Source organism: Lutzomyia longipalpis, chromosome 2 (genome assembly GCF_024334085.1).
Source record: "Lutzomyia longipalpis isolate SR_M1_2022 chromosome 2, ASM2433408v1".
NCBI classification, from domain to species: domain Eukaryota; kingdom Metazoa; phylum Arthropoda; class Insecta; order Diptera; family Psychodidae; genus Lutzomyia; species Lutzomyia longipalpis.
Genome location: NC_074708.1, coordinates 8383471 through 8501607, shown reverse-complemented (window position 1 = coordinate 8501607; position 118137 = coordinate 8383471). Strand labels below are relative to the sequence as shown.

The 118137-nt window shown below is 36.6% G+C and overlaps 5 protein-coding genes and 1 long non-coding RNA gene across 16 annotated transcripts in view; 4 read left to right on the top strand and 2 right to left on the bottom strand.

Annotated features, from left to right (window-relative positions):
• Positions 1–1409: 1409 nt before the first annotated feature.
• Positions 1410–20908, bottom strand: LOC129788930 (protein bark beetle). Of its 7 annotated transcripts, none has more exons than XM_055825380.1 (14): positions 20641–20908; positions 18243–18730; positions 12061–12248; positions 9587–11686; positions 5393–9522; positions 5115–5326; positions 4693–5048; positions 4480–4605; positions 4225–4248; positions 4016–4113; positions 3681–3924; positions 3165–3294; positions 2584–3102; positions 1410–2465 (listed from the first exon to the last, which is right to left on the bottom strand). In XM_055825380.1, the coding sequence occupies exons 2-14, from the start codon at positions 18636–18638 to the stop codon at positions 1833–1835; spliced, it is 9156 nt and encodes a 3051-aa protein (XP_055681355.1). In that variant the 5' UTR covers positions 18639–18730; positions 20641–20908; the 3' UTR covers positions 1410–1832. The 7 variants fall into 7 exon arrangements, with proteins under 7 accessions (XP_055681355.1, XP_055681353.1, XP_055681351.1 ...); XM_055825378.1 differs by having other exon boundaries at positions 20660–20908; XM_055825376.1 differs by having other exon boundaries at positions 20706–20908.
• An 824-nt stretch (positions 20909–21732) lies between these two features.
• LOC129788993 (exonuclease mut-7 homolog) lies at positions 21733–24897 on the top strand. The gene is made up of 5 exons (XM_055825574.1): positions 21733–21958; positions 22040–22223; positions 22685–22822; positions 22896–23498; positions 23569–24897. Exons 1-5 carry the CDS (start codon positions 21875–21877, stop codon positions 24534–24536), a joined length of 1977 nt encoding a protein of 658 aa, XP_055681549.1. The 5' UTR covers positions 21733–21874; the 3' UTR covers positions 24537–24897.
• Positions 24898–25551: 654 nt separating this feature from the next.
• On the top strand, positions 25552–27609 carry LOC129789111 (antigen 5 like allergen Cul n 1-like). Its single transcript, XM_055825757.1, has 5 exons — positions 25552–25744; positions 25814–26088; positions 26163–26357; positions 27045–27097; positions 27161–27609. The coding sequence occupies exons 1-5, from the start codon at positions 25732–25734 to the stop codon at positions 27438–27440; spliced, it is 816 nt and encodes a 271-aa protein (XP_055681732.1). The 5' UTR covers positions 25552–25731; the 3' UTR covers positions 27441–27609.
• Positions 27610–31705: 4096 nt separating this feature from the next.
• On the top strand, positions 31706–74486 carry LOC129788969 (uncharacterized). 3 transcript variants are annotated; one of them, XM_055825508.1, is made up of 12 exons: positions 31706–32603; positions 35450–35567; positions 50618–50899; positions 50964–51072; positions 60403–60427; positions 60503–60695; positions 60770–61582; positions 61655–61840; positions 66069–66239; positions 69543–70037; positions 71534–71823; positions 74019–74486. In XM_055825508.1, the coding sequence occupies exons 3-12, from the start codon at positions 50645–50647 to the stop codon at positions 74044–74046; spliced, it is 2565 nt and encodes an 854-aa protein (XP_055681483.1). In that variant the 5' UTR covers positions 31706–32603; positions 35450–35567; positions 50618–50644; the 3' UTR covers positions 74047–74486. The 3 variants fall into 3 exon arrangements, with proteins under 3 accessions (XP_055681483.1, XP_055681485.1, XP_055681484.1); XM_055825510.1 differs by having other exon boundaries at positions 31880–32603; positions 71534–71827; XM_055825509.1 differs by having other exon boundaries at positions 32333–32603; positions 60506–60695.
• Positions 74487–75254: 768 nt separating this feature from the next.
• On the bottom strand, positions 75255–102448 carry LOC129789017 (uncharacterized). 3 transcript variants are annotated; one of them, XM_055825621.1, is made up of 6 exons: positions 101959–102448; positions 80504–80951; positions 78829–79443; positions 78533–78749; positions 77788–78420; positions 75255–76386 (listed from the first exon to the last, which is right to left on the bottom strand). In XM_055825621.1, exons 2-5 carry the CDS (start codon positions 80680–80682, stop codon positions 77818–77820), a joined length of 1614 nt encoding a protein of 537 aa, XP_055681596.1. In that variant the 5' UTR covers positions 80683–80951; positions 101959–102448; the 3' UTR covers positions 75255–76386; positions 77788–77817. The 3 variants fall into 3 exon arrangements, with proteins under 3 accessions (XP_055681596.1, XP_055681598.1, XP_055681597.1); XM_055825623.1 differs by having other exon boundaries at positions 78533–78746; XM_055825622.1 differs by lacking the exon at positions 101959–102448 and adding an exon at positions 99786–99847 and having other exon boundaries at positions 75255–78420.
• A 10965-nt stretch (positions 102449–113413) lies between these two features.
• The window catches only part of LOC129789172 (uncharacterized), a 6109-nt gene continuing 1385 nt past the window's right edge, over positions 113414–118137 (top strand). The window contains exons 1-3 of the long non-coding RNA XR_008750429.1: positions 113414–113522; positions 113647–113724; positions 113869–118137. The exon at positions 113869–118137 is cut by the window's right edge and continues 1385 nt beyond it. This is a non-coding gene — a long non-coding RNA (uncharacterized LOC129789172). The remainder of the gene's footprint in view (positions 113523–113646; positions 113725–113868) is intronic.

Here is a 118137-nt window from a genome sequence, read left to right as displayed (position 1 = left end):
TAATCGGGCCTATAGGAAAATAAGGAAGGTACATATGCGGGGCTCCTAATCTCTCAGCAAACACTCGTATTTTTCAAAGATTATCGCTAGAAAACATGACCATAAAAGAGGCACAGAGCGTATTACTCACGAGACGAACTTACTAATTTTTGTAAGTCTCGTATGAGAAGATAAATACATAACATGATGGAAATGTTATGTATACATGTAGGTAGGTGTTTTCGAAGCGGCCAATCAATCACATTATTCTCTGTTATTTACCTCCAATTTGGAAAATTAAATTTACAAATTGAATAACAGACATATGTAGGATTTTTTTAAAGTGTTGACAAGTGTTTCATTTAGAAATTCAATGAATAAAATAAGTAAATTAGGTTCAAGGGCATAGTGTTATGTTAACTATGCTCATAGCTAAGTTTATTTTCCAGGCATTCAAGATGTTGAAAGGTTTTCTATTAGGCTTTAAATCATGTTAGATACATTTTGTTCATAAATTGATACCTAAATATTTTTTTTAGATCACAGTGTCTTAAAAAAATTGGCTTGGTCATGCTTATGTTCCATCTTTGAAAAATTGTAGTAAAAAATTGGAAAATTTGTGTGGTTTTCCTTAAATGTTTTATTATGCTCTTTTAATATTAGTTTTCTATGATTCTCTATAGTGATGATTTTCTGATATTGCTGAAATGAATAAACTCCTTTCTTCTGTTTCAAATACATACTGCAATCGTCGTTTTAACCCTTTAAGGTTTTTTGGGTCATACGTTGACCCAAACGTGAAACATTTTATTTTTTCAATTATTTATGAATGTAATTGTTTTTCCATGTTACAAATGCATCAAATTCACGCATAAGGGGTCAAAGAAGCCGTTCTGACTGAGAAAAGTCCTCTGAAAGCATTCTTAGAATAAATATCGTAATAAAAGAGCGCATGTTTCAATGTTTTTATGTTTCACGTTGGACGTTAAAGGGTTAAGTCTCCTTTACCTTTGACCTTTTTACTCTATAAAAGAAAATTGTTGATTTTTGAAGTTTTTGTACAAAAAAAATTAATTACCTAGTTTAAGTCGTTTAACCCTTTTATTGCCAAATCCGAAAGCACGTGGATGAGAAAAAAAAAGAAAATAAGTTTATGGGCTAGTTCAGTTTCCTTTACAAACATTTTTAAATGTAAACGAAAGAAACTTTATTTCTTAAAGTTTTTGATCTCTTTAATTTACCCAGTTTCTTACCATTTTTAGGTGTGTTTCTTTCACTTTATTTGGGGAATACCATCTCACACGTTGGACACCCTGAATGATTGATGCCAATGCACTTGAGCCTTTCATTCATCTCATAAGATCTCAATCAATTTTGATTTTCACAAACCTGAAAGATTTTCCAGCACAAAACCGCCCAAAGGTCACGAATACTTAAGATCTCTTTATTCAGATTATAACTCTTTGTTCTCGAAACAATTTTTTTTATTTGTCGATTCTTATATAAAAATGCTCTTTGTGTGTCTTTTATCTACCTACTCACTCTATCGCATCACAAATTATCGCGCTCTCAACACTTAATTTGTTCCAATATGTTACAAAAAGGTCGAGCTATTCTCCTAAATAGAAAATCTAATCTCTAAAATACTCATCATTAGAAAAAATGCTTTATTTTAAAATTGGAATTTCGTCAGTTTTCTTAGTTTTTAATTAACTTTCATTTAATTATTTCTTTTTAATAAAAATCTCTAACTAATTCTTTACAAAATAACCGTTCGCGATGAACTTAAAATGTATAAATGGATGTTTTTTAAGGCGCTTTTGGGGGTCGGAAAATGGGGGAATGCCTAAAAGTTACATTGCAGTCTCAAGTGGTTGGCTGTAGCTCCGATTGTCGGGCTTGAGAGTTGGACTCGATGGGCCCTCGTCGAAGTTTGTCTCGAGGAGGGCTTCCGACTTTGATCGGGAGTACGTCTTCGAAGGTACTCTCTCATCCCCGGAGGGTTCATACACCGTCCTGGGGCGACTCACGGGTAACCCCTGCGGTGGCATTTGTGAGTCCCGGGCCGCCTTCATGGCCGTGTAGTAGGACTCTGGGCGTTTCACCTCGGGCGGCGGGTAGTCAGGCCGTCGTATTTGTGGCTGATGGTACCCATCTGGCCCGGCAGGGGTGAAAGTCTTTTGACTCTGTGTGGGCGGAGTCGGGGGTGCAGGCAGGAAGCTACTATGGCTGGGGCTCTGCCGCGGAAGGGGTTCATAGTCTGGGAGTCGAGTCTTCAGTTCACTGAGGAAGCTCAAATTTTCATCCCGATGACGTAGCGGAAGGGTGCTTGAATTACCATAGTAGTCAGATCCCGTCTCATCGGGATCCACCTGCTGAATAATCGGGGTATCTTCGTTGATTGTTGTGCTAATGGAGTTTTGGCGTGTCCCGGAAAAGGTTGAATTATCCCGGAAACCCTCATTTCGATACGACAATTCAAAGCCCTAAAAACAAATAGATTTAATTTAAATCTTAATAAAATATTTCATTCAATTAATTGAGTAAAAGAAAGCTTCCTTTTGAGCTTTCGGGAACGGCCTAAATTTCAAATTTTTAACCCACCTGTGGCTCATACTGTGGTAATCCATAAACTTTGGGTGTCTTGGCTGTTTCATTCCGTTGTGCTTTCTGGTTCGCATACTCGCCGTACTTATTCGAAAGAAATTCGTTACCATACCCTTGGGGTGCTTTCCGGGAATACTCGCTTTGGGCCCCATTGTTCTGCGTATCGTACATATCGTAGCTCGTTTCAGAGCTAAGGGCACTCTTCTCAATGGAATCAATTGACCCATTAGACGGCATTTTCTTGTAATCCGTCCCAGTGGTTGTGCTGAGGATATCATTAGAGCGTGACATGTTCATATTGCGGCGCCTCATGGAGCCCTGGGGGTCAATGCTGTTGAGACTCCTCAAGCTCTGTCGGATGCTATTTCGTCGCTGAAGGCGCTGCACGTGTCGCACACGAGACTTGGAGTACCAGCAGCACAGCACGAAGAAGAGCAGCAGGAATAGCAGGCAAAGCAGAGATATCAGGCCGATGGTCAACAAATCGGCACGCCATGACAGAGGATCGATCATCACCTTTAGGTAGAAAATTTTCATTAATATTTTATGTTTTTTCTTTCGTTTTTTTTTTTACAAACCTTGGGATCAATTTCGCAGACAAATGTCCTACGATTGTCACAGGAATCCAATTCAATGTTGCGGAAGAAGAATGTTGTGCACTGATCAATAAAGTTCAAGTCCTGCACCCAAACCCTCTCAATGCCTCTGCTGCAAAAAATAAGATGAAAATTGTTTTTTAACGTTTAAACAATGCAAATGAGTTCTAAATCCTTTAAAATTAACATTTAGAGCATAAATTAATTAAAAAGAAAGATCATCAGATCAATGAATTAAAAAAGAAATATCCTCTTGCAAGAATATTCTTTTATATGTATTTAAGTTTTAAAGTTAAGGTTTAAAAGAAGATAAAAAAATGATATATTTTTTAAGCATTTTTGGGCAAATCTTTGCCGATTTTTCCCAACAGTTCCTTGCAGTAGAAAATGGTAAATCTTTTCGGCTAGTAATGAGTCCCTTTGAAGCTTCTCTAATTCATTTTTACGCATTTTATAGATGTTCAAAACTCAATAATTTCATAAGAATAAAATTCTTACCTAAAGTGCATCATTTGGCGTGAGAGGAAGTGCCACAGGGGTGATGTATCACCTCTTATGAAGGGCATTGAGGCATTGTCGGACCGACAAAAGTCTCGCGCTTCGTAAAACGTCATGGGGGCACCGACGAAAATGTAGCACGTGTCCACGATCAGGGTCCACCCTGGTGGGCACTTCCCATCGAGGATTGTCTCATTATTCATGTAAAATGGCAGGAATTGTACTTCCAAGAGGGTCGGATCGTCTGCAAAATAAATATAATTTAGCAGTTTAACGAAAATTCATTCAAAAGGTGATTCATTGAGAAATTCTCTGAATGCGAATTGCGTGTTCACCTGCGCGATCTCTGATCCTCCCACTAACTGCGAGTGTTGTGTTGTAGTGCCAGTAATTATGTCGGGCATCGATCTTTGTCTTCCACACATCAAGCGTACTGGGGCGAGGAGAAATAAGTGAAACGATATAAGTGCGACATTCTCACTTCAGCGAGATAGCAAATTGAGCAATTAAACGTATTTAGAAAATAAAAAATAAAACAACTAACCTGTTCCAGAATTGAAACTCGAATCTACGATGGTTAAAACATTATGTTGCATGCAAAATAGTCCAATACAGGAGATAATATTTGTTTTGAGAGCATCGGCATACACAATGTAAGACGAATTGTAATGAAAGAGAAAAAATAACATGCACGTTAAACAAATAACATTACTTCACACCATGCGCAGCAACTAGAGCAAATTATGTATTAAAAAATAATGTATTAGATGAGAGATATGAAACTGCTGAATTGCCTTACATTGATCGATTGACTGTGATCATTTCGTAGTCATTGTCGGGATTGTAGAAAATATTGTCCACATAGTTTTGTCCAGCTGTTCCCGCCACCACTGTTGCTCTCCCACGCCAATCAGTGGCAACATTGCTGTTGAAAGAATACATAGAGATCATTTTGAGATCACTGAAGATCACCGATCAATGGGAAAATGCAATTGCTGTGCAAAATACTCACTGATAGAAACCATTGTGGGAGGTTGTTTGATAAATAGGAAGGCGAACTTTGTCAAAGCCTGAAATTTCCACAATTCTCCCACCACGATTCCTATGGACGTAATTGTTGGAGAAGTTGGACACCACCTGCTTCAGCCTGATCACATTTTCATATGCAGCCAAATTTTGCGTGAAGTAGTTCTTGAAGACTGTTATTTCCTGGTATGGTGATGACTGGCGACCCTCAACGTGCAAGGATGGGCGATTTAGGTTGCCCGTGAAGAGATTATGATGCACCCATCCACGCAAGGATGTAGCTGATCCTCTCGAGTCGGAACGTATGAATAGTCCACCTTGATTTGACTGAACTAGATTATTCTGCAAAATTTTAAAAATCATTTTAACTTCTTTTAATTATTTTTTCTTCTTCAATTTATCACTCACCCTGAAGAACAAGGATTGCATATTTTGCACATCAAGCCTCACTGTTGCTTCACACGTTGAAAAATTCCCATAGAGCTGCTGGCAGTTCCTCATGAAACGATTGTGCTCGAAGGTGAGTGTTGGGGACACTTCTCCAGCTGTTGAGTACGAAACAGCCCCTCGAATGGCTCCAGTAATCTCCGAATTAGAAACATTGTGCTGCGAATCACGATCTAAAAGACACAAATTGGATTTTATTGTAAAACTTATCCACACAAAGCATTAACATTAGCACTTACTGAATCCAATGGCAGAGATGGGAAGAGTTACAATTTCTGCAAAGAACCCATGATCAGCTGGAGCTCCACTAGCCACGAGACGAACACTTAGCGATGGGAATGTAGTGCGGAAGAGTTGCTTATCATTCCCGGAATCCGCCTCAATCACGCCAATTTTCTTTGCAAAAGTCACATTGTAAATGTCTCCGTCAAAGAGATGAATCCCATCGCGTCGCCCATACTCGCGGGAATGATTGAAGAGATTCGACTGAAGGAGTCTAAATCCAAGAGGTTTAACCCTGTAGGCACTGTTGAAGATCTTAACGCAATTTACGGGATTGTTGTCGTATTTGTAGTAGAGGATCACACGTTCCTCAATCGTGATCTCCTTCTCGGTATCACAGATATCAACCAGGGAGAAGAGAGAATAGGGAAGATCGAGAGAACGTAGAGGTGTAAAGCTGGATTCATCACTTTCACGCCCCTCTCCCGTCAAGGAGATTGCATTGATTCCCTGACCCAATGTCCCAAAAACTCGGAGGAACTGCACATGAACACTTCCAGTGGGTGAGATCAAATTCAATCCATGGTGAGCTGAATTCCTTATTGTAACCGATGATATTCGGGGATTTTTGAAAACAGACTGAACAGCAGGAGACTTCTCACCATGCAGGATTCCTGCACTCTCAATTCTCACTTGTTCCAGCGTACTCTCCCCCGGACGTCCACTAATTCGTGAATCTTGCAGTCGTTGATCGAAGAAGTTGCTCTCAAAGTCAGGATTTGCAAATCTAACTCCTCCCCAGTAGTCCTTCTTATCCGGATCCCCTTGGCAGCTCACAAAGACAAAATCATCGAACCATTTGCACTCATGCCGACGCCCATAGAGTTGCCCGTTCAATCTTTCCGGACACTCCTCAAGACGATTCTCATCCCCTTCACATTCCAGTGGTTCAACCCACGACCAGATCCTCGTCAGGGAATTTGTGTGGAATTCAATGCGCCTGTCATGGGCGAAGAAAACATTCAGCGGATCAAATCCAAGCTCCCTGCAAACAACCTGCGCATTCCTCTCCGTGAAGCGACGATCGCAAATTGGAACCCATTGAAGTGTGGTGTGATTGAAGTACTCCAGAAAACCCTGATGAGTTGGATCTATTTCATTCTCATCATATGAACAATTCCTATTTGTGCACAGCCTGATGGAATCATGCACAACGAGATTCTCAAGCGATCTCTCAATACGATTGAGTTCAGCTGTTTGCCTAGCAATGGGTCGCATTATGATCTCACCATTGCTACTTCCAACTGCATGCAAGGTTCCTAGCACTAGAATTCCCACATTTGGAGCAAACTCCATCTCCACACCGGTTCCAATTGATAGTGTAACTCCCGGCATAACAGTTATGTCGCTTTTTATGACGTAAGGAACTTCACGGCGGAAGATAGAAAGATCTTCAAAGATTCTCCCACCTAAATTGTCAAGATCAACAGGTCTTCGTTCGTTGAATGACACAGACATGCTTGCATCAACATTGTCTTCTAGCAGGAAAGGTCTGAAGATAACTTCCGCATGATTATTCCAGTCATCAAAGTCAAAAATCCTCGTGTGGATGTGATCAACCTCAATTGATCCCCACCAATTCTCTGTGGCATCTAAGAAATTGCTGAGCCGCGCTGAAATAACTCCTGCTACCAAATCATAGTCCATTCTATTGTTTGTGATGAGGTTTCTCCTGATCATGACCTTTTGAATGCCTCCGAAGCCAATAACAGTTGTAGGATCTGATCGGCGTTGTTGCCTACCACGCAGAGCCATTGACAGGCCTCTTGTTAAACCCGGAGCCTCAAAGCGATTATTCCTGATGTCGTTGTAAACGAAAACAGCATGAACAGTCCCTAGAATTTCACTCTGACTATCTGCTTTGAATTCAACCATGAATTTTCCATTATTTTCCGCAATTTGGTTGTAATCAATCTTCAGCTTCTTCTCCATTCCTCTGAAGCCAATCAATCCTGCTAAGCAATTATTCTCCGTGAAGCTGTTGCCTGTTATATTGACCTCCGCATAGTGTCCTGATATAATAATGCCAAAGTTTCGATTCTTCGTCCACGTTGTATTACCCAAATACACTGAATGAGTGAAATTTTCATTGTACTGCCACACGAAGGGTAGACTCACTTCCATTCCACCTAAGGAATTTCTCTCAACAGTTGTATCCTGCAGAACGTAGTGGAAGAGATTGTTTGACGATCGGAGATCCTTCGAAAATTGCCTTATACCCCGTCCATTGTCAACGATCATGGAACTGTTGACGTGAATTGTGATTTCGGAAATATTGCTAACGTGAACATCCCAGAAAGGTGAGTGGATGAACATTGCTTCCTCACGGTTATGGCTGATCTCTGACTTTACAATCTTCATCGATTCATTGGCTTTTCTCAGATAATGCTCACCCTTTTCTCCCAAATATCTGTTGTAGTACGTAGCAGAAACCCCTCTGAGGTTCCTTTGAATTTTCGTTCCTGTTACATAGAGCGTGGGAACAGGTCCTCGTACAATCCTGTTGCGAATATTTTGTACAGGAGCTGGTATGGTTGAGAGTGTAAGAACTACTCCACCTAGTCCAAGTTCCCCACTACGATAATGTAGGATGATTCCGTATGAACTGCTCGTAACTGGGAAGACAGAAAGATCACGTGAAACTTGCCAAATGTCCGATCGATGATTGGGTGTTTGTGCGTCGTGGAACCAAATATCTTCAGTCGAGTGATTTTGAACTGGATTCAGCAGTTGAATTCCAATAACATATCCTGGTTGGCATCGAATGTTGAACGTTCTCTCCACAGGCTCTCCAATGTGTTTGGCAGTGATTATGTGATAGATTTGCCAGGTTTCGAGCTCAATGGCTTCATTGTGATCTGGCAGCATAAAAGGCCGGTAATGAGACTCCTCAGCATTGTAATCAGGTTCGACATTCCTATCTGTTGGAATATGGAACCATCCTGCAATTTCTCTCTGCTCAACAGCTGAAAGGACAGGATCGTGGGTAATTCCTGATGCTGCATTATCCCGTATTGTTGATGACTGTACCCTGAGCCCGAGTTGTTTGAGGCTAATCCCATTGCCGCGATTATTGGCGAATTCACTGTGTACAACATTGTTTATGCCATTGCCGCCAAATATGTCCGAATAGACAATACCTAGCCCATCATGGAGATTATTGACTATTCGGACATTTTCCAGATTGTGCCTAGCAAAGTCCATTTGAAGGGCTGGTTTGAAGGTATTCGTTGAATAGTCAAAGACTCCAGCTTTCTCAATTGTCACGTACTGCAAATCAACCCTTTCAGAGAGTACTCCAAAACGTACTCCTGCCCAGGCTCCTTCATAGCAACGTATCCCAACGTCGTGCTCGTGCGTACAGGAATTCTCAAACTCCCCTCGATCTGCCCTTTCAGATCTGCACTGTGTTATATCAATATCATGTTCTGTGCAACGAACGTGAGACAAAACAATATCTTCAGATGTTCCAGCACCTGGGACTTCAGATCGTTGAAGTCTCCAATCGTATGGATTCAGTGCTAATCCCAGTTGATGACAAACCAGAGCTGCATTTATAATATTCCATCCGTAGTCACAAACAGTTCCCCATTTTCCTTCAACGTACACCTGTAGCCGTCCTTCGTGCTCATCTATACCGCCAAGAAGACGAACTGGGACTGTTGGTGTTGTCTCAACATTGGGCTCTGTCTCTGCATCCATCATCTCGGCTTCCATTGTGAAGGCTTCATTGGTTTCGTTGTCTGCTGTTGCAACTGGTTCACGCTTAAGTGTGAACATAATGTCATCTGGATGACGTCCACGTGCTTCGAGTTTTCCTGCTACCATAAAACCGACGTTAGGAACAAAATTCAACGTAACTCCTGAATGAATAACGAGCTTCCCGCCAGGACGAACGTTGATATCCTTCTCAACTGTATAGGATCCACTTGTAAGTGTAATTTGCCCATCTATCTCACCTCCTACTCTGTCGAATCCTTCAGACTGGAATGATGGCACAAATGTTGGAATTGCTGAGATCTTGTTTGTTCCAGGATTCGATGGATGCAGCAAATAGGGGAAGTAGTTGATCTTTGCTAAATCATAGCTAAAAAAAAGAAAGGGAATATTTAAAATATTGTAACGAGTCAGAAATAAAAGAAAATTCTTACCGATCATATCTGTGGAAGAGTTTTGCAAAGATCCTTGCCTCATCAGTATGCCCCAAGTAGTTGAACGTTACATTGAGGACTTCACTTTGATCAGAGAGCTGAGATCCTACTTCGTACTTTGAGTCAGGATTGAAGAAAATATTCCTGAAAATGTCTACGTTGCTTGAGGAGATCACGACGGGAGCTGCTACGCGAGATCGTGGATTTAGCCTTCCAACTCCACCTTCACCTTCCACACCCTCATCTTCGGTTGGCCCAAAAGCTTCCTGGATTTTATTATCCTTTATGAAGTTTCTCGTGAAAAGAATCGATTGAATTCGTCTCGTTGTGTACGGAGATAGACCCAAAGAGGCTACATAAATCCCTCGATTGCGATAGAATTGATTGTGCTGAACAATAAATCTAGCAGGGATCTGCCGGAACTCCTCCAGTGGTCTATTCCGAATGAGGAGAGCACCAAAAGTTCCTCTTCGGAACTCATTAAACTCAATCCTTCCATGCACATTCAGCGCAGGACTGATCAGCAAACCAATTTTGTTGTCATGCTCAAAAACATTCTGACCAATTTGAAGATTGAGCCTTGTGCCATTTTGATCTGGGAACCAGCACGTCTGAATTTCCACGGAATGCGATTGGCTGTCGTTGAACCAATTGCCAGTGATATTCACCCATGAATCCCCTGAATAGTTTCCATGATAGATGCCTGTCTCGAAGTTCCGGAAGATTTCAGAATACTGCACGGCGGTGGTTTGATTGAAGGGAAAGAACTCCTCTCTGTCTTTGAAAGTTTGATTGAGCCACACAGCAAAGCCATATTCGCGATTTCCCGTGAGATAAGTGCGTGAGATGTTTCTATTCCCACCGAAGTATGTGATGTTGATGCCACTGCCCTGATTGAACCCAATTCTGCTTTCCGTCACATTCACATCTCCCGCCCCGTTGACCACGTGCAACCCGGCAGCGTGGCCATTGTTGTTGATCATACTCGTGTGGACGTGTACCTGAGATCGGAGGTTTCTCACCGCAACACCCGGCCCTCCATTGTCCTCGATGCGACTCTTTGTGACATTGAGATCATATGTTTTGCTCTGCCCCGCCGTTATCCGGAGGTACCCAACCATTTCAGCTCTCGCCTCTGCCCGGAATCTCACGTAGATCTTCTCCCGGGTGCTGGTTAAGCTCTGCGGTCGAGTGTAATTCCTTGCTGACCACATTCCCAGCAATCTATCATTGGGAGAAGCTCCATCGAAGATTTCAATTTGCGAAGTCTCATTTCGGGTCAGGACAAACTGCTGGAAGGATACTGTTAGCCGAAATCCTGGCCGTGTGAAGAAGTACTTCCCGCATTCTTTGGGTACTGCGGAAAATTGCGATTGATCTACAGAGAGCCATATGGGATAGATTTGCCCAGCAGTTGTAGGGAGAGAGCACAAATCGTAGATCCTCAGCTGTCCGGGACGTTCATTGAAGCGCCAATCATGTCCTTCGTATTTGATTCCATCAGCGCCACTGCTACTCACGGTGCAACCCTCAAAATGGGCCAAACCATAGCTGGAGTTGACAAAGATTCCAATTCCTCTGCTACGTCGCACAGTAACATCCCGAAATGTGAAAGCTGCTTCAGATCTCGTAACATTGATCCCCGTGTAGGCTGAATGATCTACCGTTACGTGGTGTAGGACTGGAGGATTCCCCAGCACCTCAATAGCTGACGTTGTGGCACCTCCACGTCCATATCCAGCTCTCTGAATGTCGACGTATTTTATCTCAGAGAGTGACATGGATTCAAAGACAGCATTGTTGGCTGTTTGGGGTTCAGCGATGGCATATTCGAAGCGTATTCCTCGCCAGTAGTGCATCTCCGATGCATGCAGTGGAAGACACTGAACCCCAATGTCATTGTGGTAGTCACAAGCACCTGATCCAAGTTGTCGGCGATCCCAGGAACACTTGAATAGAGTATCCTCACTTCCGCGACATTCGGGCTCTTCGTACAGCAGCCGTGGCTGGAAATTCTGGATCCTGTCCATCCAATTCCAGAAACGGCCACCTTGAAAACCCATCTGCCTGCAGACTACCTCGTAGTCAGGGATTGTCCAGCTGAAAAGATAATTTGAGATTATTAGTTTTTTTTTATTTTTCTGACTGAATTTCTTGACTTTTAGTTATGAACTGAAACTAAATTCTAGGTAGAATTCTGAATTCTAAATTCTAGGAGCTAGGTAACTAAGAGATCGAACTAATTCTAGAAATTACTAGAATTCAGAATTTTTTGGACTTTAAAATTTTAAGATTCTGGTTAAAAGTTTTTTTTTAATTACTAATCTTAATTTGATTAAAGTATTTGTCTTTAAAATTGCTAAGAATTAATAAGATCAGAAAAAAGATCTAAGAATTTCAGGATCTGCAATCAAATCCAATAATTTCTAGACCTTTATCATATTTTCAGTCAAAAGCAGTCGGAGAAAACTTACTTCCTCGAATTCGTGCACACCGATCGCCACTTTCCTTTGTGGAAGATCTGCAGGCGTCCTTCAAGTGGCGTAGGGCCATCCACGAGCCTCGCCCCCAGATCCTCAGGCGTGACGAAGGTCCCCTCATCGAGGTGAGTGTCATGAAAGGTGGGTCGTGGCGAGAAAACAATCCGATTAGTGGCGCTTCCCTGAAAAACATCAAACACTCAAGTTTAGACCTTTGCTGCCAGAGCAATTGCAAGCAATTAAGTCATCATGAGCCCTTATTTGTTTCATTTGTGGAATTCCGTTGTGTGCGTACAACAATTTTTAGCTAATGGGTGTCTCCCGGAGTTTTATTAAGTGTGTAGCCATTTGAGTTCTTGATCTCTTAGGTCTCGTGATTAAATTATATCTCGCACTTAACATCTAATAAGCTCATCATCTTTATGCTGTTCCAGTGCATTCACACCCATTTTCTCTTTCCTCTTTTTTTGTTCTTTTAAATTAGCGCTCAGCTGGTTTTACGCCACCGCGCATTACCTCGTGCCCTCCTCCCGCACAAATAACCCAGCTGTGGGTGCTTTTCCACAACGACGAACCAAAATGGAGAGAAAAGAAATGATTTTCGCCTCAATCAACAACCCAAATTGGCGCTCAAACGATGGGTTTTTTATTGGATCGGTGATCTTGTCACCTCTTAGATGATCTCAATTGGGAAGTGGGTCACCGCCCTATGGCACGATGCAATCCGCGTATCTAATTAAATTAATTAATCCATGTTAGTCAGGGTGTCCGCAGCAACCCAACACTTGATTCACCCATTTGGTCAATTAAAATAAAAGCACCACAAATGCAATTATTCATCGTGCCTTCCAATTTCCGGTCATTTTCAACTTGAGTAACTCTCCAGCACATTCATTCATAAAAATTTTTCATTCCAACTCCCTCCGTTTGCCATGCTTCTTAACCTTCCCTCTCTCCCATTAAGGAGGAATACTTTTGTGTGTGAATGAGTATTTAAGTGTTGATATAGGTTGCAATTTGCATTGTCTTGTTTGCAAATTTGTGTATCTATATGTACATTTTTTCCTTTAGGTCATTACGTTGGTTTTATATGATTTCCTACATATGTATGCGGTTGTGTTGTTTCACTTTCTTGCGAAATGAGGAGATAAAGAAATTAAAGAAATTACGTGGAAGAATGTGTCGGGTTTAATAGATAGCTGAAAGTGCAAAAGATTAAAGGGAAAATATCATATTTGAGAGAAAATTAACTCAAGTGGACGTTTCAAGAAAGCTAAAAAAATTACGTTAGAAAATCTTTTTGAATTTTCTTTAAAGTCTTACTAGAAAATTGTCTAGAAAAGTGAAGTTCTTAATCAAATAAAACCTAAAAAGCTTCTAATCTCTTCGGTTGATACTTATTCTTTAACCCAATAATGATGAGCTTTATAAAGTTTCCTCATAACAGAATTTAATAAAATTAGTCTTTTTGAAAAAATAAAAAGTCAAAGAATTCAATAAAATTAACGAATTTGGTTGATTAAAAATATTTTTCCATTGATCACAAAATTCAACTCTATCTATAGAAGTGTAACCAATACAAAATATTAAAAAAAAAACTAAATGGTCACACATTTCGTTATGTATACCACTTCGATAATAAATAGTTCAACGTGTTCAAAAAACCATCATCAAGAAGTAGAAAATAACAAGCATCGGCTAAGAAAAACATGCTTGTTAATTAAATTAGGTAACTTGTCTGGTCAATTAAGAACATTATTGTCATTTTCATTCTAAACCATGTCTTGTATTGGTTTATAGTAGACACCATTTGGCCCAAAGAAGTTTTTACCACAGCTGTTAATTTCACTCTTATGGTTTTATGTGAGTGCAAAGACTTTTTATGCAAATAGGAAACAGATGTTGAAACCCCCCAGGCTATGTTCCATAATCTCTTCCAATATAAACATATTGATTAAACAATCCTTTAAAAAAATCTGTTACAATTTAAAAAAAAAAAATAGAAACTCCACGAATGGAAAAAAAACAAAGCAATTTTCCAGTACAATTGAATCTTCAATAAAAAAGATAAAGTCGTCAAGCCATCAACAATTATGTTGGACGCATGAAAAGTGATTTTTAATGAATTCCATTTGAGTGAGAAATTCTCAAACATTTGCTCAATTGACACTGAAACACTTTTTTTTCCAAAGAAAGAAACTAAAAAGAACTAAAAGGTACTTTGGGGAGACTCATAAAAAAATCTTATTCACAAATTATCTCACATATGGTTGGAAAATCATTGTCTGTGACGAAGACAGACACACAAAGAAGGTTTTTTTTTCGCTACATATAACAGAATTCCGTTGTTTATTTCCACTTTTCGCATGCTAAAAAAAATCGCGCCTGCAACATTCACCTTTTCGACATGGTGTACGTTTGTGGGGGGAAAAAAGGTGTGTTGTATGTGAAAATTCGTAATTACACAGAGACAGTGGGTTATGTTTGTAAACAAAATACGAGCCGGGTGGGGGGAGGAGAAAATATCAATTTTCAAGATAAAATTGCTTCTCTGCGGTTTTATTTTATATGTTGTTACCAATGGAAATATTTTATAACAAAACTCCAATCTGACTAATGACCCAAATTGCTCACTTCTGGATTCAAAAAAAAAAAATTATATATAAAATAGCATATTTCACCCAATAAACTCTATTTTGTGATACCTGTATTATATACCAACATAGCATGTAATCTATATAATAAAGAAAGGTCTGTTTGTTGGTAATCTTCGTGTCTGTACAGCTATACAAATCTACACCGTTTGACCGATCGTGATGAAATTTGGTACAGAGGCCCCTTATATCAGGCGCTTTCGAGTGGCCGTATTCATTTTCCCCCCAAAGCCCCCCTTCATGTAGCCCCCATATAACTCTCATGCATTTTTTGCGAATTTTTGAATTTGGCGCCCGAAATGTTGTATGAAAATGATTTCTTCTCTTTGCAAAATTTTTGCTTTTGTGTTCGATGAGTGCTCTCCATCTATATAATAAAGAAAGGTCTGTTTGTTGGTAATCTTCGTGTCTGTACAGCTATACAAATCTACACCGTTTGACCGATCGTGATGAAATTTGGTACAGAGGCCCCTTATATCAGGCGCTTTCGAGTGGCCGTATCCATTTCCCCCCCAAAGCCCCCCTTCAGGTAGCCCCCATAGAGATTTCATGCATTTTTCGCGAATTTTTGAATTTGTCGCCCGAAATGTTGTATGAAAATGATTTCTTCTCTTTGCAAAATTTTTCCTTTTGTGTTCGATGAGTGCTCTCCATCTATATAATAAAGAAAGGTCTGTTTGTTGGTAATCTTCGTGTCTGTACAGCTATACAAATCTACACCGTTTAACCGATCGTGATGAAATTTGGTACAGAGGCCCCTTATATCAGGCGCTTTCGAGTGGCCGTATTCATTTTCCCCCCAAAGCCCCCCTTCAGGTAGCCCCCATATAACTCTCATGCATTTTTCGCGAATTTTTGAATTTGTCGCCCGAAATGTTGTATGAAAATGATTTCTTCTCTTTGCAATTTTTTTGGGATTGATGAGTAACCCCAATCTACGTATAAATTATCACAATTTTTTTCTCTCTAAAATTTGCGCGAAGCGCAAAACCCCCCGCGAAGCGGGGCGAGGAAAATTGGAGCGAAGCGACAATTTACCTCGTATGAAATATATAGGAAAAGGTAGAAGAGTGATCGATGCAAGAATGATTTGCTTGTGGGACTTTACCGTATGTGACTCATCAAAAAACTATTTTTGTTTTCATCTTTAGAGAGACACCTCGAATATAGACAGAGAATTTTTAATGCTCCCCAAGACCGTGATAAACGACTTTGGGACGATTTTTATCACGCACTCCTCGCCTAGCATTTCTCCTACATCATTACAAAATTTCAGGGTTATCAACCTGCACCTTCAAGGTGAGCTCTCACCCTAACACAATGTTCCTCACGAATTTTTCCATCTTCATAGCATTTTTAGACAGCTACGTGATGGTTCCACATCAGAACCCAACCATTACGTCCCTCCATCGAGTTCTTTGTGCGGGAGCAAACAAATTGCAAGCCTTTCTTCCAAAGCGCGGCTGCTGCTTCCGAGGAATCCAACCGCGACTTTCACTCTACCATTGTAAGAGTGTCAAGCGTGTTATTCAATTGAGAGGTGAAATAAAAAAGAAATTGGCAAAAATGTCGTGAAAACTGCGCGACTTCCTCAAAATGTGTTGAGAAACTGGACTGAAGAAATGGAACAGAAGTAAATGCGGAACCCCAAAGTGAAACTAAAACGGGATTTTGGGTTCTTTTTCTTTAGAAGGAATATTGCCAAAGCTTTAAAATAAAATCTTATCTTGATAAAGATTTCGTTTTAAATCAATATAAAATTTTCAATAAGATTTAGAACCTTAGAACCAATCATCTGTGTAAGAAACTTCTGAATTTTACAAAATTACAATAAAAATAATAAGGAATAAAAGGAAATAAATAAAAGAAATAAGAATATTTCTACAGTTAATTCTTAGGCTAAAAAAAACTGAGAAAACAATAAAAATCATTTTACTTTTTTTAAGACATTTTAAATTAAGAAAATTGAGCACTACTCGAAATGAATCACATTTTTAGATCTAAAAAATCGATAAAATTTCAAATTAAAATGATTTCTTCTTTTTAGGGTAGTTTCTTGGAAACATCATGAGATCATCTTTTTGTACAAAATTCTACTGTAATTAAACTTAAACAAAACCTGCTGTGCGTCATTCTTAACAAGGTTTTCCTACATAAATTTCTTTACAACGATCATTTTGGCTGTTTTTAATTTTATGAGAAATCATGGCCAGGCTCTCTGAGCATTTTCTGCCTGAACTCGCAATGATCCTACATTTCCATGTGAAGCACAAATTAACACTTTACTACAGAGAGTTATTTAGAGCCCGTATAAGTCTCAATGCTCGGCTGAATATTTCATACATAATTCACAGATAACAATCAAAAATTGTAATAAACCTTCTTCATTAAGTTTAGAACTGTATAATAGAGCAATTTTTCGTACTCTCTCTCTCTGTACATTATAACCATTTGAGCCATTTAGAAATTATGAATAGAAAGAATAATATATCTGGCAGTAATAAAACATTATTTTCTTGAATCACCAATTTTATCTTATTGACTTTAAGAGCATAAGAATGGCATAAAAAGTTTTTTATTTCCCAAAAACCGAATCGATTCGATTAAAGGAATAGCTTTAGAACATTTTATGTAAAATTGCAAGACTTTTGATTGAGAGTTGACTCGTAGACAGTTTTGAAGTCAGATATCGCTAATTAAATTCAATTAAGTTAAATTACGTATCCAAAGAAAGTAAGAGGTTTCACATTAAGACCGTTTAATTAATTTTAACGGAAATCCGTGTTTTTCATCAATTTCTTCATCTGAAGAAATTATTTTCAGAATCAAGAAAATTCTTCTTCAAAAAACTTTACAAGAAAAACCTCGTTCTCATATCGCTTTTCCTTAATTTTTCTTGTATTTTGTCACGTTACAATAATCTATCTATACCGGAAATAATAAAGAACTTTGAAATAAAATACAGAGCAATGTTATTAGCAGATTCCGAAAATTTATGCATTATTGTGCGTTAGCATGAAGCTCGAGACAACTTCCGATTAAATGGCCATCTCTTTGATGGAAGAATGAATAATACATTTTCCTGGAAATCAATTAGTAATACATTCTTCTCTCTGTGGCATTCCACCTTGATTGACGTCGCTGGAAAACAGGGAGTTCTGCTTCATTCTTATCGAGCGCTCTTATCAGTGATAAAACAGTTCTATACATGAATTCATAGGTAGGTGATTATGCACCTCGCACCCTTCGCGCCCACCCTTCGACCGCGATTTTCTCCGCGAGCTATCGAATTGGTTTTCGCCTGAGCCAATTGATAAGATAGTGCATGAGTTTGCCAAGCGATAAGGATACCTAACATGACGAGAATTTAAGTCAACCGAACAGGTTGTTCTTTTTGTGGGTTGAATCAATATTTGGTCTCACTTGTTTTGTCCCTCAAAGGCTTAAAGTCGAGTGAGCAAGTGCTGCATTTTAAGGGCAACTTTATGAGTAAAAAAAGATTCTTTTTTAAAGAAAACTCACCACAGCTTGGATAATTCCTCGCACAGTAATACCCACAGAGGGGGCAAAGTGCATGACAACGCCGGGTTCGATCACGAGACGCCCCGATGTCTCAACATCGAGGTCCCCAAGGAGGAGGTAGGGTTTCTCGGCGCGATGGAGAATCTTCTCGGCGGTCACGGAGCCGCCAGGAAGTTCGATGAACTCACTCGTCTCTTGGACATGATCCAACGGCTGTGGATGGCTGTCCGTTGAGTGCGGCTCGAGTGTGTAGCCGTCGATGTCATTGAGGAGCTCAACATCCTGCCCTCGAACACATTGGAGAATCACAGATAGAATGCACACGGCAATTATTGATTTAATTTCACTTCTTTTGTGTCTTTTGCACATTCTCACACTATTCACTATCTTTCCCATCGTTTTTTCTTCTCTTTCTTTCCCTCACTTTGCAATTCACATCATCGATACATGCGGGGTGAGACGTTGATTTTGCAAACAAAGATTATTTCCTGGAAGAATGCATTAAATTGATAATGACAATGGGATTGTAGGTGAATCAATCCCATCATTGAACTGTAGAAACGAGAGTTTTGTGAACATTTTCTTGCGCTTTGGCGTATTCTTTGAGCTCTGGAAGATCTTGAGGATTTTTTTCACCGTCTCACAAATCTACACAAAATTGCCAAAAACGATCACATTGTGGGTTTTAAATTGAATAATTAAATTTTGCAGAGTTTGAATACAAGTTAATGCGATCACGAATCTCGATTAACACGACTATTAAGTAATAATAATTTAATATTTAATTAGCTTAATTTCAATTGAATGAAACACTGAAGATTGAACTCATGAGATTCAACGATAAAGTATTATGTAAAAATTGACTTTATTTCTTTGATATTTGTTATTAATTTTAGTTCAATTCATCTCTTTCTTTAGTGCGTCCACCGCTGTCTTATTCTCTCAACCAAGTTCATGGAGTAAATGACAAAAAATCATAATTTAACACTTTCAACATACTACATTAAGCCTCTACCACACAATCGGTTTAAACTTAAACCTAATTTTTCTATATTAATCAAGGAAACCAAACAAATGCAATTGCGCCCTTTTTCAAGACATTCATTGCGTGGTCACAATACAATTCCATTCATTCCTTTCGTATCTTTTTCACGGTATTTTCTTGACCGTCTGCACAAGCAACTTTATTGATTTTTGTGACCCTCTTTTTCTTCAAAACATCCCGTATTGGACGCGCACCGTTGCTTCACTTTTCGTTAGCATTCTTCTTTCTTTTTTTTTGGCTATATATTTTGTTTACTCGTCTTAAAAAGCTCATTCGCGTATCTTCCACACATCAGCACAAAAAATTCACAAGTCCATCTTGTTTCTGCAGCTCTTCTGCGAAAAATCCAGAGTGTTTGTTGTGATGGAGAAGCATTGTCTTTTTGCATAACATTTTGTGCCCCTTGTTAGGTGACAAAGGCAATATTCATCATTGCAATAATGTGCAAATTCCTTTTCTGCGCTCGCGGTGGTTTTTTTCATTTTGAAAATCGCGATTAATGCAACAGATCGAGGTCACTACTGAACATGAATAATTTTCCAATATTGTGTGACAAACACCACGACGATCTTGGCTGCTTCACACAATTTCTGTGATTTTAAGCTAGCCGATGATTCTGCACATGACTCACACTTTTCATTGCACAATAACAAGTTTCCTCGTAAATACCAGAAAATTCTACCTTTTTTCGCGCTACACAAGGATGGTTATTGATCGTGATCATTGGTCAAAGAAACTAAATTCTTTGGGAGCAGGTCCTAAAAAAAAAGAAACTATAAGAGATCACAAAAAAGCAAGGAGCGTCCGTGAAGGCACTTTAATTAATTGTGTTATTGTTTGGGGGCTTCTCTTGCAATTCTCACACTGTTTGTGATTTTTTTTCACAGGTAAAAGGTGAAGAAAAATGAATTGAAAGACTATTTTTTTATGCCACGACCATGGGAGCGTGGCGCCGAATGAACAACACGGCACACAACTTCCAACTGACTCTGCGGGATTTTTAAAAAAGCTCCCATACCCAGAGAAAATCCACTAACGGACACGGTGTGGTGGCATTCGTGGCCACAAAGAAAATACGATTGTGAGAGAATTCCGTGTGCGCAAGATGAGGTGGTGTTCGTATGGGGCCTGGTGGAGTATGCTGCGCGAGAATGATGGCGCACTGCACTAGTGGCGCCCCCAGACAAACTCCATTTGCATTTTTGGGGAAATTTTCGAGCTTTCCCAGTGCAAAAACGCCAAATTTCCACTCAATTGCCCACTAATTGGACAACCATTGTCCACCGTGACACAATTTTGGAGCGGAAAATCGATAAAAAGTGGGAAAAGTTTTGCTTTTCATAAAGGGCTTGCCATTAGCATCAAACTTCACAGTGAATTTTTCACATCTTTCCGCCGTTTTTCACTTTATAACGTACTTTTGGCGTCCTTTGCCACACCTAATGTACCACATAGTGTATGGGAAAATGCATGCAAAATTGATTATTTTTCGCATGGAAAAGCTCACTTCTTTCGACATCTATTCCAAATACACATCACCATCGCGACGGACACAAAAACACTGGGAAAATTGAGGTGTTGAGCGTATAAGGTGCGGTCCGCGATTAAAAGTTGTTCAACGGGTGGTCACATGACCCCGCGACGTCATGGACAAAACGAAAAAGAGGCGGAAAGTGGGGAGGAAGAGCCCGTGAAAGAGGAGAAAAGATTGGATACACTCTTCCCCCTAAGCTAATGCTTTTCCACACACCGACCGGTTCTTACTGATGTTGTATGTTGTTGATGGAGCCAGGTGAGTGCTGCTGCCTGTATTGTTTGGGCCTCGCATTTACTTTTACTCACCTGTGCGTGACTTCATCGTCGCGCTCAAATGCATAACGATTCGACGTGGAATGAGCGCAATTGTGTAATTTTCTCCAAGTGGGTGAGAAGGAGAAAGAACTACTGTAAACAGAAAACAGTGGTGGGTGAAGAAAAATCACATGGTACAAAGTAATTTCACCTGTATGACGTCACGTTGCTCATTTCCCGCTCTTTTGCCAACACATTCCCACCAAAAAGTTTCACTTTATCAATATTCTTTGAAAGCTCACCGTCTTAGCTTTCGTTGCGGTTGATTGGCAACAACATAGATGGAAAAGAGTGGAAAATAGTTTCGTAAAAAAGCGTGAAAATTGATTTTATTGGTAAATAATTACGGAAACTGTAATCCCATCACTGAATTTATTTATGTCCATTTGTATAATTCTCGATGGACTTTCTTTAATAAATTTCATTTTCATCTTTATGATTTTATTTTCCATGTTGTGCCTCAATAAAATCAATGAACGATATTCAAAAAAACGTTTTCCAATTTTAAAAGCTCTGTAAACCATAAACCAGTTTATGTGTGGTCTGGTTTAGGCATAAGGTTGTGAACTCGGTATTAGCAGAGACACGCGCGCCCTCTCCGTCAGTTTTGTTTTGGTCGTGACGGTGGAATTGCAAAAAAGCTGCAAGATAAATGCAATTTAAGCAATTTTGTGATATAAAATATAAGAAATCGCCACTAGTTCTCCATCAGCCAAGCCATTGAGCGTATACGAAAATGTCCGAGGCATCAAATATTCCATATCCTGCCGATTTTCGCGACTCAGAAGATGATGATCTTGAACTCTTTGACAGCTACTCCGTGAGTTTTTGCAAATTGATTTTTAATCCATATTTTTGGGGGATTTTCACTGAATTTTCTTTTTGCGGGGGTGTTTTGCAGAATCCTGAATCGGATTTTGAGGACACCTTGGAGAATTCTGTGATGAAAACACGGATGAACCTGAAAATGAGAATTGTTCCGGACAAGACTCACACTGCCGGGCTGCATGGGAAGCCTTTTGATGCATCCCTTGCACCAGAAATCCAAGCTTGGTACGATGAGTTCAAGCAGATTTGGAATCAATGTGAGTTATCAGTTATCAGCCTCTATGAGGCTTTTAGTTTCCCGGTTTATCTTCGCTGCAAATGAGAAAAAAAATTCTCATTGGAAAAGCTTTCCGGAAGATGAACAGGTAGTCGTCATGAGCTGAATCACCAAGATTTAAAATCTTAGATTTAACGGCATTTTATAAGGATTAAGTTTAGTTTGTAGCTTAGGCTTTCGTATAGATTTGTTTAAGAATTCATCGCAAGTATCTCATAATTCCGGGTACAGGTCCTGAAAAACTTAAATAGTTAGAATATTTCGATATTTAGGTTGTCTTGTGATTGAACTGCAGAACACATGAACATCGATAATCGAAAATTAGATCTATAGAGAGTTTGGGCCTGTCAATGTCATCTTTAACTAAGCCCTAAAGATCTTCCACAGAGAGAAGAACAAATTGAATATTTTTTCTGCAATCTTATTCTTTAAAACTTTCAGACAAAAAGGGTCCTGTTGTGACGAAATCCTTGGAGTTGTTTTACTCATCCTGCGATAATCCTTTCCTAATGAGCTTAAAGCTTTTTGCTGACTGCCCAAATTTATCAAATATCAAGCCAAATAGTATGCCATATGCTAGTAAGTAAAAATACTCATTTCTAATTCTTCGTCTAGTCAAAAACACATTTAAAAATTCTTAAATACTTTCTAGTTCTGGAGGAGCTTCAAAAGTACAAAAAGAGCAAGAATCTGAATGTTTCAAACTACGTGGATGACAATCTCAAGATGGTGACGTTTAATTTGGTGAAGGGACAGGGGCAGCTGAATCTCTTCAAAGTAGCCAAAGAGACGTTTGAGCTTGTGGAGAGTAAGCAAATCTTCGTGGAGGAAGTTCGAAAGATGACACGACAGGGGCAGTACAAGGAAGCGTGCCAAATTGCAACGGAACTAGAGATGTTTGAGGAGTTTGATTTGTACGAATTGGTACTGCCGCTACTGCTGCAGGATAAGATCACCGTTGTGGAGGAATATCTCAATGGGGCTGTGCACCTGAGGAAACCACTTGTGGAACTTCTGGACTCCTTCCTGGACAAGAAGATGTCCGTGTCGAATAATTGCGAAAAAGTGATTGCAAAGTACAATTATCCTGATGTGCGGTACAACAAATTGGACACAAAACCATTGACCAAGCTTATTCAGAGACTAGCAAAGATGTACGACATGCCCAAAGAGTTGACGCCAAATATGAATAAGCGACACAACTACGGGGCACTTCAGTTTCTCATCCACAAAAGGTTCATCGACAAGAGTCTCAGTAAGTTAGAGATTTTAGGATTTTTTTCATTTTTTGGCATTAAAAAACATCTATGGTTTTTTTTTGGCAGACAAGGACTCTTGGCAGGAAATGGTAAAAGTTACCGTGCCAATGGATGCTCCGGATCTGCAGCTGGAGCTGGTGAATGCGTGCTCAGACTTTGGTGATACATCCGATGGTGCAATGTGGGCAAAGTACTTCAATGTTCCCCACAATGATCTTCCCATAGATGTGAGTGAATTCGTAGCAGGTAAACCATCAGCATACCCACAGTATCCACACCCAGATGATTGGGATAAGGTGGATCAAGGTCAGGGTGTGGCCTACCACAGACTCCGCAAAGACACGAAGATCATCCTCGTGGCAACACGCACCGAATTCCGGGAGATGATTGATTACCTGCGCGAGCAGAGTGTTGTGGGCTTCGATGCGGAGTGGAAGCCAACATTCCGTGCCAACAACGAGGTGGCACTCATTCAACTGGCCACACGTACCCGCGTCTACCTGATTGATGTGATTTGCCTGAGAGTACAAAGTGAGGACTGGACGCGTCTCGGGAGGCTTGTCTTCAACAACGACGAAGTCCTCAAGTTGGGCTTCTCGCCAGCCAATGATGTCTCCATCCTCCAAAAATCTCTGCCCACACTCAATCTCCATCCCGTTACTTCCGTTGCTGCTGGCTATTTGGATTTACAGGAGCTACGTCGACGTGTACTGCACATCCCCAAGTTTCGCTTTCCCTTCAGCGGAGAACGGCATGCCGGGAAGATTCCCACGGGGGAGAATCTCAGCAACCTCGTGTACCTCTGCCTGGGTAAGCAACTGGATAAGTCCAATCAGTTCTCCAACTGGGAGAAACGACCACTGCGTCAAGACCAAATCAACTATGCTGCCCTCGATGCTTTCTGCCTCCTTGAGATCTTCGACGTGCTCGAAGGTATCCTCACACGGATGGGCTACGACTTTGGGGAATTCATCAACAATCTCCTCACAGAATCACGCGGAAAGCGCGCAAACTCTGCCCGCAAGGCACAGTAAGAGATCTCGCACGGAGGTTTTGAAAGAAAAAAAATGTGTTCACACGTCTCGCCGTTCATTGAGCATTCTGGTGATGATTTGTTAATAGATGGGAGGGAAGATGTGAATGAAATACGGAAGACGATAACCAAGGTACAGAATTTGTGAAGATGATGATGAAAAAAATTGGGAATTTTGCCAACATCGTTCAGCAACATAATTTGTGGTATATTATATTTTTTTGAGATAAAAAAGATGAATAATAATTTACGTATAGCTGCATAATATATTCTGAAGATGTGTAGTTATGTGCAGAAATATGTGTAAACAATGATGAATTACATTACACTGAAATATTAAACATCTTATGTTTAACAACAAATCAATTGGTTTTGTTATCTTGATGCAGGGGCAATTCATTAATGGAATACACAACACTGTTGTGGATGAGAATAATCAATGGTTCCGGGAGGAGGTTGTTTTGTGTTTTCTTGGTTGTTTTATCTGTTTTCTTTTAGTAAAATGGGACGTTTGCGGTTTCTCTGAGACATAAATTATTCTGAAAAAAATCTTCAATATTCCGTTTATTCGTCAATATTCGGAATATTTAGAAATATTCCGCAGAAATCAACAAGAAAATTCCTTCATCACAAAGAAAGTTCTGAAGATTATTACATAAATTCCAAGTAGCTGAGAGCCCCATAAACCTAATCTTCTACTGGTTAAACCATTCCAGTGTTTCTCGTATTAACTCCCGGATATCGCTAAATGCCAGAGTGCCCATTAAAAATTGATTATTCTCTTTGTTTCTTTTTATCAAATAAATGGATTTTTTCAAACCGTACACATTTACTACACAATTTTTTTTCTGCGTCGTCCGCCAAATGGGCAATATTCTTAAGTACAGGAAAACGAAGAAGTTTACGGCTAGAATGAATTTTTGCACGGCGGGGATGTGGAGAAGAAAAAAATTCACCTACAACTCTGCTTATCACGAAGCGATGGGATTTATTTGGATTTGTGCCACTGTGCAAAGAAGAAGTGTGCGGAGAAGCATTGAGAAATTCTCTATTTGTTGATTTGCTCAATTGCAAGGATACCCGTGTGTGTGCTCTTTGCATTTTCTCCAGCTGCATTTTGCTTTGCTCTGCTTGTATAAAAAGCCAAAGTGTCGCAGCGGAGCTTTCAGTTGTGGAGCTTTTGGTCATTTTACGTGATGTTGCAAATTAGTAAGTTGCTGCAGGTTGGTGGAAGATGTGACTGTGCTGTGAATTTTTTTTTGCATTATCCATTTCTAGAACATCTTCTGATTTTTGTGGGAGTGCTCGTGGTTGTTAATGCACAGAGCAACTACTGCAAACAGGAATCGTGCTCATCGGGAGGTGTTGAGAGACCCCATATTGGGTGCAAAAACTCTGGAGATTTTTCAGAAACTTGCTCCGGAGATGCAGAAATTGTTAAGATGGACAAGAAGAAGCAGAACCTCCTTGTGAAAATGCACAATCGCCTGAGAGATAGGTTTGCTCGTGGTGCAGTGCCTGGCTTTGCACCAGCTGCGAAAATGCCAATGCTTGTAGGCTGAATTATTTTTAAAATATTTTATCACCAAATTAACGTTTTTTTTTTCATAAAAAAAATTTTTAATAGAAATGGAACGATGAACTGGCCAAATTGGCAGAGTACAACGTGAGAACGTGCAAATTTGCCCACGATAAATGCCGCGCAATTGATGTCTGCCCCTATGCTGGACAGAATCTAGCTCAAATGATGTCCTATCCTACCCATCGGGATCTAAATTACGTGCTTAAGAATCTCACAAGGGAATGGTTCTGGGAGTACAGAGTAAGTATATCCGTTGAAATAATTTTGAATATTCTTAAGTCTTCAAAGACCTGTGGCTTGAAAAGTGACTTATTTCCTTTCCCAAATAGTTTTAATTTAAATTGAGACTTAATTCTTTAAATATTGATATCATGTCATTGACTAACTATATGATTTTATGAAAAAAAATTAAATGAAAACTCTCGTTTTTTTACGCGAAAAGATTTTCTTTCAAATTAGAATTTCTAAAAAATTTTAAATTTTCAATTTTTCTTTAAAATAATTTTTTCTTTGAAAGTCTGTAAATGTTATAAAATTCTGTACGTGAATTTAAACCTGCAGAGCAAAATATTCTGCGGAAATAATCAAAATTCTAGAAGTTAGAATTAAGAAGATTTAAGTGCAAATGAAAAGATTTATTTAAGAGATAAAAAGTCTAAGAAATGTGTGGCGCAATACAACCGGAAATTCAACAAAAAATGAATTTATTCAGTCACTAATTGGTCTGAAATTTTATGAATAACAAATTTCCTTTTTTAAATTTGTTTGGTGTTCCAATGTTCTAATTTTTAGTCTAGCAATTTCAAGTTCAAGAATTTCATTAACTTCTTCGTCTTTATGTCTTTGCTCATCCGTTTTCTTTCGAGCTAATTTAATTCTTATTCTCAAAGAACTAGCGAATCAATGAATTTTCTTTCCATTTTCCAGTGGGCTAAGCAATCTCAGCTTGATAATTACGTGGGTGGTCCTGGAAAAGACAAGTAAGTTTTTCTTTAATCCTGCATAGAAGAATTATTTGAAATAATTTTTTCTTTTCTTTTCAGCAAACAAATTGGACATTTCACAGCTTTTGTGCATGAGAAAACAGACAAAGTTGGATGCGCCATAGCTCGATTTACGAATGAGCACAATTTTAAGGAAACCCTCCTAGCTTGCAACTACTGCTACACGAATATGATGAAGGAGAGGATCTACACGCAGGGAAAACCTTGTTCACAGTGTCAGAGCAAAAAGTGTGGACCAGTCTACAAGAACCTGTGTGATCCTTCGGAGAAGGTTGACCCAACTCCTGATGTCCTTAAACAATGGAAGCATGGAAAATGATTATCAAGCTCACTTCGAATGTTTCCAATCCAAAAAAAAATTAATCGGTGTTTTAGAAAAATGTCAAAGCTATCGTTTTCCCTTCTCTCTCGATGAATTGGCAAAAAAGGTAACGAAGGAGAAAAAGATGTGGATAAATAAAGAGATAAAGAGAAGAATTGAGATAAAAGTGACTCTTTTTTCCATCAATAAATCGCAATGAGAGTCATCGTGTGTGCACATTAAGAGGTAAAAGTGGCACAAATCGCTCATATATTCTCTTCTTTTTCCACCATCACCGCACGTCTCTCGTGGCTCTGGATGATGGAAAATGATGGGCAAAGAGAAAGATTACAAAGACGCAATTCTTCTTGAGGGGAATTATTCTTCAATGTTGTACAATATAAAAGCATCCAAACATAGAGCTGTGCTTCCAATTAGCTGTTGTTTTGATGCACTCGCACGGGGCTAATTTGTGAGGCAACTATCACTTTGGAGATTGTGCTGAGAGGTACATTTTCATCCATTAATCACGAGATGTTTTCGATTAAATAAATCCTCACCACTATCGATGCATCAATTTTCCCTATTTATGTGGTCTAATGTGATGTACACAGGCAGGGACGAGATTTGCTATAGCATAGCTGTGATGGAGATTATGCTGTGAGCTTTGAGAGCAACCAAGATCAGATTAAGCAATAATCTTGCACTACCTTCTGCTGCTATTCCTCATCATCTGCGTGTGCACTTTTGCTTCTGTGCAGAGTTGTTGATGTGAAGGTAAAAGAAATTTTGTAGATAAACATTATAAAGATGAATTTGTAACTTTCTTTAAGGTATAAGATATTTAAATTGCCCAAGGGAAGTTATAAATTCCATCAAATAAAAGTCATTCATAATTAGAAGAAATGCAAATTAAATGAATAAAAACCTTTTCTATGCAAAATTGTTGAGCATTACCTCCAATTCCACCTTCGCATTTATCATTTTGCACGAAATTCTTATCTCAAGTCTACCATCTGAGTCCCACAATAGCTCAGAAGCCGTGCACTCGCGAGAGCAGGTTCGTCGTCTAACCATCCATTGAGCTCAATCGTTTTACTATAAAATGCAACCATGTCTCCTCCATTCCCTTTCTCAACAACCGCCACAGTGTAGAGTGATAGAAGATGAATTGACTGCCTCTTCGGTGCAATTGACTTCAATCGATAAATAATCACTTTGTCTGGACATTGGATTATTTATTGCAATGTGCTGAAAGGCAAACAGAGGAAGTATGCAGAGAGAAAATTTCACCATTTCTTCCTCAATGGGATTTTTCCATTTATTATTAAAATCGATTATTTAATGAATCTATTTTGTCATGAGAAGTCTCCTTCTCTCTCCGTTGGTTGCTTTTAAAAGGTCTGTCAAGCCTTTCAAGCTGTAGGTGTACCCTTTAACTCCAAATGGCGTTGACGAGGAGGGTGTTTTCAGGTGTCTACAATACGGTAAAAAATCATGCATTAAAGATTTTCTTTAGAGGTGAAATAAAGTATTTTCTCGATAAACATTTTATGGAATAGAATTAATTATCAAACGTTAAAAAAGAAACGTTCAACGTTAGAAAATAAATGTAAAAATCATTAGAAAAGTAGCGTCGTGTAAGAAAAGAACTTTATTGATTTTCATAGAAAGGGTGCAGCACGATGAAACTTTCAGCTATTAATTGCATCGATATCCCCGTGAAAGTCAATCAAATAGAATGAATTATTTTAGACAAAAAAATTATTGTATGCCCTAAAGAAAATTAACAATAAATTCATTGTGCGAGAGAGATTTTATAAATCATTTATTACATTTGATTCATATCTCGCGAAATGGATCTTTTTTCAGGTTGAGTTCTAGTGATGGGAAGAATGGGAAGGATTTGAATTGAAAGATCTCTTTAGGGGGGCTTTTTAACAATTTGCGGCGTGTTTTGGTTCGCTGACATTGACATTGCGGCTTTTTGTGTGGCCAAAGAACTCTCTGTGTGAGATAAAATTCATTTGAGTAATTTCAATTTATACCCACCATTTCCGGCCACGAATTCTGGTGGTCTCCTATGCGGGTGAACAATCAATGTTGGCTTCTGCGCGCGCTTTATTTTCCCTCCGGCCATCCACCCGGGTGGAACAGGTGCTTCTCTCTGAGGAATAAATATATCTGACTCACCTTACCCGGTTATTGATTTCTCCATGGGGACTCCTTTAGGGTCTCGCCACGGCGATTCCTCACAGAGAGCAAGTACGAGAAAATTATTGAACCAACAAATGCGCCTCTCAGACGCCATGACTCACCTGAGAGTTGAGAAGTTCATGACTAAATCCACCTGAGTATGAGGGAGAATCAGGTGGATTTTAATGACATAAAAAAATGTGTTTTTTGTTCTGCTCTTTAGGCACCGCATTACGTTTTACGGCTAGGAGCGCATACAGTGGGAAAATTACCAATGAAAGATTAAATAAATTTCCATGAGATTTGGGTTTTAGAATTAGTAATTTAACATGGCTAAATACAATGCATTTCACTGCATCGTAAAGAAACAAATTACAATTTTTAAGTGTAAAGGAAGATTGAAGAAAATATGAGCCTGCCAGGTGCTTGAGGCTATCTAAAAGTTTTTATTAAATAAAACAAATAGAAAATTTCTAAATTCCTTTCAAATTTACCCCCCCCAAAAAATTACATTTAAAAGATCAAAGAAAGAGTTGTAAATTAATTTACTAATATACAGCTTTCATTTTGAATTTATCGAAAATAATTCTTTAATGATGGAGCGGAGTTTCTTGAACTATTCGTGAATGTTTCATTACAGTACCCAGAAAAATTAACACCTCTTCTTTGTTTCATTTTTTCCGCTCCAGCATTCAAATTCTCCCTCATTTCGCATATAGTTCCACACTCATGGATAATGACGTGGGGGATGCGAGAACAAGTGGCAAATTGTATGGAACTTCCGGTGGGATTACTTCCGACGCATGAGGGAGTCAAACGGCGCTGAACAAATAGGGGAGAAGAAGCTCCAAAATGCAACCGCGCGCGCGGAATTTCCTCCACAGTGTGAGCCCCGAACAATATGGCTCCATGAGACGCAACTGGTCAATGTTGCGGTTCACAGAGCACGCAAGTCACTGTGTTTCACGCATGAGTTGTATGGTAATGCCACTAAAATTCTCATTCTGCCTCGACTTTTTTTTTCGCGCAGTCCAGGGCTGACCAGAAAAATTCCCTCGTGCAATTGGTACCTACTCTCTATACCAAATACTCGCGATGGTTTTCTCTTGGAACACAGCTCCCTGGGCGAGATGAGCGGAGAAACATTTTTGTTGAGAAATGAAGTTGAAAAAAAAATGAGCATAAGAAGAATTCCATGAGGCTCGAATGTTGGCGATCTCGGCGAGAGAGACGACGCGAAATTTCTGGTCAAAATTCACCAGCACACCGTGAAAGTTCCATTTCTTCGCGATGAGCTCCCATCTCCGCGCCTCGGCACATTCCTTCCAGTAGCATCGAAACAACAGTATAGGGTAAGTGAGGCAACATGTGGTGCACACGTATTGATTTTTAAATTTCTTTTTTAATCCTTTCGTGTCTGTTGAAAACAGTTTTTTTGTACTGACTATTTGTAACAGATCGAGAAATTAATACACTTTGATTTATATATAAATGCCCTTGTGTTGTCGTTCCCCGAGAGCCCATTATTACAATGAGAAGACAGGCACACAATATGAATAGAATTTACGTCATCAGGGCAATTTTTTCTCCATTTTTAGAACGATTAGACCTAAAAAGTTAATAAAATATATTTTTTTTAATCTTAATTCATTTCCATTTTATTAACCCTTTCACGTCCACTTGAAACATTAAAACGTACAATCTTTTTATCGCGATATTTATTCTGTGGAGAATTTCAGAAAATATTTTTCACTCCTAACGTTTTCTTTGGTATAATTTAAAAAAATTTATGCATTTCTATCTTGGAAAAGCGATTGGAATTAATTGGAAATTCGAATTAAATAAATAAAGTAAGGGATAAATTCATTTTTCTTGAATATTTAAACTAATCACCTGTTTTATTTTTTCCTAAAAATAAGTAGATATTTTTATGATTTCTTTATGTTCTGAAAAACTCTTCGTAATGCAAATATAATCCCATACTGGGCACATTTACCTTATATTACTTCTCTCACAAACACCGTCCAAAGCACGACTCATTCTCCGGAACCCCACAAACGAGACTTTCAGTTGCCATTCTCATTTCCATGGAGTTGGACGTGCTCGCGATGGATTAGCGCACTCACAGCTCTCAAGATTTCTGAATTCAGCAGCTTTTTTCTGCGCAGCCCTATTCTCTCGTGTGTGCAACACTTTTATTCAACTTCCTGCAATATTCTTTTGCATCACACCTCGTTTGTGTTCTTCCCTCCTCTGTGTGGATTATATATTTTTTTCATATAATAACTTTTATATTTCGGTTGTGTGATTAATTAACACTGCACAGACACTTTTCAGCCAAATGCCGCGGTGGTGTTCTTTTGCCCATGAATGGTGAACTCATTAAAGTGCGAGTATAACGATATTTTTTTCGGAGGCAGCAGTGAGTGAGTTATTTTGTACCTCAGGTGGCTTCAGTGTCTCTCGAGGCGATATTTTTTTTGTGTGCCTATTTGGAAAACAATCACAAAAATTGTGGCATTTCCTCAAAAGAAGTTTATAATGCGTTGTTAGCAGAAAAAGAAAAGCCCCCCCCTCGTGTGTTTTGCAACTCAATCGAATTCCTTTCTTTTGTGCTCCCCAACAAGAAGAAGTTACGAACGGTGCGGGAAGAAAGTCGTTTACTCACCTGTCTAGTTATATCTCTTGTATTACTCTATATATTTTCCTCTTGTGGGCCTTTCTTGTGGCAATTTTTTTAGTGAAAATACACTGAAAGTCATACAGAGAAATTCTCAAAACGAACTCATGTGCCAATGAGCAAGTGCGAACGAAGGAGTTGAATATTTGGTTGAGGGGTATGCCACCGACCAATTTGCACCTCAGCTGAAGATTTCTTCATGAAATTGGGATTGAGGCTGAAGTGTCAGTGACCAAAAGGAGAAAACTCGAATTGTGTGCCAGCATCCAGAGAAATCTTCGTGAGGAGTTGTGTGGAAATTAAAGGTAAAAAAAAACTTTTATTTAAAAGAAAAAATCTTTTCCTTCCTATCCCTTTAAATTCTTTTTTCGAAGAAAAAAAATGTTCAATATAATTTATACACCTTGCTCTTATTTAACAGCAATAAATCAAGGTGCTATCACGAAAAAAAAGCGCAAATAAATCGAAACAATGAATTTTTCAAGAGTATTTTTGTCTGAGTGGGTTTTTTTTCATTTTCATTTAATTTCATTTACATTTTCTTGCACAAATAGCAGGTCAAATTATATAATTGATCTATTTTTATAAACTGTGTTATTATAAGATTTTTTTATTATCTCTGTTTGTGATCAAACATATTGCATATTCAAAGAGGCAATTTATTAATTTGGGATGTCATCATGTGTTTCAATAAGACATTTTTCATAATTTATTTGTTTGAAAGTGTTGATTTCTGAAATTATTAATAATTAATTAAAGTTTCAAGAAAATCTCCAATCAATTTTAAAAGTATTGAAATTAATTCTTCTTTTTAAACTTTAAAAACTGCGGATGACACAGATTGTAAATTTTTATTTCAAACATAGAAACATAAAAGTTAATCATTTGGTTTTTAAAAATTGTATTGAATTTAAATAATTTAAAGGAATTTATCCGTTTCTGTATAGAAAACAAATACGCGAATTCTTGTGTAGATGATCAAAGAATTGAGATTTTTCATTTTTCTCAGAGTTCACCTGATAAAAGATCGCACAGATTTACGCAAAAATCTAAATGATGACATCACACAGTATTTTATTTCGCTATTCTTTATTCTTAATTGACTCTTAACATATAAGATTACGCGTATATTAATTGCTTCTTCAAAACAAGGGTTTTCTTATATTAAAGCGTATAAATAAAGTACTTTCCTCAAAGATCTTATTCCATAATTAACTAGTTAAAGAGCAAACAAACTAATACATTTTATTTATTTTTAATATTATTCTGAATGCATATTCCACAAATTTTTCTCACTATTTCTTTAAGACTTTATTTCACATCTGCACTTGTGAATAAAAAAAAAACGTCATGCACAGAGGGAATTTCCTGAAATTTCTTAAAGAATTTCCATGAAATATCACATCACGTACGGGACTAATTAAAATCCACAGAATCCCAAATTGCTTCACATCCATCATTTTTTCTCTCTCTTAGTTTTACCTGCTTTAGCAGGCATTTCTTCTGAATATGTGTGAATCCAATGAATTTGATGTCAAGTCAGGTGGAAAAAATAAGTGATACGCTGTGAAATGAGTTGAAAATTGAATTACATCGCAACAGAGGGATTTATAAGATGACCATATGCAGCGTGGAATTTCACAAGAGAAAAATAAATCCCAAAACATGTCGCGAGTAAATTTTTTGGAGCATAAAAGTAACCGATTGGTGATCAATTTGGTAGGGGGGAATTGCCGCGAAGACAATGGTGCGGGTATTTAATCAATTTCGGAGGGAGATTAATTGTTTGGTGTACCTACACAAATTGCGAGGAAATTTGCCATTGATATGATGTTGGGGCAGGAGAGATTGGGTGTGTTTAGAGTTGGAGAAAGAAGAAAATGATAAATATAAATTCTTGTTGTGCGGCAAGTGCGACAGACGGAGAAATGCCCGCAATTTCCTATGACTCACTTTAATTACTCTCACCTGAAATGTTCACGGTGATCCACATTTGGTTTGCCTTCAATCAATAAATACGCCATGCCCGAGAGTGGATCAATTCAACTTCTGCACACCTCTTTGGGTACATAACGAGAGGAGTTGCTGCTTCAATCTTTATTGTTGTTTTCATCTCTCTCTGTATATCTTCTTGGCAAATGAAAGTTTCAATCGCCCAATGGTTGTTGTTTTTTTCTTCTTCTTCTCTTGTTTATCTGCACACAAGATACCACTTTGAGATACTTTTTTATTGCCACGCCATTGTCGTCAGTTTAGGCATCATGAAAACATATTCTTCCACCATTGCACGTGTGTTTACACCACACTTTCATCAATTTTAAAAGCCCTCAAGTCAATAAATCTCTTTTGCGCCTTTACGATGGAAAATCAACATATATGCGGGGATTTATGCTAAAATTAATTTTATAGAGAATATTGACTATACGCACTAAACCATTAAATCTCTGAAAAAGTTTCACCAATTTACTGCTGCATTTAGAAGTAGAAAAAAAATCCCAAAATCATCTTGAAGATCTCTGGAAATTGCTTTGGTGGAAAATAGGTTTAAAAAAATGCACAGGTGTTTGAGAAAAAAATTTCATGCTCTATGACTTGTTTTCAATACAAAAAAATGGATGATGAAGAACTCTTTGGGACTAAAATTTACATTTAATGAGTCAGTCTGGTGCGTTGAAAAGTGAAATGAAGGGCTTTTTGCATCAACATTGTGTGCACAAATTACAATTTCAAAAGGAATGGGGGAGTTCTAGTTCACAGCTTCGGTTGTTGATTTTTTTGTTTCATTTAGTTGTGATTTGTGAAAAAAAAGACTTATTTTCATTTATTTTATGAAGTTTGCTAAGAAGATTTTTATTTGACCGTTTCAATGTGGGAAAACTCCTCATTCGATGAAATAATTATGATACGCAGTAGAGAATCAAAAATAAGAAATCAGTTCAAAAATGAAGGATTTTAACGAATTTTTCTGAAAGATTAAACCATAATCGAATTAAATTTTGTCCTTCTTTTTGCCTATAATTTTATCTTTTTTTTTTTCAAACACTGAATTTACTTAACCCATAATTTTTAAAAGAAATATTTTCAGTAACAGTAAATAATTCTATGTCAACTTTTTATTTAATTTCTCTCTCTCTCTCTATTTCTTTCTTAGGTGTTGATTTAACACAAAGATGCTGCGTACGCAACAAGAATGATGCTGGCATCTGTCGCAGACGTCTGTGTGTGAAGAGAAAAGACTCACTAGACTTTTTCATCTCATTTGAAAGAAAGTAAGTTCTATTTCTGCAACTCTCATCTTACAATTTTTGCTGTACTATGTGTACAATATATTCCTCATGCGTGTAAGCACAGAGAATCCAATTATTAAAACGCACAAACCCGATCGACTGATACATAAAATTTAAAATTGTGGTCTAACCAGCTACTTGCCTTGCAAAATACTGCGCTTTCTTTTTCTCCAACCATCTTCTTTTATGCTGCACAAGTGTCTCTCTCGCCGAAGTATTTTATTATTTATGTTTTATCCTTTTTTTTTTCGTGCAAAACTTCTTCACCAACTCTTCTGCGTTCCGCCGTGAATTCTTTTTTGCGTGCCGCCGGAATTGGCGAAGTAAAATATGTGCACTTGAATGTCTTCTTTTCTGCGCAGTGCTTCACCTGTCTTGTGTCCCAGTTAGGGCCAAGTTCACTCTCTACACACATCGCAACTAAACCACTCTTCGTCCTCCACCATTTGGGTGGTTCTTTCGATACGCTTTCAATATTGAGGAGTTTCTTGAGTGCATAAATAAAACATTCAATATGATTTTTAATACAACTTTAGCCGGTCAATTTAGTGAGGATGGTGAAGATGCTCTTCAGTATGAAAATAAAACATCATACCGCATCTCATTACATGCCAGGGGGCTCATTTTATCAAATATCAAAAAAAATAATTTTCTGTCTTGATTTATTATAAATCGCTACTCGAAAAAACGAATTTGTTAAATTACCGAAGTAAACGATTAAAGTAATAAAAAAAATATTAGTTGCTTATAGATATAGACGAAATATTGAACAACCGAAGTATACATTAAAAATGCAAGAATAATAGTCAACTACTAAGGAATAATTTTCTTTACACGAAGAAAAAAAAATGAAATAAAATAAACCATTTTTGAGAAAAAAGTAATCAACTAATCAGTAATTTATCAACTGATAATGTGATTCATAAAAACGAAATGTTCTTAAATTTTATGAAATAATTTACACACCAAAATAGCCACAAGTTTCGCGTTTTTCTGCCAAACCCCTTTTAATTTACCAACATTTCGAGATCACCTTTGGGAGCAATCATAAATAATATTTAATGGACTTGAATTAGTGGTGTTTTCACATTCATCTCCTCATGCTAAAAATACTTAAGCTACATATATTTGCTTTAAAAACACACCTGGAGAGTCAATAAAACTGTGCTGAGAGTGTACTTCATTTTGTAGACACTATACCAGCCAATTTCTTAGCCATCACTTTAAATTAGTCATTCATCTTTGGAGTTGGTGTGTTTGCATCAATTTCCAACCTGACACACATCGATTAAATATTTGATGGAGCATCAATTAAAATTGCGCTCAAGATGGTTACTGCGTGGAGTGGAATGAATTAATGTAAATATCTCCTCTCAGGGTGGGGTGGTAAAGTGAAATTAGAGACCATTTGCAAATGTGAGCAAATTGTCAACAAGCAATACTGCTGCTCACAGAGGGGCTTGGGTATTATTTTACACACAAATTATTATTATAATATCGAAAAGTTTGTGTGTGAAAATTGTTACCACGCCGCGGTGCACTTGAGCTTATGCTGGGAATGCGGTGCTCTAAAGTGAAAAAGCTCCGCTAAGAAGTTAATATTATAAAATGAGCATTAAACAAATTGCAAGCCAACATTGCATGTACCGCAGCATTGTTGGCAAACATTCCTTAAATGTCGTCGAGTGGTTTTCCAGCCCGCATACAATGGCCCTAAAAATGGATTAATTTATATAAAACGCAATGCATGATTCTGCAACTTTTCCTCGAGCATTGCATTTTTTTTCTTTCAAAAAATAAATAAAAGATCAACAAGCTCGCTAAGAAAAAAAAAACAAAACAAAAAATAGATGGGTACGAGATGAATCTTCTGCGTGTCTTGTTTGAATAAGTTGAAAAAAATAAATGATCTCGCGATGGCGTGAAGCAATTTAGCCAAACTGACGATCAATTCATATTTCAAAGAGCAATTCATTTTTCTCAAAAAGAAACTCACTGTGTGGTTTAGCAAAAAATGGCATTGTCTTCCTGATGAGGGCCCACAAAAGGTACCTACCAGAAAAATATGTATACAGGCACTTGATACATTGAAAGAAAATATTAATTTATTTTTAATTCGAAAATTAATTGCACTGTAACTACTAAATTATTATTTAGCTCCAAGGAAGAGACTTTAATGGATGTTTTTGGACTTTTTCGTGATGCAATGTTGTTGCTTTTTTATTGCTCATTATTGGTTATTTTTTGTACTTTTTTATCTTTTATTCTTTATGATCTTTTTGTGATGCAAAGTATATGCAATGAAAATATCTTGGTTAATTATTTTCACAACAAAATAAATTCTCAAGAAAATATTCTTACTAAGGAGCATCGCAGTGTAAATTGAGTCATTCATATCTTGAGGGGTATTCATAAATTAATTGAAGGCTAATCTCTTTCCATAATATTCTTTATATATACCCTCAAGATCACGGATTTTTCGCGTTTCAGTGAAAATTTCTTCATTAAACTCACGCTGTCTGGGGACATTTATATTTCTCCGCATATTTAGCATTGCAACAATGTCTCATGGAGGCTATCACCGTAAATCAAGAGTAGTTTGCATGTAAAATTTATCGATGTTCGCAGTGGTGTCGCAAACGAGATCAAAGTGCGAAGGCGTTCGCGGTGACAGATTAAAGGCGGACTTTTGGTCAATTTAGTATTTAGAGAGAAAGATAATCCTTTCATCTCCATCGCAAATTTCACTTTTTGCACGACATCAAGTCATTCAAATGTCTCCACCTCACCCTATAGAATGGGATCAGTGCCCTCGCGCGCAAGAGGAAGCATTCTTAGTGCTCTAGCAAATTGCAAGGAGAGGTGCAATAATCTCTCACTTCCACAACTTATGGCAAGAAAATGCCAACACCATTGATTCCATTTGACCTCTCTTCCTCCGGAGATGTTGCGTCACTTTTACTTACACTAGAATTTTCTTGTGGAATATCTTCACGTGAGAGATGCAATAAAAAAAAATTAAAGCAAAAGAGTTAGAGAAATTCCTCGAGCGTGTTCTCAATCGTTGCGTGGCGCAGAACTCCGTGCAAAATGGCAAAATGAAGGGAAATTAAAACAGGAATAGGTAATTGGTAGAAGAAGAAAAAGGCTCACCAGCCTGTTGCATATAGTATACTTATAGCCTTTGAAGAACGCGAAACGGGTTTTCTGAGAGATGGAAATTAGAATCTCAATTAAATTGTAAATGAGAATTAAATTATAAGGTCTCCACGGATTGCAATCGCGCACTGTTGGCATTTTGTCTTGTCAGCTCATGTGACTCTCTCGGTGACTTAAACCAGGAAACTCAATAGAGAGTCCCAAACACGCCATTTGCCCAGAAGATTGCAAGAATTATTGTAATTGATTTTGTGCTTGAAGAGGAAATACTATGAGGGACGTGAATCAATTTGTAGTACATCATGTATGTATATATGGAGAAAATATTAGAGGCAAATTTCTTAAGATCTGTCTTTCATCCTGATTGATTCATGGAAAAGCATTGCTCTGAAAATCAATTCCATTATGATTGTCAATGAATTTAATGATGCATAAAAAAGGGTGGATGGAGCATCATAAAATGAAACCAAAAGGACTGAAAGCATTAAAGACGCTTTCCAAGAAGCAATAATTGGTAGTAGAAAGAAAGAAAAAACTTAAAAGCTAACTTTATGAGTTATTAAACTTCTTTAGTTATTAACTCAAAGAGGGTATACCTAACTCAAAGAGATTTTAATTAAGTTTATTCGCATTCGCATTTATTTTTTGTTCAGCTAGTTTCATTTTGTTTTCACTGACATTTAAACGATAGAATTAAATTTTAAAATAAATCGAAGAAATTGATAATTTTTCGTAAAAAAAAATCTCATTGATTTCTTCGTTTCTTCTCACTGATTATCAGCTATAAGACTGATTTTCTTTTTTCGGGTATACTTCACACAAACAACACTTGCTGTATTGTTTTTTAACAAAAAATTAAATAATATGATAGGTGGGTGGATTCTCTGATTTACAAATAAGCTACAAAAAAGCAAATCAAAGCTTTAAAAAAACAAATTTAATTACAACAGCAACATTGTAAGAAGCAAAATGTCTTGTCTTTACATAACGATTTAAAAGTACTTTGGTGTTATGATTATACTAAATAGCCCAACTGCTGACTGCATGCCTCCAGCAAAAACTCCTTGCTTTGTTTTTATATTCTTCACACCATTTCAAATGAATTTCTTATGAATTCAATCAAAAGCCCCAATCGATTTCAATTAAATACTTCGTGTTTGGCGTGTTGAGAAATTGGTGATATTGCTTCATGTAAATTTCAAGCGAAACAGTGTGTTAGAATATTATGCTGTAAATTAGATAAACACCATAAATATATCGCCTTCGACACTTTTATTTCACAAAAACGCTGTTCTTTTGCTCTTTTTTTTTTTCAAACCTCTCTTGCGGCTTTTTCCTTTCCACCATTTCCATTATTTTACCAACATCATCCATAATGCAAGAGACATCAAAGGCATAAAGGGGGAAAATTTGAAATTGGAAAAAGGCCCTCTCATTAGTCCAACAAAATGCTATTTGTTGGAGTTTTTTTTGGACCTTATGTTGTACATTATAGTGTTTTGGAGAATACAAAACGAATTAGACGTACAAGAAAACGATAATTCCTTTTTTTGGGCAGCCCGCGAAGAGATTACTCTTTGCGCATAAAGTCGTTGTTCTCATTACATAAACATGTCTTATAAGGTATATAATACTCCAGAGAGATATGTCCATAAAGCAGAATTGAGAGTGGAAGAAAAAAAATAAGCAATGAAGGAAGAAAGAGGGGCTATTGGGGCACTTAGCAATTGAGGATTGCGTGTAATTCGTGTGATATTTACGTAAAAGCGAAGCGAAATTGATTAGATCTAAAACAGCAATAAATTAATGACGTGGGTCTTGTTCGTTTTTGGTCTCTATTTTTGCTGCACGTTTTGCATATACATAGTGAATTTTCACGTGTGTACAATTCTCGCTGAATTTCCCGAAAAACGGAAGGTATGCTGAAGTGAAACTCTTTTTGACCAGATCAAATTGGTGAGATCTTATCTGCACACCAAACACCTTCTTTAACCTATTGTAGAGCAATTTTAGCACGAAATTAATACACCTGCAAACATTTGGGATAAAATTTGCGTTTGATTTCTTTAGCTGAGAAAATTCCATTGAGGGATTTGTAATTTTTAAATTTAGAAAATTCAAACAATTTTCTGCGGGCTAATTTTCACTCAGATTTTCTTGCGTTGCAGTAGATAAGAAAATTGTGGATTAATGCTTTCTCTACGTAGAGCTGCTAGAAAAAAAATTTAATATGATCTGCTAACAATTTAGCTTGAGAGAAATTTCTCAAAATATGTTAAAAAATCATTCCCCTAATTTTTAAATCTCAATGAAATCAAACTATTTGACCGATTTTACCAAGTATTTTCCTAAATCCAAAAAAGAGAGCCTTGTTTCAATACTATTTTATTTTCCTTTTCAAGCAAATTATTTCAACAAAAGACCCCATTTACCCTTTAGTGTTGCTAATTTGATGAAATTCTTTCATATAACATCGAAAGTTTCTCATAAACCAAATAAGGTTGTACGGAATCTTACTTGTTTCTTATGTTTAAGTGCCTCTGGTTACCTCTTTTTATATCCCACTTTAAAATCACCTGAAAAATTCCATCGCAAAGAGTTTCGATCGGTCAGTTAACGAAGATTTACAACCGTTTGAGATTGGAAGCAATTAAAGTTGGTTTGCATGCAAATTCTGCATCTAAACATCCCATGTAGTAGGACTTCCTCGTGTAAAACCACAACAAATTGAGTCACTCTTCTACCGCAAAATAACAAAGGAAAGGTGATGTAAAAATGATGATCCAATCACCTGATTAAAATTTCCTCTTCGCACAAGAAAATTTATCGAGAAGCTCAAAGTGACAAAAAAAACAAAATATACGGCATTTGTGCAATAAAGTTGTACGCGCGCGTCTTTTTTGCTCATTGCTGTTAATTTTTTTTCGGGGTCTTACCTGCAAACGAGGGAGATATTTGCAATTTTCCTTATGAAATTTCTTGTTGGTGGATAATTGACATATCGACACCACAATAGAAAAAGCATGTAATTGGTTCGTTATTTACGATAAATATTGGATTTGCCGCCGTCACATAACAATTGCTTGGAGGCCCCCGTGAAAATCCCGATGTGTGTGAGATGAAAAGAGAAAATTGAGTCACGAGATTGTGGATTGGAAAAAGGGCTTGCAAATGATGTGAATTTAACATGCACAATATGAGTAATAAATATGTAGTGATTGAGCGATATATACGGAGAGATTCCACCGCTGCTGAGGAAATACATATATCCACGTTGAGAGATTTTTCTGTCTGAATTTCCCATTGAAAATATAATACCATAATGTATGTAGTATGAAAAGCAAATAACGTCTCATCAGATGGAGATCCCCGCGTGCTCAAAATGTGGTATGATTTTAAATTAAAAGCCCCGCAAGGTGCAATTTAGCCAAACTATTTTCATCATAAATCATTTTATATATTAACTATTTTGCATACAAAATTATCCCTCTCCTTTTACCTTCAGCTTAGTCTTCACTTTTCTCGCGCTTGTGTTGTTTAATGTCAAAATGCAGGGAGAGAGATAAAAGTTTAATGAAAATTGTGCAGCATTTGAGATTTTTATCACAATGAAATCTCCCATATAAATGCAAAAATCGAAAATTACCTCCCAAGAAGGCAGCTTTGACTCAACTTTTTTTTCACTGTGAGTCCTTCATCTATCAGAATTAGTTTTTTTTTTTGCTTTTAATTTATGCAAATTCAATTCTCTGAAACATTTTCACTCATAGTCTCGGGCAGTCTTTTCATTTCACATAATAATTAACCATCACCCCGTGAGTCATTTTAAACTTATTATACTGCGCCGCGAAAACGACAGCGAAACTCTTAGTTTTTACTATGAGAAAATTTGCTGATATGTGCATTGAATTCGGTGTTTTTCTTTCTGTTCTTCAAATTCTTCTCACACTTGTTCACTAAAATTCCATACATTTTCAAATGCTCAAATTGTTTCGCCGCATGAGAAGGTGAAAATTAAGATGTTTTCGCGTACAAAGAATACCCGCCATACACAATTTTTCAGCGAGAACGGAAGAGCATTGCACGTTTTATTTTTAATAAACGTGATTAACTATAATAAACTCGAAAGTAAATTATGAATCTCTACCAATGATATTCTTGCAAATAAACCACCTTTTGCATTTTCTTGCGATTTTTTTATATCAGGAATTTTTATCAGAAAAAATATTCAATTTGTAGTACCGCTGGTACTAACTGTCATGGTATAGGACAGATTGGCTTATGTGTGTGGGGTTGGCGGGAGTCTTAAGGTGACTCTCTCTCCCAACCACCGTAGTACAGTTGGCTCAGTTGCTCGTGGGCCATGGGGTCGTACGGACGGACCCAACCCATAAGTCTGAATCGTAGTACCTGGCTATGACAATTGGCACCTCATTGTCAGGTATTTTACAAATTTTGTTCTCTTATTCTTGCTGAACTTCTTATACAGATTACGTGCAAATACAGTGGGGGTCGTAGTAAATTTAAATAAAAAAGGCGGGAAAGTGTGTTGGTATTGTTGATGAAAATAGCAATTTTCTCACAGAGCTGCATTTTCTAACGCCGCTGCAGAAAAATCTCTCAGATGCATAAAAAAAAAGCCACGAGGCACTTAAGAGGTACAAAATCAGCACTATTTGTGGGCACTTTACATCTAAAGCCAATGATTTTACACAATAGAAGACATTTCCTTCCTTTTGTACCAAAGAGAAAAAATACTATTTTGTGTCTCACTTTAACTCCACCACACAACTTCTTATTTCTCCCACACCATCGTATCTGAGAACACGAATCAATTGAAAGAAAAAAAAAGTGCTCAAAAGAAGGACTTTTGTGAACTGGAAAATATTTTCAGCTTTAATTGTTTAGACCGTTTTCAGTGTATAGAGCGCAACAATGTTGCATGAAATACGAAAAGAGAATTCCTCTTTGGTCAGAATCAGACTTGACCCCAAAAGCAACTGTCCGGCATTTCACTGCTGCGAGAAATGCTCCTCCGGAAGTTTTGTAGCAACATTGTTCTTCAGCATCGCAACGAGGCGAGTGACAAGATGAAGAAAACAATACCATCTTTAAGCTCTTGCAAACATTGGAGGCAAAATAAAAAAAGATGAAAAAAAATCTTCTCGCGCGAGTTAATTAACCTCCCCATTCTCACTATGCTGCATTTTATATTCTTTTTCTTCGTGTTTTTTTTTTCTTCAAAAGTTAGTACAGTGAATTTGCATTTTGTCCAAAGAGATAGACGAAGAAGAAAACATATTAATTATTGAGGCAATCGCACAAAATTCTCGGTCATTGGGTCGTGGTGGATTTTTCTGGTTGGCCACAATGGAGGAATAATTCTTGTCTCAACTCCTCGTTAGTTCAATATGAGAAAATCGTCTTCACCGCGCATCTTCACCGAGGGGCAAATAACTCATCTGAATTTTATTAAAAAAAAATTGGAGTTTAAATTTAGATATTCTTTTCGATAAAATTTCATTAATTGGATAAAATTTCAAGAAAGGACACCATTATATTTACCGAATGTTTCTTGTGCATTTAATTTTCATATTTATGCTGCTTTTTGAGGATTTTCCCAACATACATTTGTCAATGCTTCTAGTGCAAATTGCTTTTACTTCTTTTACAAGCAAATGTTTTTTAATAAAGAATTATTTCTTATCTTTTTATTCTTAAACTGAAACGTGTTTTAGACAAAGAACCCGCCAAAATTTTCTATATGAAAAACAAAACGTTTTCTCAGAAAATCTTAAAATTTTTAAAGATTGAAAAAACTAAAGGAAAGTCGTTAATTTAAGAAAAGTCGTTAATCGCACCTCCAGAAGTGAAATAAAAAAAATTTAAGAAGGGAAATAAAATAAATTCCACGCACTGCATGTGGCCCCTTGACTTTTTCGCATCGTCACCGGAATCATCTCAATAATATCTCTTATTCGTGAATTAACTGTTTCTCAAATGATAATTTTTATTGAGACCATACCGTTTCTCCCCAGATTCACCTGAAAAGTGGATTCTCAATATGTGAATGCGGAAATTCGGTCAATAGCTTAGGAGGTTCACAAAGAAGGTGAATTTCTTGAGGAGTCATTGAGAATGTCACCTATCAATTCTTAGCTGCACGATAATTTTTCCTCAACGAGCCGCTTAAATGTGAAAATGTTGATTGACGAAATAAAATTTATCTTAATATTTGTTTTTGAAGTGGCACCATCGCGGCAAAGAATATCGCGCCTCCGCGTGACTTTTGGACATTTGGACAGGCGCAACAAAGTGCAATTTGCGAGAGTGATGATTTTAAGAGGAAGTGAAGGGTATTTGCATTTCATCTATCACACGCTCATCATAAATATGACATTTTAATTTAATTTTCACCACAGACACTACCGTGTTTTCACTGCTAAAGAAATACCCACCTCTTGCAATGTGAGATTTGCAGAAGGAAAATCGTCAATTTTGTGCACCATCAAAAGACTTTTTTTTGTTAGTTTTTAGCTCTCACTTGTTCATGCCCATCTCACGGTGGGCACTTTCGCTGCAAAATTCATATACATTTTACGCGATTGTGCCTCCGAGAAAATTTTGCACATTCCCCACACTATGATGATTTGGTCACAATATCAACCTCCGCGCGAAGGTAAACCTAATAGAGCATACAATGTGCCCGACAGAGCCATAAAGTAAAAGTAGATGAAATTGATTTGATTTTTTCTCTTCTCTTCGCATTTTAACCACACCGTCGCGTAATGCAACACCCATTTCCTGGATTTATGTGCAAATATTTCTCATCTATTCTCAATCAAAATTTTTCCTTTTCCAAAAGGCATACGCAAAAAAAGTGAGAGAGAAGTTGTAATAATTTTCAAATATACGCGCGCACTCGATGGCGGGCTAATTGAGATAATTACGCGCAATAGTAAATTAGATCATTCACAAAATTGAGAGAGTGTGTGGAATAATTTCTCAAACAAGCCACACTTATTGGCAAAGGGAAAAATTTGAAGCACAATGTGTACCAAATCTCCTTCAATGTTGAGAAAGAATCATCAAACTAGTGGAATTCATAGAAAAGAAAATTTTCTCTGGTCTCTAATTAAGCTTTACTCGTGCTGAAGAGCTTTTAAATGAGATGATTAGAATGCAGTTTTGCACGAAAAATGGGTGATTTATATCGGGAAATGGGTGATGGATCACTTGGGTAATTTATGTTGAAAGATTACTCGGGAATTTGGTCAATAAAATGTTAAGAGGTTCTGTATTGAAGTAAAAATTTACTTAACATCCTTTAGAGTTTATCCAAATTAATTTTATGATTATCAACTAAATTCTCCAAGTCAAATTCTTCACCAAGATTTCAACAAACCTAACAGATTGTTATTTTACAAAAAAGATTATTTCTTTTGCGAATTTTTCCTTAAAAATAGAAAACTCTATAGGTATGCAAATAATTTACCAATCAAACATTTGTTTTCCTCTTTGGAACAACTTGAAGTGGAACTGGAAGATTAATTGCCGAGTCTGTCTACTATGGCAAAAAAAAACGAAAGATCTTCACTAAACGATCGTGCTTTGATGTTCACTGTGAGATGTGGTCGAGGAAGATGTGGAATTACATGATAAAATGTCCATTGAAAAATAAGGAAATAATTTTCATCCGGATAATCATTTGCGTCAAAATGAATAAAGAGGAGGTACATGAGCAATATCTCGTTCGATTCGTGAACGAAAAATTATGCAAATATTTTCTACAATCATCTGCTCGCAAAGAAAGTCATGTTTTCCTCTCTGCAAAATCTCGCCGCTATTTTTTTCTGCTGCATGGCAAAGTAGGAAATTCTTGAGACACATTAACACATAAATTAGTACCGCGATATTGAGTGGTTGTTTGGGCGATAAATATTGAAATTATCTCGTGAACACCTCTTCGGAAACAGAGTCATCAAAAATATAACGCAGAAATTGTTACTCAACCAACATCCCATGACTTTATAATCTCTTCTAAGGCAAATACACATCACAAAATCACCGCGCGCAGACTTTCTCTCCTCCAACTCTTTCGCACTGAGAAGCAAATTAAACGCCAAAAGGTGCAATAAAATATCTCTAAAAAAAGTCTCATTGGGATGCTCTTTTAATTGAATTTTCCTGCGTTTCAGTTTTTTTTGTCTTCAGGTGAATTTGCATCATTTGCATATCAAAATCTCTCACTTTAATAAAACCCTTTTAGCTATTGGAAAAATTTTATAATTTACATCTTTTGGAAAGAAAAGAGGTATAAAGACGTGATGGGCAGAGAAGGCTCTCGGAGAGTTTCAAAAGACGCGAGATATATGGCTCAAGGTGTGCCTTTTCCCACGTGAAGTGCCCATAATTTAGGCTTGTATCACTTACATGCGGCGTAAATATTAAAATAAGCATATAATATTGTGCACGGACTTCAGGAATATTTTCGTAAAATTTCATGAGAAAAACGTGGAAGCAACAATTTCTTCAGAATTCTCGATAAAAGAGACATTTTGCTGCTTTCTTTGCTCCAGAGTTGATGTCTATACATTTTATTATAGCTAAGAGATGATGATGAAATTGCTTTAAGTGTTCTTATGTTTATACAATTACAGATAATTCAGAGCTTTTAATTACTTATGCTTTAAGAGCTTTTGAACTTTAAATCAGATTTTCTAAAAAGAATTAGATTATTTATAAAACGAATTTTTGCTGTTTTTATGTTTCTAAGTTTCTGTAAATGAATTTTTCGGTTAAATGAGATTTAACAAAAAAAAGGTGTTTATTCGTTGCTGTATAGGAAAACTTCTTAATTCGAGAAATCAATCAGAATATACTAAATATTCCACAGTTATCAGCTGAACATAGACTGTAAAGATTCACATAAAAATGCAAAAAAAATAAAAATTCCTTTTCAATATCATCGACAAACTCAACGAAGCATTAGCTTCAAAACTACTTCATTTTTTTAAAAAAGATAAATCTTAAGATGAAAATAAAATCTATCCTCTCTACAACTCTGTTCAGCACGTTCAGAGTACGAACTCTGCGGTTCTTCTTGCGTGCCGTGCAACATTTGTGACATTTCTTTTTTCGCTTAATTGTATTTAACAATAATAATGTTGCCACTTTTCAATCTCTCGCATTCCCTTTTGTCTCTCATCATCTCGAGGAGAGTTTGTGTGGAGAAAATAGAACGGAAAAATCATGGAAAAATTCATGACAATTTCCATGTGTGTGTTTGTTGTTTGAAATGGAGAAAAGGCGTACTGTTTCATATATATTTTAATTATTTGAAATCCAATAATTATCTCTTCGGCTAAATTGTTGTTTCAGCAAGACAAGAAACAATTGTATACATTGAGAGAAAATTGCAGACCGGTCCAAGATTGTCGGTTAACCTGAATACTTCTTTTATTTTTTTTTCTCTTTGACTTTAACTGAAAAACTATGCCCAAGATAGAAAATAGTTTCGATTTATATTCAATTTGATCCCATTGTGGCATGAAGGTGTGTGGAAAAGAACGGACGCGCGTGGGCAAGATTTTTGGCAGAATAGCTCTCACTAATGTGCCATTGAGGAAAAAAAGATGCTGAAGAATTTTCCATTGTCGATTGAAATTCTTTTGCAAGTGAAATCTTATTTTTTTGTGAATTTCTTTCAAGCAGGTGAATTTGGCATTATCAGCAAATTCAGCACTAAACATGGAATAAAACATGAGCATCAATGGACAAGATAATACCATGTCCAAGATGTATCTGTAAGAAATTGAATGGCTAAAATCCAATTTATTGCTTCTTTTATTGATGAAGAAAATTAAAAAGTCCCATGAGATTTTGTGAGAAATGATACTAAATGTTGATTTAGAGTCCCATTTGCTTTAATACCAATTTTCAATAGGCTGGTACATTTTTATAGGTGAAGATTAAAGGAGAGAGAAAAAAATAAAGCAAACATTGGCCGTGAATAAAATGTGAAAGTGAACCTCCTAAAAATTGCTATTAATTCAGCGACAGTGCGAGAAAGGGAGAAAGAGATTCTATCGATTTTTTTTATTTGCTAAAATGGATTGCAAAAATCAAATTGAAAGTATTTCTGCGGAGATGCAGAAAAAGAGAACTTCCTTATGCTTTTGCCTCTCCCATCTTGCCCCTGCGAAAGGTCCATTTGTGTAGGTCGAGTGGGTCAAATTTTAAATTAAATTTTGGATTGATTGAATGTCGTGGGAAAATGTATGTTTTGGAAAGAAGTTTAGCCAAGTGTTTAACGGCAAAATGTACTTCATCGCAGCTCTTAAATTCAGAGAGAATATTTAAAATTTCTTCTTTTAGCTGTGAAAATTTTTCACATAGAATTATTTATTGCTGGAACATTTCTTGCTGTGCAGCTTTATCGCTTGCAGCAAAATGTTCATTTTCCAGTTTATTCCTTGCAGCATGTATGTCATTTGTAGCAATATATTTTCTTTTACTTTCAATTGTAGGTGTTTTGTTTTATAAGTGTTCACAAAAAAAACTTATTCTTGTTCATTGAAGTTAATTCTATTGCTCGCAGCAGTTTAATGACTTTCGAGCTTATGCTGGCGAAATAAATGGCGCTTGCAGCGTTTCCATTTGAAGCAGATTAATAGTTGCAGCAAGAATATCGCATGTAGCATAATTGCTTTATTAGGTTGTTAGAAGAGTTTTGCCTGCAGAACAATTGTTGCTTATTACTGTATTGATTGAAGATACATTGTTGATTCTAAAAGGAATATCATTTATATATTTCAAGAATTCTATCTAAAATGATTAATATTATTCTTGGAAGCTTTGCAACATTGTTGTGTGCTGCAAGAGCGCTGCATTAACAAAATATATTATGCAAAAAAGAAAACTTGTGCAATATGCAGCATAGGCATGATTGAACCTCGTATCTAACTTAATGCTCATTGAGCATTTGCTGCATTTATTAAAAATGCGCTAAGCAGCCCAAAATAAAAAAAAATTCGTCGCTCTCGGAAATTAAGTTTTCAAAGAGAAAAAACACAATTTCAAAAACAAATATACACAAAAAATGCACATAATTGAGAAAGATTTTTGCTAATGTAGCAAAAAACGCATTAAAATGTATGTGGAAGACTGGGTGAGACAAAAGATCATTAAACCGGAAATTGTAATTTAATTCCACATGTATTCACCTTTCTTCAAACCTCCCAGAGAGCGTCTCAGACACGTTGGAAGCTGCGAGAAAAAAAGACACTCTGAATATAAAAGAATCACAATAATATTTCACTTTTAATAGTCTGAAAAATTCTTTTTATTTCGCCATTCTGCTTTTTTCCATTTCTATTCATTGCGTGGATTTTTTTTGCTGCAGCACGTCGCGATTTAAAAGCTCAAGCTTTCAGTGAATTTTTGCTAGGAGTCAATGTGCGTCTTTTTCTCAGAGCACGCAGAAAAAAGAAGAATTTTGTAATACAAATAACTTTTACTCATCTTTCCGAACATGAGGGAATGTAAATGAAGATATTTTCACCTTTCTTCATCTAATTCACTCACGGAGCCACACAAATGAACTCCAATTCAAATAAATCACTTTGGGGTTTCATCAATTTTTTCGCCGTCAATCTTAAGCATGTTTTGCCAGAGAGATTGAGAAAAAAAAGAAGAATCAAACGTGTGTGTGGGGAAAAAATGCGCAAAGATGACTCGGAGGTGTAATCAAACATTGAAAATTATGTAAAAGAGCTAATAAACTGAAATGAGGCAATTGCGCAAGTTGAGAAAATAAGCCAATACATGTGGTCTCTGTGTAACATCCTTCTTTCTTCTTGCCTCACCTGCAGATCACATACAACTTCCTGCGTGCAACAATGATGATGACGGACTGTAGTAGCATCCAGGGCTCCACGAGTTCCAGTGACATCACCTCCAGTCGCGGCATAACGCCCCGGGTGCGTGTTGTTCGCCTCACACGACCCCACACAGGGGCACGCAATGGCACCCTCTTGGCTACACCAGGCTATGCATCCTTTGGCTTTGCTATTCGCGGTGGACGCGAATTCGGGACGGGGTTCTTCGTGTCACGCGTGGAGAAAGGCAGCGAGGCCGACCATCAAGGGCTCAGGGTAATACAATCGATCATCCCGCTGTGTGAATTATTGGGTAATCTTCGATGGTAATCTGTTGCAGGTCGGAGATCAAATAATACGAGCAAATGGTTATCACGTGGATGATGCAGTGCACAGGGAACTTTCGCAATTCATAAGCTCACAGGACCGTTTAACACTCAAAGTCAGAGGTAAGAAGAAAACAGTTTAAAATTTAGAGGTGAAAGGCATGTTGGGCATGATGTTGCGGTGAGATTGGGAAATGTTCTAGATTACAGATTAAATTCGGGCAAAGTTTTGCGAGTTTTTTTGCTTCAAATTAAACAAAAAAAAACTAAAGATGATCGTTGGGAAATGAGATGAGTTAGCGTACATTAGAGATTTAGATTTCTCAGATAAGAAAATCATCAATTCTGTTGTAATCTTTTTTTATAATCATAAAATATGATGACCTGTGTTTATTTTGTGCAACATGTCGTTATTATGCTGAATATTAAAATTAAGAAATTATTTCATTAAATCCGAAACCTAATATTTTCGCTATATTCATGAAATGCGAAACCTTCGGCAGTTATTTTAATCTATTAAAAATTTCTTTGAAACTATTTAACTGCAGCTGCTAAAAAGCCTCTCCCAAGTTAATGCATAATTCAAAATAATATTGTTTTTTTAACTCTTCTTTCACTGCTCCTTTATTACAAAATAAGCTATTTATTTATTCTCCGTCCCAAATACAATGTAAATTTATTTTATAAATAATTTAAAACTGTGAAAATCTCCGATCCCATCTGGATTATTCAAATCGATTGCATCTGTTCAGTGCCTTCGGTGTGTGTGCTTATTTCGCGCAGATTCTTTCGACAAATGCAATTATTTCCGGGTTCTTTATTCTTGTTCTTCACCCACGAAAAAAGTCCCGAGTCTAACGGTCCACCGGCGGGCCATACCAGACATTGAACTCTTTTGATAGAGTCATCGGCCATATCGCGGCTCTACACTCCTGCTCTTTCTCTTTCTCGAGGAAGTCACTAAAGAGCCATGGAGAGCCTTGGTGGAACAATAAACGAGATCGCACATCTGGAAGTTCTCACGGAGAACATTTATTGTGTGTGGCACACAGAAGAAAACCCCCTTTGAGCGGAGGAGGGGCTCCCCTTATCACATAGGTAAGGTATACAACAAATGTCTCTCCACTGTGGAGATGTTTCTCTGCACGTGCCTCCACGGTGCAGTTTTGTATAAATGCCGTAGATGGGAAAAGTAGCATGAAAAGCATCACTGAAAGTTCCGAGGAAGTACTTGTGAGCGACACACAGGAAATAATTACTTTTGGGACCGACACTCACCTCGAAAATTCACACACGATGACAATCTACCATTTTATCACATTTTGAATTTATATGTGATGAAAAAAAAAGAGACTCAGCGTCTCCAATGGGTCTCATATCTTGACTTTTCATTTCCCTTTTTCTTCACCACACTATTCACCAATCCATCTGCCAGATGGGAAAATTATGCACTTTAGCCGAAAAAAAGAGTTTCAATTTCGCCGCGGAGAAAGTGATGTTTGTAATCAAATTAAAAAATAATTTACAACATCATCACTTTGTTGCAATTTAAATCGCATCTTGGTGTGGTCCATCAGTTTTTTTTCTCACAATTTAAAGTGGATGGAGAGATGGATTAAAATTTTATGGACATTTCGGAAAAACTTGGGGAAATTTTAATTCATCTTGTTGTTGTTCAAACAATGCCTTATGCGGGATTAAGATTTTAAATTAAATTCGTCTCTGTGTCTAAAATTTGAGCAAAAGGAATTTCTTTTGACTCGAAATTTGAGTCAAATTTTAATTTTAATTTTATTGAAATCTTTCCCATATGCGAAATTATTCAAAATGTTCATCGTCGCTTCTAAGCAAATATTTATTCTATAACGTTTAATAAAATATTGCATAATTTCCATAACAATTATAACAAACATATTAACCCATTTTCACTACAAAAATAAACCCCAATTTTCCAACGCACGAATTTCTTTCATTTTAGACATTTTGGATAAGAGTTGCAAAAGAGTGTTTGACCCTCCCTTGAATTTACAATGGCACACCATATCGAAAAGCCGAAGAGAGAATTGAAATGAAAATTAATTTGGTAAAATTGTCACTGCAAAAGAATAAAACAATTGCATTTAAATTCTTTCGAAGCTCACACCTCAAATCGACCTTCATTCTTGGGCAACTATATAAAACTAACTATAAAAGACTAAAATACCTTTTATTTCCACCTTAAATACCTCTTTTCCCGCATTTCACAATCCATCACTGTGCACCATATTGCCTGCGTTTTTATTGTGATTTATGGGAGAATCATCGCGTCCGAAATGAGTCAATGAGCTCATTCATCACTTTGGCAATTTCATTTTATGTATGTATATAACATGAAATTTTCATTCGCGGGTTTACCTTCGAAGTGACCACATTTTTTTTCGCGCGCGCGGTAGCATCTAATTTTTAATCCCAAACTCATGCATATTTCTCTAATGCTTAATGAGAATTGGCCCCAAAAACAACATATAAATACGATGGCAAAATCCTCCTCTCACGCCTCCCCCAATGTTGGTTTTAGCTCTTTTACTACTTTGCTCTGCCACAAATTCACATCCCACACGATGAGAGATGCTTCTCCGTAGTGCTGTGAGTAGATGTACGGAAAATGCCAGCTCTGTGTGCAATATGTGTTGTGGTTTTGGCCTCAAGAATGGCTCCGCGGTGACTGGGTGGCGAGGAGCGTTTGCCGATGATGCAACTCTCTTGGGCAAATATCAGAGTTGCTGGATGTTGTTACGGCGCCAAAAGCCGGCACCGAATGAAGTTGGCACCTTTTGCGTGGTACGACTCCACTTTTCTTTTCGCTGCCAACTTCAGCGTGCACATTCACTCTTCATGAGAATTTTGATGAAGCCACATGGAAATTTTGTCTCTTTATAATTTTCTTAGTTTTTATTGTTTGTATTGAGATTAGAAGTGAAATATACTGTTGAAGGTACCTACTGTGTTTCGCTGGTCATTCGACCCACAGTCTAACCCCCGATACGAATATCCCCAGGTACGTGCTACCATTACTGGTCATTCGACCCACAGTCTAACCCCCGATACGAATATCCCCAGGTACGTGCTACCATTACTGGTCCTTCTACACACTCAGCGAACTACGGCGGAATCCCAGCCAAACGTTCCCTTGATCTATCGAAGAAAATTCATCCTGCAAATCCCGTACGATGGCGACCTTGAAAAGTCTTCACTACCAGAGGGGCAGCTTCAAGGGACAACTCAAACGTCTCGAGGACACTCTCACAACAAAGCAAGACCTTTGCCTAGACGAGCTTCTTGTCTATGAGAAGTCTCTGGAGGGCATTATCAGCAAATTCGAGACCATCCAGCAACAGATCTACAATCTTCCGGAACTTTCTCAAGATTCGTATCACACCGAACATGATCACGAATTGGAGTTTCAGGATCGCTCTCTTAAATTGCAAATCAAACTCAAAATTGAGATACGCCAACGTACGGAGCATGATGAGTTCCACGCTGCTTCCAACGAGAGCATTGTCGGCAATGAGTCAAAAAATGAAAGCCTCGTAAAGCTCATGGAGGAGAATCTTAAGATGAATCGCTCTATGTTTGACTCATTTCGAAACAACAGCATCAATCAAGTGAAATTGCCTCAGCTGACCATGCCCACATTCACAGGCAATTACGCTGATTGGTCATCCTTCAAGGATTCTTTTTCCTGTACAATTCACCAAAACAAAGGGCTTTCAAACGTACAAAAGTTCCAATATCTGAAAGCTCAGCTGAGCGGTGAGGCCGCGTCTATCGTCAAGCACATTGCGGTCACTGACGACAATTATCTCTTGGCCTGGAACTTGCTTGAGGAACGGTTTGAGAAGAAGCAGAGTATTGTCAGCCAATATTTGCGCACCTTCTTGGAACAATCAAGTGTCCCGGATGCAAATCCAAAACTTCTGCGCAGCTTGTACAACACAACCCATGGAGTTATACAAGCACTTGATGCCATGGATTGTACCGATCGCGACATTTGGCTTATCCACATCCTACTCAACAAGCTCGACAAGGAGACCAAAACTCTCTGGGCCAGAGAGACCACCTCATCCCAGATTCCTACACTACAACAATTCATGGAGTTTCTTCAGCGGCGTTGCGATGCTCTCGAGGTTATCTTCACCAAAGACAGTGACACTTTTCCGGCCAAGAAGTCCAAGGATTCCAAACCAGCGAAGCCTGATTCGAAAGCCGCACCGAAAGTCAGCTACACTGCCACTAACGCCAAGAAATGCGTCATTTGCGCCCAAGGAGCCCACAAATTGCAACAGTGTTCCAAATTCACGAGTTCCACTCCACAGCAGCAGTTGGAATTAGTGAGAGCGAATAAACTTTGCACAAATTGTCTGCGAGACTCTCACAGCATTGAGTCTTGCCAATCATCAAACTGCAGGCGCTGTGGTTCACGTCATCACACTCTGCTTCATGAAGCTTTCATGGGAAACTTCTCCTCAGTTCAGCAGCAGGTTCAAACACCTCAAACTGGGGTCCAGGCAGCCACCTCCGGAACTTCATCGGTGCCACAAACGGCACAAACAAATCAACAACAAGGGGCACTTACTACTGCGCTCGTGAGTCACCCTGCTATTACACAGCACACCCTGCTGCCAACAATTTCTCTTTTCATTACCGGGCGTGATGGAAAGACACATTCATGCAAAGCGCTGCTAGATTCGTGCAGCCAACCCAATTTTCTTACAAAAAGGCTCGCTGAAAAGTGCCGACTGCCAATCCACACACAACCAAATCAAACAGTAGTTGGTGTTGGCAATCTTTCTACCAAGATCACGCACGCTACACGGGCCACAATCAGCTCAAATGACTTCAAGTTCTCAACCTCATGCGAGTTCTCCGTCGTGGACAACATCGTTGGGAAACAACCATCAGTCACCATCGCCACTGCTTGGGAAGCCCCACCGAACGTACACCTTGCGGATCCTCATTTTGCAGTCCCAAGTGTCATTGACATGCTCCTTGGTGTTGAGGTTTACACAAAAGTCATCCGCCCTGGGATAATCGAGGGCACTCCCATTCTATTCGAAACACTTTTCGGGTATGTGGTTGCAGGCAATTGTCCCATTTCCCAGGCAAAATCGAGCATCAGCTGTCTCTGTACGTTGCAAGAGTCGGACTCACTTAACGAACAAATTGAGCGCTTTTGGAAAATTGAGGAGCCACAGTCTACAAAGCCCCTCCTCTCCAACGAGGAAATTGATTGCGAAGCCCACTATTCGCAACACACTCGCAGGGACGAACATGGCCGATACATCGTCTCTCTCCCCACCAATAAAAACGTGCATCTTTTGGGTGATTCTTACGAGATTGCAAGGAAGCGATTTCTTTGCATCGAACGCAAGCTCATGAAAAATCCAGAACTGCGCCTCCACTACGTCAATTTCATGACTGAATACGAACAGCTCGGGCACATGAGATTGATGCCCCCGGATTATACCTCACCTCAACCGGCTGTATATCTTCCTCATCACCCTGTCGTGAAGCTCTCTTCGTCATCTACCCCATACCGCATTGTATTTAACGGCTCTGTGAAGACAACTAGCGGAAAGTCACTCAATGATGCACTTAAAGTGGGGCCCAAGATTCAAGACGACCTCTTCGATATACTACTTCGATACAGACAGCACAACGTCGTGATCAAGGCAGATATTCGCAAGATGTTCCGACAGGTGAAAGTCATTGAGGAGGATCAAAGTCTACTGCGCATTTTCTGGAGAGATGCCCCATACAAACCTCTTCAAATTTATCTCTTGACAACCGTTACGTATGGCACCGCATGCGCGACGTACTTGAGCACACGAACTATTCGACAGCTCGTGGAAGATGAAGGTGAGCATTTTCCAGCAGCCAAACAGGCACAATCTGACTTTTACATTGATGACTTTCTTTCCGGCGCACCCACTGTCGAGGCTGCCAAAGAACTAGTTCAGCAAATGTCAGATCTCATGCACAAAGGCGGTTTTCATCTCACGAAGTGGATGTCTAACGACCCTGCTGTTCTCGAAGGCATCCCCGAAGAGGAGCGTGAAGCCCAATATGTTGACTTTTCTGATCTGGACGACTCTATCAAAGCCCTTGGTGTTCGTTGGAAGCCCTATACAGACGTATACACTTTCACAGTCACGCCTACTGGTGATGTAGTCACCAAACGCACCATACTCTCAGAGATTTCGAGAATTTTCGACCCACTCGGATTCCTCGCTCCAGTGGTCGTTACAGCCAAAATTCTGATGCAATCTTTGTGGCCGTTGAAGACCGATTGGGATGCTGATTTGTCACAAGAGGATGAAATTTACAACAAGTGGAATTCCTACAAACAGAGTCTCCAGGAAGTCACACAAATCGCTGTGCCGCGCAAATTTACATCTCATTTCAACCCAAGTGAGTATCATCTTCTTCTTTTTTGTGATGCATCTGAGAAAGCCATTGCTGCGTGTGCATACATGATGACAAAGGAAGGGGATCAAATTAGCTGCCGACTTCTGTGTGCCAAAACTCGCGTGTCACCCCTCAAAAAGACCACAGTGCCACGACTCGAATTGTGCGCAGCAGTTCTCGCAGTGAAGCTCTTACAATCAATCCTAAGCGCTCTCAAACTTGACTTTAAATCAATTAGAGCTTTTTCCGATTCTGAAATTGTCCTCCATTGGCTCGCAAAGGAACCCCAAAAGTGGAAAACATTTGTCGCAAACCGTGTCTCGGAGATTCAGCAGCAACTTCCACGCAATCATTGGCACCACGTTCCGTCTGAGCTCAACCCAGCCGACGTGGCGTCAAGGGGCACCACTCCCAGTGAGCTAGCCAACAATACTCTCTGGTGGCACGGACCAGATTTCGCACTTCTTGATGATTCATTCAATGATGGTTCACTCACGAATGTCGCGGATGATGAACTCCTCGAGCAGCGTGTCACATGCGTCACAAGTGTTGTTTCGGACTTCTGGAAGATAATTGACGAATTCTCTTCACACACCAGAATGATTCGCTATTTGTCATACTGGAGACGTTACCTGCACAACCTCAAGGCACGGGTCAAGGGCACTCCTCCTGCAACAGGACCTCTTACTGTCTCAGAGCTTACAGCGACAAATTTGCTCATCGTTTCACAAGTTCAGCGCCAGGTTTTCGCCAAGGAATTTCTTGCCTTGAAATCTGGGAAAAAGCTAGCTACACCATCACGCATCATCGATTTGAATCCCTTCCTCGATGAAAATGGCATCATTAGAGTCGGCGGAAGAATTCAGAAGTCATCGCTTCCCCTTTCCATGAAGCATCAAATCCTGCTTCCTGACAAGCACCATTTCACACGACTTATCGCTGAAAAAACCCATTTGGCTACCTGCCACGGTGGTCCCAAACTGGTTGAGTACACAATGAAACAGCGCTACTGGCCACTTCGCGGGTACGACGTCGCAAGCTCCGTCACTCGAAAGTGCGTTCGCTGCTTCAGATGCAAGCCTAAGCCAATGCAGCAAATCATGGGCAACCTTCCCGCAGACCGTGTTGTCCAACCTCGTCGTCCTTTCACGAAGGTAGGCGTCGATTTCTGCGGCCCATTTTACATTAGGGCTCCTCTGCGACGTGCCACCAAATTCAAGATCTACGTAGCGATCTTCATATGCTTCGTCAGCAGAGCCGTGCACCTAGAGATGGTAACAGACTTGTCTTCCGAAGCATTCATTGCTGCTCTCACAAGGTTCACCGCTCGTCGAGGAAAACCTTCTGACATCTATTGCGACAATGCAACCAATTTCGTTGGCGCTGCAGGGAAGCTCAAGGAAATTCGCAAATTCCTCCTGGAAAAGGACAATCAAGAGAAAATCATCAAACATGCGTCCGAAGAAGAAATCCAATTCCACTTCATTCCCCCGAGAAGTCCCAACTTTGGCGGACTTTGGGAATCGGCAGTCAAGATTTTCAAACGACACTTCTATCGTGTCGCTGGGAATGTGACTCTCACTTACGAGTCATTCCTTACCATCATGGTGCAGATAGAAAGTTGTATGAACTCTCGCCCATTGACTCCAAAATCATCGGATCCCTCTGACTTGGACGCACTCACACCATCTCATTTCTTCCTTTTCGAACCTGCTAACGCTCTCCCAACACACGATGTCTCCGATGTTCCTACCAATCGCCTCAATCGATGGAGAGTCAACGATCAAATTGTTCAGCACTTCTGGCGACGTTGGGCTCGCGAAGTTCTACTCAACATGCAACAACGTCGAAAGTGGCAGAAGGAGCAACCCAACTTGCAACCTGGCGATCTGGTCGTGATGATCGAAGACAATCTACCGCCACTCACTTGGCTCCTGGGCAGGATTGTCCTGATTCATCCCGGGGAAGACAAGAAGCACAGGGTGGCCACAGTACAAACCAAAAATGGCCAATTCAAACGTGCCATTTCAAAACTCGCATTGCTCCCGGTTACGGACCCTACTGAGCAGGAAGTTCAGAATCCTACGGTTCAGCCCCGGGAATATGTTACGGCGCCAAAAGCCGGCACCGAATGAAGTTGGCACCTTTTGCGTGGTACGACTCCACTTTTCTTTTCGCTGCCAACTTCAGCGTGCACATTCACTCTTCATGAGAATTTTGATGAAGCCACATGGAAATTTTGTCTCTTTATAATTTTCTTAGTTTTTATTGTTTGTATTGAGATTAGAAGTGAAATATACTGTTGAAGGTACCTACTGTGTTTCGCTGGTCATTCGACCCACAGTCTAACCCCCGATACGAATATCCCCAGGTACGTGCTACCAGATGTTGTACACCATCCGTAATTAGAGCGTGCACTTTATCCGATGCCTTCGATGGTCAATGGATTTACATTACAAGTTGAACGATAAAGGAATATTCTTTTGAGAAATTTTCACATTAAAGATTTTCAAGAAAAGCTCTATATTAGTTGATTTTTTTTTCTATTGAGTTTGATGAGCTTTTCTAAATCATAAAATATTCTGATTAAAAATCAACAGCAGAGTCACGTAGTACAGCCTCGTGAAACACAAACTAGGATACAAAATTATGTTTATTTAAAAAGCTCCTTTACATGTATAATAAAAACAATACACTTCATAAAGCTCCGAGATAGAGCTGGGCGTGGGAAAAACACCACACAGCTTTAAATCCCACTCTGTATATTGATTTAATAAAGGAAATATCTCCAATAAAAATTAATCAACACAAAACCTACATAAATCAACAAAAAAAAATCTCGAGGCAATGCAGAAACTTTCAGAAGCAAAAGTTGAAATTTAAAACCTTTTAGGAAAAAAAAGCTTGCAATTAATGGTGGCCTAATTAAATGCGCAAACTGTTCATTAATTCAGAGAATCATCGAGAGATTAAATAAAACAATTAACTCATTTCCTTCTTTTGCAGGTATCGGCATGATCCCGGTCAAAGAGTAAGTCATTCACCCTGAAGCATTTTTGCTGTCTTGCACAATCAACATCCTCTCTTTTGTTCCCTTTCTTCCCAGAAGAGCCTGCGATCCACTGAGTTGGCACATTGTACCGCTAAAGGGTGCTCAGGTGTCTCCCACAGAGCTCGATGATGCTGGAAGTCGTGACATCCGGGTGACCCTCAATGTGGCACCGCGAAGCAAACTCGGGTTGGGCATTTGCAAAGGACCCGAATGGAAGCCAGGAATATTTGTACAGTTCACAAAAGAGGTGAGCTTGAAAAATTTATTTTCTACTCTCATTGATTTATATTGAATGAAAAAAATTATTTAATTTTCATAAAGATCGGTGTTGCGAGAGATGCTGGTCTTCGTCCCGGAGATCAACTGCTAAGCTGCAATGGGATCGACTTCTCGGACATCCTTTTCAGTGAAGCTGTGGCCATTATGAAATCCTCAAGTCGACTGGATCTTGTGGTACGAACTGCCGTTGGGCTGGATCTATTCCCGGGTGAATCGAGTGGGTACAACAGCTCCGCCAGTAGCGTTACAGGTGGGGATCAGAGTCCCTGCTGGGGTGATCAGGCATCCAAGAGGCTGAGCATGGTGCGAGAGGAGAATGGGCACATCGACAACACCCTGGGAAGCACAAGGCGACCAAAGAGCTGGGAAAGGGGTAGTGAAGCAGATCGTCGAATGGAAAAACTTCATCCAGTTGCACCTCCGCGAATCCCTGAAGATCACGACAAGAACACCAAGGGCTCCAATACCACCATCATCAAACTCTCCGACACTGGAACAGTCATCAACAATACAGTCATCCCCCATCTCAGTGCAGTAGAAGTGTCCACGAGACAAACTACACGAGTTCACGTATCTCCCGAGGCGGGAGATGACACAGGCTATGAAAATGACGAGGATTCAATGGACAGGAGCAAAGTTGCAGATATTTGCTTCGTTTCGCGGCAGAGTGAAACCAAAACAGTCATTGTGGAAGTCCATAGAAATCCTGGAGGTGCTCCTGAGTCACCCAGTGGAGCTATTCCGCCACCACCACCACCAGGACACACAAGAACTCCATCAGTTGTCAGCACATCCTCAGGATGCCCGTCTAGCCTCAGCAGTGCAATCAGTGATGAACTGAAGAGGAGAGCTGTGGTGAGAAATCATTTAAAAATCATCCCAACGTTCAGCCAATCTTAATTAATTTTATTATTCTTCATTTTCCAGCGCATGCAGTCAAATCCTGGCGAAAGTATTGAAGCCAAGTGCGAGAAAGTCCAGTCACAGGCCAGGAAGATCGGAAACTCCATTGGGGGCCACGACAATGACAGGCATAATGCTTTAATGAGTGAATTCAAGAGAGCTCACCGGAAAATGTTCAAAAACAGCGAGGAAAATGGACTGAGCGAAGATGTGAGTAGATTCAAAAGTTTTTTTTGTCTACTTTCCGGCTGTGATCGCGATCGTGCGCGGTTGGCGCGAGATCACCATCATTAAACATTTTTATGCTCTCTGCTGCATTAGTGCACGATATTCAATTGAACTCAACCTTCGGCAATCAAGGTGGGGAAGGGGTGGGGAGAGGGGGCGGGAAAAAAAGTGAGAAAATTGTGTGATCCGCAGGTGAATTTCATGAACAATGAAGGTTTATATTTTTTTGCAATTGAGAGAGTTGCTAAGGAGAGTTTGTGAATGAATGTCTAGTTCAGCATGCAAAAATCGATTTATGCCATAAAGAAGAGCAGCAGCTGTTGTTAATTACCTACCTACAGTGTGTTTTTGACACGACTTCTTTTCCACGATTTGTCGACACGAAAAATGAGGGAAAATTGCGCGAAAATAAAGCTTTGCCTGTTCCAAATTTAATAGTGTCGAGAAAACATGATTTTTATTAGCAATGGAAGATTGGAAGAAGAAACCTTGCTGACGATATGTGGTGGGCTACAAAAAAGGTTATTTTACTAAATTCTATATAAAAGTTATTTCGTGTTTTCATTTAATACAACACCTCGGTGCAATAACGTCAGGGGTTAGCAATTAATATTGCGAATGTTTTTTTTTGGAATTATTAAGTTTAAAAGGAAAGTTCATAAATTTTATTATTTTGTTTTTAAGAAAATTTGTAATTTAAATACAAAACTCTTATTATCCACTGATATTATATTATTTAGGAAAAATAATCCAAGAAAATTGAGATTAATTAACAAATAAAATTTAAAATTTTACGACAAAGTTAAGAGCAAAAGTGTTTGGAAAATTGAATGAAATGGTAGGAAAACTTGATATAAAATGGTCTTCTTGAGAAAACTTTAATATTTTCTTGAAACTCAGGAAAATTCTTCTCCCAAAATTTATAACTTATTACCCCAAGTTCTCCTAGTCAGATAATCTCAAATTAATTGAGTTTTTTATTGCAAATTCAACACATAAAATATAATGTAAAAGTTTTTCCCATTTCTCAACCCCTTGGTTGACGTCACTCCACTCAAGAGCGCGTTATCAGCAACAGAGACTGGGTACCTTTTTTTTGCCAATAATTACTGTGTGTGTACCTCGATAGAGTTGTTCTCACTGCAGATGGAGGTGGTATAAAAAGAACATATCGCAGTTAGATAATCAACTCGTGAGACGGTCTGGGGCAGCAAAACGGCGCTCATCTGCTGCACTCCTCGCGTATCCGCGTCTACCTGCACAAGTGGATTTTTCCCTCCACTAACGCGAATCTTTTTTTTTCTGCTGCCGCCCGCTTTTTTTTTGAGCTAATACTTTTTCATTTCAACAATATAAATTTACTTCGGACTAGTGATTTGGAGTGCTGAGTCCGCGTGCGCAGTCGACTTTAGTCTCATGCGAAAACACCTCTAGAGTGGACGTGTGGTGCTTGTCTTGTGGTTTGGATATTTCTTGTGAATTGGACAATAGATTTCTTTTGAGGAGGATTTTTTTGATGGTTGTTTATTTGTGGTTCCTTGTGGGATTGAAAGATTAAAAAAAAATGTTTGAGTGACGTGGAAAATCCTGGTTGGAAAAAATAGGTGTGAATATCATGTGGAGAAAAAAAGAAATATTCTTTGCAAAATTGCTGCACCTTTGAAAGTACATAGCAGTGCGTTTTGGAATAACAGATCTGCAAATAATAGATTCTATGGCTTATTTTCTATTTCACTGAATTTAACTCTTCTCCTCTAACGTTATATACCTCTTTCTGCAATCATTAAAGTTTTGTGTATGATTATTTCGATATTATTTGCTGGCTAATGCAGAGGCACATACTTTGAAAGTTATATGACTTTTTTATTGTTGCACAAAAAAATAATAAATTAATGGTTGTAGGAGTTGCCGTAGAGAGAAGAGAGAGAGAGAAAAACCTGTGAAATCAAAAAGTGTGACGCTTCTATATTTCTTGGTGTATACCTACTAATGTCTTACAAAGCAAAAAGAACCAGAAAGAGTATTTCTTTTTTATCTCTACACCAACAGACAGTACCTATAAATTTTAATCAATTTAATTGCAAGTTCTTGCTTTTCTTTCTACGTCTTTGCTGAGGAAGTTTTGCTAATTGAACCATTTCCTTTTAGATTTTCTCCTGTGATCTTGTGTTAAAAATCTTTCTAAATGTTTTCCTTATTTGATTTCTCTTACGCATTGCTTAACATTTTGTGTACACAGTAAAATAAAATTCCTCTGAAGAATTACTAAAATTTAATTGAATGAATTTTTCGAGTTGTTGTTCTTGAAATTAATCACTAAAAATTCAATTTTTACCACAAATAAAATTATTAAAAATTTCCACACCCGTTTTAGCATTCTTTCAGCGATATTTCCTGTGAGTGTGTGCAATTAATTTGGACCATTGTCTCTCATAAAAGCAACACTCAATTGAATTAGGGAGTGTAATACCTTTTTCGGGTGTTACTAACGAGACTATATATGTGATTGTTTTCGGTGCTATATCTTTCAATCTCAATCTTGACACTGGTGATTATATATTTTTTGGGAAGAAAAAAAAACAAACCAAAAAGGCAACAAAAGTGGTCAGGAATTAATGTTGGTTTGAGAATTTGAGAGCAGAAAAAATCAGTGTTCACACAATGAAGCAGACAAAAGTGAAACCCCTCGTGACAATTTCCACATATGAGGTAATTTTTCTCTTATCTTTCACAACGCATTATGTGCAAAAATGAAGATGTTTGTGAAAAAATGCACCTTTTCCGCCCTCGTCTGTGAGGGAAATTCCCTCGAGAGCAGTTCACAGAGACAACACCAGACGAAATCTCTCATTAGTGTTGCAAAATTTGTGAATAAAGTGAGCAAAAATTCAAGATGATATCATCGTGAGCCGTGCAAGAATTAAAATTGAAGATTTCTTTCTTTTTTTTTGGGGGAAAATAAAACCCTCATGTCTGTTCACATAACACCGAGAAATTCTTGTGAATTTTTGACCGAAATTGGGTGCTTTTGATTTCGTGCAACACGCTGCTACAACTGCCGTGCGTGAGGTCACGGACGTGAATCTGCGTAACGTGTATATGATTATATAAGATTTCTAACAAACATTTTTATCAAGAAAATCGGTACTGAGGAAAGTTCAATGAACTATAGAATTGGGTTTCAATGCACTGAAAATAATAATTTAGGGGATATTTTAGAAATAAGAAATAGTTATCATTGCTGATACTTCTTTAGAACATCATAAAATTCTAATAAAACCAATGAAGGATTTTTTTCATTGGAATATTAGAATAATCAAAGATTTATCTTCCAACTAATTAGAATTCATTTATCGATTATTTTATTTTACTTAAAAAGCTTTTGAATTCAATTCTCAAATAATGCTTATACCTAATTCATTTTTGCTGGCAAATTACGAAAAGTTCTAAAGCTTTTTCTTTCCATTCCTTATTTTTAAATAAACTTTTCCGGGATACGTCATTCTATAAGTGAATTTTAAAAGCTGAAATTTACGTAGTTTATATATATTTTTTTTATTAATTACGTGGAGACCCATAAATGCTACTCAAGACCACCATAATTTGTGCCATTAATTTAAGCATGATTCTCAACTTTATCCTCATTACTTTTCTTATTATTTATTTCTTGCTGCAAACTTCCACCGTGATTGTCGCGAATTTGCGATGTAAAAAAATCAGAGCTAAAAAATCGTAAAAATTACGTTGAAAACAAACGGATCGTGAGAGTGTGACAAATTTTGTTGGTTTCTTTTGAACACCCTTCATGATGGAAAAAAAGCTACAACATCAAGCACGAAAGAAGTTCCCAAGGAAAAATGACAAATGATTTTTACGAGAATTTGTGAATCTCATGTAAATTTTCTGAGGTTGTCATGTTGAAAAAAATCCCGCAAATTCTTCACGCCGCGAAAAGAATTATTAACACCAATTGGATAGTTAATTTTGTTTAATTCTTATTTATAACTCAATCGTAAGCTCAAGGGTGGGTGCAGCACAGAGAGAGAAAAAAAAATCAAAAGTCAATGGAAGTGATCGATTAAAATCTTTCCACATGGAAAAATTTATGTTAACTTCATTCGTTTTTAATATATTTTACATATTCTCACGGAGTTAATGAAGAGAGGAATATTGATTTTTGTTTTTGTTATTATCTTTACATTTGGAATAGGAGAGACATTCGCAGTCAAATGGGACTCTGAGTGAAAGGAAGGAACCAGAGCGAATGAATGGGGTCACCCTGCTCAAGGATCATCCGCCACCGAGTCCACCCAAAGCTCCTCTTGTAAAAATGAATTCAGCCCCGAGAATTAAGCCAACAACAGCTCCACCACCACCACCGGTGAGTTAATAATTTGTCCTACAAAAAAAAATGTAAGGAAATTGTGGAAAATTCACTTCTTATGTAGAGCTATCGTACACATTTCCGCTTGCTATTCAGTGATAATGATTTATAAATCTCTCACCGGATAGTCGTGTAAAGTTTTTCCTTCATTTTAATAGCATTAAAAGTGTTAATTCGCCGCACTTAAATTGATGTGAACTTGAGAATGGCAAAATGTTTGTTTTTTGCAGAAAGTATTTCTCGCTGTTTTATTTATTTAATAATTAAAGCAAATAACTTCAACAATACAAAACACTAGAGCTTTTTTATAATTTTGTCACTTGAAAATAATTTCTATTACTACATGGACTGAAAAACACACGAGAGTTCTCACATTAAACTTTTAAATAAAATGGAGTAACATATAAAAGTGAAAAGTGGGAAGTTGAAAATATTTTTTATTTAAGTTTTTTCACGATGTGTGAATTTTATATTTATAATTGTCTGCTTTTGAAATAGATGAAATTGTTGAGTAATTTGAAGAAGATTGTTTTCCAGAATGTGAAGAAAAAATTTATTTGTTTTCTTTAAACTGATTTCTCAATTTTGGAAAAGTCATTTAAAAATTATTTAAGAAAAAATATTCACTTACCTTCTGCTTCAGATTAATAATAAGAAAAATTTTTCAACACTTGCACGAGTGGACAAAAAGCAACCCAAAAAAAGAAAATTCAACAAGAAGAATTTGTGGAAAACCTATGTAAAGAATAATTTATAGAAAACATTCATTTAATTTATTTGGCTTAACAACAAAAATTAGTAGATTACATTCATGACAAATGCTCCTAAGTGATGGAATCCAGGAGCATCTCCTCTGAGACGGGATAAAGGATGCTTTTGTAAACATCCATAGCTGCTGTGAAGCTATCTGGAAAGCTTTTGTCTTTTCTTTGCCGCACGAAGACCCAACTGCTACCCTTCAAGCGACATTCGATGATCTTTTCATCCAAGTCCCTAAAGGTCTTTGAGAACTTGATCTCTCCAAATGGGGTTGCCTGCTTCCTGACGTAGAGATGCCCAATTTTGTATTTGAGCCCATCATCACTGGTTGATGTGACAAGCTTCAGCCGGAAGTCCACACTATTCAATTCCAGCGGTTTCCATTTGAGAAGGGCCTCTGAATTTCCAAACTTGTAGGGACTCATGGATGGTTGGAAGATCAATCCGTCCCATTCGTGACTCAGGGTAGCGCGAAATCTTTGTCCTAGGAGTTCCTTCGTATTCTCGATGTTCCAGAAGTCTTTGGGACGAATGCCGAAAGGTTCACATCGTCTTCTGATGATTCCTTTGCCTATTGCTTCTGTGCGAGGTCCAACTATTCTATCCTTGATGCACAGGATCCTCTCGTCGAATGTTCTCTGTCCCATATTGTCGTTTTCAAACCTGATCACATCGCAGATCAGGTATCGTGGTACATCTTGGCCATTCACCTTGTCTATGACCATTACCCCATCGACGAGGGTGTTCACCAAGTGATCCTTTAAATTACTCCTGCGCGGGAATCGCATGTTGATCACTTGGAAGCAGGCAAAATCGCGATCAAAAAAGAAGATTTGATGCTCCCCCTGGATGAGCATCAAGTATCGGGTTCCGACGGCTTTCCAGGATACATGGTAAGGCTTCTCGCGGATGAGCTGCAGGTTTCCTTCGTTCATTGATACCGGTTCCGATCCTGGGAAGCCTCTCTCTGTCCATCCACACATATCATGACACAGTGCCTGGAGTTGTGATAAGCGAGGCTGATCTTTCACAAGACGCACTCCAGGCACTCCTGTCATAAACCGGGCATTGGGATCGAAGTACTCACACTTCCTTTTCTTCGATGGTTGCGACATGCCTGAAGAACCGGAATATCCAGAAGATTCTGAAGACTCCGATGATTCAGACAAGCGCTTCTGGCCTATGGGTCGGAGAGTTTGGTTCCTTTCCTTTCCCATGCATGCCCATGAAGGAAGTGTCGGCTGGAGAGGTGGTGCGTTGCCTTTGCCATATCTCCTGTAGAGTTCTTCAATGTAGTCCGTCTTGTAGATTCCTGGTGTTCGTGTACTCGCAAAAGTCTCCAATGCAAACTTCACCGAGTATCCCATTTTTTCCACTAAGTAGCACACGATGAAGAAGCCGGTCAAATTAAATCCATGGGTGCAGTGGACCCCAACAACGTCATCCGGGTGATTTCGGCTGAAACACTCCACGAACTCGATAAATGTCTTCACTTGACTCCTCGATGGTATATCGTCGTATCCAGAACTTATCTTCACGTAGTCAGCTCCAGCATTTACCACGTACTTCTTATTGTAAAACCTTGTAGTATTGGTCAGATCTATCCATAGTCCGAGGCGTCGTTTGTGCAACGATATACTCTGAAGTACCAGTTCTGGAGTAAAGGTAGCTTCCACAGGAATTGCAGCGCCGAAGCGTTCGTCCAAGGGCGTCTTGAACGCCATGAATTTATTGGCTATAAATCCATCAGATTTCCTTGGGCACTCAATCCACCTTTCGGGTACAGGGCCGGGATTTGAAGATGCTTTTCGGTTCATTTTTCTCAACTTTTCACCAAACACTTATTTGTAGAAGAAATTTTTTTTTAACTTGGAAGTTATGCACAATTTACAAAAATTCTTTAAAGATTTGATTTAATTCTGACTTCACAATAATCTTCTTTACTTTTTGCAAAAGGATCTGAATAATTGCTAAGAACTTTCACAAGAGCGTTTGACTGTTCACTTTGAAAGAAAACTTGGAATTAAATTATTTGTGCAAATGCAGTCCTTATATAGAGCCTCTGAGGGTAAGGATACCGGCCCACTGGGGACATAGATGAGCCAATCAGAACGCTCCGAATGGTTAAAAAAGGATTTAATTACTTTCTCGATCATTCCATTTGAAGAGGACTTTCTACGATTTTTTTACCTGTAAAGTGAAAATTTTTAAGAATTAAATTATTTTCTTTTCCTGTAGGATTTTAAACTTTTCAAATTGTCTTCAATAATTTTTAATTACGTAATATTTTCTTCTTATTTTCTGATCTTGTTCTAAAAATCTAAGGATTTTTGAAGCAAGTAAAATTTAAAATTTTATTTCTTTAAATTATGTGAAAATTGTTTTTTTTTTCATCAGAATCTAATTCAGATTTTTTTTTTCATTTAATGGAAAGCTCTTCTGTCTATAACATTTTAAGTTCCAATTAGATAGTTAGTTTTTCGTGTTCTAATAAAATAATTTTCTCATAAGAATTTTTTTTTAATATTCCACTCTTTCCAGCTCCCATTTGCGGATGGTGCAAAGAATTTCTCTGAATGTCGTCCACCTGCATCCCCAAGTCCTGACTATGAAGACTCATCCCCAGCTGAGAATCACGTGGCCACAAATGGGGGTTCAGTGAGGGGGACATTGAGTCGTGTTGCTGCCTCTGAGATGGCCAAGGCGAACGGGGATATGGCAGAGATGGAATCTATTGAGTCATTTAAGCTCACCAACCCTTCATCGCCACCCCCACGGCCACCGTCGCACTATTTTGCCCCACAGAGCTCGGGTCCGCCAACAATGCGCAAAAATCGCCCAGTCTCCGTGACTATCGGCGAGTATGGGCAGGTGGGCCGGAAGGAACCGGCAAAATTCAACTTTATCGCACGCCCAGATGAGAGTCCCCGGAATGGAAATGATGAAGACATGTCACAGAGATTGCGAAATGAGCTAGAGATGACACTGTCGCGATCTAATCTGAAAAAACGATCAGACATTGAGATGGCGAACGGGGTGAGTGGCACATGTTGAATTACTTTATGTTTTCATGCAATTTGTCCCTCTAATCAGACACGATTTGTGATAATGATATTGCTTGGCAATAAATTTGTTGAGGAATGTTTGAGGAATTTTATCAAATTCTGTTTGAGAGACTCGCGAGATAATAATTATGGATTTTTGGAGAAAAATAAATTTTTAACGACTGGCGTGCGACTCTTCAATGGAAGATTTATTTATGAGCCTATTAAAGTCACTAATCGTGTGTTTTACTGCAAAATTTTTTTCTTTTAATTTTATATTCTTAAAGTGAAAACACATTTTGCAAATAGTTGCAAAAATTCAGAGAAAAAATATAAATAAAATTGTAAATAAAGTATTTGAAAGGAAAATTCAATGGAAAAAGCCATTTGGCTTTTCTTGAATATTTTACGATCTTCTACATTTTTTCTGTTTCGTTTCTATGCCTCAAAATGAATAAACTCCTTTTCTGGATTTTTCATCGGCTACAGCTCTCTATTCAAGTTTAAAATGCAAGAAAAATGAAAAACTTTTGCTTTCTTTCTTCATTTACTTTCTTTAAAGGTATTTTGCAGCGGAAAAAAAATCGCCAAGCTTGGAAAATTGGCATTTAGAAAATTAAAAAAAATATTTAAGCGCTATTTCCAAGAATTTCTTGCGAAAATTTGCGGATTTTGTACAAAGAGTTTCAAAGTATTGCATCAATATTTGAAATTTTTACTAATTTAATTGAATTTAATTTTCTTCTTCTTTGATAGAATTTTTAATAAAATTCTTAATAAATAAAATGTCAAGAACCGATAAATTCTTACATTATGTAGTCTGGAATTTCAACATATTATTGGATAAGAATTTAATGCAACCTCATTTAATATTTAATTTAATTCTCATGATTGTCTTATCAGTGTGCGATAAATTAAAATTTGTACGGCGCTAAAAGCAACAATGTGATTAAATAAAGTGGAAAAATTGCTAAAAGGGTGTTAAGCAACAATAAATGGGCAACATATAAAAGCATACAGCAAGTCCATAAACCCCAATAAACATTTCCATTATCTAATGAATTTTATTTTGTATCCATTTTCCGTGAAAATCGTCCCATTTCTCTATATGGTAAAACACAAAGCAATTACACATCCAACTGCACCCCAATCCCGCGTACCCAACCCACTGATTTCTTGCACCCAATAATTATACCTTCTGAATCACTTTCCACACCATTTTCACCTTTCTTGCGCACCTCTTGAACGGTGTTGTTACCAGAGAGAGCAATTTGTTTAAAAAATAAATATATTGCATAAAAAAGATGAAAAACATGGGATTTTAAATGTTGTTTTTGTAATCACAATGTTGAATTGGCAGCTAAACATATTTCCTTATCAACACCGATCACGAATTTTTATATAAATAGATCTATTTTACATATATTTGATTTTTTATTTGTGAACTGTTTTAGATGAAAAATTAACTTTTAACATGAAATTTTTCAGGAAACAACAAATGGGGCTAATGGTATGGCCACAACTGTGACGATCAATGGAGATAGCAAGAAGGAGAACAATTGTCTGGAAAATGGGAAGCTTATCCTGCAGAAGAGCATCTCCTCCAACATTGAGAAGACAAATGGAACGGCGAATCGCGTCATGATCACCATTCCCAGCAAACCGGAGCTCCGCAAAACGGAGAGTAGCCCTCCGAGTGGGATTCTCAAGAATGGTGGAACAACGATGGCATTCACAAATGGGGCACCGGAGCACAAGAACATCACCTTTGGGAACATGTAGGTAACAAAGGGAGTGGGTTTGCATGATGAAATAATCAGCAGAGGGAAGAATTTGGTAAAGAAAACTATTCACAGTAATGGTCGTGGAAATGGAAATAATTGTAATACGAACGTCTATGAGAATTAAAAGAAGGCTTGATAATGGTTTAATGAGTTTTCTTTAAAAAATATTAGAAAAAATTATTTCTTTTTTATTTTTTTTATTTTGATGAATTTTGCTTTAGAATTTCGCAAAAATTCTTCTGTAGAAAGAAATTAATGGGAATTTAGATATTTGTAACATGCTGTTGGATTCAAACTAACGAAGGTAGTTTGAAAGCGCTCTAGAATCAATTAATTACCTATTTGTAATTAACAAAACTTATTTTCTAATCACGCACAGCTCTTTTAAAACCACCGAAAACTCATCATTAATATTTCTCAATTAATTTTGAAAAGACAAAAATTAGTTTTTTAATACTTTCATTTTTCAAATTTTTTTTGGGATCGTTCATTAATTGATCATTTATTGACCTTCAATCTGATTGATCATCTATGCGGATCTATATTGACTCAAAATTGAGCTCAATAATTGATCAACTTTTGCCTTTGTTTATTGGATATTTTTTCGATGTTAGGATGTTCATCGTGGTTTGCTAAAATGTCTCAAAAGCATTAGAAATCATTCCGGGAAAATTCTAGATCAAGAAAAATTGTCATAAATATCCAATACTGCATTAAATATTATCCAAAAATTCTTAATAAATGGTTTGTAATTTGTTTCTGTTTTCTTTAAATATTTTTTAATTGATTTTTAATCCCATAATTATCATCTTCTATGGCAATTAAGCCATAAGGGCATGGAAGGATTAGGATAGTAATTAAAGTGTTCTAATCCCACGTTCTAATGATACTTAAAAAAAAAAAAGATAATTAAGTCTCTTAAATAAATTACACAGGCTCTGTTTCCTTGACCACCACTGTAGCGCTCTAAAAAGACATTCCAATTTACTTTCTCCGTGTTTTAGCTGTGTTTCTTTCAGACACAGCTTTTGTGTACCGAGCAAAATCGAAAGTCGTCAGATCGGGCTCAAACTTGGTATGAGCACGAATTAGAGTCCCCACATTCCAAAAAACGTATGCGCCAAAAATAAGTTTTTTTCCGGCCGGCCGTCCGGCCGTCCGTAGTATAACGCTAAATTGCGAGAGAACGGTGATAGATAGAGACTTGCGGTAAACGGCAAAGTTTAAATATCGACTGGAAGACATCCGATTATGAGGTCAAATTCACCCCCCCACCCCTCCGTCCGCCATTTTGAATAACCTCAAAATTTTGTTTTCGCTATATCTCAGCCGCTATTATAGCTAGAGGGCTGAAATTTTGATATGTTGTAGGGGCCATCAAGAGCTTTCCAACGATACCTCATTTTCGAAAATCGGTCAAGCCGTTTAGCCAATATGGCCGCCACAATTTTTCATCGAAAATCGGCCATAACTTGAGAACGGCTTGACCGATTTTGATCAACCCGGGCTCAAATGAAAGCTCTCAACAAACCCTACAACTCTCTAGAACATACGAAGTTTCAAAAGTGACCGCTAGGGGGCCAAAAATCAAAAACAAAATTTTCGATGAGTTTTCGATGAATATCTCGAAAACGCCATTATCGATTTGCTTCATTTTTTGATATGTTATAGCTGACCATATTATCTAGCTCCATGCCAAAAATTAAGAAAATCTATGTCGCCGTTCTCAAGATATAGCCTTCCAAAGTTGGCATGTCATATCTCGGGTTCTACAAGTCCGATTTTGATCAACTCAAGTGCAAATGAAAGGTTTCGTGAAGCCCTACAAATGTCTAGAACATTTCAAGTTCGAGAAATGACCGCGAGAGGCGCTAGAGTCAAAATCAATATTTTCGAAAATTTCGAACTCGAATATTTCGAAAATCCCATTATCGATTTACTTCATATTTTAATATAGTTGAGGTTAAGACCTTTCCAACGATAGCTCAAACTCGAAAATCTATGGATCCGTTCTCGAGATATGGCCTTCTAAAGATTTCTTAGGGTATGACTTTTCAACTTTTCCCGACTTTGCATGTATTTAAACAAATTCGCGGTCTAGTTTGCTCTCACAAAATTGGTACACTGAAAGAAACACAGCTCTCGTAAGCTTGGTCAGCTTACCCGTACATTTTTTTTTATTTTTGCAGAACAACAGTCATAGCGAGAGATTCATGAGTCTATGGGGGCGGCCCAGGGTGGAGCCATCAAAAACCAGGTGGATCCTGGGTGGAAGTGAGCGGGATGTGACGATGACGGAGAGCCCGTGTGGTGTGCCTTGGAATTGCAATTGAGCGCTCGAGTGATCATCCATCCCGCGTACGAAGTCAACAACCAGTTAATGTCTGTGCCGCATCAATGGCTCCCTGACGGCTGCTGGCGCACAAACTTCGCCCCCCATGCCCCCGTAAATCTCCGCCGCAGCAGAGATTTCTTACATAACAATTACTTTGTATTTAATGTTTTTTTTTCTTCTATCTCTCTGTACATTAATACCCTCATGAGTATATCCATATAGATTAAAGTTAAGATGATGAGTTTTCTCTGTAAATGTGCGTTCCCCTTACTTTTTTTTTTAAATGTATTTGCATCAATTAAATGTAATTTTTCTTGAAAAACGATTTTTTTCTTCAATTCCACTAAAAACCGTTGAAACCGTTACGAGAAAACTTTTGAAATGGCGCTTCCAGCAAAGAAACACAGATGAAACATTTGAGAAGTTCATTGCAAAAACGAGATGGCATGAGAAAAATACTTTCCTCTCACTCTGGTATTTTGTGTTAGGTGAGTTTTTTGTGCGGAAAAATTTGAACTTTAACGAACGTTTTTTTCGTTTTTCCAAAAATGAGATTTTCCTTGTTTTTTCCCAAATTTGTGGGCATAAAACGCATTTTTTGGGCTCCTGGGGAACTTACGGGTGCTCCCGCGGCCTCGGGAAGCTCCTCCGTGCGGAAATTGGGGCTGGCAGAAATTTTGACGGTTGGGGATTTTACACGACTCTCGTTTCCCGGAAATGGATTTTCGCAAACTTTTGGAATTTTTGATACCAAAAATTCAAAAGTGTTTTCCTGATCACAAAAACCACAATTTCCCCGGAAAATTCGGCGGAAAACGCGAGAAAATTGCGAAAAACTGAATGTGTGAGGGAGACGGATAGCGGTAAAATGCATCCATCTCATTTTCTCTTCAACAAAATGTACCAAAAAGGGCGCCAAATTCAAAGATCCGCAAAAAAATACATGAAAATTATATGGGGGCGCTACGAAGGGGGGCACTGGGGGGAAAATGAAAATCATTAGTGATAATCGCCTGATGCCAGTAGTCTCTGTACCAAATTTTAACGCGATCGGTCCAACGCTGTAGAAATTATTATAAAGAAAAGGTAATTTTTCTTTTTCAATAACTTTATATATTTTCTTCTTTTTATTTCAGCATTTTGAATATTTTATATTTTGTTTCTTGTCTCAATTTTTCTCAAATTGTTACATACAATATATAATTTCTTTTTCTTCTCTACAACAATACAAAAATATTTTCAAGAATATAATTTTTCCAACATTTTCTTCGTTTATTTTTTTTTTCTCTTTACTCCCTCAATTGCAATTTGTTCTCTTGCAGAGAAAATTTTTAATTCCTGTTTTCCTAAACTCTTTTCATAATATGATTTCTATTTACATAAATTAGTTTCTTTTTACGATACTCAATAAGTTTTCTTTTAAAATTTTACTTCTTTTGTTTCATTTGCAAAGTCCAGTGATTTTTTTTTTGAGAATTCTCATCAATTCAATGAAAGTAAAATTTTACTTCATTTTTCTTGGCTAAATATATAAAATTCATATAATTTTTTTTCTCATGAAAATTCTTCACATTTTTAATTTTTTTTTTCTCATTAAATAATATCACAAATATTTACAAATCTAACTTCGTGATTTTTTCTTTTTTTTTTGTATTTCAATCCCCATTAAACATCTTTGCACATTTTTTTTTCTTGCAAAATTCTTTTAAATATTCCTATTTTGGGTTTTATTACATTTAAAAATTTTTTATTCTATTTATTCTCACATTTTTTTACATGAGAAAACAATTATTACAGCAGACGGAGCCAATATTTTCTTTATTAGGTAAATTTTATATTCTTACTCCATTTTTTTTAAAGACATCTTTTGCACAACAAACTTTCTTTTTCTTCTCCACAATCTCTAGTAAATGAAAAGAAAATACAGCAATTGTACGGATTATTCTTTAATATATAGCATTATTTTCCAATATAGATTCTTTATCTCTCTCTTCAAACCTTTTCTTGTGAGAAGTTTTTTTTTTTTGCTTCGAATGAAAATGGATTGAAAATCAAACATTTTGGAGAGGTTTTTTTTACATTTAAAAAATAATTCAAAAAGAAATTAAATAATGAAAAATAAAGGCACAATCATTTTGTATTTTTCTCCGCGACGTTCCCCCTCTTTTGGGCTCTCTCTCTCAATCCTTTTCATGTGATTTTTTTCTTTCAAAATTCCCTCACTAAAAGAAAGAAAATAAAATCAATTTTTGCACTTTGAGTTAAAATGTGGATTGCTCAAAAAAAAATTAATTAAATATTTCCTTTAATCCCCTCGAGCCTCTCTCTCTCTTTTGCTATTTTCTTTTGCAATTTGAGAGAAAAGCAGCGTTAGAATTAAAGAGAAAAAAAAGACTGGCTTTCGGTGTTTAAAAAAAAAAGAAAACAAAAACACTACAAATATAAATGAGATCGATATTCTTTTTTTCATTCAAATATATAATTTATACACAAAATAATAAAACATTAAGTGTTTGTTTTTCTCCTTCACGTGCTCCATTGTCCACATTCTTTTTTTTAAAAATTTATTTTATAAAATTTCTCTTTAAATCTTCATGAAATAACTTTGCAACTTGAGGTAGTTGTCTCGTGTTTTTTTTCTATTTAAAGTATTTCTTCATTTTTTATATTTCATTTTATTCATGATTTATTCTACATGTGTGAAATTTGTTAGCATATTGACGCATTAGTTCTTTGAAAAAAACACAACCATTCTAAATGGAGGTCCAGCAAATTGATTTTATTATCCGTTGTTTGATTATTTTATGAAATATTTCTCTTTTTTATTACTATTTTCTTATCTATTTTGATGAGAAATCTTGCGGAAGATTTTTTGAGGTCTTGCAAAGGAATTTTTCTTTTCATTTTTCTTATTTTTTCACTTTTATTTGATATTGAGTCTTTTTTGGGGTACATATCCTTAATTTTTTATTATCTTCAGGTATGTTTAATCCGTTCTTTAATCCCTTCATCATGTAAGAATTCATTGGTATTTAAAGTTCTACTTGAAAAATTATTTAAAAAATAATTTTTCTGAACAAAAAAATTGTTTTTCAAACTTGAATAATTGAGAAAATTTGTTCTAGTAATTCTTTTTCAAATACTAATTACCCTTAATTCGACGGAATACCATTTTGAATGATTTTTTTAATCTCCCCTTGAAGAATTAAGATTTTTTTCAAAGGTAGGTATTTGAAACATTTCAGACAAATTTAAGAGGAAAAGTCTTTAAAAAAAAATGTATGAAAGTAAATTTTCCTAGAAAATTCATCTCACCCTGTAATCCAAAAATTCCCTTGTGATAAAATAAACCAATAGATCGATAGAAAGAAGGTCAATAAAATCTTCCTTAAATTCATCCAATTTTGCCTTTGCTCCTCGCCATGGGCTAGAAGAGATCAGCCAGAAAACTCACGAGCAATCCTCAATTCTCCTTGCAAGATTTCTTCTCTTATTTCTCTGTATTTTATGTTCTATGTAGGTATATGTTTGTGGAAACTCGTGGCAATTGATCCAACCGAAAGAGAATACCGAGAAGGGTCCCCCTTCCCGTGGAAAGGAAACGTTCAAACAGAAACCCTTACCTAAACTCCGTTTCTCTCTGTATGAGAAATTCAGTGACTAGCAAGTTTGTGTGGTGGTGGATATGCCCCAGTGAAGCCCTCCTCCTCGTGAATGTTGTCAGGTGCCGACCAGCGTCGCTTCTTTGACTCCTGAGCAGCATCATCGGGACGCGGCACCATCTCGTGGGGATTGTAGTAGGTGTGGTGCAATGGATGGAAATGCTGCTGATAGCGCCTCTGATCGTCATTGATGCTCATCACAATGCTCTGAATACTATGATTAATGGTCGTGGATGCACTCTGAGGCGGTGGATTGTCCATTTGGCTGGCGATGCCACTTGTACTACGATACTTTGGATGGTAGGTCACCCCCTCAATTTGCTGGGTGGCCTTGCGGCTCAAATTCTGCGGTTGCTGCTGCACCGGTGGCGATGGGAGATTTGGTGGTTCCCGCGTACCAGCCTCGGGGACAGCAACGATTTCCGGAACACCAGACGGAGTGGCATCCTTCTGACGTAGCGAAATACACACATCACCCACTTGCAATTGATGGCACTTCAAGCCATGGACACGGAGGGTGCCCTCGGGATTGCACGAAGCCCAACCCTGACGGTACACGTAGAATGGGTGCTCCGGGTAGACACTCAGGTGAACCTGGAGAGAAAATCCCACAATTGATTAAACTTTTGCACACATTGCGCCTAATTTTGCACTCAAGCTTGGAAAATCGTCTTGCATGAGCAGAGAAAACAATTTGAACTCTCACCTTTGATTTGTGCTTCACACAATTTAGCGTCACGACCACGTCGCTTCCTGCTGGAGAGATCTTCACCACCGTTGAATCCACCAACTCCAATCCGGGTGTCTTTGATGAGGATGCAATAAAGTCTTCAGTTCGCATATCCTCAACCCGGCGCATCTCTCCATTGCCCAAATCAATAAGGACGCCTCGGCTGAAGTTTGGTTTCACCGTTGTCGTGCTGCTGCATTTAAAGGAACATTTTAGAACCACCGAAATTGATGAGAAAATCTCATTTTCATCCCATTAGTAGCAAAACTCACCTGACAACAGTCGATGGGATTGTTCGGCTGGGGGATTTCCTCTTACTTGACTCACTGTAGGGCCTCGTAAGGATCCTGTGCTTGAGGGAACCCTCCTTGCCGGATGGCACTTTGAAGCTGACACTATTCTTTGTCTCCTTGGGCACACTGAACGCATTCGCGGTGGGTGTTTTCTTGAGAATCGAAGCACCTGGTGGCGTCTCAGCGGGTGGCGGCGGTAGACCCGTCGGCGCCGGGGAGAATGGCACAGACGGCAAAAAGGGTGCCGTGTGGTAGTCCAGCTGGGGCGCTATGTATGTGCCATGAGCACGACTTGGCGGTGCAGCTAGTGGATGGTGCAACGGATAGAGACCCGTCCGGCCGTACAGGCTGGCCGCTGCCCTCCCGTAGATTCCTGAGTAGTTGAGGGGCTGGGAAAATGTAGCAGCCGCATCGTACATCAATGGCGGTTGCTGTGGAGTCGCCTGTGGTGGTGGCAGTGTGTCCATCTTGGGTGAATGTGGGCTCGCACTACCCGACCCTACGGCTAAATTCACCGGACCCGTCTGTTCCATATACTTGGAACGCGGTGATGTGGCCAAAGCACTCCGGGATGACAAACTGCTGCCATTGTACCTGCGAAAAAAATATGGAAAAAATGTCATTTTCACTAAAAGCAACTTCTGCGAAAAAGCTTCCATTTAGACATCAAAGCATTTCGCGGAACTCCCAGAGAATTTTCATCTAAATTTTCATTTACCCGGTTTGACAATATTTTGTGGATTTTGTGCCAAGAAAAAAATCAATGAATTTAAAGTGTTACAATTTACTATTGGATGAGCTACATGCTTTGGTTGATGCAACAGACGGAAAGCTTCTCATATTTCCTTTAAAAAAAAACGAAGCTTTTGCTGTGAAATATGAGAGAATCCTTTTCAAGAAGAAAATTGATCTGATTACTTTGTGCGGACTAATAATCCTTGGGAATTTTGCTACACTTTTGAGCATCTCTCTACGATTGAAGGAAAATTCCCTTTGAGCGTACTCTAATCCTGGGAATTACAAGCTCTGTACGTGAAAGCTTTGATATTTCCCAGAAGGAGCTTCCTTTTCCAGGAATAAATTTACAATCATTTTGCCTAATAGAGGGGAGGCAAGATATAAAATTATTTTGTATTCAAGGAAAGAAGGTTCCACGCACAGCAAGAGTCTCTGATGTGATTTTTCATGGAACTTTTCAAGGGCAAACATTATATTCCATTTAATTAAAAAGGAAATTGGAAAACTTGTTTAAAGCTTCGCTGGAAAATAAATTATCAAAAAAAAAAAATTTATGTTCAAACGAAAAGCAAATATTCTTAAAAGCTTGTCTATTTATGAAGATTTTTCAAAGATTTTCCACAAAGGACATAGAATTTCAAAGATGAATTTATTCTTTGTTAAAGACATTTTTATAGAGATTTTACTCACTCCAAGAATTTTCTTTATTGTAACGGAAAAAGTGATTTAATGTTAAAGTTTTCTCTTCTTTTTCATTAAAATCTGAATATAATGAAAAAAAAATCTCTCATGAAAAGTATTTTATTCCCTAATGAAAAATCTTTGTAATTAGACCGAAGTTATTTTAAACTAATCTATCTTCCTAACTATCTTCCTAATTCTTTTATTAAAAAATAATAATAGAATTTCAACTCACCTAGCTTTTGGTTGTGGCCTAGCAAATTCCGCCGCCGACATGCTGACCGGCGGGGTATTGAGGGGTGGAAATGATGAGATCGTATGGCAATTGGGTACGAGTGCTGTAACCGTGGGACCCACAAACGGATGCGCGTACGCCCGGCTGGGCCCCAGGTGACTCTCTACGGCTGATAGCATCGGCCGCCGTTCCAATTCCTCCTCAGCGACCACGGTCGCACGTCCTCCACCAGCCACACTTTCCCGATGATGCCTGATGGTGCTGGTAGTTGTGGCAGTGACACTGGCGAATGCACGCGTCGCATTCGTGACACACTTTTATCACTACACAACTCCCCCGACCCACGATGTCTTCTCATTCAACACGGACGCCTCGCTGAGGGGGAGGTGCAAGAAATGTGTGTGATGTGAAAATACCCACCGTGCTCACCAACTTCTCGGTGTGGAATCTGAAGAAAAAGGGAAAGTAAAGGTGAAAAAATGAGCTTAATGGAGTCATTTTCATCGATAAAATATTCAAAATTTAATATATATATATTCCTCAATATATCCACACGGCAATGGCTATTTTTTCCCACCCACTGTATACATAATAATTCTCCAAACATACCCTCCCCCAAGGTCAAGGTCACAATGACACACTCATACACACATACATACATTTAAGGAAAATCCAAAAAGGTATAGAAGAAGAGACACAAACATAAGGAAATTCACGCAAAAGCAAACTATAAAAAATCCACTCTTCAGATCGTCTCGTGACTAAAAATCCATACAAACAGCGATAGAGCATTCCAAACTGATAGCGCACAGCTTTTTGTTTCTCAGAATAAGCTACTTTTTTCCAATCATCCGAGTAGTACATTATATACATATATAATTTATCAGGTTTGACGGAATTATATGACACAACTTTGGTGGTTATTTAGATAAGAAGCCAGAAAAATATTGTACGAGAGAGAAAATTTTTCCAGCAATGAGATACGAGCCAAGAAGACCCTCCTGGCGGCACTGAGACTGACGATGTGAACATATAAAATTTTTGGCTTGTATCGACACCAAAACATTTCAATTAAATATTAGGTCATGAAGCACGAAATATATTTTTAAAAAGAAGATTTATTTTAATAGAAGAAGAATTATTATTGTTCGCAGCATAGAATAATATCATTGGAAAATTACAGTTGATCTCGAAGTACAGCTTTACCAAAGTAATGTTCGCAATTTGAATCTGATTGAAGTATTTTTTTTAATACGTTTTTTTAATAAGTTCAGTTTTAAGGGATAGACATTAGAATATCTATATAATAAAGAAAGGTCTCTCAAAAATATGGTGTCTGTTCAGCTATGCATTTCTACACCGTTGGTCCGATCGTGATGAAATTTGGTACAGAGACTCCTGATACCAGGCGGTTTTTACCAACGACATTCATTTTCCCCCCAGAGCCCCCCTTCATATAGCCCCCATATAAAATTCATGTTTTTTTGGCTACTTTTTGAAATTGGCGCCATAAATGTTGTGTGAAATTCACTTTTTCCCTTTGCAATATCTGTTGGAGGTTATTGCGTGGCCCATCTTCTATATAATAAAGAAAGGTCTCTCTAAAATTTCGTTCCTGTTCAGCTATGCATTTCTACACCGTTGGTCCGATCGTGATGAAATTTGGTACAGAGACTCCTGATACCAGGCGGTTTTTACCAACGAATACATTTTCTATTGGACTTTTTTCATCTCAATTATTTTCTCTATATAAAATTTGCGCGAAGCGCAACAAATCCCCGCGAAGCGGGGCGAGGTAAATTGGAGCGAAGCGACAATTTACCTCGTTTTTTTATAATAAAGCATTCAATAATATTATAGAAGAACCTTTAGCTTAGAACCCAATTCTTACAACGAATTCTATACATTTTTTGAGCTTTTTTTTACAAATTCATTAACACAAGAAAACTAATTCTCTTTTTTAAGTTATTTTTCTTTAAAATCGGTCTCTAAAAATTTGCAAACAAAATTAAATGATTCACCCTACGAACACGACTTAAGATAAAATTTCCCCTCCAATACGAAACTCCACTGTATACTTTGCAGCTAAATGAGCCCCAAACTAAACTTTCCCTCCCAAAACCAGATATTTCAAGTGAACTTCCCCACAAGTGAATGATAGATATTTTATCACACGATAGCAGAAAATCAATTTCTCAGTTGCGTATGGAGTAATCACCCTAAACGGAAAATGATTCCTTGGTCAGGGTGTTTCCCATTCTGAGAAAACTAACTACATTTATACGAGAAAAAATATTACTCCAATTTCATTGATTTTTCACACCAACCCCAAACGAAGTGAGATGGATAAAAATACTCCGGAGGGATGTAATTAAGTGAAAGTACCGTGTTAATCAATAAATTTTAACCGTAACCTTGAAAATTTTTCACACCACACTCATACATATTTCTTGAGAAAATTCATTCTTTCTATTTATTTTATTTTTTCGTGGAGTTGAGTCTATCTGGGAGAAGTGAGAAAGATTGTGGAATGATAAGAGTACTCAAGTGTGTGCTACTATATGGCAAAAGTCTTCATTCATTGTTTGTAGAATTGCGGAATATTTTGCAGCGAGTGATTGATAAGGGGGTGATAAGGAGACACCTGTATGTGGAAAATAGCATCACCTTGAAAATGGTTATATTTATAGTTAGTTAATCAATCGACTCTCAGTGAAACAATTTTCATGTTAGCACAATACACAACTTCCTACACACCATCGAGATACTTTTGATAGAATAATTGGATTTGCAAAATTATTATACACTGATAAAAATCGAATCTCACTGACTTTTTTTCGGAGCTAAAATTTAAATTGGAAAATTCGTGATTTAGAAAATTTTCTTAAAAGAGCTTTCTTTAGATCAATCATTGTCGTCGTGACGTAAATGGGTAAATGGTAAAAGAGAAAAAAACACACATCATTAATTTCTTTATCTAATCAAGTGTAAGTCACACAAGATGACTATCAAGTCTGCCACTCATTCACGGCGAGCACCTTGAATCTCGCGTTCGGATTTTATAATAATGTGTTTATTGTGTGGCAGTTTTTTTTTTGTGCCAACACACCCACCACACACCGCATTATACAATTCGCAATTTACCAGCTGATAAGATTGGGCGCTTAATTAAATGAAAATATACACCACATAAATTCACTTCTCTTTTTTTTTCTTTTTCTTCCAAGTGTTTGTGGGCAAAGGAGGAGAGAATTGGGCAGAAAGTGGGTGTTTTAGAATCACACATTCCATCATCATTCATTATCAAAAATAAGCACCCAAAATACAATTCATTTTGTGTAAACACTTGGCAGCAAAATATGGGGAGGGGCGGAAGAACAACATGTCTTGTTGTCAAGACGAATGGGTGAAGGAAAGGTAGAGGTTATCAAGTTGTAAGTCTCGTGGATTTCTTTGTGTGTGAGTTAGTATATTTAAATTAAAAATATATAATAGATATTTTGAATGAGTTTCTTTTTGACTTTTTTAATCTTGTTTATTGTATTTTTTTTTTTGGCATATTTTAAATATTTATGTCTAGCATTTAATCTCATTAACATATTAATTAAAATAAACTTCTAAGAAGTTAATTAATGTTAAAGAAAATCAAGTTATTTCATTGGTAATCAAATTTTTAGGCGTTAATGTCAAAAAAATTTGAACTGTGGGCATCAATGTCAGTAAAAATAGAAAAATATTGAATTAGACTTTTTAAGGATATTTGTCGCATTAAAGGAATAAAATAATTCCCTTCACAATTTCAAAAATTAAGGCTTTATTTTTTTTTGAACCGAAACTTTTAAAACTCAGATTAGGCGTTAATATCAACTATTTCAGGCATTTAGGAATTAAAATTCGAAAATCACAAAAATTGAGTGTTTCAAAGATATTTTAATGAATTAAATTATCATTAAATTTAAAGCTTTTCTTGGACAATTAGGCATTTGTGTCAAACTTCTTCAAAATAATTGGGCGTTGTTGGAAAATTCGCAATATTTAGGTGCTTATGTCATGCTTTAAATACCAAATAATTTACCTAAAAAAATTCTCTATAGATTTATAAGCATGTGTATGAAATGTATAGGTATGTATGTATATATTCTTGTAACATGCAACTACAGTGTCAGTTTCAATGTAAAATGACATCAAAAAATGAAATAATGGGTACCTCACTGAGCGACCATTCTCCATATCCCCAAAAATCTAAATCACGCCACCGTCGCATTCGTCACACGAATAATGCGATAAAAACTCACTCTTCTCCTTTCATCGAGACTTCTTTTGGATTTTCCCAACAAAAAGTGCACGACAGTGCTTTTAACAACACCCCAAAAAAATGCTGTCTGTTCTGATAAGAGAGTTCCTCTGTTCATCTAAAATGATTGAGATTAGTTTGTTGAAGCTCGCATTGTATGTTATGTATGTTGCTTTTTTCACCACATGGCACAGTGGGACGAGTTGAGAGAAAAGGTGTGGAAGTGTATAGAGGAAAAATCTATTTTAGAAAATCATTTGTGACGTGTTTTCAGTGTGGGATCACGTTGGGAGAGGGGAAAAAAATAATAAAAGAGAAGTCATACACGTACACCATTTACTACACATAGCATTATATATATGACGCTCAGGCATTTCTCGCGCGGTGTTTTCCCCGGGCACTAACTTCCTCTTTCTCACACTCTATTGCACACCAGTGGGCCCGAAAAGGAGAGGCACAGAGAGTGAGATGGAAAATTCATTGATAGAATGAGGTGTGTGCTGCTCAAGTCGCGTATCACAACACCACAGCAACACCCACTTGAAATGAAACACCGTGCGGTATGCGCGAGTGAGACGATTTCGTTGAAGAAAAAAAAATAATTCAACACAAATATATCACATATGCTAAAATAATTTCGTGAAAAGTAAAAACAAGCATTCTCGAGCACACAATAAATTTTCACTATCGCAAATAAGATGAAAACATTTTCGCGCTGTAATGTATATGTGTGTAAAATATTTTCTGTAAATATTTGCCTAATATCATGAAAAAGCTTCAAACAGTGGAGGCGCCCGGTGGTCACGATTCCATTCTCTGTATATACTTCTCAATCGCAAACTCTCGTGAAGAAGTTGTTTTCCACCCACAATAAAAATCATGTGTTCCACCCGCGATAAATCCCGTGTAAATTGACACGAAGACAGATATGTTGGATATGTTATTTATTTTTCTTCTTCCACTCCCCAGTGGAATTTTGCAAAAATCCTTTTTTCCAACAAATAAGAATCCTTTTGAAAAGCTTCCCTTAGCATCTTTTAACCAACAGGAAACTCTTTTCCCGTCGTGTTGAAGAATGAAAGAATCATCTGACAACATAAAATTCGGAAAATTCAGTGTGGGAGAGAGAGAGAAAATTAGGCAACACTATTCATTGTAGCAACAACATAAAAAGAAGTAAAACAAGCAAGGAAAAAAAAAAGAAGAAACAACCAGACACACTCATGTGAATCTTATGAATGTCAAGTTTGAAGCAGTGTGCGAGACGCTTTTCTATGAATGAAGAGCATTTTGTGGGAAATACGACCCCCTTTTTCCACACAAGCGCAAAATATGGATTCCCAACTGTGAATACGCCGTACCCACTAAAGTAGTCACCCCGAAAACACACCACAATTCACTATGGAGTCCCGCCACTACACCAAGCAAATGACGTACGCTGGAAATTACAATGAAACAAGTTTATTGATTTAAAAATAAATTGTTTAAAGAAATGCCTTAAAGATTAATTTATGTAAGACATTGGAATTATAAACATGCTTCATATTTTGTAGAAAATATTTTACATATTACGTAATTTCTCCTCAAACCTAAATAAGATCCTCAAACTATTCCTTCTGAGCCGAAATCTTTGGGAAAACGTGAAGTTTTCTAGGGGAGAATATCTCTTTTTTTTCACCTACGAAAAACCCGGAAGACAATTGCTTTTGAAGGATTTTCCTTTCTTTATAAAATCTTAAAGTTTGACCAATATTACAGAAGATTTGTGAAAATTGTCTAAGAAGTCTCTTCAAAGCTCTCTAAAATAAATCTCTTCAAACAAACTAAAAATTTTTTAAAGCTTTTTTCTTCTTTAGCTTCAATCAGGGATTCAATACTTTCAAGTTAAAAATTTTCCTTTTTACCCGCGTACATCATTTGCTATGTCTTGCAACGCCGGGTTGTGATGTTGGAAAAATTATATAGACATAGATTGTGAGTGACGATGAAAATACTACACAGTCATGCGGCCTTGTGTAGGAAAGGCACTTTTCCACTTTCAGCTGTTTTGCTGTATTTGTAGCCCCCGTGTGTGCAAGAATGAGGGGTTGTTGCTGGGAGTTTTTGCGCACAACACTGTGAGCCGCCAGGGAGTATTTTTGCAAAAATTCTATGTGAAATCAATACACCAACTTCTTCCCAAAGACTCCACACGTAGAAAATTCTCCGCCCCCCCATTCAATCCCTATTGAATATCATGAGAAAAGCTTACAAGAAAAAACTTTGGATAAGAGTGGATAAAATCTCACTGGAGCTACACTGTGAGTGGGTGGGAAAACTCGCGCATATCCATTGATTGCTCAACAGTTTGAATTTGCTGTTCCTTCCCCACTCTTCCTCTCTGTGATATGATCCCGAATCATTGAAGGGAATTTTCATCGGGAACACACACATATGCGTCGAATGACACTGATATGGGAAAATTCTCTCCATCTCTACTCTACAACGCCCCTGCCAAACAGAATTGCGTCCCCTTAGAAACATTCTGTCTCACTCAATGTTGTAACACCCACGTAGAAAATCCTCCGACGTGCCCTTGAGATTGGAAAAAATCAATATTTGCCAAAATCATCGTGATACAATTTGCCTATAAATTTGTATTAAATTCCCTTTCTGCTGCTCTCTCCAAATGTAACGCGTATATACACATCCACATATTAGCCCACTTGAGCAAAAGTTCTAACCCCACACCACCCCCATACCATTGGGGTGCTGCTTTTTCCTCGGCTGAGGGAGCTTTTCTCCACACGTAGAAGAAAATGCGGGAAAAGGATGAAAAAAGACCCTTGCTGGCAAATTGTTACGTCAAGCCATCAATTGTTCGCGGTCTGAATGGTGTATGCCGAGGCAAATTCCGAGTTGGTTTAAGAATATTGAACAAATATACAACGGGGGCGGGGGGCGTTGAACATGGGGGTAAGCTTGAAAAATATAGCACAGAAATAGAGCCCCACAAAATTTACTAGCATTGTTTCCTTTCAACCTTGAACAGTGTCATTTGTGCGCGTGGAGATGCCTTGTCTTCTTTCTTTTTTTTTAGCTATTTTTAGTCCACGCTAATGGATATTTTTGCATGAATTTATTGTGAAAAAAAATGAAGCAACATTATAATTGATAAAATATACCTACAGCCTAAATTTTTCATCATGTTTACACACAAAGAAAGTTAGAACATTTTACTGCGCTTCATGGGAAAAAGTTTTTCTGGTAGATGGAGGCGCCTGGTGGTTGTGATTCTAAAGTGAAATTAATGGAACTGGTGATCAAACAGCTACTTTTTGCCCTAGTTTACAGCAATATGGAAGGGAACTTTAGATATGTTCCCTTTGTAGCCAAGAAAATGTTATGTATTCTACAAATATAGCCCTTCCTAGTAAAATTATGTGTGGTATAATTTTCCAGAAATTCACAAGAAATTTAAATTCAACAAGATTGAGATTAAATCCACAAACATTTCTTACGTCTTTTGTATGCTTTTGAAGGGTATATGAAGGAAAATATATGCTGTGTGTATACCCTTAATGGTAGGAATCCTTGGCGCAATAATTGAATATTATATACGGATTCACTGAGAATGGCGTTCGCAAGAGATAGGAAAAACGTCTAAATATAGCATTTCCCAGAAAATCTCCATCATACGGCATTTTTTTATTCAATCGTTCTCTTTTCACTAAACCCAACGTCGATGGCCCCCCTGGGAGACACGCGGAGGGTTGGTTAGAAAATATTCAACATATACATTTTGCGGGCATCAATATTCTCTTGAAAAGGTTAAATGCGTATTGATTGTGCGTAGAATGGCGACATAGGGCTTCGATTTAATTATAAAACACACGGGGGTAATTGCATTTTCAAATATAATAAAATTCTTTCGCTGTCATTGACGTACGCAATGTGTGCAAAATTTTAAACGTGCTTGCATCTGCTTAAAATTAACAATAAAATGTTTAAAAAAAAGCCCCTTTAATTCAGCATTTATGGAAAAGCACAGTAATTGTGTTTGGATAGAATAATTGTGATTTTCCTCACACTCGAGGCATTTTCCCGTACCACCTCTCGCACCCATCAAATTGCCATCAATTAAGAATTTTCATGTATCAAGAAAACGCAAAACGTTTGTTTAATTTCTCACACATATCATTTTTCTTATTGAAGAAGTCTGGGGAAAAAAATGAAAATTTTACGCCAGTATTTTCCGACATATTTCCATTCACACCGTGTGTGACTATAAATAATTACGTTTCTTTTTTTTTCTTCTATCTGCAAAGCATATACAAAGTTGTATGAATAAAAGTGGGAGTAAAATTAATATACAAAAAAAAAAGAATGAAGAAAAACCACGTTTTTCTATTTTCTTACATAAAAAAAGCATTCCCATCTCTTAAATCGTCACCAATGCCATTTTCACGATGCATTCAAAAGAAAGAAGAAAAAAAACTCACTACATACATATATGGAGTTGTTGCACAAAGAGACCGTAAAGGAAAGTTCATTGAAACAAATGGAAAATTCAAGGAAAATCTATTTCAACCCTCTTTTCTATGTACCACACCTCAATGTGGTTTTTTCTTCCTTCTTTGTGTGTAAAAAAAAAGGACGGAAAATTTAATTTTGTCGGTGAAATTGATACAGGAAAGCTCCGTATTTCCCTCTTTGACACCCTTTTGTGGAAAATCGTGAAGATACTTGAGTTTTCAATTACTCCAGAACGAGTAAATTAAATTAATTAGGAGAAAATCTGTTGAGTTGCTTTGGGGGTTTGGGTAGCGCAAAAAAAATGACCCGGGTGGAGCCGCATAGGTCAAGGTTACACGTGGAGAATCTTCTGGCTTGGAAAAACCCCATCATCCTGTTTCTTATATGTCAACTCATCCGAAAGTGTGTGTGGCTCATTGAATCGTAATGAATTATTTCATCTCAATGGTGTGTAAAAGAGAAAATTGCCATGAAGAAAATATACGGATATGACAATCCGTATAGGAAAGTCACGGAGCGAAAACATTATTTTCACTCTGAGCTGAAAAATTGGATTCGTTAGAGACTAAATGTAGCGACATAGTCGAAAGAAATTACTTTTGCGCTTCTTTTCCGCTTTAGAAAATCAAAAAAAAAAGAAATTAATTTTCTTCACCCTTAAATGGTGCACGCACCGCACGCACTTTTAAGTACAAAATTGTTTAAATTTTTCGTGAAAAATAATAGAAAATAAAATTCTGGCTAGAATTTTGCATTTTTTTTTAATCAATAGGTACTCCAAAGGTTCTGTTGTGAACCATCATCCCGTTTCTATCATAACAGATAGAACTGCCATCATACAACAAAGTACTGCCATAATATTCACATGATGAAGAGAAATAACAACAAACTCTCATTTTAGGAACTCTCCGCTATAAAATGTGGTTTATATATTGTAATTTTATAAGGACTGATTTGAATATTTGACAGCGAGGGTTCGCTGTACTTGGGGTAGCCTCACAGTAATTCAATAAGAGCTCCCATATTGTGATATTAAATTTATATTGGTTCAAATTCCGCAATTTCACTGAAACACCAACACTACCAGGCGCCTCCATTGAGTCGCAAGAGAAAATTTTGTGCGCAACAAAACCGAGATTTAACTTCCTTTTTATTCCTCACACTCCTCATTATAGCTATGAAAAGTATTAATCATTTATGCATTAAAGTATTGTGAGCAGAAATTCTTGATTTTTTTTTATCTAGTACAGAAAATTTGAATTCTAGAAAATCTCCTCAAAAAAAAACATGCAGAGAAATAAATTAAAAGCTCAGTGTTTGATAAATTCGATAGAGATTTTGGGAAATGAGAAAATAAGGGAAAAAAATTCAAGCATACGCTTCTTATATGCTAGAATCTGTGAGTGGTTGTAAATGACACAATATGTCCTTTTAGTCATCATGACAATCAATTGGAGGAAAAATGTCCCAAAAGAATCCATTTCTATGGAGAGTTTTATCATGTTTTTTTTTTCTTTCTTTCTTTCGTCCCTGGGAAAAACATCCAACAAATGAGCCTCTCCTCAGCTGAATAAGACGTCGACTTTCTTCCACACATAGAGTACTCTGCTGATGCTGAATCTTGTATCATTTCTGTTATATTTTTCCACCCACTGCAGAAGCCTCCAAAGAGTCTCCCGGGAAAAAAATCAATAGCACACACGTTTAAATGTTCTCCATCATTTGGGTGATACCTATTGAACGAACAATTCCCACATGTGCATGAAACGGTGATTTGGAGTCTCTTTAAGATGAATCCAAAAACATATTTTCCACCAGACCCCTCCCTCTGTAGCTGTTTTAACCCACCCTGTCGCCCCATCCACATGAGCTATCTCTATATACATAAATTTACCATGACGACGATAACAACGACAATCACATAATATGAATTTGCCAAATTGGCAAGTGGGTGGTACTCATTTGATTATATTATCGCCACACACAGCAAAAAGCAGCAGCGAAAAAAAAGGAGTACACACAGGCAGAAGCCAATGAGTAGGAAGAACATACAAGAAAATAACATTAGATGGATGATATCGTGAATGAATGCCCCAGAATTGTAGTGCCAAAATTGTTGTGAGGTGATTTTGAGGAAAGGCACATGCAGAAAAAAACCACACGCGCTTTCATTCTATTTTTACTCTTATACACCCGTCTTACCCCACTCTCCCAAATAAACCTAATAACACCTGAACCCCATGTGAAACTCACACAGAAATACCTCCATTCGATAATTATTTGGTTGAAATTATATCACGTGCTGTCTTACTGATAAATTTGCCAAAAAAAAATTCCTATTAACGGAAAAAAAATGAAGAATTTCACCTTCATTGAAAAATTTTGATGAATTGATTAACCCTATTTGCTGCAAGTAGACGTCAGAGAATAAAATTTATCAAAAAACTCCAATACAGAGTTGAGAAAAAGTCAATCACTCCGATAATTTATAGCATAAATTCTTATATTAAGAGAAAAATTGTATGATTAATTCTTCATTAACACGCGAAGGGTTAAGAAATTCTTAGACTTTTTTCTTTATCACACAAAAAGGAAAGGAAACTGATAGCATGTAAAATATTAATGGAATTGAAGATATTTTGAAATAAATCTCATTAATACGAAAAAAAATCATTTTGTATCAATCACGCACGAGCTATAAATGTCAAAGGAAGAGTAGATAGGAATTCACAGACGGAATTAAGAACTCTTCAACAGAATGTCATTCATTGTGAATTACTTAACATTCTCATGTTGTCTTCAATGGCATTCCTTATTTAAAGTAAATAAAACTTTCAATTTACACGGGTAGGTATATTGAATGAAAATCCCATCAACAAAGTGATAACATTGAAGATGTAACACCCAGCTTCCACAAAATTTATTTTTTTACACTGTAAAATAAATTTTCTTTCGCATAAACGAAATTAAATGAATTTTGCTTCCTTTTTTTTAACTTAATTTGAAAAAAATTAATGATTTTTAAAATTTGTTTATGTACGAATTCGATTATATAAATTAAAATTATCATAATAAAATAAATATTTACAATTTTATTACATTTCTTTGCAATTCAACATTAAGGAATTTTCATTTCATACCATTTTCGTTATTAAGGCAAAATTTACATTGATTGTGTAAATGAAAAATCCACATAAATGCTCATCTCATAGTAGGTATAGGCACTTCGTATTGGTGAATATTCATGAAATATGTGAAAAATATACTTGTCATCAGCTGCATATTCACGCTGAATGATCATTCACAGTCGACATGCATTGAAATTTTATTGTCGGAAAAAATATAACTATCCCACTGTGCGTGTTTATGGAAATCATTTTTCCCATTCACCTCCATTCTAGAGATCAAGATCATGCAATTTACAGAGCAAAAAAAAATATAAATTCTTCCAGTACTCATCGAGTGTGTACGCTATTGTTTGAATTACTTGAAGCATAAAGTGATGCAGTTAAACGATCCTGGATTTTACATCTCAAAAGGAAATAAAATATGGAATGAAGGACTGTTGCATTTGAATGATTTTTTTTTGCATCGACACACAATTGTAAAATTGAAAAAGCTGTCTGTTCTATTGAAACGTGAATGGGAGAAGCTTTTAATCGTTCATCTTCTGTGAGAGTGAGATTCTGTGCTTGGTTTTGATTGTTGGAAAATGACAAGATATTTCTATAAAAGAAAATACATTGTTCCTGTGTATGTTTAAAATTCATCTACTTTTGCATAAATATAGCGCGACTATGCTAAGAATTCTTCTGCGTGAGATTTTCATGACAAATGCTTCATGAGAAAATGTTGAAAAGTGAGAAAACATCCATTTAGACAATTTGTAGACAAAAATACCTTCCAAGATGCTTATCGAGGTGCTGTCTGCGATACAACACAAGACAAAGAATAAAAGAAAATTCTCGAGGATTTTTCCATTTGAAAAGAATTAAAATTATATGCTCTTTGCAGATGGAACGGAAAAAAAGAAGTAATATTTACAATTTAAAATGCAAATCTGTCTCTTAAGCTATGCATCTATACTTTGGCATGCTTTTACTATTTGTCTTATGCATCTTGTTGCAATGAATTTTATATCTACACGGTGTATTCTTAATTTTTTTCCTCTCTCTCTCTTATTTTAGTTACTGAATAATTAATCAGCGCGAGAGAATAGAATTGTGAAGTGAATAAATTCCATTTTGCCTTCTCAGCAGCAGCGCAACAATCACTTTTCCATTTTGTGTATCCATCTGCATTTGAAATGCTTTCTGGGGATATTATGTTTAGTGCTATATAGGGTCCCTCCTGGGTTGTACACTGTTTATAATAATAAACCGTAGCGAGTGTAAATTCCTTCACAGTCTGTTGGCTAAATTCTAATTTCACTTGCGCGCGAGTACAAAACAATTACAATGCGACAAGCGGAAAGATTCTCTCTTTTACAACTTTACACACACTCCTTGCGTATACAATTGGATACTTTTCTTCATACACATCACTATATATATGTACAGTACATTATGAGCATCTTATTAGAATATCTACATGTACCCCTGAAGGAGTGAGACGAAAGTGCTTGATATTAAATTTTTCTTATGGAGCTGTAAAAAAAACAACACAACACAAGACCCAGGTAGCAGGAGAGATAATAAAACACCAATCTCACTCACAAATTTGTATATAGTAAAGGAAAGAAAAGAAACATCAATTGAGGCAACAAACAACAAATCCATCAGCCGTTCTGCCGCGTGATTACGATGTTAATTTAGTTGAGAATTTTCTTCTTTTGCCTCACTATGTATATTTCATCGAGAACCAGCACAAAATACTATTACACACCATGCTCTTTTGCCAGGCGCAAAAGGAGGGAGAAGCGCGAGGAGATCATGAAAATCGTTAATAATTCATTGTCTGGCGTTTTGCAGAGAGTGAGCCAACATTTAAATAATAATAAATTCACATATACACAGCACTATTACACTTCTTCCTCTCCCCATATTCTCATCCTCTTCCTCATCATCCAATGCAGAAATAGAATTTTACTATTGCGCGTGATTCCTCATGGCTTCACGTAAGAATTGGCAAATTACACAATAAAATGAAATTTTCCCTTTAATTACTAAGTTGATGGGAAATTAAAAATTGATTTACTTAATTGAATTTTCCTTTTAAACACTGCATTATGTTGAAGAAGTTTTAAGTTTATGCTCTTGCATTGCTGAGTAAAAATGTCGCTAAGTTAATACTAAGGATAAGGAAATCTAATTTGATGAAAATCAAAAAAAGCCAAAAGCTCACTAAAGACACTTTTAGCGAAATTTTGAATTACAGTGTATACACAAATCTAATGTACATCTGTAGAGCTTTGATCAATGGCTGTGGGTGTTAAATGAACAGCATTACCCAAACAAACTCTCTCTCCTCTAGCTTTGTAAGTCTTCCTTTTTATAACTCATTAGCAAATAAAGTCAGGAAGCAAAACAAAGATTTAACGAGAAATTAAATAAATATATAGCCAAAAAAATTGATCCAATTTAATTTCCTTCAAAATTGAAAGAAATAATTATTTTTCTTGATTAGATTAACAAAGATAAATGCATTCGTGTCAGCTACTTGGCACAATCATCCACTAATTTCAATCGTATGACAAAATAATTTTATTTTCTACCTCGTGCGCCATCATAATGCGTCACAGACCTTTCAAAAAGTACACATCCAACATTCTTCTCCCGAAAGAAGACACAAAAAAAACTGCATTTGTCTCCCCAGAGTGCAGAAATTTTGCTCTGTGTAGCGTCCCCGTGCAATGTGCACAGAAAAGTGAATTGCACCAGTGAAACGACCACTTGGCGGGTGCATTAAACTCAAATGGCGAGAGAAACCTCAAGCTGAAGAGACAAAATGTGTCCTCAAAAATAATCACAATTGTGGCAACGATCGTAAAAGCAAAATACTAATCTTTTAACCCATTTACGCCCTGAAGGGAATTGTTCGTTATGAATAATTTTAAACTCTTTTTGTACGATTTTTGTTTAAGTGAAGGAGTTAGTTTAACGCAATCCAGCGACGTTTCAAGAACGAATGATTGTTAAAGAATCAATAAATTCTTCAATAGTTCTGCTGCTAAGGATTTGCACTGTCGAAAGCTCCGGCGAAGAAAAATGTCTCAACTAAATGTTGTTCAAATTAATATTTTGCAACCAAATCATGTTGCAATCTAAAGCATTTGCACCACTATTCATTTGCAGCCTTCAAAAGACTTTGAGTCATAGAAAAATAAATTGGAACAATTAACCCCCTGACTTTTTGGGGTGAAATAATCCATTAAACTTAAAAACAACTTTTCTATTCTTTTTTTTTCCTACAACATCATGCGCTATTTCTGTGCCCATATTGTTCTAATTCCCCTTATGCACTGTGGCAAATCTCAAGCGCAGCAAAATCCTTTAAATAGTCTCAAATGCCGTGTGTATTAATCAATTTTTTCATGATGAGGTTTGGCGTGAAAAATGCAAGAAACGCTGTGGTAGCATATCCAATTAATTACGCTTTTACGTGTTTTTTTTTTTCAATAATTGGCATAAAATACTCAACACAAGATTTGTGTCCCCGCGGCCCCCCTTGCGCCCACCACTTGCGTCTTTCCCGTGACTACGAGTCACTGGCGTCCCACTCATTTTTGTGGCAATCGCGCGCCGTCACAATTCAGAAATGCCTGCATACAAGCAGAATGCACACAAAAGAGTTATTCAGACAATTTTGCTATTATTAAAGTCTTTAACAATTCTATTGCATTACCGAGAGGGGGGATATTTTAAAATTTAACTTGACGTAATTAATTTTCTATTTATAGTCAAAAATGCATTCTCTCTCTTTTCTCAAATATCTCTCCCTATGTTACTTTTGTATGGTGGCACCAGCCATGCTACATGTTTTATAAAAAAAAAACAACGAAAACAGCAAAATATTTTGCTGGCTCTGAGTGCAATGACACATTGCTGAATTTGTGGGACGTCGGAGAGAAAAATCATATTCTCGCTACATTAATCACTCTTTGATATAGCCACACAGCATAATTAATTGATATCTCTGTGCCCCAGCACAAAGGGAACACACTTTTCACCACACATTCGTCTGGTACACAGAAATTATAATTTATAATAAAAGAATACAAAACAGAATTTAATGAAAATGACTCATGGATGATAAATTCAGTGGCGGATTTGTAATGAAAAAAAAACATATGACTCCCAAAGAAAAAGACTTTTTTCTGCGAATTGTATCATTCAATATTGCTGTCATAAAGTTGTTGCAGAAAATAACACATGTTTGCAGTAAAATAAGGGCACAAAAAATACCAAAAAAAAGTGATGTGAAATAAGTCGAAGGAATATGAGAAGATGAGCCAGCAAAATGAATTTTGTTTTCTGCTTTAATTGACTAAAATGCAATTCCAAAACCCACGTCAGAATGTAACAACATACGATGGTAAGAAAAGAAATACTATATAGCCCAACTTTAATGTGATTCAATACAATAAAGAATGGTTTTATTACACTATTAAATTACATACTCTATACGGCTATTTTCTGTGAAAACTGACCATTCACCAAATAAACGCAGAGTTGTTAAATAAAAAGGATCCTTTACTACTCCTCTAATGTAATTTAAATTCCTTAAATTTTCAAATGGATGATGTAAAAAATATATTATCTTATCCAACAGTGGATGATTCAAGGCGTCAATCTGGCTACAACGTGTTAAAAAATCATTATGTACAAAAAAAAAGAACTTATCTCAATGCCTAACTAATGTGAAAATGTACCAACATACATAATGCGTGGGCTGCCTTGATCCTTAATCATTTTGCAAAATTTTAAATGATAACAAAACTGAAAAGCCCAAATGTCACGTTCCCATACAATGTGGTGACATTTTTATTGTACTTTAATTTGCATATAAATCTATTTTTGAACCAATTCCACACAGTTTGATAAGAGAAAATATCAACACCAATGTTGTTACCATTAACGTTCCAACACTATTGCAGAATGTTCAGTTGAAAATTTTTAAATAAAAAAAAAAACTTCACACTGCTGTGAAATTCCACAAAATCATCAATGCTATCAATATATGTACAAAATAATCACTTTGTATAGTAGGAAAATCATTCATATAAGCATGAATTAGTCATGAAATAAAATAACATGTTCTGCTAGTTGTCAATTAATTAATTCGCCAACTATTCCCCCACTTTATGCCCTCCCCCCACCCCAATATTGGATGTGATATAATATTTACCAAATAGCATCGTTATGACTCCAAATGAGTGGGTGGTTTTTATGTATGCCCTTGATACAGAATAAGAGTGACTCTGTTTATGTTGGAATTGCAAGAGAGAGAGAGAGCTTTTGAATTGTATGTAACACCAACGCCTGTATATGACCATTTTTTCTTCACTACTATCGAAGAATTTTAATAAAGTCAGTCTTGCCTGTGACGAAAAACTCCATTTGATTTTTTTTACTCAACATAGATAAACTTTGTACAAAAGTGTACAATATTACTTTTTTAATTACTTTCCTTTTTGCAATACAAAAAGAACCTTTTTTGCAGTTACCTCTATGGCAAACGTACGTATACACTGTAAATAAAGTAAATTGCAATTTGCAAAAAATGGAGAGTTTATTATAAGTGCTATCTTCTCTGAAAAAGAACTAATTTATAAAACTGTTTGTTTTTCTCTGTGGCATTTCATTTTCAGTAGAATACGAGACAAAATTGTAGTAATAAAGTCAAGTATAAATAAAAAACAAGAGCATTTGTGTTGAATCATCTCCCATATTGTCGCATTATTGAGCAAATATCGTAAAGTATTTAAAACTTCATTGCTAATCTCTGCAGAGAAATAATATAAAATATCGAGGGGTTTTAACCCGAAACTCTTAAATCACTAAATGCATCGTCTATTATCCTGTAAATTGGAAACTTAAGATCCGTTGATAATAATAATAATTTATTTCACCCTTTTACAGACTAGTGTTTTAGGGATTAAGATCCGTTGATTTAAGGAGTAAAATGAGTAAAATAGTAATTCATTCAACTTCAAAATTCACTTACGACAGTTGTGAATGCAACCGTCTGAATGTGACCAACCAACATCAAGTGTGTTGTTCATTTCTGTATTGAATTTATTTAGGAACTGGTTTCTATAGTGGAAGTTACTTAATTTGTAAACTCTAAATTGCTATTTTACTATTTGCTCCCGCTTTTTGTCCAACAGACTTTTCTGTATAACGTATGAATCTATCGTACAGTGGAAAATAATTGGGAGATTTGCAGAAAAATAAATATATTTATTATTCACAAATTTTATTTTATAACGCTTTTTTACTTTTTTTGGTTTGCCATTTATTTCTGGTTATATGTATTTTAAAATAAATTGAGTGAACTTTAACACAAAAAAACATCTTTTTGTACTCATCCATTCTCTATTATATGTAGCTAAAATGTACTTTAGAACGCGATAATAAGCTAATCTATACATATTATTTTTCCTATAGGTTTGTGGCCCACAAATCTACTCTCTTTCCATAGACAACAGACATCTACATATATATAATTTTCATACACAAATCATGTTATTATATATATTGTATAACACAGACAGAATTGATAAGCTTTCAATTTTTTCTTCGTTACATTTAAGCGGGGAACGAAAAAAAAACTGCTTGGTTATTTTGTCTTCCATTTTCAATCTATCTCCTCTCGTATTAATTTACACTGTTAGAAAAAGTAATCACAAATCGCTCATTATCAGAGTGCAAAGAGGAATAAGTAGAGAGCGAGAGAGAAGGAAAAAAGTGTTTAAATCATTAAACTCCTTCAACGAGTACACAAACATCGTGAAGAAGGCAAGATTGGAAGAACACAAAAAAATGTGTTGTAGAGTTCACAACACACAAAAAAGCGTACAAAATAAATTTACGTTGATTTAATTAAAAATCGAGTATAATTCTGGGTTACAGGAATCTCACAGTTGAACGTAAATTGGATTTTCTTATTAATCGTCCACACTCTTGCCCCTTCCCCTCCCATACCCTCCACCCGTTTGTTAGCAGAAATCAATGGGCTTTACAGAGAGAGAATAAAATCATTCGCCATTCCCCATTGGAAGTGTTTTTGAATCAAATGAATAATTCTAACAGAGCGCGAGATATATACCAGATAGAGCATAGAAGAAGTATACATTAAGAGAAAAAAAAACGACAACAAGACACTATTGTAAACTTTTAGTTAATGAACGAGGAACTCGCGGCGGGGGAATTGGAAGATTGTGTATACATTGTGCAAATAAAATAAAATAAATACACAGAGAGAGAGGCACAGGCAAAAAAGTCGCATGAAGAAGAAAATCACAACACTTACGACAAAGAAAACGGGGAGAAATACAAGATTCTAAAAATAACGTTTGCTCCGCTTGACGACTGCCCCACGATATAAACGATGACGAGCTCACGAGCTTTGCCTGCACACACATACACAAAAATCCGGAGATTGCTCACAATATTCCTCTGTTTGTGCCTGACCGGCTCTCTATGCGGTGGGGACCCACAATGGGGCGAGGGCGGAGGAGATAAACTCTGATTGAGACTCACCAGGCGGCCCCGGAGAATTTTTCACTCTCTCAACCCACTGTGCGCACACCAGAAAACACCACTCCACAGATGCTTCCTGACACAATCTTTCTCGCTTTCACCATATTTTACACACTCTTCCCATTCAATTTTCACACCGTTTTCCCCGCATTTTCTCACCCACCCACAACATTTTTTGGGACATATTGCGCCATTGAGGCGCTCCCGAGCAATGGATTTTGCGGCCGGTTTGTGTATGAAATCAAAAGTGGTTGTAACGGATTTTCAATTCAAAAATTCAAAAATGACAGAACGTTTTATTTTACGTCAAATTTCATATCTTTTTAGAGACTAAAAAATAAACTTTTAGGACGATCAAAGGACTGTTTTGATGAATTGACTGGGAAGCTAGAGCCTATAGGTAGTTAGAATTTGAAAGATTATCCTCAAAATTCTCAAAGTTTTACAGATAAATATTCTCTTGTATTAAATCCGTCATTTTAGCATACTTTATACGTGAGGATTAAATTAGAAAATTATTGCAGCTAAAAGAGCAATAATTCAGTTAGAAACTACAAAATAAATCTTCTTACATTCTTTTTACCAAATATTTACGTTCTTTTGCGTCAAAATAAACTCCGCCAAATATTTTTCATCACCAAAATCCTATTACATAAAATGTATTTAATACCCCCCAACAATCCATCACGAAGTATTTTAACGTAATTTAACAAGGAATGTCTCAGCGAAAATCCACATGCAAATACGTAGTGATAAAAATCACATTTTGAAAATGTAAAAATCATGTCGGGGTAGAAGCACAAACTCGCATTCACTCTAAAGAAATTTTCAGTGTTATTGTGTGGTATATATATACGTACATAATCTGGAGAAGATTCTCGGAAGGTGAGAAGCGAATGTGGAAAAGAAGTAAAAAAAAATTGTAGAAGAAGCTTTGGTGTAAAATTCCATTAATTCTCAGCACATCACTAATCTCTCACACCCATTTCCAACTATATATACATTATATATATTTTACCTCCCCCTTTTGGGTTCTGCCTACCCAATTTTATATTTTCGTGTTTTTCATCACGTCGCCCATCGGATATCGGAATTGATCAGTGTTTTCCGCAAGATCAGAGCCCCTCTTCACGAATTATATAACTTGAGTGAGTATTAAAATTGGAATGAGAATTTTGCAAACGCTTTTAAGTATAAATATTTACAATATTCTCTATACATTTTCGCAGTGTATGTATACACTTAAATTCACCATTTATATATTCTTTTTCCTTTAGCTCCATTCGAAAGAATTGCTCTCGCATCAAAATTTACATACACAAATTTAAGATTATAAATAAAGAATAAACATTCTTGGGGCAAAAAAAACATACTCTTCCTTACTTTCTAGGCACAAAAAAAAAAGAAAATGAAAAGAACCCGAAAAAACGACGACGGACCAAGAATATTGTTGTATGTATTATATATAATGTTGATGACCAATGAAAAAAATGTCATATCTCTATCTCAATTTTTCTTCATGAGCGCACGCGAGAAGAGGCAAAAAAAATGCTAAAAACATTAATTAATCAATTTCTTGTTTGCACCAATTAAACTGTTTGTCGTTGACTCAATTAACATTGTCACATACACTGAAAAGCTTTTTTCCCGAACTTGGCTTTTCACAGTGTGCCACACATATTCATGATGTATAATATAAGTATATAGTATATGGGGGACAGATCATCATTGGAACATCGATGCAATACGAAGGGGAATATAAATCACGCCGGGAACCGTGGAAAATGTGGAAAAATGCGGAGGGAAATGTTAAAGTGGCGATGCACTTGTTGAGCTTTTTATGTATGTATATATAGAGAATAATATTAATGATTAGACATCATAATATGAGGGGTGGAAGAAAAGCAATATTATTAGGGGAAAGAAAATGTGATGCAATTTACCGGAATATTGTCAATGAATGCCGATGCAGCCTCCAGGCAGTGTACACACAGAACGGTGTAAGTCCTCCGCTGATTTCTATTAGTGTTACAAATTCCTACGCCTGCGACGTTTTTCACGTTCTCTCGTCCAGAATTAGTAAATTTTTTTTTTTAAATGCAAAAATGTTCTTTTTTTCAGCACTGCTAATTAAAGTCTTTAATTTAAAAATCTTCCTAATTTAGAGTTTTTTTTTCATAAATTGTAAGAATCTTTCACACAAGATCACTCAATGGCGCAGCAAAATCTCAAGTGAATGTTCACCAAAAAAAATTCTCCTCCTTGGCTCTTTCCTTTTCGTGTGCGAGAACGCAGAGACTTTTATTCCACTTTGTGAAAAAGAAAAGAATTCCACCAACTGAGGATTTACAACACAACACGTCTAGCTCGGAGAAGTGACTGTGCCTGACTGAGAGACTGAGAGACTCGAGAACTCCGTACAAAATGCGACGAGTTGTGAATCCAAACGGAAAAATATACACACAATACACCGGGGAGTCTTTTCCTTTCGTCTCACTCACGCCGCCTGGTGAACCCATCTCATTCATGCACATTCAGCCCCATTGAGCCGCCCGCACGTCCGAGTGGGATAGCCCTATTGGCCATTTGTAATGAATTACTACACAATTTACTACAGCACACTGCTAAAATACAACTCCATGCCCCCGAACGTGAACTGCACCTCACAAGTGTGGAGGAATCTCGCAATGGACAACACTATTTGTGGTGGGGCACGGAGGAGTGTTCGTGTGTGCGTACACCGAGAACCCATCGTGTAGCATTTGTAGCATACACCATTGTAGTGGAGCTGCTCCCCAAACGACTCAAAATTACAATTCACAGTAGAATCTCATTAAAATTCTGGCTAAGAAACACTAAATGATAGGGAAATTGGAAAAAAATATTCTTTATTGTGGCGGTTATGGCCGTTACGTCAGTTTGAATTTAAATTTTGACATTTTACAATTGTACGAAGACTAACGATCTTAGCCGAATGTGTTTTATCGTGGATTTACGTGATCAAACACAATGTATTTAATCTGTGATTATGATGATCATTCTTGGAATATGTAGTTCATTATACGAAATTATTTCTTTTCTTGGGAAACATTCTATTAAAATTTTTAAAATTATTTTTAAACAGTAGTGACGTCATTGTTTGAATTTTTAGGAAATTCTTTTACTTACTGTATTCTAGCTGTTTTCAGCAGAAAATGAATAGGTATCTATTTTAAGATTTTGTATTATTTTTGCTTTTTCTACTAGATTCACGCGTATCTCAATTGTTTCCTCGAATGAGAGGTTGTCCAATAGAGAAACGAGTAGACTCCTTTCTTCAAGTGTGTAAGAATAAAAAATTACGCTACGTCATGTGAGTACCCTTAATGTTCAGTATATGCTTACACGTGAAACTAGGAGAGAAGGGAAGTTATTAAAAATTTATCTGTCTACCCCTATGACCCCTTACGTTGTAAATACATATATGTACCTCTTCTCCAAAAATACAAAATTTGATTGGAAGAAAATTGATTTTTCAGAATTTCTAAAAATGAACAAATTCTTTCAGATTCAATAAAGATAAAATTCATTGGAAACCAATGCCCGATTACCATTTATTATAGTTTAAATGTGCATATTGAGAAAATCATTGGTCATTACATTTAGCATATAGTCTTGTGTACAATGGAGTGAAGTGTGTGCTTCACGATTCTGGGAGAATGCAACATCAATTTGATTGAGGGGCATACCATATAAAATTTTCACAGAATCATTCAACACTCGAGGCACGAAGGAGATGAAATGAATGTGAATCAGAGAAGCAATCTATTGAGATTCCCTGAGGGATGAAATCAAGAATGGATGCGCGCGAGGTCCTCCTAAATTGTATCCCTCAATGATTTGCGTCGTGAATGCCGTAAAAAGACGGCGATTGGATCGCTTTTCTCGCTACTTCATCGATGATACATTTTGCCATCATTGCTCGAGTGAGCCGCCGATATGTAACGCGACTAAATGATGATACTGCCGGCAAAGTGATGAACGAGGAATTATATAGTCTAGAGCAATGATGTGAGTTCATGATATTAGAAAATGCCGGCGAGTATTTTTCCTCCCAAATGGAGTGGGCAATAAAAAATGCTGGAGAGAAGCGAGAACGAGTGTACAAATAAAGACAAAGTATTGAACTTCTCATGATAAGGGTTCATGTTATAGAGTACAGTCAAGCACCCAAATATCGTTATATGTATAAAAGCGTGGATTTAACAGCTGAAGAGATAAGAGACGAATGTGCATTTACTATCACTTCTGTGAGGATTTGCCCTGTTTTCATGTGACTTGGAGCACATTCACGAGCCACTAAAGAAACACAGTGGCACAGCACACAGATAGAAATCCTCGCCCACACTTCATTTTCTTCTCCAAAACTTACTTTCGCTTAATCCCAGACCAATTGTGCGTCCTCTCATCCCTCTATAATGTCACCCACACAGTGGTTTAGATAAAAAGCCACACCATATAGAGAATTCTCATCTGGTGACCATTTGTTGTGTGTGCACCACTTCATGCCCTGCAGAGCCCAAAAACACACACAACACAGAGCTGAGAAAATATCCCAAAAGAAGATTTCCTAGAAAGGAATCATAAAGAAAAATATACCAACTTTTATTTCATTGGAGAGAATAAAATGTGAAATTATTTCAAAAATTATTTCTTGACTAAAATTCACGTGAAGTGAAAATGAAAAGGATTTCTAATCACCCCTTTTTCTTAAATTACTTCGGTCATATGGTGCCAGTACAAACCACCTAAGGATAATCCCATTTAAATCCCAAGAAATGAGAGAATTCTTAAGTAAGCTATACCAGGTATGTATTTCAAAAGCAATGAATTTCCCAAATCTATGGGCATTATGATCCTTAGTCGATCCTTCAAAGTTTTTAGCTTCATATGAAGCAACAAGGAGCAACATCTTGCAAAAACTCCAAAGACATTTATTTGAATAAGAAAGTTTTTTTTCACGCTAATTTTTAAGACAAAAAGGTCCAAAGAAGGATCATGAATTATTGCCATGGCTCCTTGCAAAACAATAAAAGGCGGTCCCTTTGACAGAAAAAAAATGTAAAAGCTTCAAGATCTGTAAAAGGACTCCATATAAAATTTTGAAAATTTTACAATTTAGCCCTGCACACTCACGAAACATTGTCCATTTGGGTTTTTCCATCAACAAACAGGATAAACCCAAAGGACAGTCATAAAGATAGACAAACCCAGACCAACCCAATTCCAAAAGCATTATAAAGAGATTATAACACCCCAAAATCTAAGCCTGAAGGATTGTAAAAATTTAGAGCATCTTTCACAAAGTTATTGTTGAGAGAATTTTAAGAAATGAATTATAAAAAGTTCTTGGAGGAAAATCTTTATCTTGCATTGACCTGTGAGTCTACTGACACTGAAGATATGAAATATGTCTTATTCTTCGGCTCCTAGCTTCATATACTGTAAATTGGGGTAAATTACATTTATATGGAGTAAATTAAATCACGGAAATAGATAAAATTTAAATTACTTTGAGATGCAAAATGAAAAGTAAAATTAGAATTTAAAAAAATGATTAGGATTTCAATTAAAAATTCAAATCATCCCCTTAGTGAATTCCAAATTCGACCTCGTTTAGTTTTTATAGTACAAAGCTGAATATTTTAATCTTACAACATTGTGATAAAATTGATCTTTCGCAAAATAAATCAATTTGTTTTTGCAAATAAAATCTCTGTGTTACGTTTTAGGACAAAATTAGGCATTCATTGTATGCACACACTCAGGAAAAAAAATATGCGAGAAAAATCCAAAGAATAAATCGACTTACGCAGCCTTAGGAATTTCCATTGGAGATTGCCAGAGTTTTTCGCGAAAAAGGAGAGAAAAAAACGAGAAGATCAGCAAGATCCACGTAAGTGGATAAAGAGATTCTTTGGTGAGTGTCTCGTCTTACCTTGGTAGGACGCCGCAGAAATATCGTGCAATAAAATTTCAATTTCTAAATCAAATTCATTGAATTGCAAATAAATCAATGGAGCTTTAAATACAATTTTATACATATACAGAAATTTATGCACATACAATATGTTGTGTGGCTGGGAGGAAGAACATGCGGAGAAGAGTATTAAAAACAATTTCCTTTTCAATTTGGTGTGTACCCATATAATTTCTTCACTCACTCATATTTTTTTTTTAATAAAGCCAATAAATTGCAGCTTTATTTTCTTTTCAAATGAGAAATCAATGAAAATTCCGTGAATGGTTTAATTGAAGTATTTTTCCTTTCAAAATACTCCATCAATTATATGTTTTTTTCTGTTATATTTTCAAGTGCTATCAAGTATAATTGTATGCAATGAAATGCAAAAGGTATATTGGCTGGAATGTGTGTAAAAATTTGTACAAGAAGTTACGTGTTACGGAACGTGATTTCAGTCAAAATAATCCAATTCATTGTTTGTCTCTTTTATTTCAGCCACTTTTCATTCATTCCTCACTCCACTAAATTTTTTTTCTACTTTTTCAGTACAACGCAAATTTGCCTTTTAAAATTGTTCGTTTTTTCTGCGTCTTTTTTGGTACTTCTCTCGGTACAAACACTTCTCAATATCAACGCGATAGCTGTGCGCTAACAAGACTTGCTAGAAGTCACACGGCAAGCCTGGGGAGATGTTGTTCTTTGCAGGTAAATTTAAACATTTTATTCATTCTAGTGGAATAACAATAAAATTCTTGCTCGACTCGTTTAGGTGGTGACAAAATGAAATTAAAATTGCGAGAATTTTGCAAACATGAAGAATAAAAAATCACAGAACAAGCTCTATTATTGCTGTCTACCCCAAACATGCTGGAAACTTTGATTTTCTTTCTTTTTCTTAAACCGCGCTCAAAAAGCTCCACAATGGCGCAGATTTCTTGTATCAATTAAAACAACAATTAATTATACAACGTATAGAGCTATTTAAATATATGTAGTGTACAAAAAATGCCCATTAGTTTAATTCTCTATTTTCACCTCTACTCATCCAGGTGAGCCAAGAAAAAAGATTCGCTGACGTCACTGTTGATATAAAAATTGAGGATTAAAGTGGTCAACTTCAACATTTTTTCCCACTCCAGAGGAATTCTACGATATAATATACCCAAAGTGACCGACCGAGGCTGACCGTGACATTAAGGCAAGGTTTTTACGCCGCACACCCCTCAATCAATCCGATGCCGCCCCTATTTTTACCAATTTCACTCCATGCACGCAACCACACACCTGATAAGGTGACCCATACCTCAAAAATTCATCTCCCTTCCATCACCCCATGAGAGCTTAACGACTTAATTTGCTAAATAATCGCTCGTAGTAAAGTATACGCTTTTAGGAGTATAGTTATATGTATGAAGAACAAATAGGTGGTGAAATATATAATATCACTGCACCAGAAAAAATTTTGGTTTCTTTTGTTTATTCAATTAAATCATTGGGAGAGATTTAAAGAATTTAAAAGTAATTTATTCTATATTGTCATAATAACTCTAAAATAAACAGAAACTATCTCAATATTAGTCCGAATTTTCATAATCTTAATGACTTACTTAAAACCTGTGGTTTAAGCCCAATTTCAAAGCCATTTGCTTTCATGAAAATATGAGCAATACCACTTCTGAGTTCTAATTTTCAACTAAACAAAAAAATATTAAGAACCATTTTAAATTGAAATGGCTTTAAAATAAAGATTAACTCATTTCCGGAAATGGGTTAAAAAATTGGTTTTAGGAAAAAACCAGAAAATCTTCTTAAACCTTCCTAATCCAAATTATTTCCTCAAGAAATAATGTTTCCTTAAGAAAAACAAATTAAAAAGAAAACAAGAGAATTTCAGGATGTTTTCAGACACAAATTTCTACTAGTGTTTTAAGGAAAAAAAGGATTCGTCTTTTCCGGCGCAGAAAACTAAGCAGATTTCTAAAACTAAGAATAGATTTTCATACAAGAATGCTCTCTATTAATAAATGCAAGGTGTTCTTAATTGTGGCAATTAAAATTTTCTAGGTAAAATGGTCAAGGCGTAGGTCAGGCAACTATACCTCTATATAGCACGCAAAGGAAGGACTGTTTGAAATAAAGGGTTTGATATGGTTATAAAAAGCTTTTTTTATAAATCAGAATCCAAAGGATAGCTTCAAAATGAAGTAATTTTATTGAATAAATTCATAGAGAATCTTTTTCTTTGTATTTAGATTTTTTTTTAAGTGAGGAATAAGTATTAAAAGAAATGTCTTCATTTTTATTCAAATTTTTAATGATTTCTTTGCAATTTGAGATTTTTCCATACGATTTACTATATACAATGTTTCTCTTGTAGATATCATAAATTCTCATTCATTCACAATGTTTTCCCCCAAAATAGCCCCACAGTACTCTATAATATACGAATAAAGCAATAAAATCAGCTAAATAGAATAAATTGGACACCCTGTTTTATCCAAATATTTTTTTAACTACACATCGCACTCAGAAGATGTTTCTTTTGTGGATTTACGAATGGTTTTCTTTAATTGTGGTGTTTGTTATCACATCTCGCTCAAGAATCCAAACAAAAAAACACCCGAAAAAATCTTCCATCGAGAATCAATTATAGCCATTCAACAAGTGAGAATAAATCCGTAATATTTCGTGAAAAATTTTTGCTCCACGTCAATGAAAATGATGCGAATGAAAAACCATGTTAATTTGTATTTGCTGTAAAAATTACTCACTGTCTGCCACATAAATAATGCGAGTCAAATATGAGGTTCACCGCATATTGGCGCAAAAAAATCATACTTTCGTATTGAATACATCATTCATATTTAAATATCAAGCACATGGGGAAAAAAGTATTATTCAAAATCAACGTTCAATGTCACGGTTCTGCAAATATAGCTATAAGCGAAATATTTACCCGTGGTCGAAGCATTTGTGGTTCTTTTTTTATGTATATATCGTAAGTTTTTTTTTTGCTTTTTTCTTAAGAAAAACTGGACGTGGACTGGGAGGCACACAGGGGGGAGGGTAAGACGCGTGTTTGGTGGAGATCCAAAGAGAAGAATGGTGTGTTGAATGACGGGTTTCTTCTTTCTTTTTTCTCATGAGGATGAGATAAGAAAGTATAATTGGGAGATATGGCCAATGAAGGAATATCCACATTCCGGATTGACCGGATTTTGTGGTAAGAAAAACCATCAAAGAAGCTCCTCCGGATGGGGCGTCGTATCCGAAACTTGTCCTTCGCACAACTCGTGGATCAGGTAAAATTTCGTTGACAATCCTCTAAGAATTTTTATTTCATTTTAATAAATCCTCCAAAAAAGGTCAAAAACGTGGTTGAGTTTTTTTATGTAAGAACATCTCATTCAATTCAAAATATAAAACTTTTTCACGAAAGAGAATTTCTTTTAAATATAGAAATATTGATTTATTTTTCTTTAGCAAAAAAATACGAAGCTTTTCAGGCGATTTTCTTTAGCATGCTAATTGGTGGTATGTCGATACATTTAATGCCGTTGAATAATTTTGTACATTCTCACCCTTTTATGATAATTTCATGCGAGAAATTTGTGTCACAAACAACCCATAAATTAGTGGCATTTTCGTGAATTTTTCCACATCACAAAATGTTATCGTATGAGTCGCCAATCCAATGGAAATTCAATAGAGCACGGTTGTACTATACACGTGCGATGGTACAAAAGTTTTTGACTAATGAAAAAAATATTGCATAACATTCCAGATTCTAACTAGAAAATAGAATAAAGTTTATTTTATATGCAGGAAATCAGATAGAACAGTATAGTTGATAATGGGGTCGATTCTGCCAAAAATCTTTTATTTCCTTTCTTACAACTTAAAAGTTTCTGTAAGATTTTGACAGTTGACGTTTTTAAAGCATTCTTTATCATTCCATAAAAAAAAACAATGAATTTATTGTTCTAGAGAAAAAAGCCAGAAAAGTCTTTTAAGAACCCTATAGATAAGTATTTTTAGCTATGATTCTTTCTTCAAAGAAGCACAGCTTCTGTGTACACTCTAAAATTCAAAGTCGTCAGATCGGGCTCAAACTTGGGAAGAGCACGAATTAGGGTCCCCACATTCCAAAAAACGATGGCGCTAAAAATCTTTCCGGCCGTCCGGCCGACCGGCCGGAACCTTTTGCTAAATTTTTCTTTAAAATCAAGATTAAATAAAAATTAAACTATCAAAATATATGAGAATATGACAAATTTATTACAAAAAAAAGATTCTTAGTTAGTAGAATCGACCTCAATGATTTATTTATTTGCGAAAGAAATAAATATTTGATTTTGATTTATTTTTTAAAAGCTTTAAAAGTTTTTTAAGTTCTTACATTTTAGCAAGGAAACAAGTCATGAAAATTTTCAAATACTTACGCTAATTTTATAATTAATCATAAAAATATTCTTCGGTATTCAGTTATAATCTGTATTAAAAAAAAAATCATTAAATAAAAAATAAGCGTACATTTTGAAAATTTTTATAGAGTAGCAGTTTCATATAAATAAAAAAAATAATTCTGTTTAACAAGATTCTGCAATACAATTCTAAATTCTTAAAGAAAAAAGAATTTCCCTAGATCAAAAGAAAATTCTGAAAGAATAGAAGATTTAGGATCCTGCAGAAGATCCAAGCCCACAGCACACCCATAGATCATCCAATATGGCTTTCCTAAAGCTTCTTAAGCCAAAAACTTTCTTAATACCCCAAAATCCAAATAGTTCCACCGATATGTGTGAATTTTGTATGTGAATTGGTTGATTTTTTTTATGCTTGTGGCTTTTGGATGCCCGCGACGATGGTGTGTGTTGTCTGACGCAAAAGTTGTTGTGGTGCTTAATGAAAAATGTATAATATCAGTGGTATAAATCTCCATTTTAATTGTGTGTCGTCCCCCCGAAAAAAAATACATGAGAGCCAAGTTTGTTGTGTAAATGTTAATGTTCTCCGTGTCTTGTTCCACCTCTCCTCGTGCCATCACGTCCCGCGCGCGGTCGTGTGACGGCCGGTTGGATGAAAATTCTTCTTTTTTTTCCAAAACACACAGAATACTATAAGCCCGACAAAACACACATTGGAATCAGATTCAAGGTCGCATTGGTATGCTTATGTGCTTTTTTTCCTTACTTCTTCTCGCACCTCTCCACCAAGAGAAGAATAATTCACATTGGAGCCTCCCCGAAAGTTCTTCTGGTGGTATCGTGCTGTGGAAGGCTTCACGGCATGGGCTAGCAACTGGAATTGAGATGTTATATATGTACATATATATACTACTTTTCCAAATAGGCTCCACACGGGGGGAAGGAGATGAGTGAGCATAAAAGTTGGAAAGTTCACGTATTACATATTCTTCGCGTACAAATGGACCGGTTTTCTACTTCATCACACACTTGTGGTTCTCAGTGCCCAGCGGAGTACGAGAGCCCCAGAGAAGACGAAAGATGATATTTTGACATAAATGAAGATCATCGAGGCACGACTATTCCAAGAATTGTTCATATTCCTGCCCCTCTTGCCGGGCTCTTCGTCATGCTTTTTTTCCATCCTCATCGCCACATCATTTCGAGGAGATGTGTGTTTTACTTGGGAGTCAAAGAGTGAGAAATTCCTCTTGTTCTGACTCCCCGTAGCATTACAAGATCAAGTGATCTTCGTTGAGAAGAATTCTCCATCTTCTACACGCTTCTCTTCCCTCTCACTCGCATTCAACCATTGCACAGACCATATAGACATCCGCAATTGATGATCACAAGCGATCGCCATGCAGCAATAAAGTCAGTTTTTTTTTTCTTTTTCAAATATCAAATCATCTACTGTATGTATATGCGTTTACATCCTGGTGGTGATCTTCAAAACTATCTCTTCTATACGCGATAAGCTCACATTCCACGTCAACAGGTAACTTTTTGAGTCATCTTTCGATACATTTATGTATTAGCTTTTAGAGCTTCATTGCAGCAATTTTAGGTTTTTTGTCATCATCAGCAGTAAGATCCAGTTTCGCAAGAGAGATCGCGATCACCAAATAAGGAACACGAAGATCGCGCAATTTGGGATTGTGCACGCGGATGCATCAATCCAATCATGATCATACAACAGCAAAATTCTCAAAAAAGCAGTGATATTCCATCGTTTGTGGTGTGTTGTGGAGATATTTAAGACGTCAGCTATGGCCGTTGCTGGCCGTTGTCTCTCAAACAAGGTAACATAATTGAACTTGAGGAATGTGGAGCCTTCAAGTTTTTTTTTTCTTCCCAGTAAAGTGGGCTGTGGAGTCCACAAGTACTCCAGGGTGTGGAGTGCGTCCACTGTAGCTGCACCGTGGGCGTATTTCCTGCAGTAACTCCACAGTGGGTGCACAGTATATCCACAGTAGTCTTATTTCCAAAGTCCACCGTGAATGCAGAATGCGGAACTACAAATGCATCACCGTGGATCCAGATCCTGGATTCAAAAGTGCACATCCTAGATCCACTGTAACTCCACAGTCTGACTAGGATCTGCACTTATTTTTAATAATTTGGCCAAAAAATTTTGGGTGTCCGTGGGAAAAGTTTTGAAATCTTCCCGGAAACATTGCTTCCTCTACTTGTTAATGCCAAAGTGGCCAAGAGATTGGAAATCTGATCAGAGAACTTTCATCTCCTAGCTATTCTGGGTATCCGTGGGAATCTTTGAAAAAATCTTTCCGGAAACATTGCTTCCGCCACTTTTTGATGCCAAAGTGGCCAAGAGATTGCAGGTCTGGTCTCAGAACTTTCATCTCCTGACCATTTTGGGTATCTGTGGAAAAAGTTTCGAAATCTTCCCGGAAACATTGCTTCATCCACTTTTTTATGCCAAAGCGGCCAAGAGATTTCAGATCTGGTCACAGAACTTTCATCTCCTGGCCATTCTGGGTATCTGTGGAAAAAGTTTCGAAATCTTCCCGGAAACATTGCTTCATCCACTTTTTAATGCCAAAATGACCAAGAGATTTCAGATCTGATCACAGAACTTTCATCTCCTGGCCATTCTGGGTATCCGTGGGAATTAAAAAAAAATCTTTCCGGAAACATTGCTTCCTTCATTTTCTAATGCCAGAGTGGCCAAGAGATTTCAAATCTGGTCACAGAACTTTCATCTCTTGGCCACTTTGGGTATCTGTGAAAAAAGTTACGAAATCTTCCCGGAAACATTGCTTCCTCCACTTTTTAATGCCAAAATCTTTCCGGAAACATTGCTTCCTTCATTTTCTCATGCCAGAATGGCCAAGAGATTTCAAATCTGGTCACAGAACTTTCATCTCTTGGCCACTTTGAGTATCCCTCGGAAATTTTTTTAGTGTTTCCGTCAAATATCTGCGCGGCGCTAGTGTTTGTGGAAAAAAGTGCAAAAATGGTGGGACGCTGCAATCGCTGTGATGGAAATTCTCAATTTTTGGTGGAAAAAAGCATTGTAAGTATGTTTTTCTTCTATTATCTTGTTTATAAAAGGTGATAGAATGATTGCGTGGTGGAGGATAAACAAGTATCCTAGGTATTTTCATGAAAATCCTAATATTTTTTTCTCATATTTTTAGGTTATGTTTTTTTTTTCTTCCCGGACGTCCCGGACTGTAAAACAACACCAAAGTACTCCGGAAAATACTAAATATCATGTAAGTTTTATCAAGCAACCTTTCCCCTAAATTTTTAAGCTTTTCATTGCATTATTTTTAACAAATAATTAGTTTTGTAACGAAAAATTCGATTTTTTTTCTATTTTTGGGTGATGTCTTTGATTTTCGTCTATGTGGATGCAGATTACAAGCGTAATGCCGTACATGAATCTCAATCCGGCAGACAGGCGGCGGCATCAGCTGCACGCAATCACCATAGACTTCTTCCATACAAAGTGATGAAGACAAATCCTGAATATGCCGCCCTCCAGTTACTGTTGAGGTGAAGAAGAAAGATGTTGAAGTTGCTGCGGTGCAGCAACCGGAAGCAGCTGTTCAGGAGAAAGGTGTACAAAAGCAGGAGGGTTAAAACCAAATTCCGGAGCAACAGAAGCAGCAAGTTGAGGAAGGAGGAGAGCGTTATAAAGTGAAGAAATCTGCTCAGGAGGTTGTTGAAACGCTCTCTGTACCTGAGATGCAGAAAGAAGAAGCCAAGACGGGCTGTTATGCCAGTTGTGAAGGAACAGAGAAGGAGCGAACAGTTGTCACCCATCATGATATCACAGGCATGGCGACGACAATTGAGAAGAACCTCCAGGAATTGGGTGAGCAGCAAACAATTCTGGACAGGTAGAATTCTCTAAGGATTGTTGTCGATTACTTCTGGACTATTCTCTATACCATCGTGTGAGGAGTGTCACCTTTCAACGTTTCCTGGCGGAACAGGGCTTCGACATGACAAAGTTGCAGAACATCTGGGGGAAGGACAAACGCAATGGTATCAAAGTGGACATTGCGGAGCTACGGGAACTCAAGGAGAATGACAAGAAGGACCTAATGGATCTCATTGATTGTCATTTTGATCCAGAGAAGCAGCTAATCAAGCCAGTGTCCCGGAAGACTAACAAGAGGCGCTTTCAGAAGAGACAAACTTCGAGAATTTCATCAAGGGAAATATTCAAAAAGAAAATAATCAACAGAGAAACAATCAGCAGAATCAAAATGGTGAAAACCCATCAGGATAACAACAAGAACTATCAGCATGGCAACAATCATCTGGGTGATCGCACCAGGGGTAAATTAATTAATTAAGTATTTGTAGAAAAAAAGAAAGATCTTTGGGTATTTTAAAAGAAACAAAAGAATCTTTTAAGTATATTTAATTTATTAATTTGTTAAAAAAGGTTCGTTTTCTTCTTTTAAGAATTCTTGAATTAAAACAGATTCATTTTCTTTTTAAGAACTTTTGAGTATTTTGAAAGTGAAAGAATTCTTGAATTAATTTGTTAAGAAAGATCTTCTTTTCTTAAGAACTTTTCAGTGTTTTGAAGGAGATAAAATTCTTGAATTAATTTGTTTAGAAAGATCTTTTTCTTCTTAAGAACTTTTGGGTTATTTGAAGGTCATAAAATTCTTGAATTAATTTGTTAAGAAAGATCTTTTTCTTCTTAAGAACTTTTGAGTATTTTGAAGGAGATAAAATTCTTGAATTAATTTGTTAAGAAAGATCTTTTTATTCTAAAGAATTCTTGTATTATAAATGATTCTTTTTCTTAAGAACATTTTGGTTATTTGAAGGAGAAAGAATTCTTGAATTAATTTGTTAAGAAAGATCTTTTTCTTGTAAAGAACTTTTGAGTATTTTGAAGGAGAAAGAATTCTTGAATTAATTTGTTAAGAAAGATCTTTTTCCTCTTAAAGAATTCTTGTATAAAAAATGATTCATTTTCTTCTTAAGAACTTTTGGGTTATTTGAAGGAGAAAGAATTCTTAAATTAATTTGTTGAAAAAGATCTTTTTCTTCTTAAGAACTTTTGGGTAATTTGAAGGAGAAAGAATTCTTAAATTAATTTGCTAAGAAAGATCTTTTTCTTGTAAAGAACTTTTGAGTATTTTGAAGGAGAAAGAATTCTTGAATTAATTTGTTAAAAAAGATCTTTTTCTTCTTAAGAACTTTTGGGTTATTTGAAGGAGAAAGAATTCTTAAATTAATTTGTTAAGAAAGATCTTTTTCTTGTAAAGAACTTTTGGGTAATTTGAAGGAGAAAGAATTCTTGAATTAATTTGTTAAGAAAGATCTTTTTCCTCTTAAAGAATTCTTGTATAAAAAATGATTCATTTTCTTCTTAAGAACTTTTGGGTTATTTGAAGGTGAAAGAATTCTTAAATTAATTTGTTAAAAAAGATCTTTTTCTTCTTAAGAACTTTTGGGTAATTTGAAGGAGAAAGAATTCTTAAATTAATTTGCTAAGAAAGATCTTTTTCTTGTAAAGAACTTTTGGGTTATTTGAAGGTGAAAGAATTCTTAAATTAATTTGTTAAAAAAGATCTTTTTCTTCTTAAGAACTTTTGGGTAATTTGAAGGAGAAAGAATTCTTAAATTAATTTGTTAAGAAAGATCTTTTTCTTGTAAAGAACTTTTGGGTAATTTGAAGGAGAAAGAATTCTTGAATTAATTTGTTAAAAAAGATCTTTTTCTTCTTAAGAACTTTTGGGTTATTTGAAGGAGAAAGAATTCTTAAATTAATTTGTTAAGAAAGATCTTTTTCTTGTAAAGAACTTTTGGGTTATTTGAAGGAGAAAGAATTCTTGAATTAATTTGTTAAGAAAGATCTTTTTCCTCTTAAAGAATTCTTGTATAAAAAATGATTCATTTTCTTCTTAAGAACTTTTGAGTAATTTGAAGGAGAAAGAATTCTTGAATTAATTTGTTAAAAAAGATCTTTTTCTTCTTAAGAACTTTTGGGTAATTTGAAGGAGAAAGAATTCTTAAATTAATTTGTTAAGAAAGATCTTTTTCTTGTAAAGAACTTTTGAGTATTTTGAAGGAGAAAGAATTCTTGAATTAATTTGTTAAAAAAGATCTTTTTCTTCTTAAGAACTTTTGTGTAATTTGAAGGAGAAAGAATTCTTAAATTAATTTGTTAAGAAAGATCTTTTTCTTGTAAAGAACTTTTGAGTATTTTGAAGGAGAAAGAATTCTTGAATTAATTTGTTAAAAAAGATCTTTTTCTTCTTAAGAACTTTTGGGTAATTTGAAGGAGAAAGAATTCTTAAATTAATTTGTTAAGAAAGATCTTTTTCTTGTAAAGAACTTTTGAGTATTTTGAAGGAGAAAGAATTCTTGAATTAATTTGTTAAAAAAGATCTTTTTCTTCTTAAGAACTTTTGGGTAATTTGAAGGAGAGAGAATTCTTAAATTAATTTGTTAAGAAAGATCTTTTTCTTGTAAAGAACTTTTGAGTATTTTGAAGGAGAAAGAATTCTTGAATTAATTTGTTAAAAAAGATCTTTTTCTTCTTAAGAACTTTTGTGTAATTTGAAGGAGAAAGAATTCTTGAATTAATTTGTTAAAAAAGATCTTTTTCCTCTTAAAGAATTCTTGTATAAAAAATGATTCATTTTCTTCTTAAGAACTTTTGGGTAATTTGAAGGAGAAAGAATTCTTAAATTAATTTGTTAAGAAAGATCTTTTTCTTCTTAAGAACTTTTGGGTAATTTGAAGGAGAAAGAATTCTTAAATTAATTTGTTAAGAAAGATCTTTTTCTTGTAAAGAACTTTTGGGTTATTTGAAGGTGAAAGAATTCTTAAATTAATTTGTTAAAAAAGATCTTTTTCTTCTTAAGAACTTTTGGGTAATTTGAAGGAGAAAGAATTCTTAAATTAATTTGTTAAGAAAGATCTTTTTCTTGTAAAGAACTTTTGAGTATTTTGAAGGAGAAAGAATTCTTGAATTAATTTGTTAAAAGAGATCTTTTTCTTCTTAAGAACTTTTGTGTAATTTGAAGGAGAAAGAATTCTTGAATTAATTTGTTAAAAAAGATCTTTTTCCTCTTAAAGAATTCTTGTATAAAAAATGATTCATTTTCTTCTTAAGAACTTTTGGGTTATTTGAAGGTGAAAGAATTCTTAAATTAATTTGTTAAAAAAGATCTTTTTCTTCTTAAGAACTTTTGGGTAATTTGAAGGAGAAAGAATTCTTAAATTAATTTGTTAAGAAAGATCTTTTTCTTGTAAAGAACTTTTGGGTTATTTGAAGGTGAAAGAATTCTTAAATTAATTTGTTAAAAAAGATCTTTTTCTTCTTAAGAACTTTTGGGTAATTTGAAGGAGAAAGAATTCTTAAATTAATTTGTTAAGAAAGATCTTTTTCTTGTAAAGAACTTTTGGGTTATTTGAAGGTGAAAGAATTCTTAAATTAATTTGTTAAAAAAGATCTTTTTCTTCTTAAGAACTTTTGGGTAATTTGAAGGAGAAAGAATTCTTAAATTAATTTGTTAAGAAAGATCTTTTTCTTGTAAAGAACTTTTGGGTTATTTGAAGGTGAAAGAATTCTTAAATTAATTTGTTAAAAAAGATCTTTTTCTTCTTAAGAACTTTTGGGTAATTTGAAGGAGAGAGAATTCTTAAAT

Bases quoted from the DNA above. Each gene is read 5' to 3' on its own strand.
- LOC129789111 (XM_055825757.1), top strand. The intron at 26,089-26,162 runs GTAGGCTGAATT...AATTTTTAATAG, and splicing joins CTGCGAAAATGCCAATGCTT to AAATGGAACGATGAACTGGC. The intron at 27,098-27,160 runs GTAAGTTTTTCT...TTTTCTTTTCAG, and splicing joins GGTGGTCCTGGAAAAGACAA to CAAACAAATTGGACATTTCA.
- LOC129788969 (XM_055825508.1), top strand. From the start codon at position 50,645: ATGATGATGACGGACTGTAGTAGCATCCAGGGCTCCACGAGTTCCAGT. The intron at 60,696-60,769 runs GTGAGCTTGAAA...ATTTTCATAAAG, and splicing joins TTGTACAGTTCACAAAAGAG to ATCGGTGTTGCGAGAGATGC. The intron at 71,824-74,018 runs GTAGGTAACAAA...TTATTTTTGCAG, and splicing joins AACATCACCTTTGGGAACAT to AACAACAGTCATAGCGAGAG.
- LOC129788930 (XM_055825380.1), bottom strand. From the start codon at position 18,638: ATGGGAAAGATAGTGAATAGTGTGAGAATGTGCAAAAGACACAAAAGA. The intron at 11,687-12,060 runs GTAAGTTTTCTC...TTATCTTTTCAG, and splicing joins GTGTGCACGAATTCGAGGAA to CTGGACAATCCCTGACTACG. The intron at 4,606-4,692 runs GTGAGTATTTTG...TTCTTTCAACAG, and splicing joins TCCCACAATGGTTTCTATCA to CAATGTTGCCACTGATTGGC.
- LOC129789017 (XM_055825621.1), bottom strand. From the start codon at position 80,682: ATGCTATCAGCCGTAGAGAGTCACCTGGGGCCCAGCCGGGCGTACGCG. The intron at 78,750-78,828 runs GTGAGTTTTGCT...CTTTAAATGCAG, and splicing joins ATCCCATCGACTGTTGTCAG to CAGCACGACAACGGTGAAAC. The intron at 78,421-78,532 runs GTGAGAGTTCAA...TTTTCTCTCCAG, and splicing joins GTGTGAAGCACAAATCAAAG to GTTCACCTGAGTGTCTACCC.
- LOC129788993 (XM_055825574.1), top strand. From the start codon at position 21,875: ATGTCCGAGGCATCAAATATTCCATATCCTGCCGATTTTCGCGACTCA. The intron at 21,959-22,039 runs GTGAGTTTTTGC...GGTGTTTTGCAG, and splicing joins AACTCTTTGACAGCTACTCC to AATCCTGAATCGGATTTTGA. The intron at 23,499-23,568 runs GTAAGTTAGAGA...TTTTTTTGGCAG, and splicing joins GTTCATCGACAAGAGTCTCA to ACAAGGACTCTTGGCAGGAA.